Here is a 142,459-nt window from a genome sequence, read left to right on the forward strand (position 1 = left end):
TGACCAAGTTTAATTGTTAATGAGAATGCACCCCAGCACTGGGCGCGCGCGGCGGCTTTGATGTTAGCGGCTACAAGCTTGAAGCTAGGCAGCTGCAGAAAAAACGCCGCGCGCGTTCACAGTTTATGGATGGGAGTTACTCTAGCTATGATTAATGGACTTATTAATTAACGGCTGGTGGTGGTGTCATCGTTTGTCGTACTCAAAACGCTTCGCGGTTGCGAATGCCGGCCCATCGAGGAAAATCTTTTTACTTTGTATTTTAACCATTATAAAGTATGATTAGTCGGATATAGTACTGAGTTCAAACAGTCCCCGAAACGAAAAAGCAAACATTTGATTTTTGTTTCGGCGACTGAATCGTTGATGGGCCGGCAAATATTTGTTGTCGAGTAGTGTTGAATACTCATATTAACATGATTATTGATTTAATTTAGGAATTGTATATAACTATCTTTGACCAAGTTTAATTGTTAATGAGAATGCACCCCAGCACTGGGCGCGCGCGGCGGCTTTGATGTTAGCGGCTACAAGCTTGAAGCTAGGCAGCTGCAGAAAAAACGCCGCGCGCGTTCACAGTTCAGCGTACGGCTTTTCGTTTTTGATTTTACAAATGACAAAGCAACTTTTAATGATTATTAATGGAATTATCGGATATTTATAATTCAATATGTATTGATTCTTCTGTGGAAAATAAAAATTGTATTTTACTTAAAAAATTGTATTTTACTTCAGCGTCCGAGTATTGATGCGCTGTCTCCATAAAACTCTATCCGCCATAAGTCCGCCCATTTCTCCAGTGTCGTTGAGACCTGTGTCAGCTCGTAGGCTATCAAGATAGGTCATGGCTGGTCTCCCCCTACTCCACACCCCATGAGTTGGTTCCCAGAGTAGCAAGCGGTTTGCGACTAGTTCTGGGTGCCGGTGGATATGGCCTGCTAGTCGCATCCTGCGCTCTTGGATCTTCATGGTTGCTCTCGGTAGGTTGCCATAGACTTCTTTGTTGGTTTTTCGCTGCTTCCAATCCACATTAAGTGCCATCCTTAGCATTCTAGTGTAGCAGCCATCAATGCCTTTCTTCAATTGCTCTGTCAACGTCCACGTTTCAGAACCATAAAGAAGTATTGACTCCACAGTAGCAACAAATAGACGGATCTTCAGTCCTCTTCTAAGGTCAGACTTCCACATCTTCTTTAGCTTGTGGCAGGCTGCCCAAGCCTTAGCTTTTCTGACCCGCAGGTCCCTCTCTGTTGTTGCTATCCATGCTCCAAGGTAAACAAAGTCTGTCACCTTTTCCAGCTCAATGAAACAAGAAATTTCAATGAAACAAGAAATTTAATTTTAGCACATTTTTACAGAATAAAAAGATGCAAAACAATTCATAAAATATAATGCCCATTTGGTGTATGACTTTTTGTCCTTGACTGCTAGTTTGGTTTTGGAAGGACAGGTAACTAACGGGGCAAGGAATGCGCGTGCCTGGAAGCTTTTGCACACACCGAAACGCTAGTTCAGTTAAGTTTATAGAGACAAGGCTCAGATTAGGACTAGAAGAAAAATTGTAAGCAGACATTAGGGGTTCTGTTTATAGTTGTTATTATAGGTTGCAGTCTTGTTGTGACAAAAAGTCTACACTAAAACATTCTTTGGTTTATATTGTGTAGTTCAAGGATACAAAATGCAGCTTCAAGCTTTCAAGGTGGATATTGGAGAGCTGGCGAAAGATTATGGCCTTTGTATCAATGGTTATAATAAGCTATAAATATCTTAAACTATACAGTGCTAATTAAAATTTCTTTAAACTTCATTCTCAAATTAGATTTTTTAAATTCAAAAGTAAATATACAATAATTTTATTAAAACTTTCTCACACATACTTTACTCACAGGACAAGACTTGGAAAACAGTACTAGCATAGGGTAATTTTAATTGAGATGTGTGTGACCAGCCAGTTATAATGTTTGGGAAATAAGATTTGCGCAGTCAAAATCTTTGACAGTCCAATCAAGCAGGGCGTGATTATGTTGATTCGTTAATAGCGCACGTTTTAGCTTGGTTTCCAGAACAGCTATTGAGACTACTCGCCTCCGCTGTCATGTTCAGAGTCATGAACTTAGTTTTAGTGCCGTTCATGGCTAGCCCAACACTCAGTGCTGCTTTCTCAAGTCTGTCCAGGAGTAGTTTTGCCCATTCAATGGTATCAGTGATAAGGGCAACATCATCTGCAAACTCGACGTCTGCGATCTTCTCGGCACCAATCCTTCTACTCTGTGCAGGCCTGAGAGTGAACCCAGAGTCCGAGTCATCATCGTCTATAGACACTGTCATGATATAGTCAATCATGATAATGAACAAGTACGGGGCAAGAGTGTCTCCTTGCAGTACTCCAGCCAGGATATCAAAAATTTCTGTTATACCATCGGCTGTAACTACTTTAGCCTTTGTGCTCGTATAGATACCCTCAATGAGCCGCACTATGGCTTCTGGTATGCCATATGCTTTCAATATCTTCATGAGCAAACCCCTATGCACACTATCGAACGCCTTTTTGAAATCTATGAAAACCATGGTGCGGTGGCCTTAAGATTTTTGGCTCTAGCACCCTCCATAATTCTTCGTAGAGCAAGGATGTGCGATGTTGTAGAGCGCCAAGGTCTAAAGCCATTCTGGTTGTCCCTTAAAACTTCCTCAAGACTTGGCTTCATCCTGTTCAGCAACATTTTGTTCAGAGTTTTACTGACTATCGATGTCAGAGATATTCCTCTGTAGTTGTCGGTCTTAGTGAGGTCCCCTTTCTTGGCACAGGAACAATATTACTGAGCTTCCATTGATCGGGCATGAGACCATCACATAATGCATCGTTGCAGAACTTCAGGATGACGTCATCGATGTCCACCCTCTTCATCACCTCAGGTGAGATATCATCATCACCATAAGCTTTGCCTTCTACTATCTGCTTTTTGGCAAGACGTAGTTCCTCAATTGTGAACGGGCCATCCTCTATATTCAGTGGAGGGTGTATATTCCTGATCGGAATACTATTGTGGGTGGCTGTCCAAGTAACCCAGAGAAGTGCTTCCTCCAGTTCTCAAGACGTTCTGTTGAGCTGCCCCCTTCCACGAGTCCACAGCTGGGATTTGTCCTCCCTGAAATATCGTTGACAAGCTTCCAGCTTTCCTTGTTCTTACAACGATCAGTAGTATCCTCAACTTTCCTGATCTTTCCTTTCAGGATCTCCTCCTCTACCTCTTTGTAGCAGGCCTTTAACAAATCCTTTTTAGTGGCTACTTCCTCTCTCTTCTCCTCACAAGGCTCCTGATGGTATTGGTCCTTGGCCAAGAACAGTCCCCTCCTTGCACTGTCCACTCTTGGGTCACTTGAGGGGTCAATCTGCTTTTGTCGAGTCTTCTTTGGCAGAAGGCTCTTGTTTGCCGCCTCAATAGCAACCATAAGCTTCCCATAGCTTTCAGTGGCCCCATCATCCTCCTCTACCAGGCCAGAGAATCTATTCCGTGTTCTAACCAATCTTTCCCCTTTAGCAAGATCACCCTGAACTCTACTGTGGTGAGTAGAGTGTTACACTTTGTAACTGTGCTTAGCTTTTCCTAGTATAGTTTTCAGTTAATCTTTCTAGTAAGATAGGAACTGTTATTGATATTTCTAATTGCATTTATTCTATAATGTATTGCATTACAAATTATATACGTTTTCAGATAGATTGATAACAACCATTGTGATTTCATTGCATACATCAGAGCATTAAACAGTGGTAGCAGCAAGCGCAAGCTCAAACTACAACGACGTCAACTAAAACTCAAACTACATCAACTACAACTACGTCAACTACTGTGAGGATGTCAAAGGACACACCATCATTTGATGGGACTGGTTATAAACGGTACCGCCAGCTTGCTAAGATATGGGCAACTGTATCAACGGTGTCAGAGGAACACAAAGCAATGATACTGATCATGTTTCTCAAAGACAAAGCATTAGACATCGCTCTAACCATAGATGAAGAACTTCTTAAGACCAAGAAGGCTGATGCTGAGCCACCTGAGACTAAAGTCGGTGTTGAGCTACTTATAGCCCAGTTAGATGAGATTTACCTAGAGAGTGATGATACTCTTGGAAAATATGAAAGATTTGAAAATTTAAAAAGAAACTCAGAACAGAGAATGACTGAGTTTATCCTGATTTTCGAGAGTCTAGAACGAGAACTGAAGACAGAAGGAGTGACACTTCCTGAACTAGTGCTGGCCTATAAATTACTAAAAGCTGCCAATCTGTCCAATGCAGATGAGAAGTTAGCTAGAGCCACCTGCACAGCTATGACAATGGAAGATATGAAGAAATCACTCATGAGATTGGCTGATTCCCAACTCAATAAATCCAAAGTAGAAGAATCTGACAGTCTTCCTATTAAAGTGAAAGCAGAGCCATGCTATCTAGCTTTAGACAATAGAAAACTTCCAACAGAAGCTGGTAAAAAAGAGACAACAGACTCAAATACTCTCCCAGAAGAGCAAATAATGTTCAATAGGAACAGAACTGGAAACAATGCTAGAGGAAAACAGAGACCTTTTGGTCAGAGGAATGACAACAGACAGGTTTGCTACGGGTGCTACTCTCCAGGACACTGGATCAGAGACTGCCCTCTTAGAGCTCCTTTCAGACAGCCGATGAACTTCCAAAGGCCGCCTTACCAACAACACACCATGCCTAATAACCAACACTCAGGCTACAGACAAGGACCGCCCAACCCAGCCTATTACAACCAGCAGATTCCTTATTATCTGTCAGACATGATTCCCAACAATGAAGAGTTTTACGGATACAACCAAGAATACTATGAAGAACCTATGCCTACAGTGAAACCCATATTCTTCCAATGGAACGTCCGTCAAGAAGAAAAAGCTGCTTTTCTAGCCGGAGAAACTGTCAATAAAGCATTGTTAGACTCAGGAGCAAGTAGAACAGTAGCCGGGGAAAACTGGTATTCATGCTTTCTAGATTCTCTAGATGACGAGACAAGAAGCACTGTTAAAGAATTCCCAGCAGAAATCATCTTTAGATTTGGAGTAGGAACCCTAGAATCTTCTAAGAAAGTGATCATCCCAGTCACAATTTGTACCCACAAAATTCGGCTTGAAGTACACATCGTTAACAGTGACATACCTCTTCTATTATCTTTGAAGTCAATGAAGTGCATGGGAGTACAACTTAATTTCGAGACAGACACCATTACCATCCGTGGAGAAGATTACAAGCTAGAGTTGACTAAATCAGGTCACTATGCGATCCCAATCCAGGAAGAAAACGTGATGGTTCCAAAACAAGAAGCAGATAAGCAGATGAATAGTAAAGAGAGATCTCAAGCCAGAGCTCAAGAAACAAACTCTGATCATAATTCTACTCTAAGAGACTTCAACATTCCAAATCTTGATCCTGAAGAGATAAGTGCTCAAGTAAGACCTGAGATCCAAACCATTACTAGAACGACAGATCAAGAAGAACCACAGGAAACAACAAACAACCTACCTGGTGGAACTGCAGAGCCTACAATAGTTGAAGTTAAAGACACTCCAGAAACAACTATTGAGAGAACTACTGAAGAAGTGGAACAAACAAAGAAACCTCCAAAGGCAAGGAAACCTATGAAGAAAAATGAAGGCTTGATAACTGCAGTAATTGAAGGAGACACAGTGGTATTCCAAGAACCTGATTCGGATACATGGCACAAAGTTCAGCTTAAGTCTAGAGGATACACTGTCAACAGCATGAACAAGAACTACTGGAATGTCATTTCAGAAGACGGAAGTTTTTCCGGGGTCAATTTAGACAAAGTAGACTGGCTACTTGAGAAAGACCCTCCTGAACCTCCTCCCATAGCTGAACCCAATGGAAATGAAGAGAGTATCAAGTTTGCCGAGATGATGTCTGAAGAATTTTTTGTCCTGAGAACAGTGCCAAGCACATACTACAACTAGACTGGTATTTCTGAATGTGTTAAGTTCTACCTATCTTGAGTGTTTCTCTATATTTTTGTCTGGGCAGTCTGTTTAGAGAGAAGTATAGGATTAAGGATGAAAGCATCCTTTGTAAGGACTGAGGATTGAGAAATTAGGCTACAGATATTAAAGGTTTGCAGTTTACTACAAACTGACCTGGACCCAACGGAGTAGGCTCTTGAGACTTGAGAACTCACCATACTTCAGAATGCCTTTTAACATTGTAATGAACAAAATTTTATAACATTTTAATGGACATTGTTAAATTATTAATTTATTCAATATTTAGCTTATTCTTCTAAGTTGTTTTTTTTTAACAAGCCTTTTATACTTTTGAATCGATGTTGTTGTTGTTTTAGACTTTTGAATTGATTTATCTATCACAGTTAGTAGTTCCATACCTCTGGGGTTTTAACTTTTATATTTTAGACTTAGATAGGGTGGAGATTGTTCTAACCAATCTTTCCCCTTTAGCAAGATCACCCTGAACTCTACTGTGGTGAGTAGAGTGTTACACTTTGTAACTGTGCTTAGCTTTTCCTAGTATAGTTTTCAGTTAATCTTTCTAGTAAGATAGGAACTGTTATTGATATTTCTAATTGCATTTATTCTATAATGTATTGCATTACAAATTATATACGTTTTCAGATAGATTGATAACAACCATTGTGATTTCATTGCATACATCAGAGCATTAAACATTCCGAACTTCAATTGCATACTTTTTTTGAAGCTCACCATCCGACTTCAGGGCACTATAATCATAGTTAACTTTTTTCGGAGGCCTGTGTCCTTTCCTAAAGCTAACTTTGATCTTACACACTACAACTCTGTGATCAGATCCCAACGACTGAAAAGTGTTGTAAACTTCAGTGTTCTTTAATGAGTTTTTCCACTTCCGCCGTATGAGGATATAGTCAATCTGACCTTTGTTAAGTGTCCCATCGGATAAGAAGGTCCACCTCTTGTTGACCTTCTTTCTGAAGCGGATATTGGTAATTTCCATATCGCACTCCAGGGCAGTGTCTCTCAGTAGCTCTCCATTCCGATTGGTACGAGTAAGAAAGTACCAACGGGAATCTTCTTCACTCTCCTTTCCAAGCCGGGCGTTCATATCTCCCTCTGTGATCAGCAGGTGGTGCGCTGGCACATCATTCATAGCCTGTCTAAGGGTGTTATGGAAATCCTCCGCTTCTTCAACTAGTGCTGCCTTGGTAGGACTATAGGCAGTTATAGTTGTGAGTCTGGGATTTCCGTTGAAAGAGATAGTCAGCACCCTTGAGCCATAGGGTTTAATGAGGCTGATTGCGCTGTATGCTCTTCTAGTTAGCAGAAAGCCCACTCCACCAGTGGCTGCTCCTGCTCCATTCCTCCGTGCTGATACAGTTACGAAGCTAACCCCCTCCTTGAACTTTTCGATCTTGATCGGCTCCTGGTGGACAATCCTATGTTCTTGGATCCCAAGGATCTCCATGCCACTCTCCAGAAACTTAGTCACGAGTTCAAGGCGCTTGTAACCTTCTCTAGCAGTTCGGACATTAAATGTCCCTACTAGAGCTACCTCACTACAAGAAACCAATGCATCCCCATCCTTTTTTGTTGTTTTATGTTATTTTTTGTGCCGGGTGAAGGAGCCGGCATATCATCTGTCACCCCTCTCCTAGGGAGTTTTAGGGTGAGAGAGTCATCAATCCGGTCCCCTCCGACATTTGAATCAGTGGTAGGGACTTTAACCCTAGTGTTATTATAAGACATCATCAAACTTTTCAATGGCTGGTGTCTCATGCGCAGTCCCCTGCACATCAAGTGGCCGGACGCCACTTGAGCGTTAAATGACTTATCCATCTTGGCCACGTGAGTAACAACTTCCGCTAGAACACTTGTTGCTACTAATTTGTGATGATGTCCTGTCGTTGTATTATTTCTTCTTTCTTCACCAATTCCAATAAATGACTATACGCTTTTGTCCCAAAGCTTAGGGAGATTAGAGTGTGAGCCAAGGCTCCACTTTTACGGGAGCTAACCTTCCCCCTGACTACCTCTTTACCCCAGGCATGGGGGGCCGATCTTGTTACCAGAGCGTGGTCCAGTTTACCTGGGTCATAGAAACAAGGTCAGAGGCAAACGGTCAATACCTCTTTATATTAGCTACTGTTCACTCCACAGCCGGGGGAGTCACTGATTCTCTGCACCTCTCTTCTCTTGAGGTTTAGAGTAACAAAATGCAGCCACCTTATTTGCACTTGTATCACGTGGTGACCCCCACTGTCGCTTCACTATAGAGTTTCTACGATACAGGGGGAGCCGCGCACGTGTGACAAATTTGCACCTTGCTCTAACCAAAGCCCTTTCGCTTGCAATATAGTATATATATATAATATTATATTACTTGTGAAACTTACCTGGGGACCTCAGGCTATCATGTTCATGAACTGGTGAAGAAAAGAGAAATGGAACCGGATAAACTGCATTTCATACGATCGGGTACAATTCACTCAATAGACAAGCCAATCGAGTGATGATGTGTGTTGTGGCTGTGGTGCGGTTTTTAAAGATGGTAAATGTTTATGCATACCACCTTGCACTAGCTTTTCTTGTTTTCGCTCCATATGAGCACACGAAACTTCATAGTTTTCGCAATATTTTGGTTTGATTTCATTTTAGGCTATTTAATTGAAGTGTTGGGGTGATTTCATACTAAACATGAACCATTTAGTGTGCAGTGCCCTGAATAGAGGGATTATTATTCACTATTATTTTATATGTTTTAATTGGTCATTAGAACCGCCTGGCACCATCCAGCTTTCAAGCACATGTTTACGTCAATTATTACTAAAATTAATATACATTTTGCTTTAATACAATTACATGTCACATTATAATTGAGTAGTTGAATGAAACCTGTGCTACAAATGTCTACGCATGACGCAGAACTGCGTACTGCCTGAGCGGTACTGCTGTTCACAAATAAAGAGCTCGCGGTTTTTGGAATCTGCTCTCCTTTATTATATTAATTATATTAATTAGATCGCAGTGCTCACGCGCGACAAAATTAATATCTTTTGAATTATTTTGCTTCTGAAATTTTGGCTCTAGTAATTAATAAATGTGACATGTAACTGTAAAATAACAATTAAATAGATCCTGTGCGCGGCGCTTACGGCTGCACCTAAGAATTGCTCAACAATTGTGGCTGTGTGCGCTGCGTACTGAATATGTGGTTGAAATTGAAATTTGAATTTATTTGTGAATATAACATTAAATGTATTGATTGTTAATTGTTATGTGGTAAATAAAATTTTTTTCTTTCTTAAAAATTTTTTTCTTTCTTAATCAATCGTATTACCTTTTTTGTTTCAATGACTTATTGACCAGTACATATGCAGATCTACCAACAGCTTGTGGTCAGTGGCGTAACGTAGGACCACGTTAGCCGGACTGCAGTTAATAGCATGGCCAAAGATGGTTCCTCTACTCAATTGTAGAAGAGAACTCCCTTAAATTATTTGAATGCAAGGCATCTAAATGCAACGTCATGCCACTGCTTGTGGCCTATAGGTATCTTTGCCCGAAAGCCCATGTTAATGCTTTCCTAATTAATTCCAGTCAACATTTTAAAATTTGTTCCCTCTTTTCTGCAGTCAGATATTTGTCGCCCACAAAAAGAAACTACTGCACGTGTTACTTGCCTGCACAGCAGATGTTTTCTGGGACATGGTTGAAGTTACTATTTTTAGGGCTGGTACGACAGCAAGAGGTTTAATTGATAATTTTCCAAATGTTGCATGTTTTATTCTTGTATTTATTAATAATTTAAAATGCTACTGTATAAAACAATTTGGATAACATTTTACTATTGATTTCTATTTTTTTCATAGGTCAGAAAATGTTTGACTTCATCGACAATTTATTGTCTGGCAATGAAGACACTATGGCCTACATCTGCAATGCTGTACTCCTTACTATTTTATTCATCACTTTTGTCTTCATCTTCGTCCTGTTCCAACAGAAGAGCCTGAACAGATTGGGTTATAAACGAGAATACATAAACAAGAATTATGTTAATGTTCTGTACAGTAGTAACTGGAGGGATGATGAACTAGCTGTGCTGTTGATAATACCTGGTAATCCTGGACAAGCCGGGTATTATCAGGAGTATATGGATTTAGTAATTCTACATAGTGATGAACAGTTTAGGGCATGTGTAGTGTCTCATGTTGGACACAGTCCTGCCTCGGATAACATATTTAATGTCAGGGATCAGGTGGGTTCTTTGTAATATTAACCTGATTATTCAATTTGTTTACAACAGATGAATCATAATAATGGCGAAAAATAAATGAATTGAACTGAACAAGTTCTTTCCTCACCTTGTTGAGTATATCATTTGTATTTGTTTACCTTTACATTTTCAGATAGAGAGTAAATTACAATTTATCACCGCAAAACTGGAGCCGGGCACAAAGATCCATCTGATTGGTCACTCTTTTGGTGCTTACATAGCTCTTAAACTCTTTGAAAAAGGTATGATTTTCATTTTTCAGAATATTGCCTATTTTATTATATTGATAAAACGTGTTCTTTTTTCTTAGTACAGAAAATACTAATGTTGACATATCATAGCTTTTCTAGAATTTTCCCTAGAATGTCTAGGGAAAAATAAAGACTCGATGTAAACTGGAATCTTGTAATGTTACTTCAGGTATTAAATTGGAAAAATCGATACTTTTGTTTCCAACGTTTGATAATATGGGTCAGATGCCCAAAGCAGCAAATCTACGAATGTTGCTGAGATGGCAATCTCAAATCACCGCTGTTGCTTGGCTTACTGAGCTTCTGCCGGGCCAACTGAAAAACAAAATGATCCAGTTTTATTCAGCAAAGTTTTCTAAGAACATCCAGGTGAAATTTTGACATAAGTACAAAATTTTCCAGATTCATAGGGTGACATAATTTCATTGGTCGAAGAACAACAAATCAAACAAATTAAAAACGTTGCTAAAATATTTCTTTCAGGACCACATGTCTGCGACTATTGCTGAACTAATAACTCCTAAGTCTTTGAACAATGTATTTGGACTAGCTACAAACGAAATGGCAGTGATAAAGGATCCTGATTTTAAACTGATAAAGAAATTCAAAGATAAGCTTGTGTTTTATTATGGTATGCACGATTTGTGGGCTCCTTTGGATTGTCTCAGAAAGCTTAGAAAGGCTGTGCCTGCTGTAAGTACATCATACTTTGTAGTTTTTTCGGTTTCGGTTTTGACATGTAGTTGGGTTTAATGTTTTAAGCAATCTACGATTATTTGGTATTCTTATAATAAAATGTTTAGATATTATGAACATGTTTTCAAATACAGTTCATCAAATTATGAAAAGATATTTCAGGTCAACTTTCACATCGCTGATGAGGAAGTCTTGCATGCTTTCATGTTCAGCTCATGTAAGAAAGTTGCTCTAAAAACTGTTGAGTTTCTTACTGGTAACACTAGGTATGATATTAACAATTTGATCCCAAACTTTGAAGAGGTTGCTGCAGCTGCTCGTGCTGATGGCGATTTGGAATATGATTTTTGCGATGATTAGGAGAAAAAATGATCAAATATGATTTGATAGTTTATCGGTATCAATACTTGACAGCAGTCGTTATAATATTTATGTACAAATCTTGCTATAGTTTTGTAATATTGTACTGATTGGAAATTTTGATAATTTTGAACATTTGAGAAATGATTTGAAATTTTTTGAGGAGAACATTCTACCAATGATTCCTTTAATAGACATCTAATATCCGTCTTTTTATTTATCTATGATCTACTTATTATATAATCATTCTAGTTTAGAAAGAATTGAAGTCTAGATAATATATCCTATTGGAATTTTTACCTCTATTTATTTGTTCTAATTGTAAAACTTGGATGTCTTAATCATTGAAGTACTGTATTGTATATCTTCTGTTTACTGTATGTTTGGTTGAGTTTTGATTTAAAAGTTGTAAAAATTCTTTTTATTATCTCAGTGAAATATTACAACTATCGTTAGGATTATACCTTAGTTCCCAAAAATTTGTGTGCCATTATATTGAGCACAATTTATTTGAGCCCGAAAAATTTGGGCAGAAAATTTGAACTCATTTGGGCGACCGAAAATTTGGGCACAAATTCTTCGAAAAATGAACGATTTTCCACTAAAATTTCAGTTAGATATTTGCCTCAGTTCATTATTATTCCTTATGTTATTATTCCTGTCATTTTGCTTTCAATTTTAAACATGTAGGTGTGTCAGCTCAATGGAGGAGTTTCATCAGACAATGTGAAAATTGATACCCGCTTGACAGTGATCCGTGAAGTACACTCTCGTTGGATCAACGAACTTTTTTGTATATTTAAAAGGGAGGCCAGATGACATAAGGAAAGGCTTTGAGAAGTCGAGTATAACTGATGCTTGTAGATCAGACTTTACGGTGGATGATAATCCATTTGCAGATCTTGTTTAAATCTCTAGCTATCCATACCTCTAGCCATTTGTTTTATTAGTAGCTGTTAGCTATTCCAGTTATTTCTATTCATTTAAAATATAAGCCTTTTTACTTGGTCAAGCCATGAATGACAGATTAGAAAACTAAAATTTCAAATATTATTTCACTTAGATATGAAGAAAAAGCCATCTTTCTATAGATTTCAGGGCCACAGGCCAAATGCCAAAAGTTTGGTTAGCAACAAATTTAGCAGACGGAAAAGATTTATGCAATTAATTTGGTCTGCAAAAAATTTGGGCGAGAGGCCCGCTCAAATTTTTTGTCGCCCAAATTTTTGGGAATTAAGGTAGCTGTTTTTAAGAGATAAATTTCCTTTTACAAATATGTCAAACATTGGTCAGCTTGGGACTCAAAGTCAGTACCATGAAAAACGATAGTGTTGATTTCAAGTAAATGGATACAGTGCAAATAATAAGAAATACAAAGAAACATAAATTGCCGCTAGTTTATGTGTTAACAGTTATGTGGACTATAATAATTGGTCTTAAAAATGACGAAAATTTGTTAATTTGATTTACTTACCCAGTTACAGTTCTGCTTTATCTAAGAATTAAAATACCTGATCAAATATTTAGGTGCAGACTGCCAGAATGATTTGAACTAAGACGAATATCTAGTGTTCCACATAACCTCTCCCAGTTCCCCGCTATGCCCCTTATATCAGAGGAGTTCGCAGAGAAATACCAGGAGTATAGACTTGTGAGTGTCCCTGAAACTGTGTATTATATTCCAAACTTCTTAACAAAAGATGACGTTGTGATGCTCTTGGAAAAGGTTTATAATGTGCCAAAACCAAAATGGAAGAATCTTAATAATAGGAGATTACAGAATTGGGGCGGTCTTCCACATCCTAAAGGTACGTTGTCTATTCTGGAAAAATTTAATCTTTGGGATGGAATATTGCTGATTGTCTGGACATATCACGTCCCAAACTCCAAGATCTTTAGGACAACTATTTTTCGCCCTTCTACTAATTGTTCATTATCCGAATTCCGAGTTATCAGTATTGGCTCCCTTTTGTTGCCCAATGAAATATAAACATAACAATATTTTCACGCAGGAATGGTGCTGGAATCTCTCCCACCATGGCTGCAAACCCACTGTACCAAACTTGAAAAAGAAGGTCTCTTCTCTGGAACCCACATAAACCACGTACTGGTAAATGAGTACAAACCTGGACAAGGAATCATGGCTCACGTGGACGGTCCCCTCTTCACACCTCTCATCGCCACCCTCAACTTAGGGAGTAGCTGTCTCCTTAAATTCCAGACCAGAGATTCAGACACTGATCATCTTAAGGATGAGTTCTCCTTGTTCTTGGAGGAGGGCAGTGTCCTGGTACAGACAGGCGAGGTGTATGAGAGGTTTCTGCATGGAATTGAGGAAGTTGAGGAAGATTTGGTGTCGGAAGATGTAGCGAATTTGGGATTGTGCCATGGAGTTTCTGTGGGGGATGTTGTGAAAAGAGGGACGCGAGTTTCTTTGACTATCAGAAGCGTTCCAAAAGTGGTTAAATTTAAACTTAGGCTGTGATTTTTGATAGTTCTGTAGTATTAAGAAGTGTTTTTTAAACTTTAAGTTGTCTTTTTTTAATTTGGGTACCGAATTATCAGCAGTTTCGTTAGTCGATGAGGTTCCAAGACTGAATATTGATTTTTGCCGCAAATCTTTCAATTATTTTCTACACCAATATTTGGATGTCATATTTGACAGGAAACTATAACATTAAAATACTCGACTGAATGTGAAAATTTGGTTTTGTTAGTAATTATAAAATGTAATATTTTTAATGTTGTTTCAACGTTACAATTTACAGTGTTGAATTGCTATTGACTGAACACACGAGGTTGTATTTTAGTAAGCCATGATTGGTGGAATAAAATGTTTGACAATCTATTTAGTACACCATCTAACAATTATAACGCGATTCCTTCGTTCATAATTTTGCTTGATTGGTCAAGTATGTCGTTGTAATACCAGTATTTTTGTCGTTTTTATTTTTAAAGTATTGAGCTAGATTTGTTACTGAATCGTCATATCAAAACCTACGAGAACCTCCAAAGAATTATTCGATTGAGCAATAGACGACCAAGTTACAAGCCGATTAAGGCTGAGCGAAGAAGAATTATAATAATACAGTTCCACAAGTTTTTGTGATTGTAGATGATCAGCTGACGGTCATGGACAAGTTTCGGCAGCCAGCTCAGTTTACCATTATTACGTCTTAATTAAGCCTGAAAGAAATTACTGGGTCCTTGGCAGATAAACAAAGTCACCCAGTATATCTAATACAAAGTGGCTCCTGGTAACATAGCTAATAACAATGCCAAGCTTCAAGCAACAAAGAAAAGTACAATCAGGAACAATAGATTGGGACCTAACGTCGGTACAATGAGTCACAGCCTGCCACCTACCCACACCCTTGCTTGTTTGCTGTATAGTCATTTCCTTTATTCGATATTCGTTGTTTTGTTGCTTGAGGTAATCTGGAACTTCTGGAAAATGGGAATACAAAGTGAGAACACAAAACTCACTCTAAAAGTGATAGGTAAGTTGTACCATTGTGGTGATCTATCAATATTCACTGTTAGAAATGGCTTTCCTTTAACCTCACCATCAATTTTTGCAATGGTGAAATGGCAGAGAATTTTCAATTTTGTACAGTTTTCGTAATTTCATGAGAGGACATCCTTTTTTCGTTCAGACATTAAAGAAAGTATAATTACCCTCCAATAAAGCAATAATGTTGAATGTTGCTTAATGTTTCCAGGAGCTGGCTACCCTCGAACTGGAACGTACAGCTTGAAAAACGCTCTCCAAATCCTTGGCTACAAATGTTATCACTTTGAAGACATATTCACCACGCCAGGCCACGCTCAAATCTGGTGTGACTACATTGAAAACAAGGTTGAGAGTGGACCACCTCTTAGTAAACTTTTGGCTGGATATGATGCCGTGGTAGATTTCCCCCACGCGCTGTACTACAGTGAGCTCCGGGCACTGTGTCCTGACGCTGCAGTCCTCCTTACTAAACGTGATCCTGAACTGTGGGTGAACAGTATGACACATTTACTGGAAACTGGTAATACAGTCAGGAGGTACAAGTGGATCTTGAAATACTTTCTAACCAATCAGCTTGGTCAATATATTGTCATCGGTGATTTTATCCACAAGAAAGCGTTTGGTGAAATGAGCAGGAAGGAACTTGTGGAGTCGTACAACTCTCATAATAAGCTACTTGAATCAGATCCTGGTGTAACTGTTATGGATCCTAAAGAGGGATGGCAGAAACTGTGTGCCGTGCTGAAAGTTGATATCCCTGATACCCCATACCCTCATCTGAATTCAAAGGCAGGTTTATTGAAGATGCATCTGATGAAGAACATAATAAAGTGTACCTTCTTCTGGTACATTCTCCCTCTGTGTGGCATTATTCTGGCGTTTTATAAACTGTTTTAAGTATGAAAGTACATTTTTGAAGTTCATTTAATAATGTAATTTAATATTCAAATACTAGATTGTGTATTATTTTCCTCTTAATTAAAATCCAGATTCATTAAAAATAATTACCATTTGGCAATTTGATTTTGTTCGTCGAACATTTTATTGTTTCATAGCTGAGAATGTTGTTACGATGGTGTGTTAATATATTTGAAAACTCCTAGATAGTGAGCAGGAGTGCAAAGGACTGCCAAATACTCTGTAGGGGGTATAAGGAATCGTTTATGATCCTGTACAGTGTACAGTGTACAGTGTACAGTGTACAGTGTACAGTGTACAGTGTACAAGCAACTTTTGACTTTTATTTGTATGATTTCTAATCACAGATTCATTGCTATAGAAAGGGAACTTTTCCCGACTTCATCCGAATGTTACGATCTGTTCAGCTATCTTTAATTACTATCTGACTTAATTGAGTTCACCTCATCCCCAATTTAACTGTTGATCAAGTTGTAATCAAGACTTAATTAGTTAATGATGATCAGTGACGATAATTAGTGACCCATTATTTAGCTATGACAACAGATTATGTGGGGTCTGTAGTGTGCGTGAAACTAAGCAATGGCAGTTCCATAAAAGGTCGAGTAGTTAAGATAAGTTCAGCCACCATATCTCTCACCGACCTACCCGGGAAACAGGTTTGTTATGCCTCCATTTCTTTGTTAGTTTCTTTAACATATTATTATAATTAAAAAAGTCCCTCAATAGACCCTCGTGGTTTCTCTTCTGTCATTATTCTCCGTTGCTTCCTTTGTGAATATATAATCAAACTGTCTAACCTCCTAGAAAAACAACACGCTAGATCTCTTTAGTCATGAGATTACAGATCTCGATATCGTCTCTTTACCTTCCTCTCGACAAAATCAGTGAGTTCAAGTTTAAGTAAAGTATATCTTCCCAGTTCCCCCATTAAAACGTTTGACTGTGCCGAATTTCATCAGTACTGCACTGGGTCTACATTCAAATTTGGTGTAATCGTTTGTCTTGTATTTATATGTGCAGATTGCAAAAACACTTAAACGTAATGAGAAACGCCCTATAACTGTACTCTGCATTTGGCAGGGATCCGAAGCAGATAACGATAATGAGACGGGACCAGAGTCCGGGGCGTAGAGGGAGCTCACCAAATGAAATGATTCAGGACAATATGACACGCAAGCAGTATAAAAAGGTAAACGCTTACCTCTTTATCCATTTGGTATTATCTCATTAATTTGGTGCCATGATATCATTGAACGCTAAACGAGAAACGCTTAATATGTGTGATGATTGCAAGTTATCGTTCTGTTTTTTGTTGAAACCATTGTTACAGTCACGTTTTGTGACTGCCGCAATTTACACGGTAGTTGCCGTTCAAACCACCATATAACATGTGTGTGGTGCCAGACAACCCGAGACAGTTCACAAAAGGGTCTACATTTTGTTGTTGCTGTAACGCGCTGCAACAAGTTCTATTGTGTCATTCGCGCCGAAATTGACGCGCGTTTGTCGTGCGCGCGCACTGTGAAAATATAATATTGGGCATTTCTAATATAAGCTTTTGTTAACATTTATTAACCGTGCAGGAATAATCGCACGTTTATGGTATCCGAAACGATAATCGTCTGTTGAATGCGATTATCTTTGATATAAACGATAAACGCACGACAACAGTCGTAAGTGATATAGTCACATCACCTCGATTACCATTAAATTCATATATTCGTTCATGTTTTAACTCAATTGTCAATATCCTCACAGGGCGATACCTTCTCCGTGTCCGTCCAGAACATGAACCCAGACTTTGACTTTCAATCGAGCAACAAAATGTTCCAAAAAGATACCATATTTGACGAGTGGAGGCAACAGGACGGTGGTCTTCCTAGACTAGGCAACCCTGACAAACTGAAGCCGACCGAGATGGTGATAGAAAATGTGGCACCCATCCACGGACCTACATTTGATGGCGACTTTACGTCTGACGATAAGATACCTCTTGTGGGACTGAGTCTCTCTAAGAGGATAGCACTGTTTAAGAGGGCCATAAACTGCGGTCTGAGTTATAGTCATGTTGTCAGCGTAGCTGGAATGTCTGTTGCACAAATGGTCATTCAGGTACATTTCTTGTATTTCTGTATATATTTTGACAGTAATTTTTGCTCACTATTGGCCATTAGTAAACAAACAAACAAACAATCAATAAATCTGCGAATATTCCAGACTGTTATAGTAAATTGCCCGTGACTCTGTCATCCTTCTAATATAAAAATTAACTTCAGGTTCTGGGCGGAAGTTGTCGTGTCAGTTTCAACAACCACAACAAGCCACCCGTAGTTGCCGCTTTGGTGAGCAGTGGAGAAAGTGGTAAAGTGGCTATCACGGCGGCTCTCCACTTGTCTCAACATGGTGTTAACGTTAAAGTTATCTTGTTTGCCACCCCCAAGGGTTGTGATGGCATTGTTAACATTCTGCATAAGTGCAAGTGTGTACTAGAGAACGGTCTCCAGGGGCTTCCTAATATTATTGACATCATCATCGACGGGACCCAGGTTATTATGAACATATAGTCATTAAATTTGTCTTGAAATTCATTTCATAAGTTAATTTTAGATTTACAGTTCGTCAATAATCATTGTCAATTAAATATTACAAATTCTCGATTTTACCAGGACCGTAATACCTTACTAAATTGGCCGGAGTGGATGAACACGGTGATAGACTGGACGGAGCAGAGTACAGTACCAATAGTTGCTGTTGACCCCCAACATCCTCAGCAGATGCCACGTAATCCTACACCTCCTAAATTTACCTGCGCTCTTGGGGCTCCTCTTCTCACTCAAGGCAAGGTATGTATCAATCCCCGCTCATCATGTAGAAGTGACCTTTCGTGTACTAATATTCTATTAGAATTGGACCGATATTTAACATTTCTTTTACCTAACATAGCATTTTGGCCTTATTCCAAATTTTGACCTACTTGATACAATATTAATATCAACACAATAATATTTAGGTTGGTAGACTGTTTCTAGTGGACATTGGACTCTTTCCTCTCGCTTTCAAAGAAGAAAACATTCCTTATAGATCACCCTTCTTTGATAAGTTCGTAATTCCACTGAATCGGAACGCAAAACAGCGCATCAACAGTAGTAACAGTGGATAACTCTGCGACATGACCCGTGACCGACAAATCAAATTGTCAGTTGTCGTTTTAAAGGACTGTGTTTTACTCGAATCGGTGGTGTGATGAGTAGTCATTAAAATGATGACAGTTTTCTGATGTTTCATTTTACTTCGGCTGTTTTTGGTCGAACTATATATACGTATATTGCCGTGTCGTTAGTGTCGCAATGCGTAGCAAACCGATGTTTTTTATTTGTTTGAGGTTACCAACAATCATTATTGTTTTTAGTTTTATCAAGTTTGATAGTATTTATTTCTTTGTTGACAAAGTATAAACATACATTTTACAAAATGTCAAGTTACAACCTCATTTTACTTCATCTGAAAAATAAATTCAAGAAAAGGTTTGGAAATTCATATACAATTAGTTGCCGCCTTTTTGAAATCATAATTGATTTTCAAAAAGATACGGATTCTATAATATCACTATGTACAACTATTTGTTGATTACATCTCTTTAAATCTCTACATTCAATTCTCTTGTAGTATGGAATGTACCTAATGTTGAACTTTACTGCTGATGAACCCAACATTTTGGTGACGTCATCAATTTCTAACATGACGTCACAAATTATCAAAAGAGCAAGATGACACTCAAGAAGAAGAACCTGTGTGTTTTGGTAACATTACTATGTTTCTTCCTAATGTTGATCAGACATCTGCTGAGTGATGATGAAGACATCTCTACACTCTCCGCTCTTCCTCCTTGTTATACTGGAGGTTTGTTAGGTTATATTAGTAGTCGGATCCCAACCGTTCTAAAAGGCTATCTCGTTAGCTTTTCGTGTTAAAAGCGATTTCTCAACGGTTATCACCTCTCTAGATGATTCTTAAAACATTTGGACACTATTGCATTTTTGAAAAAAATGCAATAGTGGTGTTTTCGGCCACACCCTTTTTCAGGGTTTCGCGGTAAGTCGAATTTTTGTATTTCAGCCCAGGAAGGTCTTAAAGACTATTCCGATACACCAAAATGTGCCTAATAGCCACATTTATATACAACTTATGAAGCAACATATACCTTAAAATGCTTCGTTTCGGAAATATGGCCGAAAAACGGTTTTTGGCTAGACACAGTTCATAATTTCCGTGATTTTTGGCATTTCCGCCTAGGAAGATCGTAGAGACTATCCTGATACACTAAAATGTACACAATGGCCACATTAATATACAACTTATGAAGCAACATATACCCTAAAAGGCTTATTTTCGGAAATGTGGCTGAAAAACGGATTTTTGCCGAGGGAAAAATGACAATATTCACAAATGGGCTATTGGACTGTTAACTAGAAAAGTCTTAAAGACTCATGAGCAACATAGCATTTGTAACAAGATGTAAGATGACTCACTTTGTGTCCAGAAACACCTAAAAAAATTGGAGAATGATCTACTTTATTGGGCATCTCTCTTAATGGGCCAGGCCAGCAGCATATTTGTCTTACGAAAGGGTAATTTTTCAAAATTACGGTTTCTTAAGGTCAAAGGGTCGGCTGCTAACAGCAAATTGTTTGCAATTGCCGACCCATGCACATCATATAGTTATACTGAAAAACGCTCACTTTAGGAGTCATCAGCAAATAAGTTTAACTAGTACTACTGCATGATTTGTGAAAACTCCAACAATTAATTTTCATTGGCACCAATTTAAATAGAATGTGTGCCAGACCAAAATTCAACTTCAAACTTTTTATTTATTCATGCCATGAAACCATGATATATGTACCAAAATAAATCGGCACTGGATCCGGGCCAGACTGTTGCTTGACCGCTGACCAGTACCCCACTTTATAATTATGATTGATTTCGCTGCCTCGACCAATATTGGTCTGTAATCCCTGGATTGAGATCTGTTGGCTGCAGTTTAATTTATCTAATTTCCTATAATACCGCAGTGGTTTGGTTCCCACTTCAGAATAACCCCATATTCTTTTTTTCAGTCGCATAGATTTTCCCATAGTATGATATTGCGTGTCATTCCCTCGTTTTTAATCAAATGGTGACTGGTTAGTTCTTCTGTTATTACAGCTGTGAGCTGCTTCGAGATCTTTTCTGGGGCATGGGCTATATATATATATAATAGAAGGTCTCGAGACGCTGATTTAGCTATTTAGGTTTCACATGTGAAATTTTTCCAGCTTTGGGTAAAGTGGACTTTAGAGCGGGGAGGGGATCTTAATGACCAAAATCTGAACGATCTCTTACTTACGGGACACTACGGATCTCGGGCTTAATAGCTGGTTTTTAATGAGAGGCTGGAGTCTGGACCTAGATGGACAACGTGAGGATAGCATGAGGATTCAGGATGCTCTGCCTGCCTTTCATGGGGTTTTGTAACCCCGAAAGCTGGTATATCTTATCTCAATTAACCTTGGTTACATCCCGTGCTGTTTCGAATATATAATTAGATTTATAGGTCCAATATCAAGCAAAAAAGTCTGATCTCCGGTAGTGATGTTACACTTACATGATTTCCGACGCGAGGATCTCCGAAGTCCGATCTTAAAGTTGGATCTCAGAGCCAAAAAAAAGAAGAACCTAAGCCTTGGTTCCTCTCTTTGAGAGTCAAACAGGACGGTGTTATCAACTCAAACTCGGATTCGTAGCACAATTGAAAAACCAAAGAATTAAATTCTTAATGAATTTCCCGACATCCTAAAATTAATATCAGGTCGTATTCGATTCAGTTGCCCAAACTCCAGTAGGTTACAAGACTTAAGTTCAAGTCGAAGAACACTTTGATTCAGCATGATCCTTGACTAGTTGGATTTTTCCCATATCATGCAGTTGTTATCTACTAATCACTCCTAAACTGAGCGTTTTAAAGTCGAATCTCGAACCCTGCCATTCGGCCTAGAAATCTTAATCTGAAGTTCTAGAATTACAGTTCTAATGTTCTAGTACTAATGTATTAGCGCCCTAGATAAGATGTCGAGGCAGCTGTAATAACAAAAGAGACAGCCAGTAACCAATTGATAAAAAAACGAGGGAATGACACACATTATCATACGATGGGAAAATCTATGCGAACCAAACCACTGCAGCTGCGGTATTATTATTATGGTAAATGAGCTAAATTAAACTGCAGCCAACAGATCTCAATCCAGGGATTACAGACCAATGGTTGATGGACTAGACAGACCAATATTGGTCGAGGCAGTGAAGTCAATTATAATTATAAAGTGGGGTACTGGTCAGTGGTCAATCGACAGTCTGGCCCGGATCCAGTGCCGAATTATTTTAGGTCCGGTATTCTTAGTACATATCATGGTTTCATGGAATTAGGAATAAATAAATCAAAAGTTGAACTTTTGTCATTACATTTTGGCTAAATTGGTGCCAATGAAAATTAATTGTTGGAGTTTTCACAAATCATGCAGTAGTTAAACTTATTTACTGATGACTCCTAAAGTGAGCGTTTTTCAGTGTAACTATATGATGTGCATGAGTCGGCAATTGCAAACAATTTGCTGTTAGCAGCCGACCCTTTGACCTTAAGAAACCGTAATTTTGAAAAATTGCCCTTTCGTAAGACACAAATATGCTGGCCTGGCCCATTAAGAGATATGCCCAATAAAGTAGATCATTCTCCAATTTTTGTAGGTGTTTCTGGACACAAAGTGAGTCATCTTACATCTTGTGACAAATGCTATGTTGCTCATGAGTCTTTAAGACCTTTCTAGTTAACAGTCCAATAGCCCATTTGTGAATATTGTCATTTTTCGCTCGGCAAAAATCCGTTTTTCAGCCACATTTCCGAAAATAAGCCTTTTAGGGTATATGTTGCTTCATAAGTTGTATATCAATGTGGCCATTGTGTACATTTTAGTGTATCAGAATAGTCTCTACGACCTTCCTAGGCGGAAATGCCAAAAATCACGGAAATTATGAACTGCGTCTAGCCAAAAACCGTTTTTCGGCCATATTTCCGAAACGAAGCATTTTAAGGTATATGTTGCTTCATAAGTTGTATATAAATGTGGCTATTAGGCACATTTTGGTGTATCGGAATAGTCTTTAAGACCTTCCTGGGCTGAAATACAAAAATTCGACTTACCGCGAAACCCTGAAAAAGGGTGTGGCCGAAAACACCACTATTGCATTTTTTTCAAAAATGCAATAGTGTCCAAATGTTTTAAGAATCATCTAGAGAGGTGATAACCGTTGAGAAATCGCTTTTAACACGAAAAGCTAACGAGATTCCGTTTTGTCTCTGACTATAGGTTGTAGGGAGTTCACGGCAATGATCATAATTATGATAATATCTTCTAGACATGGTAATATCTTCTAGATATGCTCGTATCTTCTAGATATGCTCGTATCTTCTAGATATGCTCGTATCTTCTAGATATGCTCGTATCTTCTAGATATGCTCGTATCTTCTAGATATGCTCGTATCTTCTAGATATGCTCGTATCTTCTAGATATGCTCGTATCTTCTAGATATGCTCGTATCTTCTAGATATGCTCGTATCGTCTAGATATGCTCGTATATTCTAGATATGCTCGTATCTTCTAGATATGCTCGTATCTTCTAGATATGCTCGTATCTTCTAGATATGCGTTTGAAAGTATAGTGTGTTATTCAGTCATTTTTCCAACAAATCTGATTAACTGAAACTGGAAAAGCACTGGGTTGTGTGTCATCAAAATGAAGGTTTTTCTCAACTTTTGTTATTTGATGTGATTTATTGCGACTTGCGAGATTTATAATTTATGAAAAATTTGGGAATATATAGAATAGTTCTGCTTAAAAACAACTTATTTGTATATTTTATTCAAATCGAAACTTTATAAAGGGAATGCCTTGACAATGATTTCTGTCCAGATTCCCCAAGAATTCTGATCGTGGTTACAAGCAAAGTTCAAGACGATGTGTTAAGAAACATATTCAGGGAAGGACCCATGAAACACACTTGGATCTCATGCTCAGGTAACCCCCCCCCCCCCCCCCCCCCGTAACGATTGGTTACTAACCAGTAACCAAGTAAAGGAATATTTGTAGAAATTTGTTGAAATTTACTACTGATCACAGACCAAATAACCAGACATTCAGAGATAATATCCTTGGGAAATTTGAAGTACTGTTACACATCAATTTTAAAAGTTATAATAATAAATACCAGATAGAGTAGAAAAATGTATTAAAGTAATAACTAAATAACAACATCAAATTTGGATCTAAACAATTTATCTATCTCTCTAAGTAACTAAACTTTAGTAGGTAAACTGCAATGAAATACTTTAAAATAACGACAAAACGTTATATGTTTCAAGATGTTTCAAGATGTAATAAAATTCACTTGTTGAACGAATGACGATTGTCTGAGCTCTTATCGCTTAATATTTTCGCATAATATTACGTAATCACTTTTTGGACAATTTTTCCCATCCCCCTCCGTAATCATTACATTAGCGTAATCATTTGGAAACCCCCCTAACCCCGCCCCATCCCCCCCCCCCCCCCTTCCCGGGTCACCGGCTGATTACGTAATATCAATTTGTAAACGACTAGACCCCTTATTCGATATTTCATACCTTGCTTCAGCCTTAACGTTATGGCTGTCCCTCCTACATTACATTTACATCCGGAGAAATAAACCCTATCAATTTCCTTTGGCACCATGAACTTTTCTTAACAAACCAGTATGCCACTATTCCAAAGGTAAGCGTCGACAGACTGATGCTTATAGAAATGATCATTTTAAGGGTCGCCTGTCTCTCTCGTTCTATTACAACTTCTAATATGGCCTCCAGATTCTTCCTTTGCTCAATAATGAACCGTAGCATGGCTTCCTCTTCAGGCCAGTTTGTAGTAAGGTTAATGTTGTATTTCAGCAAATGTGCCAGGTCCATTTCACTGTATCTAATGTCTATGTCGAATATAAAACTCTCATTAGTGTGTTTCATATCATTGCGGGTAGACATGTCATAGGGATTGTGGTGAACTTCATCTCCTACTACAACAGACACTGTTTCTTCCCAGGGTATGAAGATAGCATCACCCTGTTGTTTGATATTCTCAACATGTGATTCCTCCGTTAGTCTTTGTACCGTCTGGCTTGTCGATATCAACAGACCTTCCTCAAAGTATAAGGGACTTACAGTGTCACACTCAATTGGGAACATCACACAATCCACAAAGTCACCGTGAAAGCAGGACTGCTGCGATATCATATTGATAAAATTAACTCTACAAAGTTCGGGCATTCGCCGGTCACACTCGATCTCGTAGTAGGCACCATTGAAAAGAGTGACTTGTTCAGGCAAGACATGTTTTACACATCTTGTCTTGTTATCCTGGGTGAACATGTATCCTACTTGGACTATATTGAACTGAGGCAGTATATTGTCTTTTCTCAGCAATGGGAATGTTATAGTCGCAAACACTGACAAGAATTCGTCAGTTTTCGTGATATTCACGTAGGCCAGTTCAGCAAATTGGTTCAGGTACATTGGGTGTTCCTTAAAGATGGTGTTGTCGAAGATGTCATGTCCCTCGACCAACTGTAACAAGTGATCGTAGGATATCAGGTTGACAGTTGGTCGGCGGTCCCGTCTAGGACTAGAGGCTTGCGAGAGAGCTTCGTTGAGTTGGCGTAGTCTACGTATGTACTTTTGAACGGAGAACCTCTGAAATAATGAAAATTAACTTTAAATATTTCAAAAAATTGTTATTTAGCAAATAATTCCTTGTCAATACTTACGAAAATGTTTCTTTACGCCAAGTTCCAAGGCAAAAACAATAACAACACAAAAATGGCGAATCTAGCAAGTTAGAAACGAGGGGCTTATCTCCTTTTCCTTTGCGGTATGGCCACGGTCCATTCTCCATTCGCTACAGATTTCCCTGCAGCATAGTCGGGACGCAACCCCAGGCATATGCACGCGTGTTATTTTCGCAGCTCTAATGAGAGCCACTACCATTCACACCATGGTTTGGTGAGTGACGGTTGCCTTTGTTTTGAGATCCTGGCCCAACTCGTATTCAAACTCGTATCCTCAGAGCCAGTAGACAGGCGAATTAACCAACTACGCCAAGCACATGTGATCCGCGGAAAAGATGACCAGCTTGCAAATATCAATTATACAACTAATAAGTTTTAAATACCTTATCTACACTGTACATCATAAAGTTTACACTTCTGTCGTCAAAATCAAAATAGGCAACATCCTCGTCATCATATTCTTCTTGAGTTACTAGTAAATGCTCCGATAATCTTATCTGAAGTTTATTAACTTGATTTAGATTTTTAAGCGAAGATAATTGACAATAAAATGTCTACGTTATTTTAAGGTAAGGGTTTATTGAAATAAACGATTTAGCGTATGAATTTTTTAAAGAGAAACGAATTCTGCTTTTCTCACCTTTTCTAATTTATCTGCTTCTTTGGATAAATAAAATACGTATTCCAACTCTTGTTCCCCCTTCTCCAGGGCAACAATCTTTTTACGTATATCATTATCAGAGCCGTACCAAAGACGATTCATCATATAGTGGATGGAGCCAATGTCGCTGTTTCCTGATGTTGAACGTTTAAAGGATATTGACGAGATTTGATTTGTAAACACGAGTCGATATTGGAGTTAATTGTAAACATTTTGAATGCCCAAGTCTGAATTTAAAAAACGTAAGCAATGAAAAACCTGGAACTTGAAAACGAAGGTCTTCCTCTTCGTGCTCAACGTCGGCTTTTAACATTTCAAGGAGTGGTTTATATAGCTTTAAAGTCCTGTCGAGGATAATGTGAGAATCATATTTCCGTATCTAAGTGCAAATGTTTTGGATAGCTGATAGCATTGTATTTGTTGATAAGCTATCTGTCAAGGCGGGAGTACTTTTTAGCGGAACTAATGTTGGAGCAATTCACTAACCTTAATATTATGACAACTAGATAACTTATAAATAAATGATATTATAAAAGATGTTGCAGATAAAAATGAAATAATAAATACTTACGCTGCAATATCGGATATATTTGTTGTATAATTATAAAGAGTGTTCATGTAATCAATTTTATCAACCATGTCGGCCAGATCTTCGGTGACGCAGTCGGGAACTTTAAGATTGGGCTTGCTGATCATAATATTGACAGCTATACTTTCCACATCTTCAAACACTGAAAATTAAGAGTTTGTAAGGATCCCCATGGTATTGTCATAGCAATAAACAAGAGTGAAACGTTCGCGGTTAAAGTCGAATGTTCGCGGATTTCACTAGTAATTCAGCAAACATTTCGCTTATTTTTGCGGAGGAAAAACTTGCATTAATTGAATAGTTACCTAGCGAATATCCACTGTCCTCCAGAACAACTCCAGGCTGAGGGTAAACTCTCGTTCCGCTTGTTACAACCACATATGAGATAAACACAATTGCAATCGGCCATGGAAAAAGCTTGGTCGCCATTTTCTGAGAGCGTTAAATTATGGAAAGGTACCAAAATAAGTAATAACAGCGTGTGCAACAAACTCTTCGATTGGTGAGACAAGCGATACTTGGTGAGAAAACCGATACTTTGTTGGACAAGCGAACTTCGGATATTTTGGTACACGCCAGCCGCAAACAAACAAACAAATTGCAAAAAACGGGTTGCAATAACCGAGAACTGAAGATTCCTCTACTAATGAGGCTGTATCACACTTATAACCATGTACCAAGACAACAAACAGGATATAAATGAGCTGGCCAGACTGCTGACCGGTGGTAGTCCTTTCATCCACGGAACACTTCATCACTGACATTTGAGAATTGCCTCGTAGCGTGAGTCTACAAGTTTAATTAAAATAATACCCAAGGAAACTGAGGTGACAAAATAGGTTATAAATAGAAGCTTTAAAATGTCCTGTTTCGCACCTCCTTAAGATAACACGGTTAATAACCGGTAAATGACCCTCAAAGTAAATCCAATTTTTAACACTTGAAAGTGAAATTGAGATGGTTTCATATTTCCTAAATATTACGATTAGTATTTCTTTTCATGCTGCACTTTAAAGTGGTAGTTAGGAAGCATCCCATTTCATATAGACTGGCAACTGATAAGCTCTTATCACATTATACAAATTTTCAAGCTGCAGTTAAAATCTGGCATATTCAAATTATTCATAGGCGCAACAAATATTGCATACATAATTTACATGGGTATACCACTCTGTTAAAGGGGGTTAACCATCAGATCATATAATTGTGGTTGAACACACTTACACCGCAATTCCAGTCGCAAGCCTGGGACCACTACTAGCATAGTCACAACATCTACAAAGCTGCCATATAGCCTGACTGACAATTTTCTCGACTGACTGACAATGTTTCTTCTTTTTCCCCATTTAGAATACAAAGATTAGTACATTTTAGCTTATGATTAATATTATATTTTTACCTATAGTTTACCTAGATTACAGTATATAAAAGATGGAGGAGAGATGACTTAATGTTATTTTCAATAATTAGGGAAATTATGTTCTGTCCCCTAAAGCCTGTCGTACAGTTATGTTCGCCAAAAGCTTTCTTTCCGGCCACAAAATATAAAACTACCAAACTGAGTATACAACATTTGTATCGCTAGTGGGAACTTTGGCTATAATGCCAGTATTTCTGAAATGTGATATAATGAGCAACCCATACAATCACTTCTTAATCTTGGCAAATGCGGTCATATAACGATTGTACATTAGTAAGATATCAGATATTACCTATACTACGTTATACATTTATTGTTCCTCGATCCTAGTATTGCATATTTTTAATTAGATAGATTTCGTTGTTTTTGAGGGAAATATGTAAAATCGACCGCAATTGCTTCAAGCCATCAAATATGGGTAAGTACTATTTAATTTGATTTTGAGAATATTTTTAATCAATTATTTCGAAAATGTGCAAAACTTTGCCTGTGGTCGGGCAGTCATCAATTCATTTCTCTTTAGCCTCATTACTGTAAAGTGAGTAGTACCATGAGAAAGCAACGAAATGTTAAGTACTAAATATTTGAAAAACTTCTTAAGTCATAGTCATACCTTGTACAGTACACACTTATTACTGTTTCAGAAGTGTCTTATCGGAAAAGAAGAAGCTACTGGAGTTTGCAGCTACAGCAAGGAAACAAACCTTTTTCAAATAATCATGAACCCAGAAACTCTTACCGAGGAAACAAACATGCTCGATGTCACAAAGTCGCCAGTAGCATCTAGTGCAGCATCAGCTCCAAAAGCGCCACCGGCTCCAAAAGCACCATCGGCTCCAAAAGCACCACCAGTTCCTAATGCAGAACTAGTAGAACCTGATGCACCGCCAGCTCCATTTTCACCTCCAGTCTCTAAAGCACCTCCTGCTCCAAAGGCACCACTGGCTCCAAATGCACCACCAGCTCCAAAATCACCTAGTGCACCACCGGCTCTCAAAGCACCTCTAGCCCTTACTTCACCATCAGCTGCATATATGGCATATTCTCTTCTACCGTCTGACGAAATGACTTTGGTCGATTCACGAAATAAAATGCCAAAGCTTTCAAAAATTCATTGGAGCAAACTTTCGAAAGATATGAATGCCAAATGCATGATTAATCAAAGATTTAAGAGATTTCCGAAAGGAGTTATGGAGGTTCACCAGACATTTTGGACAACTCTGCCACAAATTGAAATAGAGCAGCACGAAAGTTTTCTCATGACAAGATTTGCTCAAAAAGCTTCGACAAAACCCGCTCAAAAATTTCCCGACAAAGAAATTGATCACAATAAAAGCATAAAAATATTGAATGGAGACGACCAAAAATCCATAGGCATAATGAGAAAGAAGATGGATAACATCACATCAGAAAAGATACAAGAGTGGATGTCCAAGTTTCCTCTCAAAAATTTTGTCAAGAAAATGGGAAACCAGCTCGAATTTCTTGTAGAGATGGTTAAAATTTCTGAAAGTGACAAGAAGGGTAGAAATTATATGCCACAGCTACTGGACAAACAACTTGACTCTTCTAAATTGAGTTCTGAGGAAGATAGGTATTTGTATCAGCTATACCAGATACCAAACTTTACCACATACATGCAGATCGTCAGTATGCATCAAGATCTCGTAGTTGAAAAGGAGGAGAAATATCTGGATTACCTCAAAAATGTGGTTACGGCATGTGCAGAAATAAGAACATCTCGATCTTTAAAAGAGCTCATATCATGCATCGTGCAAGTAGGAAAGTTCCTTAATTCAGAGACAGATTTCCCAGGCTTTGACATGAGCCAAACTCCTCTAGAATACATAACAAACTTTAAGGACAAAACTGAAGAATCTACATCGATTGGACTTCATTCTCTTAACATACTTCAGAAGGCAGATCCGAGCAAAAACTATGAAAAATTACTCAACTCAGAGATGAAAACAGTATTTGATTTAGGGAAACCGAATGCATTAAAAGCAGATTATGTCTATAACGATCTGATAAAGTGGGATGGGCAAGTAAAAAAGATTGTTGATATTATACAGAACATACAGTCTAACAGTGATACAGCTATATCAATAGCAGTCCTAAACTGTGCCATTGATGTCATCGCTCAAAAACGTAGCACCATCCAAATGATTTCCGAGAAAGTTGCAAATGTGTTCTTTGAGACCATGATTTATATGGGTCTTAATCCAGTGAGTTATGAAAAGGGCCAAGAAAAGCCAAAGTTGCCCTCAACTTCCCTTTTTTCGCCCATCAGTATATTCATAGAGTACCTACTTAAAGATAAAGAACTTCAAGACAATAAGCTTAAGAAGAAAGCTGTGCGTCGGGGAAGTTTAAAGATAAATTCGAAGAATTACACTGCAAAAAACATTAAAAAGGGAAGAAAACCGTCATCAGTTGGCAAGAAAGAGATTCGATCTAAAACTGTGAGCAGATCTGAGGAGCCTGGTGTGTTAGATGAGATTGTTGCTTTTCAAATGAATATGTTACGTCACGACTATGTCAGAAGGGACCTGTGTCCATCAAAAGATTTTAGTTATCCGATCAATAAACGACGCCGATCCAGGTTACGTTTTAAATAGTTCAGAAATCTGATTCTGGTCATGGTGCTAAAAAAGTAGCAACATACCATAGCCTTACTTCCAACGATTCACAATCAGCTTCAACTTAAGAACTACTAAATTTTAAAGTTTTCTTTCAAATATCATATTTGCAATTAAGTCTGCATTTTCAGTCAAACAAAAATTTGATTTTCAAGAAAATATCTGATAGCAGATTATTACTCAGTCAGACAAACATTTTGTTTTAGGGAACCAATAATGTTGTGACGATTTAAAAAACGTTTATTATTATAAATTGTTAATAATATCGTTCTTTGTACATCATGGATTGTTAAATTAGTCAATAACTGGCCACCGCCGAGGTGATATAATTTGAAATATATGTATATGCTGGGGTGGGTTCTATCAGTGTTTGATCCTCGCATTCAATCATTAAAAGCGATTATTAAGCCGGTAAACAATAACCATTAATCATAAATATAGTGGTAACTATTGGTAACTAGTGGTAACTAGTGGTCCTTCCTTATTTCTATATTCTGGGTTCTCACCAAACTCCTTGCCCTCATCATTGCCAAGCTTACCTAAGATTTTCCTCCTTAGTCTAACCCAAACCGTGTATGTTTCAAACGAGGGCATGTAACTAATACTAGACATACCATCTAGTAAACAATTTCCCCAAACGCCTACAATAGGTATAGGTAATAGTCATTAGTTGCTTCTTGGTAATGATCATAGTTTGTAGTCATTAGTTGCTTACTGCTAGCTTCTTTTCTAGACACAGTCGTATAGTCTAGACACATACTGCCAATATTTTACAAGATCCTGGTGAATTTAGACGTGGAGAAGGTTTGTTCAGCCGGGTAGTTGTTCAGACTGTCTAGGGTAACCCAGTCCCTGAACATTTCTCCTCTATTATTCGAGTGAATCACACAGAGGAACTCCTGTGGCTGTCACCTCTCTCTCTCTCTCCAGTGCGTACTATCATCGGCTAACTCTTCCACATCATGAAGTATAATCTCCTCCTTTCTTGACTGTCTTTCAACCTGCCAGTTGTGAGTAGTAATTTTTAGGAAAAGGAGTTTCATCACCTAAGTACCTAACTTATTCTGGAAGAATCGTCCATCATACAAATTTAAATACGTAACGAGTCCATTATAGTTGATATAATGAAGTTCAGTTGTGTACCTGAAAGTCAGTGATGAAGGTTTCGGATGTCAATGGTAGATGTTTAGGAGTTCACACAGGTCGGTCTGTGACCACTTGCACTGCGGATAGAAATAATTGTGATATGTGACTGTATACAGCAAACATTTATACTGTGCAAAGATAAGCAAACTACGAAATTAAATTAAAAGTCGTCTTATTTCACTAAAATTGTTAAGATATACTCATCTCATTCCTCTAAAACGGTTCCTCCGCTTTTTTGCAGCTCTTTCTCAGTCCTCTTGGTAACCTTGGTAACCTCTTCGGTTCTCAACAAATTTGATATCTTTTGTTAAGGCTTTTTCATCAAACGGTCTACAATTTTGACCTTTACTGTAAAATCTGACACCAGATTTAAATAAATTAAATGAAAGAAAATTGTTTGCATAATTAATACAAACTGGGTCCCTCATCAAACCATAATTATTTGTTCCCAACCCCATCCCGAGATCTAGAAACTAGTACCTGTAATAAAGCCACCAAGATGGTGAAATCAGCACATTTCAACCTCATTTCACTGGAATTTCCTCCACTACTATACTCACGAATTCCAACCACCTTACCTGGATCAAATACACAATCCTCCACCCTGACCGCTATACCAGTAGTTGTATAGAAAGTAGGACAAGTCGAGCAAGATAGATAGATATATATCCCAGTACCCTCTGGACTGTAGGTACCTTTACCGCAGAGCTGACAGCCAGTGGTACTCTCCAGGTAGTACCCTCCGCTAGTGGTAACTAGTGGCAACTAGTGGTAACTAGTGGTAACTAGTGGTAACTAGTGGCAACTAGTGGTACCCTCCAGGTAGTACCCTCCGGTACACGACTCTGGTGGGAGTTTAACTGTTATAGTTGTGGTAACTAGTGGTAACTAGTGGTAACTAGTGGTAACTAGTGGTAACTAGTGGTAACTAGTGGTAACTAGTGGTAACTAGTGGTAACTAGTGGTAACTAGTGGTAACTAGTGGTAACTAGTGGCAACTAGTGGTAACTAGTGGCAACTAGTGGTAACTAGTGGCAACTAGTGGTAACTAGTGGTAACTAGTGGTAACTAGTGGCAACTAGTGGTAACTAGTGGTAACTAGTGGTAACTAGTGGTAACTAGTGGCAACTAGTGGTAACTAGTGGTAACTAGTGGCAACTAGTGGTACCCTCCAGGTAGTACCCTCCGGTACACGACTCTGGTGGGAGTTTAACTGTTATAGTTGTGGTAACTAGTGGTAACTAGTGGTAACTAGTGGTAACTAGTGGTAACTAGTGGTAACCCGCTACACGACTCTAGGGGGAGTTTAACTGTTATCTACCTGTTAACTTGGTATTGGATAACGGGTAATTTAATGGATATAGTACACCAAATTAGTACAACCTATGTGTACAATGATGATACAGTCACAGAGAAGAAGCTTTCTTACTGTTCGGTCATATTAATCTTACCCCAAATGCAATCTTCCTCTGTTCCTCCTTGTCCCTCTAGCACTGTTTTTCCGTTTGGGCAGCTGGCACAGGAAGTGACAGCCACTCCGGGGCTGTATGTTCCCTTTTTACAGGGTGAGCATGTAGCGCATTTACTTGCGTCCGCGTAGTGCCCCAAATCACACGACACTGGGTGTAAAAGTTTAAATATCAAGATTTTTATATAATAAGTTTTCTGAATAGATGGAGGAAATTACAGATTAATGGTAATACCTGATATTTACTTTTTTATTCATTAGATCTATTCAACCTACGTCCTCGGTCCTACAATCGATATTTTGAAACGTTAGTACATCCTATCAGGATTATAAATCTTACTAGAAGTACAGTGATCCTCTGACAGTCCATTCCCTTCCTCGACTGTGTACCCGTTGGGACAGCAAGTACACGACGAAGCTACTCCTCCTAGACTGTAGGTCCCTTCCTGGCAGGATGTGCAGCCCCCCTTCTCCAAGTCCGCGTATTCACCTGCCGCGCACTTTCCTGGATAACAAGTGTTTTTTAATCAAATGGGAATATTGTTTTAAAGAATTTTTTCTAAAAATGTGCATTCCTCATGGACAGGACAACCCAAACAGCAAACTGCAGTCGAATTCGACAGTCAAAGCGAATCATTCTCGAATCATGAGCAAAATCAAGGAGTTAATTATTTAGGGCATGTACTTCTTTGAACTTCTTACCGTTGTATTTGAAGTATTCCTCCGCTCCGACCGGTAGTCCTGTTTGCTCGATGAATGCTATGAAATGAAAATCAGCACTGAAAAAGGCAGGACAAAGATTTGAATTCATCCCTGGGAAATCATCTGGTACACGATAAGTGGAGATCAAAATGTCGTTGCACCTCACATTTAGGCCCCCGAGGCCTATTCCCTGGTTGCTTGGCAACCTTTCAAAGGACCAGCGTTTATGCCGAGTTGTTGGAATCAAATTCTTTCCAGTGTCCTTAAATTCGGATTCCAATTCACAGGGAAATATTTGCTTGAAATATACTGGCTCAGCAATATCGGCATAGTATCTAAAATGGATATTCCCGAGGCTGTTCTTATCTTTGTCCATGAACTTGATCCATGTTTGGCCATTAGGCTGGGATGTCCGGACCTCTAATGGAGCTGCTGCCCAGGAAAAGAGGTATTCTTTCTCATGTTCTACCGCTCGCCAATCTGCTGATGATCAAAATATTCAAACCAGGATTTAGAATGCTCTCATCGTTAAATGTGAGATGTGATGGCATTCTTTTTAAACGTCATTTGATTTTGAGCAACTTTAACTGTTGCAAAGTTATATGTGTAGAAAATAGAAAAAATCAAACTTATCTCACCATGTTGCCGGAAGGATTCACTGGCTGTGTCCTGAATTGAAAACTCAATGATCCGCACATCTCCTTCCAGAAAAGCGTTGCATTTGGTTTCATCTGGGGCTAACGCTGGGATGGAAGTCATTTCTATGATGATCTCTTCATTAAACTCAACAGTGAGACCTCCTTTTACCTTGCTGATTACAATTCTGTTCTTTATAAGTGATGTCCCCCCATACGGTTTAGTTGGTATTCCGTAAGCCATGCAATTCGATATCTGGTAGAGCGTGGGCGATGATGGACCATTATAGATCTGAAACATGTCAGCTAGAATGGCTCCATCTTTGTCCTTGAAGAAGATTTTTTCTGCTGCGTTAGATATGGGCTCCATGGCAACATTTTCTATTTCAAGGGGTCGTGCTGCCAATACGAATGGAATATCCTTGCCTTTTTCTATTGTCGTCCATTCTGAAAGGTATTGATGTTATCCTCTTGAAACGTTGCAGCCTTGCAGGCGAACACTTTTTAATTCTTATTCCTTAAACTACGTTTAACTACCACCTGAAACACGCGTTTAAAAAACACTCACTTGTTTTTGATTTAAAATAATGATTATATATTCTATAGAACTTACCTTTTTGAGCATAGTTCCCTCCGATTGTAGCAAGTAGTATGCTAATGCAAAGCAACTGCATCACCAACAGCAGCCCTCTAGTATCACATTCACATGTTAAAAACGGCAGCCTCTGGAGTCTGGAGCAATCTGTGCGTATTTCGGGAAATGCCAATTTTACATCACTTCCTAGAATTTTCATGGCGCAAAACAAAGAAGTCAACTCTGAGAAATGAGGAGAGAAACTCGATGGGGCTGTCGTAGTCTTAGCAGATCTTAATCTTAGGGTAATTATATACAGTGTCAACTATGATCATTGGTCGCGACTCGTCCTCTCCCAGAATATAGACCTCAGACCTCAGACGACACAAGTCCACATCGTCTGCTTTAAATAAAGCCGAAAGATCCCAGAGGGCTTTATTCGAGGAAATGACTGGTAAAATCATTCGCGCACATAGTGATATTCCTGCCGAAATTCGCATCAAGGATTTCGAGCAGAATGCTGTAGACTAACGAGTATAAATCTAGCACACGTAGTTTCCTACCAAAGCAGCTAGAGAGTTGACCTCGAAGTCAACTGTTAACTCAAAATCCCACATCATTCGTCTTAAATCCCATTTTACGAGTAAGACAACCGAACGACATTCTCACTTAAAACTAACGATCTGTGGTAGATCTAGATCTAGAAGGTTAAGGAAGGTTTGGCTGGGTAGCTTTAACAGGTGTATCATCAGTAATGGTATTGTCCCGGACTTGATCTCAGGACTCAGACTCTTGCTCGGATGACGTGTCAACACATTAAAGATCTTTAAATATTAGCTTTAAGAAATTTAGCGCTTTATCTGATATATGTAATGAAACAAATTTTGTCCTTGCGAAGGTACAAAACGAATCGCTGTGATCGAAATCTACATGGCTGTTAATTAATGATAGAAACCAATAATAGAGCTGATAAGTCACCGAGCGGAGTACTTATTCCATCGCTTAATTACCACTAAGAGAGATTTTCGAGGATGACCGCACCAAGACTTGAGGTCCGGGAGATCTTTAACGAGTTAATTGTATAGAAAATAGCGGATACAGGTTAGTATAGATGCAACAAAGGTGACTTGCCTGTAACATTTCGTATACATCATGTAATCATGTATGTAAGTAAACCATAGGTATCGTCGGCGTTTTATAGAAATGATTCAACCCGATACAATTCAGAAATTCTATGGAAATTAATTAACTTTAGATAAGCCCTTTTTAACAAAGAATGTGTTTTTATGTGTTTAAGTACATTAATTTCAGCACTCGATAAGTCCAAAACGGCCGTAAATTTCTGAATACCTTCTAGTTAATGCCTGACAAGTTTCATTGGGGCCCATCAAAATTGTAGGAGGAATCCGGAAATTAAGTTGACAAAATGGTCATTTTCCATTTTTTTAAATTTGCACTTGCAACCTTTTTGATTACCACAACCAGTTTAGATTCTAGAATGGATCCTAAAAATATTCTTAACCCAGTCTACACATCTTTAAAACAGAATTATAAATGCACCAACATGAAGCTATTTATTTTTATAAAGTTCTCACTCCCTCTTTCTCCCAGGCAAGAAGTTGGACGTACAATGGAGGTTTTCTCTGCAGTACACCTCGTCTCTGTACGAAGGATACCTTCCGTACCATCTGACCCTGGAGAGTGAGACACATCAGGATCTGATAGAGAACGTGAACACTCGCTACTCAAATAAAGGAGCTAGACTCCGAGTTCTCGAAGGGATTCTCAGCAACTTCGACTGGGATTATCTTATTAAAATAGGTGATGATACTCTGATCGATCCTGTAAGGATTTTAAACTATTTAGGGGATTCTGGATCACACTATTACGGAGGATTGGTAGGGATACACCAGGCTAGCGTTCCATACACTTTAGAAAGTTTATCTATTTATAGTCGTACTACCCTAATGAATATTTTGGCAGCTCTCAAATTTGTTGAGAGAGAGCCTAATAACGATGATGTGACTGTTGGCAAGATTGCAACTGCTCTGAAACTTCAGCCCTCACAAATTGGTCGAGGATTTAATGGGAGTATTATAATTAACTATCGGGCAGTGTGCAGGGAAGCAGTATTTATTACAGATGTGCCTAATAAACAGTTAACTGACGGATATCACAGTTTGATTACACGTGGTACATTTTGTTGAAATTACATTAGAGAATGATGGGTGTATACTGTATATAATGCATATTATATTGTATCTCCGTTGTCTCCCTGGTTCTGCTCCTATTCCTGATCAGCTCCATCTGCTCTGATCATTTATCCATCTCTTTCTCTCTATTTCAGACTGATCACCTCACTGAATGTCGTGTTTCGTAATATAATCATAATTTATTGATTTGATGTCTATGTTTACATTTTTATTTGATTGCTCTGGATTCATTGAATTTATATGTCTGAGTTTTTGATGATTTTTAGAAATTAGAATAAGTAATTTTGTTTTTCCGCCTATCCGTCTACTTGTAAGTTAGTTAGATCTACAGTAAGTTACTTGAGCTTAAGCGCAAGAATTTAAAGTTCGTAAACTTCGAAAGAAATACCAAGAAACACGTAATACTAATATTACAGTAAGTAATAACTGACATGACAAATTTAAAGAAAAGTAATCAATTAATGATCAATGATAAGATTGAAAATTAGAAAATAACCAAACAATTTTAAGGTGTTCATTTTCCCATATTTAATGGTACATGACTGAGTACGATAACGTGTAAACCCAGGAAGTTAGTATCGTTATGAATCGGTACACTATCTATTTTAGCACTATCTATTTTAGCACTATCTATTGTAGCACTTAAGGAGGGGGGTTCACCCTGATTTTTTGTGAAACTTGGTTTCGAGATAGCAGTTGACCAACAAACTAGGACCGGTGTCCGGTGACCGAACGTTTGAGGGGGTCCTGAACCCCAACCGCCAAACGGTGCCCGCGGGGCAGCTATGCCCATATTTGGTCCAAATTAGGCCCAATTTAGCCAAATAGCCTGAACATGCCCAAAAACCAGATTTTAGGTGCTCTACTTGTAGCTAGTGGTCCCTTGAACTCGTATATGAATTTTCATTAAGATTGGACAAAAAATGACCGAGTTATGAGCCAAAAACCATATGACCATATTTGGGCATACGCACCAAATTTGATCGATTTTGGCCCATAAATTGGTCAAATATCAATATTTTTGAATGGAAGTTAAGCCTATACTACACATCCTCTATGATTATCAGCTCAGTATCTACCTAACTGTGGATTCTGTGTTCAAATAATCGCAAAAAATAAACAAAATCGTCCATATCTCAGTTTGCGATATTTGCGAAACTGATTTCGCTCAAAACAATAGAATTAGAACTCAATAGGGTTTCAATATTTTTCAGAATCAACGTAGAATCGCATTTCGACCTCAAGTTTTGTATTGGAATTTTGAGTTAGGCCTTTAAAAAACCACAGTTAGGTTGTATCACGTGGTGACCCCCACGGTCGCTTCACTATAGTCTTCGACGATACAGGCGGGTCATACAACGTATGACAACAGTTAGGTAGATACTGAGCTGATAATCATAGAGGATGTGTAGTACTAGTATAGGCTTAACTTCCATATAAAATTGGTTTCATTCAAAAATATTGATAATTGACCAATTTATGGGCCAAAATCGATCAAATTTGGTGCGTTTGCCCAAATATGGTCATATGGTTTTTGGCTCATAACTCGGTCATTTTTTGTCCAATCTTAATGAAAATTCATATACGAGTTCAAGGGACCACTAGCTACCAGTACTTAATTTGTTACTTTGTAGGGTTTCATAGAATCCTCTATCGGGCCATCGAAAAAGTCGACCCCCCGGACAGTGTAGAAACTGTTTTATCACCACTCCAATCAAGCAAAGAGTTTCCATTCCGACGGCTGTATCCTGGAGCTGGAGGCTCGTCCGGAAATGACTTCACAAAGTTCGTTAAAGCTGCTTTGAATTGGATAGGATCCTCGATGGTGTGCATATGTGTCGGGATTACATTCCATAATCGAGGTCCAGTGACTGCAAATGAGTTGTCGTGTAGTGCTTGATTACGTTGACTGCTGGACTTAGCTATACTGGGCACAACTGCTTTTTGACCATGTCTGAGAGTCACCGAGAACTGGATACCAATATCATTAGGGCACTTGCAATGCAGAACTTTCCACATGTTGATGATTAAATACCGTTCTCTTCTTCTTTGCAATGACATCAGATCTAAGTCCTTTAATCTCTGCCAGTAGTTGAGGTGCTGGGTGCCATCTATTTTCGATGTAAACGTACGCTGAATCCCTTCTAGCTGTTGGATGTCCTTGTTCTTAGAGCAATTCCACAGAGGACAGCAATACTCCTCTCGTTAGAAGCAATACTCTCTTCTAACGAGAGACTTGTACAGAGTCATCATGGTGGCTTTGTCTCTCGTTTTGAACGCACTTAGCACCCAAGAAGCAACTTTTCCTGTGCGTTCAGCTATCCTGTTGACGTGTGGGGTCCAGGACAAATCAGCGGAAACTGTCACTCCTAGATCTTTCACCGTTTGAGTGGGGTACAGCATGTTTCCGTTAGACACTTCATATGTTTGAGCTTGGATGGCGAATGGATGATCAAACAAGGAATTCTTTGGACAATGCTTGTGAACAAGAAGCTCAAACTTATCCTCATGAAGGGCCATGTTGTTGCACTTAGCCCAATTAACAACAGAGTTGAGATCATCCTGCAGGACATCTTTGTCGGCCAAACTGTAAATATGCTTAAGAATCCTAGTGTCATCACTTAAATCTGGTTTTTGAGCACCTTAAATCTGGTTTTTGGGCATGTTCAGGCTATTTGGCTAAATTGGGCCTAATTTGGACCAAATATGGGCATGGCTGCCCCGCGGGCACCGTTTGGCGGTTGGGGTCTAGGACCCCCTCAAAAGTTCGGTCACCGGTCCTAGTTTGTTGAAATCTCGAAACCAAGTTTCACAAAAAAATCAGGGTGAACCCGGCGAGATGCGCTACTGTGTCGCGCCGAGCTGCGATGAATTGACATCGTCAATTAACGCATCGCGCTACAAATCAATTACATGACATTACATAATGTTAAGTTGTTTTTGGTGTTTATGTCATATGAAGATAGTTTGTCTGTAAATTTATTTGCAGAATGGAAAGAAAAGGTGATAGAAAGTTTAAATAAAGATATTAGTAAAAATGATATTAGTATTACATTTGACGGCGAATTACGTTAATTTTTCAGGAAATCTGGAGAATAATAATAATAATAATAAGGCCCCCGCTCAGAACACCAGAGCTAGTGAGTACTTGAGTAGTGGGTCCGAGGCTGATACTCGTGGTCAGCACCCCCGGGGTCGGTAACGGCAGCAGTCCATTGGATGGCTGCCGGCTAGAGCTACTCACTCCCTGGCATTGCCAGATGTCTTCTTCCTGAGGTTCAGTTATAGCACAAAGTTTAAACTATTAACACTGTTAGTTCCCCCGTTACTAGTCCAAGTAACGGGCTAGAACTTGATCAAACAGCTGGTGAAACACCTGTAGACCACCAGAACCTCAGGCTCTTATGTCCCTTCTCAACATCACTTAATGTTACCATGAGATTTTGTACTTGCTTAATATTCATGTTTAGGAGGGAAAAAAGAAAAGAAAATTACAAAAAAAGTTAAAAAGAAAAAAAAAAGAAAAAAAAAAGCACAAAATGGAAAAACCAAGAAAAATATCTGTAACTGAGAAAGCATTATTTTAAGATAATATATCCCCTGATTTTTATTCCATATCATAGCAGCACAGACTGCTGGTACTGAAAGAATATCATTCCTTTGGAAATATTACTATCTATAATGTTACTATACTCGAGTAATTATAACATTGTAATCATTTTATATTTCATTGTATTGTTTGTTAATTGTCCCCCGGTTAATTCCCTTTCTTGCCTCTCGTTGGTTAAATTCTTGTATCCTTCTGCTCTAGCTCTTGGTTTGTTGACTAGGTGCAATTGACACCTAGTGGTTTTCTTATCGGGCATGGACTGACCCGCAGAAGTCCCCCAATCTTAAGTTGTGGACTCGTGACAAAAGGATGCATGGCCATGGGTTAAATGGTTACTAACGAGTCTACTACCCAGGAGGTAGCTACCTGGGGAGCTGGGCGACGCGGGGCAACGCTCAGTGCTCTGTTTTCCCTGCCAACTCTCTAGGGGGTATACTAAGTCCCCCAGTTATGATATGAATTCTCTCTCAAATTTTTCAAACTCTCCTACTCTCCCTACTAATGGGTCAGAGCAGGATCAACAACCTAACATCATCCCTCCAGCTCGACGTGAGAGGAAGGCTCGCACGGAGACTTCCACTCGGCACACGTGGAGCAAGGAGGACAACATACAGCTCATGACGCTGTATTACCAGAGCCAACCATCCCGCTCTGGTTACAGGAGAAGACTCCGATCACTGTGGGATGATGCCGGACTCTTCACTTGTACGGAACAAAGATTGGCAGACCAAGCAAGGTCTATCAGAAATAATAATCTCCTTTCAGACATAGAACTACTGGAGATTCGAGGTACTCTTCCACCTAGCGTAGTGGAAGAGGCTCCAACAACGACAACTCAAGCTTTACCCACAGTCTCCCAAGCAATCAGGACGTTGAGGGATGCAACTATCCCAACTGTCGCCGCCGAAGAACTCACCCCCACCACAACGGTACCTGATTTTGACAAGGAGGCAATCATTGAACGGCTAAAAAGGCTCCTAGAAGACCCTTCAGTGATAGAAACCAAGCCCCTGAGACATGTGAACAGAAAGAAGCTTATGGAGGAAACATCTCTCATCAACTCATGTATAGCAGAGATTCCAACTTCTTCAATCACTGAAACCAACACCCTATTGCTTGCAGGGGCACATTTAGTCAGCGAAAGACTTGGTGAAAAACCTGCAAATAAGAATACAGGGAAACGGAAAACTCCACTATGGAAAAGAAGAATCGAAGATAAGATTACCCAGGTTAGGAAAGACATCTCCTACCTTGAGGAGAAGAAGAAAGGTACTACCCTTAAACAAAAAATACTAGAAGGGCTCAACAGACGTCACCCTCTGTTGAAGAAAAAGGGTATACCATGCATCATTGAGGAGCTCAAGCAACGTCTTCGCGCAAAAGCAGCTAAGATAAAGAGATTTAATAAAAGATGCGAACGATACCACCAGAACAAGTTGTTTGGAAACAACCAGAGGCAGTTCTACAGAAACCTTCAAACAAACCCTGAAGAACAGGATATCTCCCACCCTGAGGCTGACAAGGATTCTTGTCTGAAGTTCTGGAAGAACATATGGGAGCAGCCGGTTGAACACAACAGTGATGCTGAATGGTTACCGGATGTCAGAACAGCACTAGCCTCAGCAGATGAACAGAGACAGTTTGTTATAACTAACACCCTGGTTGCAGATAGAGTGAAGAAAATGACTAATTGGTCCTCTCCTGGTACAGACGGACTGCATGCTTATTGGATAAAGCACTTTAAAGAACTCCACAATAGGATTGCAGATCAACTTATGAATTGCCTAACCAACGCTGATATCCCAGACTGGATGACATTGGGACGCACGTACCTGCTCATCAAGGACCACTCGAAAGGACCCATCCCAGGCAATTTCAGACCGATTACTTGCTTATCAGCTATGTGGAAACTGTTCACTGGTCTAATCTCAGATTCCATTTACCACCATTTAGACCAGCAAAAGCTCCTCCCCCCTGAGCAGAAAGGGTGCAAGAAGAAGAGTAGAGGATGTAAAGAACAGTTAATGATAGACAAACTCATCCTGAAGAACTGTAAACGAAGGAAGCGGAACCTGAACATGACGTTTATAGACTACAAGAAGGCGTATGATAGCGTCCCACACTCCTGGATTCTATCTTGTTTGACCATGTGTGGCATCTCTTCATGCATCATAGACCTGTTTGAAGCCTCCTTCAAACAATCGTATGTTAACCTGATGCTTGGTAAAGTTTCCCTTGGGAGAATTAAAATTAATAGAGGTCTATTCCAAGGAGACTCAGTCTCACCTATCCACTTTATCATTAGTCTTATACCCCTGTCCATTCTTTTGAATAAGCATGACATAGGATACTCTCTGGAGAGAGGAGGTCAACCGAAAGTGTCGCATAGGCTATATATGGACGACCTCAAGTTGTATGCCGAGAGTGAAGACGAAATGCACACACTGGTTAATACCACAGCAGAGTTCAGCAGTGACATAAAAATGGAATTTGGGCTAGAGAAATGTGCCGTGGTGAAGGTGAAGAAGGGAGCAAGAGCCGTTTTTGAAGGCATCTCCCTACCCACAGGTGAACAGATCCATGAGTTGGAGGACGACGGCTATAAGTATCTCGGAATACTAGAAGCTAATGATATACTACACAAAGAGATGAAAGCACTGGTTACAAAAGAGTATATCAGAAGAGTTAAAAAGGTTTTGAAATCCCAGCTTCATGGCAGGAATAGTATACAAGCGATTAACACCTGGGCTGTACCTGTGATAAGATATGGAGCTGGAATTCTCTCATGGAATGCTGGGGAGACCAAAGCCTTAGATGTCAAGACCCGGAAACTGATGAGGATACATGGAGCTCACCACCCCCAAGGAGATGTTGATCGGTTATACGTCAGCCGTCAACTGGGTGGCCGTGGGCTACATAGTATAGAGGAAGTCGTAAAGAGAGAGGAGAATGCACTCACCACTTATGTGATGAAGAGTAGAGACCCAGAACTGATTGCTCTGAAGGACTACTTTGTCAAAGACAAAATACTCTTGGGTGAAGAGATAGAGAAAGATATTGACCGAACACAACGCGAGGAAATCCGCAAGGAGAAATGGACTGCTAAAGTGATGCACGGACAGTTCCCAAGGCAGATGATGGGTACAGCAGACCCGTTAACCTCTTGGAACTGGCTCACCCAACAAGATTTGAAGAAGGAGACAGAAGGATTGTTGATAGCAGCCCAAGACCAAGCACTTAGGACTAATTACGTGAAGCACAGGATTGACAAAACACCTGGCTCTTCTCCCCTCTGCAGACTCTGCAGAAATCATTACGAGACAATAGACCACATACTGAATGGGTGCCCAAAACTTTCACAGACAGAATATAAGTGTCGGCATGACAAAGTAGCTGCCGCATTGCACTGGAGTCTGTGCAAGGAATACGGCTTCCCACGCAGTAAAAGGTGGTACGAACACCGGGCAGAGAAGGTGCTGGAGAACGGACAAGTCAAGATATTGTGGGACTTCCATGTCCAGTCGGACCACGTTATCGAACACTGTAGACCGGATCTCCTCCTGGTAGACAAGGTAACCAACGCAGCAACCATCATTGACGTTGCAGTCCCAGGAGATACCCGGATCTTGGATAGAGAACAAGAAAAGATTCTGAAATATCAAGACCTGAAAAGAGAAATTAAGAAGAACTGGAATTTACGAAAGGTCACAATCGTCCCTGTGGTGATAGGCGCATTAGGAACTATCACCATAAACTTTCGTAAACACCTCGACGCAGTCCACTGCAATCTGAGCATCTCTAATCTCCAGAAGACAGCTCTGCTTGGATCAGCCAGGATTCTCAGGATGGTCTTAGACATATAATATATTTGAGTGTATAATACACTGTAAATACTCTTTTTTTAAGTTTAATTTTCACTGGGTACTCTAATAAACACTTTTTACCTGGTCCTCTTATTTTTCTTCCCTTGCTATGCAAGCCCTGTCTCTTGTTTATACAATTTTTAACTCGTATATTGGGTAGATTGAGTATTTATTATGGATTTTATATTGTTGTTAGCCCTGCTGATTTATGTATTAGTAATGATTACCTATCTGATGGACTACGGTATATACAGTTGATGGTAGTTTTCTCTTATTTTTCTTCTCTTGCTCTGCAAGCCCTGATTCTTGTATAAACATATTGTTTGATATATTGTATATTCTTGTATTGATTGTGGTATTTTGTGTGCCAGATTCAGCAATGGGTTCTTGCTGAATCACTGTATATTACACTCTGTGACTAGTCCCTTTGATCCATCTCTTGCCCTGCAAGCCCTGTTTCTTGTCTATACAGCATATAATTATCATGTATCACATTGTAGTATGTAATAAACATTTGTAGTAGTGTAGGATTGTGTGAATTTCTTTTTGCTATGTTTTTTAATATTTATTTGTATAATTTGTGAGTATTTCTCCCGCTTTTCTTCCCTTGCGCAGCAAGCCCTGTCTCTTGTAAAAACAACCTTGAAAGTTTTGTAGATACATATAGTTTCTACACCTTTATCCTCTGGTCCCTAGGGTCAGCTGATCCCGGGCCAGAGGAAAACTACCGACTGCCAAGGTCTGACGCCTAGGCAGTCGAGACCTCTTATTGAGACCCTTTATAATAATAATAACAAAGTATTTATATCCCGCTCATATTAGCAACTAGTAACCAAGAATGGTACTAGCTACTAATGTCAGAGCGGCTGTCCAAACAAAATTCTCCAACAAAACATTCTCATTTTCCTTTAAACTGCTTATTAGTAACACTAACGTCTAAAAAACTATAATATACGACAGACATGGTGGTACAATCAGACATCAGATGGAATATACTATAAGAGAAAAATAATAATCTCGACACATAATGGTTACCTTTATTTATTCAAAAGAATTTAATTAAATGAACTTCATTATACACTCTTCTTTATTTGTAGATCAAAACAACAAACACAAACTGTGGCCTGCATCCCCGACAATACCACACAATCAATTAATGAGTTGCTCAAGGTAGTAGACCAGGCCGACGGATCCCCAGTCCGATTTCCCTGAGTATTGTCGCACCCAATTAAGGGAACTCGCACACTACATCACCCTGTACCCAACAGCTTGCAAGCAAGCTGCCGTTCACCCACCGGTTCACTGAGGTACAGGTAGATTGCCGAAGCATGTGCTACCAACTCTGCAATCATGTGGTACCGGCCAAGGATACAGGTTATAAAAATAGAAAATAAAAACAAGCCAGGGCATGGCAAATGGCAGTCTAGTCTCTCCGGACTCCGTGTAAGTGTAACTATACACAAAACTCATGGCAGTTAAAAAATCCCATGGAATAATCTACAAACTAAGGCCAGGTTCTAGGAACTTTCTAAAAAAGAACACAAATATAAATACGACTAGGTATGTTCTAAATGATTGAAAAAATGGGTTTTTAAAGCCCGTTTAAAAGTATCAATGTTGTTGGCCTTTCTTACCGTATACGGTAGCAAGTTCCAGAGTTTTGGGGCTGCGTTGCTAAACCTCCTATCACCTAGCCTGATTTTACTGGGTCTACTAACCCTAAACCTTAAGTCATCACCAGACAGTTGCCGTGTTTTAGAATATGCTGCCTGGGAGTCAATCTGAAGAAGATCAGACAGATATGGTGGTGCTTGGCTGTACATAACCTTATACGCCAGAAGACAAATCTTGAAACTTATTCGTTCTTCAATGGGGAGAATGTGTGCTTTTTTGTAGTATTCAAGAAGATCTACATCACGGTCATCGATGTTATAAATGAATCGTATTCCAGCATTCAGTACATATTTGAGCTTTTTCAGTGACTTCATCGGTAGGCAAACATACAGTGCATTACAGTAGTCAAGCTTTGATATAACCAGTTGCTTCACTAGCATAACTTTTAAACTTTCATCAAGATAACATCGTATTCTCTTCAGATTGGTTAATGCCCACATTGACTTCTGTTTAACACTGTTTAGCTGTCTTTCCATGGTAAGAGCTGGGTCTAGTTTGACTCCTAAACTCTTCCAATTGTCACCGACACATTCTGTTGGCATCACTTCCGTACTCCCAAAATTAACAGAAATTTGATGCTGTCCAAATTCTCTAAGAACCAAAGGCTTCCCAATGACTAGTAGCTCTGTTTTTGACTCATTAAGTTTCATATAATTTTCAAGCATCCAGGCCCTTATTTCGTCAAGGCAGGCATTGATCTTAATTTTCATTTCACTTATTTCTCCAGGTATTAGGGGTTCAAAAGAAATGTAGAGCTGCGAGTCATCTGCATATAGCTGAATACGAATCCCATATTTAGCAGCTATCTTCTGAAGTTGTTTGATGTACAGGATGAACAGAATCGGTCCAAGCAAAGATTCCTGAGGCACTCCAAAAAGAAGACACATTACATCAGATAGCTCCTGACCAACTTTGACATTGAACGATCTTGCATGAAGATAATCCTCAAACCAGCTGTTAGCTTTACCTGAGATTCCAAAATCAGCTAAGAGTTTTCTGATAAGTATCTTATGATCTATTGTGTCGAAAGCTGCTGAAAGGTCTAGCAGGACCAGTGTCACAATTCTACCCTGCTCGATTTCCCCAAGAATGTCATTTTCACTAATAAAGTCTCACAGCTATGTTTTGGTCTATAACCAGACTGAACTGGACAATGAAGATTTTCTGCATCCAAGTATTCATTGAGTTGACTGAGTATGTACTTTTCAAGGATCTTGGACATAACCGGGAGATTTGAAACTGGTCTATAGTTTTTTAGACAGTCAGGATCTGCTCCATCCTTTTTGAGGGTGGGTCTGACCACTGCTCTCTTAAGATCTGATGGAAACTTAGCAGTTTCAATGGAAAGGTTGACGATGTAGCAGAGAAATGGTGCTAGTTCTTTAATGCAGTGTTTCAGGAGAAACATGGGTATTGGATCTAAGTCACAGAACTTATTTGACATACTTTTCACCAGGGTTTCCATCTCGGACACTTCTACTGCTTTAAAAGTCTCTAACTTTGACTCTTTTTTATCATCTCTTGGGTTTTCCTGGGGTTCAGCCGGTACATCACGAAGGTTTTCAATTGAGGACCGAATGTTTTCCACTTTTCCAGAAAAGAAAGCTTTGAGATCATCTGCAACTTCCTTGGGATTTCCAGATGGCATACTTGTCTGAGAATTACCCAACAAGCGATTGACTTTCTTGTAAAGGGATTTAATATCACCTGATGAAGCTGTGATAGAATTTCTATAGTATCCCTTTCTTTTTTCAAACTCCATACCCTGAAATTTATCCCGAAGTCCTACGTACGCTGATTTAAGTCCTTTTCCAGACCTCCAAGCTCTCTCTGCTCTTCTTCTCTTTCTTCTCACTTCTCTCAGCTCTTCATCAATCCAAGGCGTTTCATTAGCTTTCACTTTCCTGTCCACTTCTGGGCAGTGGGTTTCCATAAGGCTCGAAAGAACCTCATTGTACTGTGTAACAGCTTCGTCTAGTGACCAGTCAAAGTTTCCTTGGCACAGAGATGAGTTCTTCAAACTTTCTCTAAAAATGTTTTTGTCAAGATCTTTAAAATTTCGGTAGTTAACCTTTTTCCAAATCGTCTTGGGTTTCTTACAGCAGTGATACCCTAAATCAAAATGAACCAGAAAGTGGTCGGAGGATGTTCCTGATTTGGTCACAGAAACTGGGCCCATTCTGGACCTAAGGTTTTCTGTAGAGAGTATAAGGTCAATTGTACCACCTTGTTCATGCGTTGGTACAATATAAATAGGCATGATTTGATAAAGGTCATAGTCTTGTAGAAGTCTTACCAATTTCATAGGGTACAAATCATTAGGACGCTCCATGTGAATGTTGAAATCTCCCATCAGAAGAGGGATACCAGTCTTGGTACTTAAGTCATCTAGGTAGCTCTCGAACTCCTCTAGAAACATACATTCCGTGTATCTAGCTTTCTTTGTATAAGGAGGCCTGTATATGTTCACAAGGCGAATCGAATCTGTCTCAGTCTCAGATTGGAGCAAAGCTTCCATAACCTGGAACGTTTTGTACTTAGTTACCTTTTCATTAACTTTTAAGGTTATTTCTGGTCTGTAAAGGAAAGCAATACCTCCTCCACCTCTGTGTTTTCTAGGATTTGATAGTATCTCCCAGCCATAACTCTTGATCTCTTGAATCTTTACACTATCTGCCTCCTTAAGAAACGTTTCCTGGACAAAGCAAACATCACATTTCTGATCATTGAGGTGCTCCATCACTCCCACTGTCTTATTTACAAGCGATCTGACATTAAAGGTTCAAACCCTTAGGTTTTTGTTCTCTTTGTCATGAGCTCCTTTACCCTGATTTGGTAGGAGTTTTTTGCATCACTTGATGAGTGAGTTCTGGACATGACCCACAGTTTTTCTCTGACATAAAACGGACAAAGAGTGTCTGAAGCCTTGTGTCTTGGATCAGATTTCTCTGATCGATTCTTGCTATGTGAACAGTTTGTGCATCGTATGTCCCCTGTCTGTTTCTCTTTCTTCTTAATACAGTCCTTCGATTTGTGGCTTCCTGCACAGTAGAAACATGTTGGGTCTGAGTCTTTGGACTTGCAGTATATGGATCCACTTGTATGACCAAAACCTTGACAGTGATAACACTGTATAACGTGATACCTGTCTCTGACAGGGTACATTTCCAATCCCAGACAGATCCTGTTTCCAGCCTTTTTGATAACTTCCCTTATAGCCGGTGAAACCTGCAAAACGGCAAACCTATCCTTGTCATCCATAAAGACAGCCTTGAACTCATCACCATTATCCATCAGGGTCTTGATAGTGTCATTCTTCTTCAGGACACCCTCCACTAGCTCTTCTTTCGTCTTTATGTCTGCATCAAGGCCTGAGATAGTTATCTTTGGATTAAGCTTCCTCAGTTCTTCCGACTTAGATGTGACATTATATTTGGATTTAAGCGCTTCTTCTGCATGACCTAGATCCTCTTTGGATTTGAACACCAGTCTGGCAACACCTTCAGTTTTAGGGGGATTAGCCCTAACTACAGGAATATTGCTCAGTTTTCGCTTAAGATCCTTTTTCACAACTGTTGTCCATTCTTCACCCGAGATTTTATTATCTCCATCAGGTCCCAAGTCCTCAGACTTCTTTTCAACCACTAGAGTGTGCCTGACCTTCTCAGTATGCATAGACTTCACATCAGAATAACCTGACTGAGCTGTTGCCAAGCTCTCCTGAATAATATGTGGCAGTGTAGAAGCTAGTTCCTCTCTTACAATAGCTAAAACCTGTGCATGTGTACTGGATTCTTGTGGGCAAGACAGAGCTTCGATTGCTTTTTCAGCTAAATTGTACGCCATTTTTAGGGACTGCCAAATGCCCTCCTTTGTATTAGTACACTTTTTAACATCATCACACTCAGATATTCTTACCTTAAGGGAGGAGTTGATTTTCTCCAACTCTATCTCCAGTTTCTTCTTCAACTTCATATCCGCCATAATACCCTGTCAAGTACTGAGGACCAGACTCGGATTTCCAAACTCTTTAGTTCTGAGAAAAACTATACAGTAGTATTGAAGTAAGATTCCAAATCCTCAAATTATTTGTTATATAGTAGTGTTGAAAGTATTAAAAGAATATTATTATTGGCGGGATATTCAGTCTAAATTGGTCATGTGTCCTGTAGATAAAGCACACTTATCTTTAGTATTCCGATTTAGGATATTATTATTAGCGCTTGGTATTATATGTTATGACTTCTGGTGCATAGCAGGAAATTGTTAGGGTTGCAGATTTTTCCTTTGGGACCAAGAACTAACTGATCTCATAAAAATGAGCCAGATATCAGGGTCCAGCCTGAAATTGTTAAGCGGTCAGAACAGCTGATCAGTATCATGTTGGAGACTAGCGAGTGCCTCAAGACGGAGGTGCTTGTACTCTCGAGCTCTACCGCTGTTCGTCAGCTTTTGATGAAAACAGATTGATACCCGCAAAAATATATCAATCTGTCATGATCTATCCAATGATGAGCGTGTCATGAGAGTTGATCAGGAAGCATCTAATTGCTGAATTGAAGAATAAGAGGGCCGACTCACCTCCACCATGACATCTTCTGGTTCGGCAAACTCAGTAGTCGTGAAAGAGATACCAAATGAATTATTGACAATATCTGGAACATTTGACAGCGGTTTTATTATTTGAGAATTTTAAATAAGTTTTCGTATGTTATCGTTAATCTGGGGACACAATATAATTACTTAAGTCTAAGATACTACATATTACTATATTAATTGATTGTTTTTAACCATCATTTTGTCACATTTTTATTTATATATAAACAAAAGCTCTAAGAAACAGATAGTAAACAAAGTAAACATTTCTGTCCCCTAATCTTTCTCAAACAAAAGTCATGCAATTTGCATACTTCTCCATTTAACTCTATTCTGAGCAATTAACGTTAAATAGTCCAAATCACATAAATTATTTAACGATAATTTTCGGACACTAAGGTCGTGTAGAATCAGTGAGAAAAGGTTTGACTGCGGTCTTCCACGCCGCCCTTGAAGCTGTAAGGTGTTGACAGCAAAAACAAGCGACGAATAGGCTGGGCCATCTGTAGGCCCACGCAGTACATGTCCGAGCATCCTCCACCGACTACGAGCCACTTTAGCTGACAATGGTTCACTATTGCAGCGTTTATACAAGTTCTTGTTGGAGATGATGTGAGGGTATTTGTAATTCAAAATTGATCGCAGATGACGTCTGTGAGCAATATCTAGTTTTTCCAATACTGATTTAGGGGCAGCCCAGCAAGATGAATTGTACATTAAAACGGATACTACCAGAGCCTCATACAACAGAAGCCTCTTGCTCAGAGGGATCTTATGGTTCCAAGCTTTCTTGTATTTGTTAAACGCGGCATATCCCAGACATATCCTTCTAGAGATGTCCTCCTTACTACAAAGCATGGAGCCAAGCGTGATACTCTTTCTCCAGAGCTCGTTCCCTGCAATTGGCTTACCCTGATCGTCTTTAGCTCCCTTTTCAGCTAAGTACACATGAGTGAAATCAGTTTTGTCTTCGTTAACGAAGAGATTCCAATCTTTAAGGACTTCTGTTGCAATAGGCAACAGCTCCCTCAAATTGTCTTCATCTTCATCATTGAAGTCGATATCATCAGCATACTCACTGTCAAGTGGAAGACCAATATCGGTGATAGGTGGGTTAGGCCTATTCGTTGCAGTTTCAAGCCTGTTACGGAGGTCACGCAAGGCACCCGCTAAGACAAGTGTGAACAAGCATCCAGACAGACAGTCACCTTGGAATGCACCGAGAAAACTCTGGAATTCAGCAGACAGTGTACCGTTGATGTTGACTTTGAGCTTGGTTTTGGAAAGCAAAAGTCTTACCAAACGGACTTCGTCATCATCACAGCCACACTCAACAAGAAGATCGAGGATGGTAGATCGTCGTATAGTGTCAAAGGCACTAGACATGTCGATCCCCATACGATGGTATTCCCACCTCTTCCTCTGGACAACTGATAACATCACACGCTGGCACCATACAATGTCAGCACATGATCTACCCTGCTTGTAAGCACATTGCCATGGACCAGTGAAGGCATTGACTTTATTCTCAATTCTCTTCAAGGTTGCCATTGAAAGAATCTTTCTAACAGCATTTGAGAGAGTGAGGGGTCGTAGATTCTTCACTGGACCAATGGGCTTATTTGGCTTCTGTAAGGGGGTAATGTTTGCCTGTCCAATGGGGTCAAGGTAGGAATTGGTCTCGAAGCTTCTATTGATAATGTCTGCAAAACGTCTGTGTACTGATCCAGTAGAATACTTGAGAAGCTCATTAGGAATCCCATCTGGGCCGTTAGCCGTTGCAAGGTTGTGGAATGTAAATGATATGGGTGATGCTTTAGATGAGTTTAGATACAACGAACACATCGACGAGATCTTGCAGCGACGAGATTCAGATCTCGTCAGCTCTTTATCTTAATCTTATAATAGTGTTAAATTCTGTTGTAAAGTTGCATGACGTGGCGACTGGCAAAATTATGAGTGGGGCGGAGACCGGAGTGTCAAATTGCAGGCAAAATTGAACTATTAGTACTAGTAGACCTTGGGCATAACATTTATTCTATACGAATACTAGAACGGTATCAGACAGAATGATCCATATAATCGCTTCTTAACGTTGAAATATAGTACCGATATTGTACATTTATTGCTTGACGATTGAACTTGAAGCCTTGTATATTTTGAATGACAAAAATTGTCAATTTTAACGGAAAGCAATGGAAAGTTCCGACCAGTTGACTGCGATAGCATCAAGCCACAAAATATGGGTAAGAGCTGTCCGAATTTGCGATTATTAATTAAGTTATAAAATGCTATATTTTCACGAAGACCGAAAAATCTAAAAGTTAAGTAAAATGTGCTACTCTTTGTCTGGCAATAATGATTGCATTTCTTTTTGTTTATACTACTACTAGAAAGTAGAAAGCCCGTGGTCACAGGGAGGAAGTTAATAGTATTCTTTGGTAGTCAGTTTTTATCGCATCAAAAAATATCCGTCACACAACCGAAGATTCAGCCGATATAAAGGTGATTAAAATGTAGCTCGCACTGAACACAACGTAATATTAATAACAATAAAACCGATCAAAAAAACCGTTCCAACAACAAACAATCATTGCACGTGCGCGTTTCAACAGCGTTACCATGGTTATTAATATTATGCAGCTTCCTATTTCTCGTTTATTTTTAATTTACACGTGGGTGGTCGTACAGACAGACAGAATGATTCTTTGAATTATAATTTAACTAGAAAACCCGTGGTCAGAGGGAGGAAGCTGATAGTATTATATTTCTTTGGTAGTCAGTTTTTATCGCATCAAAAAATATCCGTCAGTACAACCGAAGATACAGCCGATTATAATGTAGCTAGCACTGAACACAACGTAATTACCACAAAACCGATCAAAATGCCGTTCTAACAATCTTTGCACGTCACGTGCACGTGCACATTTCAACACCGTTACCATGGTTACCATGTAACTTCCTATTTCTCATCTAATTTGCACGAGGGCGGTCGTACAGACAGACAGAAAGAATTCTCTGAATTTTAAGTAAGATGACTAGAAAGCCCGTGGTCACAGGAAGGAAGCTAATAGTATTCTTTGGTAGTCAGTTTTTATATAAGCATCAACAAATATCCGTCACAACCGAAGATACAGCCGATTAAAATGTAGCTCGCACTGAACACAACGTAATTACCACAAAACCGATCAAAATGTTGTAGCGGCAGCGCGATGGGCTCATACTAATTCGTTCGCCCAAAAATTTCACGTGACTTTGGTTTTTAATTTTATGGTTTTGCAGCCGTACAAAACGGTTTTACATAAACCCTTATCCCAACCCTAACCCTAACCATAACCCCGAAACTAACCATAACCCTTACCACAACCCTAACCTTAACGGAAGTAACCCGAGTCCTAAACAATCGAATTCGTATTTGACTAGCCTGTCACGTGACCAAAACCGGTGAAAACGCGAACGGGTTTTTGCCCATAACTCTCCAGGAAAGCATTTAAACTAAAAACCCTACGTCATGGGGGTGATTCGGAATCAGCGTCCAAAAATACACCCATTCCGATCACTTTCATGCACAAAGGGCCTTTTCTGTTTTCACTAAATCGCTCGCCCAAAGAAAATTCTTGTGAAAAGGCCCTTTGGGCATGAAAGTGATCGGAATGGGTGTATTTTTGACATCGTGAATCAAATCAAAATGTTGCACCAACAATAATTGCACGTGCACTTGCGCTTTTGAACACCGTTACCATGGTTACTATAGTATGCAACTTTCTATTTCTTATCTGATTTGCACGTGGGCCGTACAGCTACAGAAAAAATAATTCTTTGAATTATAAGTAAGATTATCTATGAGTATTGCTGAAAGCACAGTGTAAGGCCTACACGGACCGCCTCTAACTAGCCAATCCCTGTTTACATGCCGTGTAGCAGGGGACTAGAAAGAGCTAAACTAGTAAGCGGGGCATAGCCAATACACTATACTCCCATCATTGAGTATATTACCAACCAGAAGGAAAATTTCCTTGTGTTTGGAATCTACCAAGACGAAAGTTGTACAATCCAGCGAAATATTATAATTCAAAGAATTATTTTTGTCTGTCTGTACAACCACCCATTGAGAAATATTTTGTCTGTACGACCGCCCACGTGCAAATTAGGTGAAAAATAGGAAGTTGCATAGTAACCATGGTAACAGCGTTGAACGCGCACGTGCACATGCAGAGATTTGCGAGCAACATTTTGATCGGTTTTGTGGCAATTAAGTTGTGTTCAGTGCAAGCTACATTTTAATTGGCTGTGTTATATCTTCGGTAGTGACAAATATTTTTTGATGCGATAAAAACTAATATTATCTTCCTTCCTGTGATCACGGGCTTTTTAGTCTTATTTATAGTTCGAAAGATTTTTTTGTATGTACGACTATCCACGTGCAAATTAGGCGAAAAATAGGTAGTTGCAAAGTAACCATGGTAATGGTGTTGAAAGGTGCACACGCACGTGCAATGATTGTTTTCACGTCATTTTTATCGGTTTTGTGGTAATTACGTTGTGTTCAGACTTCAGTGCAAGCTACATTTTAATGGGCTGTATACTCGGTCGTTACGGATATTTTTGATGCTATAATTATGAAAACTGATTACCAAAGAATATTATTACCTTCCTGTGATCACGGGCTTTCTAGTCTACTCTACTATAATTCATAGAATTCTTTCTGCTGTACGACCGCCCACGTGCAAATTAGATGAAAAATAAGAAATTGCAAAGTAACCTTGCAGTGATGCAGTAATTGTTAACGGTGTTGAACGCGCACATTTTAGGATTGAATTAATATTGTTATTAAAATGCTCACTGTAGCCATTATATATATTAAATTTTCATCATCATCATTTAATCGCACACTTATTACTGTTTCAGAAGCGTCTCATCGGAAAAGAAGAAGCTACTGAAGTTTGTAGCTACATCAAAGAAACAAACCTCTATCAGATAATAATGAATCCAGAAACTCTCAACGAGGAAATGAACACGCCCTTTGTCCCAAATGCACCACCAGCTCCTAATGCACCACCGGCTCTAAAGGCACCACCGGCTCCAAAGGCACCACGAGCTTCAAAAGCACCACCAGCTCCTAATGCACCACCGGCTCCTAATGCACCATCGGCTCCTAATGCACCACCGGCTCCAAAGGCACCACCGGCTCCAAAGGCACCACCGGCTCCAAAAGCACCACCAGCTCCAAAAGCACCACCGGCTCCTAATGCACCACCAATTTCACCGGCTCCAAATGCACCGATAGCTCCTAATGTGACATCAACTGATGCAACGGACTTACAAAGTGAAATCCCAAAGATGTCCAAGATTCATTGGAGAAAACTTTCCAAAGATAGGAATGCCCAATGCATGATCAATCAAAAATTTAAAAGATTTCCGAAAGGGGTCATGGAGGTTCATAAGACATTTTGGCAGGGACTCCCACAAATTGATATAGAAGAGCACCAAAGTTTTCTTTCGACAAGTTTTGCAGAAAAGGCTGCGTCAAAATCAATTAAAAAAGTACCCGAAAAGGAAAGCGACCATAGGGACATGATAAGAATATTGAATGGAGACGACCAAAGAGCCATAGGCATAATGAGAAAGAAAATGGTTAACGTCTCATCAAAAAAGATACAAGATTGGATGTCCAAATTTCCTCTGAAAAATTTTTTTAAGAAAATGGGAAACCAACTTGAATTTCTTGTAGAGATGGTCAAAATTGCTGAAAGTGACAAGAAGGGTAGAAATTATATGCCACAGCTACTGGACAAACAACTTGACTCTTCTAAATTGAGTTCTGAGGAAGATATGTATCTGTATCAGCTACACCAGATACCAAACTTTACCACATACATGCAGATCGTCAGAATGTATCAAGATCTTGTGGTTGAAAAGGAGGAGAAATATCTTGATTACCTCAAAAATGTGGTTACGGCATGTGCAGAAATAAGAACATCTCGATCTTTAAAAGAGCTCATATCATGCATCGTGCAAGTAGGAAAGTTCCTTAATTCAGAGAAAGATTTCCCAGGCTTTGACATGAGCCAAACTCCTCTAGAATACATAACCAATTTTAAAGACAAAACTGAAGAATCTACATCGATTGGACTTCATTCTCTTAACATACTTGAGAAGGTAAATCCGGGCAAAAATTATGCAAAATTACTCAACTCAGAGATGGAAACAGTATTTGGCTTAGCGATACCAAATTCATTAAAAGCAGATTATGTTTGTAATGATCTGATAAAGTGGGATGGGCAAATAAAAAAGATTGTTGATATTATACAGAACATACAGTCCAACAGTGAGGCAGCTATATCAATAGCAGTCCTAAACTGTGCCATTGATGTCATCGCTAAAAAACGTAGCACCATACAAATGATTTCCGAGAAAGTTGCAAATGTTTTCTTTGAGACCATGATTTATATGGGTCTTAATCCAGTGAGTTATGAAAAAGGCCAAGAAAAGCCAAAGTTGCCCTCAACTTCCCTTTTTTCGCCCATCAGTATATTCATAGAGCACCTACTTAAAGATAAATAACTCCAAATCAAAGAGCTTAAGAAGAAATCTGTAACTAAGGGAAGATTAAGGATAAAATCAAAGCATTTCAGTACGAAAACCGTCAAAAAGAGAAAGAAGTCAAAAGATTTTTCCACAAAAGGAAGTCTACGAATGACCATGAGCAAATCCAAACAGCCTGGAGTGCTAGACGAAATCCTTACCTTTAGAAAGGAAAAGTTGCGTCGCAACGATGTCCAGGAACAGAACCTGGGTCTGGGTGGGGGAAGTGGAGAAATTACAGAGCAAGATGAGCGAGAAAAAGATACCATATCCGAAAATTCTGAACATCAAAGTGGGAGTAATGATAAAGATGAAACCTTGTCGGAAAATGAGGAAATCAAAACGGATGTCCTTGTTAGACCATCTACTTCCAGACAATTAACAATATCAGTAGCGCAAGGTAAACGGCACCGACCAAAGTTACGTTTTAAATGGTTTAGAAACCTGGTGCGTTCAAGTCAACCCAAAGAAAGTAGGAACATTCCAAGTTCAACCCAAAGAAAGTAGGAACATTCCAAGTTCAACCCAAAGAAAGTGGGCACATTCCAAGTTCAACCCAAAGAAAGTAGGAACATTCCAAGTTCAACCCAAAGAAAGTAGGAACATTCCAAGTTCAACCCAAAGAAAGTAGGAACATTCCAAGTTCAACCCAAAGAAAGTAGGAACATTGCAAGTTCAACCCAAAGAAAGTAGGAACATTCCAAGTTCAACCCAAAGAAAGTAGGAACATTCTAAGTTCAACCGAAAGAAAGTAGGAACATTCCAAGTTCAACCCAAAGAAAGTAGGAACATTCCAAGTTCAACCCAAAGAAAGTAGGAACATTCCGTACTAGCCTTATCTTTAAAGACACGCGATCAGCTTCAACTAAAGAATTACTTCCAAATTGTATAGTTTATGTCGATGACTGCAACAGAGTCTACATATCAGTTAAAAATTCTAACTGTCGTGAACCGGTCATCATTAATTATCAAATTCTATACGTTTTGAATCTCGCGATAACCTTTTGATAACAATCTCGCGATAACCTTTTGATAACAATTTTACAGCATCAGGTAACAATTTACCTCAAGGATCAAACTGTACTGTTTTTATATTAGCCACTAAAACTTGATAATGTTTTACACGGTTTGAAAATCGTTTCTTATCATACATTATTGATTACATCGTTGATTGAACATTGTGAGTATTTTTCATTTGATAAAATACGATGTACATTTTATTTTTTTGCTGAGAAAATAAAAATGGATCAATCACTGATTACCGTCGAGGTGACACATTTTAACATTTGAATACAATCAGTGTATCTTCCGCAATTAACTTAACGTACTGATGAGTGCAGCTTACAAAGGCATGACGATGTCCTGTAGTTTTGTTGGTGAGATAAATAATGGTTTTCCTCATTTCCACCGATGCAAGTATTGTACTTCAAGTAAAATAACTTATACAAGGACACGACAAGTAAGGACCCAAATAAGGACCTTTAGGAGCATGTTATTTAGTCCGATTGTTCCGGATTATTGCAGGTGTTGTTTTCCGGGTTAATCTCTTCAAAACAAATCGCTTGAACCGTCTATTACTGAGAATGTATATAACAGGATTACAGATAACATTGATAGAAAGACAGTATACTGCTAGTAGTATAGCCCAAGGAGGCAGGTTCCTGTCTCCTGCTTGTAAAAACCAGCTTACGCTCTCCGGAGTGTAGGACAGGATGAAACCTAGACTTGCCCACATAGTTATCACGATTGCTCCTGAAATGTGCGGGTTTAGATTTCTCTTTGACTATATATATATATATATAATAGTAATCTTTCATATTGCAGTGCAGTGGTCAACACAACCGTGTTGTATTTCTCAAAAAAAGAACCACATTTGTAAATTTGTACCATTTCATGAAAATGTTTACCTTTGCTTGGTAGAGTTTGTCTAAGTCGTCTAGTGATGTGAACGGTAGTGATGAGAAGTGTGATGTTTGCTACAACCGTTATCAGTATAGGGAGTAGTTGGGTAGTGATACCAACTGCTAGATGCCATTCCTTCAGATTGTCTTTAGTCAGATCTGGTTTATGGACAAAGATTTTAGATATCCACAACATAACATCAGTTTATCAATTAACTCTTATTTTATCAATTTACTCTTTAAAAAAACATTAAATAATGATCGCGAGTCGCAACACTGACCAATAACAGTACACGCAAGTTTTCGTGGATGAAAATGTGGCTTAGTTTTATTGATACCCAGCCATATTAGAGCAGGTACAGGGAGTAACCAAGCAAAACCCACTACTGGGTAGAACCAGCCCCTTGGGGCGGGAGACAGAGGTCTTAGTACCATGTACAGCCTGAAAAGATACTGTCTAAATCTTATCATGTAACAAAAATGTGATATTCGTAAATTTGATTGATGTAGATTGAAAGCCATTGATTTGTTCATTGAAATCCCTGCAGAGGGTGAAACTAGCCTGTATGAAGCTAGGACCGTCACCAAAACAGCTTCTGCAGTGAACGGAATGAAACGGAAATAGGACTGAACATCGCAGATAGCCTGATATGCACTGATTATAGTGCTGGGAGTTTTAGTGTTTACTTAATTGTAAAACCCATTTTCCAAGCAAACATCAATTTGTTAATTGTTTCATATCTTGATCTTTAACTGTGCGTTTAATTAAACACATCTAAATACTGTAAATGATAAAAACTGTTGTTGAAGAAGAACTCACTTGACCCAAAACCCAATCGTCCGCACAAAGTGTGATTAACATTGGTAGAAATTCAACCATCACCACCAAGAAATCAGCTATCGCCAAGTTTTCAATCAGTATAATGGAGACACGATCTATGTCTATGGCGCGATAGATAAGCGATGCGTAGAGTACAAACCCGTTACCTAGCAACCCCAGAATTATAATGGCAGTTGTGAGAATTATCAAAAGAGATCGGGTCGTTTCTGATATTTCGGTGATAGTAGAACTTGCACTGTGTGATATCAGGTCATCGAATATCGGTAGAGATTCCATCTTATAGTCGACTGGGGGTATCTGAAACGAGTTCTCCTAGGCACAACTAAGCATAAAACAAACGCAAATTTCTAAACTACATATTTTGTATTTTAACCGCATATAAGCTGTTGTTACGTTACGTAATATTTGGTATCTCAGCCATGTTCTACCAACATTTCACCTATCAAATTGCTTAGCCGCGTAATCAGCCGTGACGTAATATTTGACCACATTTGCTTTGGCGCTCAAATTAGATCAACACGCGGTGGAAAGAGGGACTTAGAATTCAATTTTCATAACATAAAAATTACTTACTTATATATTATATACGTATACTTTTTGTGACATATTTTTGATGATTCTGATTCCTGATTTATAATGCTTTCTTTTTGATGTTTTTGATGTTGCGTCATGAAAAACATTTATGACCCTAATCATAGATATCATATATGAGCATGTCGATATTTTCTTATTGTTCACAGCAGTAAAAAGTGTACAAATCTGATGGAAAGAATCACTGCCAATGGTGCGGAAATTGCAATATTAGGTCAATAGTGCGATTCCGCACCCATCACACTTATACGTTGCCTCTGTGCTAGCGTTCATACACTTTTAAATGTTTAACTATTTACAGTCGCACTGCCCTAATGAGCATTTCGACAGCTCTCAAATTTGTTGAGAGAGAGAGCCTAATAACGATGATGTGACTGTTGGCAAGATTGCAACTGCTCTGAAATTTCAGCCCTCACGAATTGGTCGAGAATTTAATGGGAGTATTATAACTATGGGGCAGTGTGCAGGAAAGCAGTATTTATTACAGATGTGCCTAATAAACAGTTTACTGATGGATATCACAGTTTGATTACACGTGGTACATTTTGTTGAAATTATATTATATGTTCGTGGATGTGTGGAATTAAAATCACTCAAGCTTTAAAAAGATTCGCTATATTTGTTCCTAGTCCTAGTCCTATACCCACGTAGAAAGCAATCAGCTTCACTGCAACAAAAAACTAAATTGTTCTATAATTATTATATTTCAAGTCAGTTGTGCAACTAATACTGCTTCTTATACAGGAACTTTGCTGTCAGAACTTCTTAAGCACTATTTCCTCTTTAATCTCCTCCCTGTTTCTTCGTTCTGCGCCTATGGGCTGTTATCTATTTGCACTTTGATCAAGCATCAACTCTGCAACCTTTAATTTTGCTGCATCTCTAAATGAGGGAATAGTCCACCGCTCCACTCCACTAAAATGCTCATTGTAGCCAGTTATTTTAAGATTTTTATGATCATCCACTCCAGATTCACTTGATCAAAGGATTTGTAAAAGCTGTGTTCAGCTGAAGGTTCGTGAAAGCTGTCGCCCACAACTTAACTCTCAAGACAAATTAGGTGGGCGGGGATGATGAACCAGATCTCGTACTTGGTGTGGTTATGTCGTAATGTATACAAACGTCTATATTTAAGAGACAGCAGATCTCAGTAGTTGTGAAGCTGTTTTCTGTTCGCTGAATTTAGCTAACTTTGGTAAACCCCAGTCTGTTTTGTAGCACCAATACAGCTTAAACAGCCATCGGATTGTGTAGCAATAATGAAGCAGCGATGTTGCTACTTGCAGCTATCATTATGGAATCTCTCGTGACTCACGACAGTCATCTAATTATGATCAGTAAGCACCCTGCACCTACGTTGTGAGTGTATGTCCTGTAAACTTTACGATCACTCCTATACCTCTGAACTAATTGAGTCTGATCCAAAAGTTAAGAATCTAGTATTAAGACTGAAAGATATAGGGAGAAGACACCTGGCTCATATTTCTACTAATAATATTAATCTGTTTCCATAAAAGCATAATAAATAATAAACCTCTCGTGTTGTCACATCTCGAAGTCTTTTATTTGTTTAATCGCTCTGAACACTGTCCCTTTATCTTGCGCAACCAGTAATCTAGCGTGCCAGCTAAAGGATCCACCTGACTGGTAACCCTATCCCTCATTTGCTCTCCGATGAGCAACGTACATACCACGTGCGCGTCACATGTACACTTTTGTCCCATTATTGCTTCTTACTGCTGCGCGTGATACCCACGTGGGCGGCACGCAGCAGGTCACGTGTCAGCATGAGCTGGCGAAGCAGCGCTCTCTTTCTCTCTCTGTACAGTATCTGACGTGGCTATGTTTACACGCTGTGCTCTGCTATATATGTGTAGCCGTACGTGTACTCGTGTACTTCCCCATTATTGCCTTGCAACGTTTGTTGACGTGTCCGAAGATCACAGCCTGTCTTTAACTCATCAGTTTGTGTGATTTTATTTTATTTTTGGATCGTGTCCTAGTATTTTATTAGGCTTAGAACTTGTGAGAGCCAAGTGTAATATATCATAACACGGTATATTTTAGAGATTGGTAATTTGTATAATGTACTCAGACTTGTATAGTAGAGTCTGAGTTGCAGATAATGTACATATTATTAAGTTCAAGATGAAGACCCACATAACCCTCATACCAAAGCGGCTTGTGCTATTTAAAAAGCCGGTTTAAATACCTCGTTAACTTGTTGTTAACCAGCTACCTGTTACTTTCATAACTAGGGTCATTTCAGGTTTATATTTCAATTCGTTAATCGAGCTCAGCACTATTGTTACAAGCATGCTAACACAGTTCTGTAACAGTAATGCAATAACATTACACATACGTTTAATGAGAACGCCACGTGTCGCGTTAACTTATGGAGGAGACACGTGGCGTTGTCTTATAGAGAAGGTGTGTAATGCATATATTGTATGTCTCTAGACTCACTCCTACTCATAAACACTTGGCTCCCTTACCCCATTCTCTCTTTTTGTGAGACTCCCTTCATTGATTGTATTGTTTCGTAATATAAATCGTAATTTATTGATTTGGTGTCTGTATTTAAATTTGTATTTGATTGCAAACTTATCGCAAGAATGTAAAATTCATAAACCTCAAAGGAACCGTTCTTCAAACCTAGCTTAAGAGTATGTAACAATATGCAGAGATTGCACAGGGAGCGTTCGCATATTATTACATAATCACTGAGGGAGGGGGTTTCGAGATGAAATTCCTTAAGATATTTATGCATACAAGTTGTGGTCTTCCAATAGTTGTAGGTCTCTGGGTTCACTCTAAGCCTGCATGGGGTAGAAGGATTGAAGTTGAGAAGCTTGCAGACATATAACAGTTTACAGATGATGTTGCCCACATCACGGATGCAATCGAGGGGGGCAAAACTTCTTCTGGATAGGCTAGAGAAAGCAGTACTAAGTGTGGGGTTAGTCATGAACGACTCTAAGACAAAATTCATTACTGTGAGGTGTGAACCTGCCAGAAGAAGAGATAAGTTAGGTCAGAAGTACTGAAAACCAGGTGGAAAAAGTGACGATATTCGTTTACTTCGGAGCCTGGATAGCAACGACTTAGCGGGACTTGCGTGCCGGGAAAGCCAAGGCTTGGGCCGCTTGTCACAAGCTCAAGAAGATCTGGAAGCTAAGACTTGTCCAACCTGTGTTGTTGTCCAAAACCTCTCCTCATCCTTCCCATGGCAAGTCAATTAAATGTGGACCGAATCCTACTGACCTACTTGCCAGGATACCTATTGTAGGGTTTTTAACATTGTTTGGTAGTACAAAAAAACTGACCAAATTATTATGTTTGTGCTAAAAGGAAAGCCATATTATATATTATTTTTATTATACTTTTTATCATGTATGTGAGTCTCAATACTGTACAACACCAATTACTGTGAGGAGAATTGAGGAAAAACTGCATTTTAAAGTGGTACAAGTCTCCATGTGGTATGTTCTTTAAAGCCATGTTTGATTCACTTAAATTAGTGTAAGATTACTAATATGTTCTCTAACGTATCACTTTAGTAGGAGGTAAATTCACCGTAGAAAGATGGCACCAACACAGCGAATGAAGCAAGCCAACGCCAAGGCTGACGCTAACATCAATAAAAGGGGCCAGGTTTCCAAGGTTGGTGCACACTATTTGGACATTTCTTCATTAAACTTACTTCTTTTATCGGAAATAAACACCACATGGTAGATCCCAAATGTGGTACATACATTACGTCGTGGTAATAACATGGAAAAGGCTAACCACTATTTCCCTTTCAGCCCAAAGAAGAGACATCTCCTGTCGGACCTTACCTTGTTGGACTGTTCATCTTCTTGGTTTGCGGCTCAGCTGTAGTCGAAATCTTCAGAGCCCTCTTCTAGCTTCTCATCTTGTGTCTATTTATTGTCCCACTCAAACCATCACCCAGCTCGGGGGGAGCCAATCAGAAACTTCGGAATTGTGTTTTGTAGAATATCTTCACATTTTAATTTTATGACTGGAAAAAGTTTCGATTTAATCAACAGCAATTGAAAACTAGTTATGAATTATGATGTTGTACTAACTAAAATTCTAGTTAAAAATTATGAGCTGGGCTTAATTTTTAGAATTTTGATTTTTAAGTTAAACAATGTCTTCTGAACACTGAATATCGTTTCTTCTTTTCGACTGTCCTGGCACTCAGATAACTAAATTTTAATCATGAATTAATCAGGGTTTTTAATTAATTTCGAGCTGCATCTTCGAGCAATATGTCATATCTGACTATGAAATTGCCATTCAATCAAGAATTGTAGCTTGGAGTTATTGATTTTCCGATTTTTAATGGAATAAATCGAATGACGAATCAAGTCTGGCACATTTCCGGCTGTATAGTACTGCGGATAAGAAATTAACTGTAAATTTGTTGAAAACAATCGAACTTAAAGTGTAACTGTTATTCATTTCGTTTCACTTATAAATACCAAAAAGTTTGTCAGAATCCGGGTTACAAATTGTCCAAAAAGTGATCACGCCATATTATGTGAACGACCACTAAAGCTATGGAAATGATTCAAAAATTTTTAATCTGTCATCATAATCATGTCGTCCTGCCCCAGAGCTCCCATCTTAACTTGCTGACTCTGGCTATAAGTTATACCTTGTAGGTTTATAACCTACCAGGACGCGCGCCGAGTTGGACTCGTCGACGGTCCAATATATGGAACAGATATTTTACGAGTATCACCCGTTAAGTTATACCCCTCCTGAACTTGAAGCACTCTGATGTCTGCAAGCGGTAACATTGCTTCGTTACACCACTGCATCTGCAAGCCATGCGTGCGTCCTCCTGTGCATGGGACAGGTCGACGAAAATCCGGAACGATTAATTCGATGCAATTACAGATACGATATGAAAAGAAAATTTTACTTTGGGCAGTATCTTCAATCTTGTTTGTCCCGTATTGCGTATGCCGTAGCTGTTCATGTTATCAGTTATGTAATGTACATTGTACAAAGAGTTTAAGAACGAAAACCGCGCCGATTGCTGGCTATCTTTTTCATTTTCTGCACCTGTGCATGCTGCATGCGTCCAGAAATCGACTTAGAACCGCTCATAATACTAATAGGGTGATAATTAGTTTACCTGGGGACCTCAGTATCAGGCTATCATGTTCATAATAGAGATTAGGCGGAATGACAGGCTGAGCGCGGCCCAGTAACAGTGCGTAAAACTAAACGTATTCACATAGCCACGCTACTGCAACTGCAAGCGCGAGGGCTCTGGTGTGGTTAGACATTACAGCATGCAAATTGAAATACAAACTATAATATACACCGCGTGCAACATTTTTACATTTTATGAAATATTGAAAAACATTTACAATCTACCTTGTCATACGTTGTATGACCCGCCGCTCACGAAGTCAGAAGTGCGCGGCTCCCCCTGTATCATCACTATAGTCACCCCCTGTATCATCACTTTAGTGAAGCGACCGTGGGGGTCACCACGTGATCCAAAATCTACCTTGCATGTAGCGCGATGTGTTACTGTGCCGCGCCACGCACTCAATGAGGCTTCTTTGTTCTCTACATGCTACAGCTAGAGGAGGGGTTGAAAAGGTCACGTGACAGTCGAATGTTATGTAGAGTGATTAATCATCATCCGTATACCATATACTACCAATATATGCAATATGGAACAAATATTTTACGAGTATCATATCACCCGTTAATCTGGCCCGGCGCGCGCTACTTCGTAGCTCGTGCCAATCATAACATTTCGAGAAGAAAGCGTTAACGCGAAAGGGTGATACTGATACTCGTAAAATATCTGTTCCATATATTGGACCGTCGACGAGTCCAACTCGGCGCGCGTCCTGGTAGGTTGTAAACCAACAAAGAAAGCGGCGCGCGCTACTTCGAAGAAATTTAGACGAGTAACATCCGTCAACAATTCCAGCGTAAAATATTATTTTATATTAATTACATTTACATTAATTTGACCAAAACCCATAATCATGGGTAAAGTGAACCGCTGCCAGTGTCCACCCTTGTTAAAAAGGAAATGATATTAATTTGACTGACCGTTCTCAAATGCAAATTGATACTGAGAATGAATAATGAAATCGGTCGCTCGCTTTTCCTATTCAATGAGCTTTATTACAATTCGTAAGCCGTGAATTATGGCTTTTACTAATTCGCTCGCCCAAAAATTTCACGTGACTTTGGTTTTTATGGTTTTGCAGCCGTACAAAACGGTTTTACATAAACCCTAATCCCAACCCTAACCCTAACCCTAACCATAACCCCGAAGCTAACCATAACCCTTACCACAACCCTAACCCTAACCCGGGCCCTAAACAATCGAATTCGTATTTTACTAGCCTGTCACGTGACCAAAACGGTTTTTTGCCCATAACTCTCCAGGGAAGCATTTTAACCCTACGTCATGGGGGGTGATTCGGAATCAGCGTTCAAAAATGCACCGATCTAGATTACTTTCATGCCCAACGGGTCTTTTCACAAGAATTTTCTTAAAATTTGGGCGAGCGATTTAGTAGGAGCGGTGAGTTATTTTATATTAATTACATTTACATTAATTGCAGCGTCGCAAAAAATTGTTAATTTTGCTTATGTGTTATAAAATTAAATTGTGATTCACGGTAAAACTATTTTATCAATTTTTATAAGTTCTTGCTCGGTTGCTCTATCCAAAGCCCTTGCGGCCTTGCGTTTGCTGTGGCGCGCCCCCGGCCGCAGTGGCGCGAAAGCACACGCAATATGGTTAGGTGATTTTAAGTTCTACTACATACTAACTTATAATTTACCATGTCGTAGATTGTTGATTGACGATGTAAATTTGACGGATGTTACTCGTTTAAATTTTTTTGAAGTAGCGCGCGCCGCTTTCTTCTCGAAATGGCACGAGCTACGAAGTAGCGCGCGCCGGGCCAGATCATTAATGATTAACAATGATCAAATGTCAATTCATCGCAGCTCGGCGCGGCACAGTAGCGCATCTCGTTGGAGGACTTCGCCGCTTCGACGCGCCGCGCAAACTAGCATTCTTGCTTCGCATCGTCGTCGTCGTCGTCTTCGTCGTCGTCGTCGTCGTCGTCGTCGTCGATCTTTGCTCGAGTCGTTTCTCGCAGAGCAACGATCTCGACGGGTTGACATCGTCAATCAACGCATCCCGCCGATCTAGCGAGGGTGAGTACTGGTCCTGAACGACTATTCGAAACCTTAACCCTCTAATCTGATCCCAAGCCTAACCCTAACCCAATCCTTAACAAAAGCATATGCTGAAACCATAACCCTAACTAGATATTAGACTAACTTCCTTATACGGTCATATCACGTGATCGAAACAGTTTTTCGCAATATCTCGTCAGGGGAACATTTTAACCCTATGTCATGGGGGTGATTCGGAATCAGCGTCCGAAAATACATCGAATGGAGTTGGTTTTAACTGTCGGGGGCCCTTTTAGAACAATCTCGAAGATCGACTGTAGAGTGATTTAGCACGCTCGATGGTATACCACGATTGACAATTCCCGGCCACATTTTGTTGCAAAAACCGAGCACTTTCTTGTCGACCCGAATATTGACTCAATTATATATTCAATATTTTTTTTGAAGGTGAATATAGAAAAATATGTCAAACAGTATATATACATTCAATTAAATCAAGTGATGCAATTGGCAGAGCACAATCAAATTCTTATTGATGCAATTGACAGAGCACAATACATACCAATAATTTTTTTAAACATTTTTTTGTTGTCCTGTTTGATAAGCAATTGGGGTGTGAAACCCTTATGTCAAGAAAGGTCTTATCAAATGGAGTCCAAACTCCTCTAGCAGATACGTCAAGCCGAGCTTGGTCACCTGTTATAGTCTTGGGGTTGAGGCAGTCACCCTCATTTACCTTCTGTAGCTGGGGTTCAACTTTCACATCATGACATACCTCACGATGGAGATTTGCCATTGTGTCTCTGATGTTGCTTGTTATGGGTCATTATCACGTAGCCCCCTAGCTTACAGGTGAGAAGGTGGTCAAGATCACTTGTTTTCCCACATCCACAGGTGACGGTAGTGTTTGGTATCCACCAGCTGTAGCGTAAGCAGACACTGTCATGAAACTCCTCTTTGTTCAGAGTGTAGCCATACTGTTAAATAGCAATGTGTTAAGCCAACTGGACGCTCCCTTTTCTCTTGCTGCTAGTAGTGCTCTCTTAGAGGAGGTGCCACATCTTTCAGCTATAGCATTAAACTTGGCTTGGAGCTCGGAATTCTTCAATGTTTTGATCATTTCTTTCCCCGATTTGGTGAGGTTACTGGATGCAGTGTAAACTTCCTGTTGGTCCACAATTGCTTTTGTTAGCTCAGTGGTGAGTAGCTTGGAGGCTGTGTACTCAGAGTGGCATTCTTCGTGGGGTTTACCAATGCCCAATCCTCCCAATCTTATTGGTAGACTTAACACGTCTCTTTCTAAGTCTGAAATCTCCCTGCCCAGCATCTTTGGCAGAAGCTTTTGTCTTATCTCATGTTCTAGACTCTAGAGGCTCCATGGCTTCAGAGATGTGGGGCACAGTACTTTGAACAAGCTTCCATCTGTGTTGGATGCCAGAGATGTAGGCTAAGTAGGCTGCTTGAAGCTCAGATTCTGCAATATCAGCTAGTATCTTGCTTATTCTATATTGCACGAGAAATTAGAGATTACGATGTTATCTTACAATCAACTTTGTTGAAATCTGTTTTAAACAAAAATTGGTATGAAGTTGGTTACTCTCTACCCTTTATATAGTTCATGTTTAATCTGGACGGCATTCTGGCAACATATTTCTGTTAGATACTGTATTCGCACAAGGTGTTTCTTAGATTTCGAGATTCGAAGACATTCTTTTTAATAAAATTATAAAATTGCACATAACCCCTTCAACTCTAGTTGTGATAACGTTATCATGGGAAAGCAATATTTCTGTGATTACTGTTTAAAGGGTTTTCCAGACAACAGAAGTTCTAGAGAGAAGCATCTGAGAAGCAATCAACATAAACTTGCTTATAAAGATTATTACACCTTGTGCACAGATCCTTTAACAATGCACTGTTTAATGCCAAAAAATGTAAGGAACATAATATCATACAAATGCTTAATTTTTATTATAAGTTTTATTGTTTTCTAGGAAACGAGTCTGATGAATGAGCGTTGTAAGAAGTACAGTTTTGGTCTGGATTGATTTGGGCTTCGGATGAAGTTTGAAGTATTCAGTTCAATTATATGTTTTAAAGTGTTAAACAGTGAAATCTCTAAAACATGACCATCAATATCATTTAGCTTTATTTAAGATTCTTAATTACACCAGTGGACTCAATTGAAGTCTTAAATAGGCATTTATTCATCCAATCATGATCTCTGAATTACAGCAATTAAATCCTTACTGTATGTTCTTACAAAATAAAAAGTCACTAATTTTATCACTTTGAAATATAGAATTTCTAAAGATGCCATGGCCATTTGATGATGACGACAATGATCCTTTCAAGATGGGGGATCGTCTCAGCAAATTTGACAAAGAGTTTGAAAACATGTTTAAAATGCTTGATGGTTTACACCAAGATCCATTTCATAAAAGAAAAGAACATATAAACAGCAGTCAGCACTCAAAAGTACCTGATATCAATAACAACCCAAGAAGTTATTTTTTGCATGATCCCCGCCATTGCAATGAACGTAGGACTCACCCAGTAAATCGATCAACACCAAAGTCCAGCTTACTCGACACTGAAGTCAACATTGGTAATGATTATGGTGCTTTACTGGGGAAGGAAGATAAGCAGTCATCAGCCCCATTTTCACCTAATACAGGAGAATCAATTGCCACTACTTGGACCTTCAGAAATGGGAAAATGTGTAAACAGGAACGGAGGGAACAGACCAGTGGAAGACAGCGTAGGGTTTCAATAACATCCACTGATGAGAATGGAAACACAACCACAAATGAATACACTGAGGACATTTGACTAAGCTCCAATACAAAATTCATCCTATGATCAGCTTAAAATAAGACTAATCTATTTATATTTTGTTGGTGAAAAGTATATGGTTACTTGTCTTGTACAGAACTTGAATATTAATCTGGACCAAAACATATTATATGACAAATAGATGTATGAAACCTTTTATTTGATACAGTTTCAAACATTGTTTCATTTCAGTTTCAAAGTATCATGTCAGCCTATTCATATGTCTGATAAGATATCAATGGATGTCAATAATACAGAATAAACATTTCAATATATCAATGTAAGTCTTCCTAATTTCACATTTACTTGTTTCAGGGGGAAATCTGCAAGAATTACGAGAAATTAGGAAAGTGTGACTTTGGAGACTCTTGCAAATATTCACATTTCAACAGTAACTCAATGAAAAAACGTAAGCATGAAATATTTTGCTAATATGTGGCTAAGATTTTGCAGCATGCCCTTATTCAAAATTTTCTAACATAAACCATTTTTTGAATGCTTTACAAATTTGTATGAACTTTATTTTACAAATATTTTTATAACAATGAATTGATACCTTTCTTTTAAACAATATTTTCTTCCTAGTAAGAGCCGATAAGATACTAGAGCTAGAATCAAAATCAATTGAGGAATGGACCGGCTTTTGTTCTGAAAAACGCAAAAGAGGTCTGGATTTCCCACCATCATCATCAGAAACACAGAAACTGAAAAAGGTTACAAAGCAGATCACCCAAAATCTGCCCCCCTCTATGCAACCTATCTTGATTCCCGAACTTAGTGCCTGCCTACCAGATATTGACTGGGGATAGGGGTGATAAGGGTGTTTTTTTAATACTAATGTTAATTTTTATTTATTTAATTTAAATATTAGATGACAGAAACATATTTACAATTTGTTGTAATCAAAGATATTTATAGCCAAGAACTCCTTGACCTTATGCTGATAAACATGATATGTTCGAGTTGCTGTCACACTTTTAGTGTTGAACAATTTCATTATATTTTACATACTCTTATTATAATACAAAACTTAACGTCTTAAAGTGTGTATTGTTGCTCATTCAAGACTTATAAACATTGTTACCAGCATCATAATAAACATATCTTATTACCACATGACATATTATCTATTGTACAGACTAAAGTTATGTAACAAAATATTTACTGACTCTAAGATCAATACGAAATTAATATTACTCATTGACGCTTATTTCAATGTCACATTAGTTCGAAACATGTTGAAGTGTGCAGTGGGCATGGCTGCTATCCAGCGCTTGAAGGATGTTTTGGATATCTTAGCTGGGGATGAGGTCACTAAAGGACCAGCCAAACACACTATGACTCAATCTGTAATCGCGGTTTCTGCCACTCTGCTGGGTGCTATTGTAGGTTAGTCTAATTCAATTTAATAATTACAGTAGAAAAACTGAGTCACTGCTCGGAACAGTACTTCAACTTTATTCAAAAATTCTAGCTCTAAGATAATAAGATACTGTTATTCAGGCGGGAGAGCCGGAGGACTTGTGGGGGGTTTGGTTGGTGCTGCTGCTGGAGCGTTAACCCTCCCTGAATACCGTCCTCTTGCTAAATGTGTCACCGGGGACAGTAAAGTAGCTATCGCTACGATTGTGAGCGACATCGGACTGGTCGCGTTCAGAGAGCTCGTCAAAAATGGTCCAGGTCTTCTTAAATGGATGCAGAGTGTGGTTGTTAAGAAATGAACAACAGAATGTGAGGTTTCATGACCGAAAATCGTTAGATTATCATGAGCTGTTATATTTTGTTTAGAAGAGATACGATAATAATTTGTTAATTTTTCAATTAAACAAGATTTTTTTTTCAGTGAATAGGAACAATAAATTTAATTTTTAGTTTCTGTTCGACTGAGTTCTGCATCAGAGCAGTGCAAAGACGAAAAATACATGCCAAAATTTGAAATCAGTCATTTAGATGGTGTCGATCGATTTGTTATCATTGCCACGATGTAGTGAGCATGAGCAGGGCTGTCAACTGTAAGATAGTGAGCATGAGCAGGGCTGTCCACTGTAAGATATTAAACAAATTATTTTAAATTATTTCATTATCAAGATCAGATTGTAATCCGAAAAATCTTGTACAGTTAGTGAATTTTATATATTTTTCAATGATTAATTCGAAATTTATTTATTATTCCAGTAAGACCTTTTATGTTTGTTACTAATTGTAGTTCATTATACTTATAGCTGTTTTTAACTCTATTTTGCCCTAATTCACTCTTGTATAAAATATCTTAGATTTATCAGATTGCTGCAACAAGTAGTCCTGATGTTACATCTCATATTCAATCAACTTTAAAGAACAATAATTTTCACATAATAATAATATTGCATAATCCTACCGTTAATAATACTCACAAGTTTGCTGAAACAATTTTCACGCTCTAGTACAGCCAACATGGCCATGGTAGTTACTGCCACTCAGTACTTGAAGAGTGTTATTGACATTTTGATGGAGTACGAGGAAACACAAGATAGTACGAAATGGACGGTAACTCAGACATTGATAGTGGGTGGCAGTGCATTGGTTGGGGCTTTGATAGGTGAGTGTAATCATGTTATGATGGGTTTAGTAACCAGAAAAAAAATAATCGTGATGTTATTAGTTGACATTTTGTCTATAATTCCATGCTATTCATACCCTAATTTCATCGTTCGATTTAGAATTTCAGCTTATATAATAAAATACAATATTTTTCTTAAAGTGAAGAATCTGTAATAGAGAATGAAAAATAAGTCTCATACTCTAAGCTTGAAAGTGTACTAAGTTGTCGAGGGAGAAGCAGAGGAAGTATTGCCCTGATCTTTGTTTCCAGGAAGTTTTTGGATCCTTCTCTAGTTCAAATCTACCTAAAAGTTCACACAGCATACACTTTAGTTCCAGTATAGCGAAGTCTTTCCCCATACATTGCCGGGGTCCTTTTAAGAAGGGCATATTATATGTGTAAGGCAAAATCACTTGACATCAGTCCGGAACCCCGTCATAAATTTGGTGTCGTGCGGCGTGCCCTAGTTTGCTGGTCTACTGCTAAGTGCTATCTCAAAATCAAGTTTCACCAAAAAAATCAGGGTGATTAGATAACCCACAAATTTTGGGTAAAAGTTTTGTAGCAAGATAGGCCTCTCTACAGCCCTCCGTGATCCTCTCGACTGCTCTGAATTATAACCACTACTCAAACAGCTTTGTACTATCACTATTAGTGGGCATTATTATTAAATAGATCAATCTCCAAATTTGTAGGTGTTTCTGGACACCTAGTTGGTCATTAAATATTAATCATCAATGGATAAATTTGTATATTGATCGTGAACTGTTAGATGCAATAATAAAACCGCTGTATATTTATTAAACTCTGATTTATGCACCAAAAAAGGATCAACAGTATGTAACATAATAAATTTAATTTACATAAAAATACGCAGCAAACAATAAGCTCTCAAAGTCTAGGCTTGAAAATAAAAGAGTTGTCAATAGGGACACAGATGAGGACTTGGGCTGATCTTTGTTTCGGTGGAGCATTCGGATCCAACTCAACTGTAAATCTACTTAAAAGTTCGCACAAGAAACACTTTAGTTCCAGAATAGCAAAGTCCTTGCCTGTACATGCCCGGGGTCCCAAGAAGAAGGGAACGTAGGTATAGGGTTTTGGAGTTGATGTCAGGAACCGGTCTGGTTCAAACTTTTCGGGATCATCCCAAAATTTGTCCCAGAGATGCATAACGTGCTGACTGCCCATCAGCTGAAAACATTGTTATATTGTTTTTAAATTGAAGATTATTATATCTGAGAATTCACAGATTTTTTCAAGATGATTGAAAAGAAAAGCAAAAAAAACATACACTGGTCATAGCAGGAATACGGAAGCCACAAAGGTTGACTGTTTTTAAAGCTGTTCTGTGAATGCGGGTTATTGGGGAGTGGTGCCGTAAAACTTCCTTAAGAAAAGCCCCAAGATACGGCATATCTTTGTGAGTCTCTTCTATCAGTTTGGGATTTGAGTATCTGTCTACACCAGCTGCTCCCCAAACTTCGTCTATCTGTTTAATAGTATTTTAGTTAGGTCATTATACCCCAGAGTAAAAGGTCATTTTGAAACTGTTTTCTAAACTGTTTCCTAAATAGCACTCCACAAGGCGGGGAGTTACATTTCCGTTGTCATAATTCGAGAGATGATAAAGTTTTGACAAGTTTTTCACAAAAACCTCATCAACCAGTTTGTCCATAACACCAGGATTTCTTGTAAGCTGTCCCAAACACCAAAGTAGTGTTGTACTGGTGGTAGCGTTACCGGCTGCATACATTGTCATGAAATCGTCCAAACCTTCTTCCATGTCAAACCTACCACTGTTATCATCCGTATTGGCACCTGAGCAATGAGCATGTTTATAAAAAACGCTTTTCTTATCCAGAAATAAATTCCATATTATTCCATACCAGCTGGATCCAAGGTTGTTTAATTCTGGGCTTTTGAAGATATTCCCGGTTCACTCAAGGCTTACTGGGATAGTTTAAAGATTACTCACTAATAATGTAGTCAAGAATATCCCCAACACGACCATGTTTTTCGCCAGAAGTCCTTTCCATTATCATCTGAGCTCCAAGTTTTCTGATACGTTTGATACCGTCAGCATATTTAACAAAAATCTTTCTTGTTTTAGAATCAAGCACCTGGGAGTTAAGTGGTGATTGTTCAAATCTGGTCATTTAAAAAGGCTGTTTTTTAAAACCCTTTTATAAGATTCAGTCACGTTCCCTTGTCCGAGAGCTAAACAGAAAGGAGTGTTATATATGCACAAACTTATAATACCATAGCAAGAACGCTTCCAGCTTTGGACATGAGCTGGGTGGTTAAGTCAAAAGCATCATCCCCTCCTTGGTCTCGCAACCTCTCCATTTCATCGTCTGTAGCACTAAATCCTGCTCTGCTGATAGCATCTGCAGTTTATAGGTTCATCAGGGACTCTTAATTTATAAGTACTTAACATAAATGTTTTAAAAAGTAGAAATTTGAACAAAATAATTGAGATAAAAATGCAAATAATCAAAGAACATGACACTGACCAATACTGGCGGGTCCTACAATGCTCGTCACGTCAATTGGTTCACCCGGGGTTTCCTCTTGTTTTGCTTCGATATTATCGCACAAATCAATACCTATGTTGTAAAACTCAGTCAGGTGTCTCGCTAGACCCGATTTACTGAATGCTGGATCCATAATCCTCCTGTTTGTATTAACTTGTTATTAACCTAACTTTAAAAAGTATCATAATTCAATGAAAAGGACCTAAATTCCTAGTGTTACCAAGCATAAAAATGTAAAGTTTAACATACTTCTTCCGTCTCCATATATCCATATCAACAGTAGTTAAAAGACTGTTATGTCCACAGAACCGTTGTGTGTACATTTTCTGTAGATCTAGTGTTACCCATCTCCTGTCGATTGAAAAATGTCACAAGCTGATGATTGGAAATCATTTCAAAATTTTCATTGACTTCGAGCTTTGGTTTCGCTTATTATTGCTTGGTGCAGGCTGGAAAAGTAACAAAAAATGAAGACATTGGAAACTCACCGAGCTATAAAGCCTTTACCATCGCGGATTTTAGGGTATGTCTTGAAGTCACTGACCATTTCTTTTAGGGATAGCGGGTCTGCAACAAATACTATAGGCTTCATCACCATCCAAAACCGGAATATGATACCATGTTCACGGACCATATCCAGCCAGAAAGGCCCCCATGAACCATCAGCTAACAGTCGTCTGTTGGAGGTTACAATGAACGTTAGAGTATGATTAAGTAGAAACGGGCTAGGTTTACTGTTTACTAAACCTAGCTTGGTGATCTGAGACCCGAACTCTGGTTTGAAAATGTTTTTAATTTACTTTGAAATGATTTATAATTTACCTTCTGAATTCCGGAGCATTTCCTAAGAAGAAGCTTTCTCTTGGTGGGCCGGGCAAGTGAGAGTATCTCCTGGGAGTTATAAAATCTTTGTTAATGATTCATTTCTGGGTTCATTATTTCACTAGTTAATCGTCATTAGTAAATTTAGCAACTAGGTCCAATCTGACCAACATAACAAAGAAATCAACCATCCACATTTTTTCTGAAAATCAGTTAAGTGTTCAAAAATATTGAAATGATTTACCAGTGATCATATTTTATATTAGCAACTTTGTATACTAGCCAAAGAACGACTAAGATACCGATAACTTCCAGCAACATCGTACTCCAAACTTAACTTAGCCACTATAATAATGTTGGTATTCAAATTAAAGTTATTTAAAATATTTAAAGTAATTTGTACAACTGGCAAGTCTCCAATAAATATACTGTTGTATTGCTGTCTCAAATCATTCCCAATAAACGAATTTACAAAACATATTGGCGGCTATTCCAATTTCCATTTTGACGGTTACTCCATTTTGATACTCAAACAATACAGAAAGCAAAGTGGCAGTTCTGCCAGAGATTCACTTGGGGAAGGTAGCTGCAGTTTCCGTTCCCTTCCCCCTAAATTCAAGTCACCTGACGAATGCCTGCTATCTTGTTCACGCTCATATTACAATTATCAAAGAAAAGAGATAAAAGAGTCACGCAACATCACTGAAACAAAAACCAACAAACGTCTTATTGTGTGTGTGAAATAGGACTACAGCTGCTGTGGGTGGAATTCTTAGAATTATAAGTGTCCTAAGCTATGATTCAATTACCGTCCCACTACCGAGACCTATATATTTTTGCATTTTACAAAGATATAGATCAGATTACACCGTATCATATACTCTGGCATGAAGCCATATAATTATAGGAAGATACCGTAGAGCACAGAGGGTTCATTCTTACCACATCATTTAAAACGTCCCGCCGTGCTCTCCCTGCAAACCACCAGCTGGTCATCAGTGCACGATAAGCTAACGATAAGTTAACACACCACGTGACATGTTATATACCGTATACTTACTTAGGGTCAAAGATCAGATAAAGTGCTTTAGTTCCAACCATCAAGTTAGAATAGAGACTGCATAACATACAATACAAGAACAAAGACTGTGTTATGTTATTGATTACATAGTGCATTGTGTACCGTCTATGTAGGGTCAGGGTCTTAAGGCACTGCAAATATAATACAATATTTTTAACAATGTGCGACCTTGTTCCTGGAGTAGTTAGCTAGAGTGTATGAAGTGTATCGACCTTCCGGGTTGATGTGTTTCTCCTTTAAAAGGCCTCATGTAGCCGGTGGGCCCGACATGATACGACATATCTCGACACGTCGGGGTTTGTCGGGATATGTCGGGGTTTGTCGGGATATTTCGGGGTTTGTCGGGGTTTGTCGAGCCTGGAGGCTACATGGGGCCTTTTAAAACAGCGAGTGGGACGCAGGGGGCTTCACTTGTACTCTTGAAGTAAATCTAGATGTAAGCTGTTGATTGTGGCCACATGTAAAATCTAATAAGAAACCCTAAATTCTCACCAAAAACCTATTTGTCTGATTGTGTTAAGTTTATCATTTGTCACAGGAGGTAGAACAGGAGGAGCAATGGGAGGAGCAGTAGGAGCTCTGTTAGGAGTAGTTGCTGTACCCGATTACAAGCCTCTGGTTCAGTGTCTCCAGGAGATGGACGACGATCAGAAAGAAGATATCGCCAGGAAGATTAGGACCAGGGTCGGGAATCCGGCTACCATGGCCTTGAAGGAGTTTGTGCGAAATGCGCCTCAAAACATAGAGTGGATCAAACAACAATTTGAAATTCAGTAATCTTGACTAGATGATTTTTCACTGTTTTATTTTTATTTGATTTTTGTGAATTTTAGAAGATTTTAACCCTTTATGCGTTTTATAACTTGTGGATTTACTGGTTCCGAACACTCAATGTTTACACTTTGCAACTACATGTATTATTTGAAGAGGACTTGCATGTATATGTCTAGATTTGCTGTAACACGGAAAAAGTGTTGGGTGTTTGACAAATTACACGCAACCTTGAGTGATAAGTTCACATTAGCGGCATTGTTGTGTAGTTTTCTTTGGGTTTTAGTATCGTTCGAGTGGTTTGAACCTTTTTGATCAGGATTTTGATTATTGTTTTTATTTTGGTATCAGGTATGCCCTTTTTTCACAACCAAATTAATGCAATAATTATTCGTATCGATCTGTCAAGCATTTTCTATACTCGTACTTATTTAAGTTCAGATTTAATTTTTAATTTCAAAATAAATTTATTTATTGTGTGTCTGCAAAAAATTGGTTTTGTAATTTGTATGTTGCATATCTTGAAATTTATATCGATCGTTTCGTTCTTCGCCGTTTTCTGAAACCAAACTTGATTTCAGTTACAGTATGAACTATAAAGTTTTTGTAGATCTTAACTAGTAAAAATAATGCATTATTTTGTTGACTAAAATTCAAATTTTATCCAACTGTACAATCTACCCATGATTTGCCTCTGATTTACCTCTGATTTACCCATGATTTACCTCTGATTTACCTCTGATTTACCCAGTCAGATATCACCATGTCAAATACACCAGTCCTCCACTCCTACTTTAGAAGTTCCTGTAGTTGGAGAGTCCGAGTAGCTCTGGCTCTTAAACAGATTCAATATAAACAGGTTTTATGAAGTTCGTGATCGTGGTTGCAGGTTTTATCTGAATGAAGATTCTGAATTTCTGAATTTGTGTCTCTTATCTAGCCTACCCTTCTTAGTTAATTTCTTAGTAAAGATTACACAGATTTGTATCTAAAAAGATGCTCTGTCCCAGCTCTTCCTCATCAGTGGTAGATATTTTCGTCACTGTTTTATTTCTCTCATCTAATTTCTTCATTATCCTCAGAAAGGAGTACACTTGCTTAATAATGGCGGTGAGCAACACTCTGACGAGTACAAATCTGTCAACCCCATGGAACAGGTACCTTTTCAATGAAATGTTGTAAATTACGCCGAGGTTAGGTTTGGCTGGGAAGACAAATTTTATGTTAGTAACTCGGCTAATATTAAATATTCTATATTGAATGTACTTTGTTCAGGTTCCAACACTAATGATTGACGGTGTATCGCTGACCCAATCATTACCAATAATAGAATACCTTGAAGAGACGAGACCAGATATTTACCCGCTTCTCCCTGGTGACCCCAAGGATAGGGTCCGAGGTAGTTTTCATGTATACTTTTTTGCTATTTGATGAAAACTGTATACAAGTACGATCATAAATAACAAGAAGAATGTTGTAGAAATTGCTTGTTAAGTTTATTATCTTAATCATTGTAATTATACCGAATATGTTTCACCGACATTGCATTATCCCCATAAGGATGTAAAACCAATAACCCTTAGATAAATATCTAAAAATATTTGTTGCAGTGCGGCAGATAGCGGAAATAATAAACAGTGGCATTCAGCCAGTGCAGAACCTGTCTATACTACAAGCTGTGGGCCCTGAACGTAAGATGCAGTGGGGACATGATGCTATACACAAAGGTACCTCCTACATTCTACAATTTATATTTATTATCATCTTCTAATTAATGATCTGTATCAATGAATTTAATTTGATTTAACCCTAGATTTTTTATTAATTGATAATGTGATACATACACCCATACTAATACTCTACTGCAATTAATTAGCTTCGTGGATACGACAATTAATAGTATAAGATAGGGCTCCTGCATCATGACTACTACTGATGAAGTGCCTTTTTTTCTTCCTATCACTTTGCCGAGGCTTAAAGACCAGTACGGAGTCAGATTTGTATAAACAATGAACTGGCTACGGAGTGTACATTTTCGTCTTCTACATAATATTTTGTTGTCTGGACGGTAAAGAGCTAACATCAATTCAAGAACTTCAAGTACCAATTTTGAATGTTAGTATTAAATATAACACACATATTTATATCATGCTATCATTGGAAACTATAAGAGTATAACGTAAAAAGTAAACTTACGAAACAGGCAACACTGTAACGATATACCCTGATTTATTACATGCATTACGTCAGAGAACAACAATGCTGCCCAACAAAAGTGAACTACTATCCTACTACTAAAGTAGGGGGGGTCCAAGGGGAACTTTGGGAAAGTCCCCCAAGATTTCTGAAGTTCCCCAAAAAAAAGTTCCCCAAAACTCCCCAAAGTTCCCCAAAATTCCCCAAAATTATTCAAAATTATTCAAAATTATTCAAAATTATTCAAAATTTCTCTAATATACATTAATACCCATTAATGTTAACATGTATGTTATTATAAGGTATAATCTTAACTTACTTGTTGATACTTGCAGCATGATAATTTTTTTGGCATGATGATTTTTTTGGGGAATTTTGGGGAACTTTCTGAAGTTCCCCAAAAAAAAGTTCCCCAAAATTCCCCAAAATTATTTGTTTCATTGATCATTTTTTGGGGAAGTTTGGGAAAGTCCCCCAGGTTTCCTGAAGTTCCCCAAAAAAAAGTTCCCCAAAACTCCCCAAAGTTCCCCTTGGACCCCCCCCCCCCCCCCCCCTAAAGTACAAGTACAAGTACAAAAGTACAACTACTCTACTACTGTGACTGTGCCGGAATAGTTCATTATACTAATAACACTGTGTATCACACACTGTGTATCAGTGTATGTGATATCTACATGCAGCAGCTCTTATTAATACGTCTGTAGTGATTATCCAGGTATTATAGGGTCTACCGTTAAAGTTTCACTGATTTCGAGGGTGGGTAAATTGATCGTGCGTGATGACCATAATTATAACTGCAAGTTCTACAAAAATGCACAAAAATATTGGCAATTCATAAGCAACTATTATTTAAGATAATGCATTTCCTTAAGATTTTAAAAGAATGTCTTACGTGATTACCTAACACTTCCACAGTGCACTACTCTCTGAAATGATTACTCCACATGGAAATGGTGAATTTACGTAATGACACCGTGATAGTCCCAAGTAATGATATGACACCGTGATAGTCCCAAGTAATGATATGACACCGTGATAGTCCCAGGTGACACCGTGATAGTCCCAAGTAATGATATGACACCGTGATAGTCCCAAGTAATGATATGACACCGTGATAGCCCCAAGTCGACGCCTCTTATTGAGGAGTTAATGTCTTAACTCTGCCAAATGGGTCGATCGCTATATAGATTTGTCTCCCTAAGTCTATCTAGTTACTTCGTCCTTTTGCCCCTAAGGCTAAGTAAGCGTATAACCGCAACTCCTCGGGCTTGAGGGCTTTCCCTGATTATACTTACTTCAGGTTTTGTAGCAATAGAGGATCTGCTGAAGAGCTACAGCTCAGGAAAATACTGCATCGGAGATAAGGTCACAATCGCAGACATCTGTCTGGTTCCTCAAGTATACAACGCAACACGCTTCAAAGTTGACATGAAACTGTTCCCCACCATTGCGCGCATCAACGCTGCGCTCGAAGAACTGCCAGAGTTCCAAAAAGCGCATTTTACTAATCAGCCTGACACACCAGAGGAGCTGAAGAAGTCTTAGCTTTTAGGGCGCTTAATTAATTTTATATGATTTATTGTTATTTTATTATTGATATTTATATTCGCCCTATTTTTTGCTAGGCTGTTCAGTAATTTATTGAGAACGAAGATGTAATTTCAAGTAATGTGTTGTTTTAGTGCTTTAGTAAAGGGGACTACGCAAGTATATGAACCGATTTAAATATGAATTTTCGTTTGTGAGTATTATATGACATGTTAATATTTTATGTATCTACTTATTCAATATCATGCATTTACAAGAAACCCAAGATAACACTTTATTTATTCAATACCTCAAATTCTCGCTGATAAAGCACAAACACATGTATCAGAATATAATAGATCTAACACCTGACGCTAATTAAATTAATGTTTACTATTATTGTGTATAGCTGTGATGTATCTGTGTCTGTTGTTTATTCTACCCCTCTACCGTTACTCTAGCACCATGTCTTTCATTGACGTTGCTGAGGACTCTGACTTCTCCTACCAGAACCTTCCTTATGGTATATTCTCAACCCCATCAAACGTGAGTGTTAAACCTTCTCTATCCAACTGTTAATCAAACATTAGTTTACTCACGCCATCTAAAGGTGGCTGATTTAAACCTCAGATTTGTCAAAGTTAACATTGTAATAGAACTCTAGAAACGAATGGACGGACTATGATCTTATTCAGGCGACTCCACGTATTGGAGTAGCTATTGGAGACTGGGTGTTGGACGTGGCAGCAGTTAAACACCTCTTCAGTCCTGAACTTGTTGAGCAATGTATTGAAGGACAGGTAATAATACTCTTTTGTATTTTTGGTGGCTCTAAACATCACTTTTAATTATATTCAAATATTTTTGAGGTTATTATTCGGGAATGCGTGATTTTCTGATGGATTCCAGCGAAACTGACAATATTTTTGAAGTAACTTTTAAATAATAGATCTGTCCTTCCTGAAAGTCTAAAATAGGTAAAGTAATATGAAAGTTTAACTATCTGACCCCTCCTTCAGACGACACTGAACGCCCTGATGGGAGCAGGTCGTCCAGCATGGACTGAGTTCAGGAACACCCTCAAGAAGATCCTGTCTAAAGACGAGTCAGCTCTGCAAAACAACGCAGGGTTGAGGTCTGGTGCTCTTATTGCTGCGAAGGAGGTCACGATGCACATGCCTGCTACTATAGGTGTGTGGAGAACCGGAGATGATATTTGTTCTACATTATATAATATCTATATTATATTGTGTTGCATACTTGATGCTGTTCGTATATCCGCACACAATAAAAATAAGATTTCAGTATCGCTGATAAGCATTAAGCACACAACTGATAAAGTAGCGATTAAATTGTAAGGTAAATGAAAATATTATACACTGTTCATATAACTGTCTGGAAAACTACATCCTTGGAGGATATATTGAACAACTAATACAACTACAGGAAATATTTAATGCAATAGAAGGAAAATACAAATAAACAAATCACAAAAATAAACTTTAAAACTTACTGATTGAAATCAACAAATTGTCATTCAAAATTACATAATATGAAGACGCTAAGACGAGTACATTACCCTAAACAGGTTGAAGGAATATTGATTTGTTTAGATTTATAAAACTATTAGAGGTCACCGTCAGACCTTATTTCTCCATTACAGTCTTTGTTGACTACTCGGGGGGGGGGGGGCCTACTCTCATCCATGTTGCTGGTATTTGCTTGCGTCTCTCTGCCACCACCTCCTGAAAAGAAATATCATAAGATAGCGTTGCAATAGAATTAATTAATTTATTTAATAATAATATGATGAATACTCTGTACAGATCATGTAGAATTAAGGACAAGGAAAATTTCCAGTTTGGTTACATTAACCTCAGTTATTGCCTCACCAAGATTAGTAGAAGTTGTAGTGTCTGTGAAGAAGAACGGTCAAATTCTTGACCGAATGAAATCTCTAAAGCTTGACAATGTAAAAATATAGATGTAGAAATTGCTCATGGTATTGAGGTACAGGAATGAAACCGCTAGCCTATAGAAGTGCTGATCGACAAAACTATCACTATTAACATGTGCACTGCCCGTTGAATTTGCGATGATGTTGTAGACAGTGAATGGCATGACAGAAATGCAGTAAATTATTGCTGTAAGAACTGTTGCCATGATGCCTTGCCACTTCATATTTTTTCGTCCCAAACGAGCAATTTCTTTAGCCATGACCAGCAGATAAATCGTAGTAATAACAACCAAACAGTTTGGTATGATCACAAATGTGACTGTTGCCAAGGGCCCTAGCTAACGCCAGATTTTTAGTGAAAAATCATAATCGCATGTGTAGCCTCTGTATGAAAAGTAAACTCCCTCAAAATCTCCGTCTTCAACAAAGGCCACGACAGGGATGGTCAGAGGTACGAACCAACATGCCCCATAAACAAGATGTGCAGCCCTCAATGTCCAGGTAGCGGATCGGAAGGGATACTTGAGGAGAAGTAGCTTGGTAGAAGTCATAGCACATATAAGTAACATGATCGTCACGTTGAGGTAGTACCTGGCACGATGAGAAAGGGCACAAAGGAAGCGACCAAACACCCATTTATCAGCAATAAGGGAGATTGACCTTGGTAGTAGGACTATAACCGAAATCATCAAGCCACAGACACCGATGTGTCGGATGATGGCTGTGAGGATCTTGTGAAGTCGGATGGCTCTATACTTGATGGAGGCGATCAAAATGATTGTGTCTCCGACAAGAGATGAAATGAAAACCAATAAGAAATATCCTGACCATCCATATCTCACCACATCACTGTTAATGCCGTGCTGAGTTCTGTTGTCGTAATTGTGATCAAGACTGGCCATTTTACTGCGGCTTTTCAGGAATACAAAATGTTAGATACAGCAATACAGCAAAAAATATTACACATAATATAATTAAGCCTCATTTGGGGGAAGGAAATGGCCACAGTAAATCGGGGTTTCTGATAAATCAGAGAGGGATAAATCAGGGTTTTACTGTAGAATAAAATCCGACGAGTGCATAGATTCAATTAACTAATAAAGAAGGATAGGTTATATTATATGCACTTATGCCTTTATGCAAACGTATGTTAAGACCTTTAAGTACTGAATAAAACTGATAATTATTTGAAGCTGTGGCTCGCACTGGCCCACGGTTACTTTTAGTTATTTATAACCTAAGACACCGGTGTCCGGTATAGTAATAAAATAATTAATGAGGAAACAACTCATAAGCTGAGGCAGGGTGCGCTAATAGACCGCGTGGTTAAGATCTGTAATATACAGGATTAAAGGCGCGTGATTACAGTGATAACTGTTGATTGACCCTTCCAGATCGTAGAGGTCTGCAACACATGCTCGCTTTCAACATGCATCGTTTTTATCTCTCTATGACTATAATAATAAAGTAATAAATAATTTAAAGTCATGTCCGTAGCCCGCTCGTCGCACGTGCATTAATTATGAGTAATTAAACTTGCATGTTGTACCGTTGTAGCTTATTATTATATATTTTACCAAAACCCATAATTGGGTTGAGTGGACTGCTGCCAGTGTTCTTCTCGCAAACAAAAGGGAATGATATCAGTTGGAATAACGGTTCTCAAATGCAAAATGATACCGAGAATGAAATCGGTCGCTACAGCAGAGATAATTGAGAGAATTGTCTGAGAGGGAGAGATATCCGGCCGGATCCGGATTCAGCCGGATATCCGGTCGATTCCTAGTACGGTCTCTCTCGGGGGAACTAGAACAAAACTAGATAGTATATTAAATAAAATATTTTCAACACGGCTATTCATGTTTCCAGGTGACTACACGGACTTCTACTCGTCACGTAACCACGCTACTAATGTTGGAACTATGTTTAGAGGGAAAGACAACGCCCTGCAACCTAACTGGTAAGTTAATGGAAATGTTTAGATTTTAAACAATTAGTCAACATTTTGTTGAGTTTACATTTCGGGTTTACCCCCAGAAAATGTCCCCGTTAAAGATACCAAACCAAGATGTGAATACTTTTCAAAACACGGCTGCAAATCATAACTTTTTTAAAATACTGTTCTCACTTTCCAGGCTGCACCTGCCAGTAGGATATCACGGTCGAGCCTCCTCAGTGGTCCTCAGTGGAACTGAGATCAGACGACCTGCGGGACAAATCCTACCCTCGCCCAGTGAGTCACTCAAGCTCATGTTATCCTTCTAACACGTCATGCTGTGTATTATGTAATTGTCATGTTCAAAAATTATATTATACTGTAATACCTCTGTATATTGGGGAAGTGTTTTGGGAGTTTTAAAAAGAAACCGTTCAGTATTTAACATACACTCATAATATCAAACATTTTCAAGCTGCCACTACACCGGTGTTTGGAGCTTGTAGACTTTTGGACTTTGAGCTGGAAATGGGATTCTTTGTAGGACCTGGCAACAAATTTGGGGACGCTATAAAAATGGAAGACGTGAGTTGAAGCCTCTTTTTAATGATTGGGTTCACTGTTAGTGTCAATAGATATGTCAGTCGATCAGTTTTGAATTTTTATAATTGAGAAACCAGACTATAATTTAATATATTATATTGATTATTTTAATTTAATTTCAGGCTGCTGATCAAATATTCGGAATGGTTCTGATGAACGACTGGAGTGGTTAGTATTTTAATTTCGATTTAACAACGCCTTTGTTTCAAGATGCACCCTTCACAAATCTGTGTTATTAATTATAATAACTAACTCCGGCAACCTGGATAATAACCTCATTTTACATCCTAATTCCTAACCTTTGTTAATTTTATTGATCTTCAATGATTTAAACTCTGATTCTTACTAACACCTCTCTCTCTCCCTGCAGCTCGTGATATCCAGAAGTGGGAATATGTTCCGTTAGGTCCCTTCAATGGTAAGAACTTTGGAACGACCATCTCACCTTGGGTGGTAACCATGGATGCGCTTGCTCCATTCCGGCTTCCACTGGAACCTAAGGTTAGTTATCTTCTCCACATGTTATCCTCAGTATTTTTGGAAATAACTCTCTGACTGGATATTGCCACTATTATACCTGTCTCTATACGACATGATTCCAACTGAACCAGTGTTCACCAAAAGGCTCCACTGTTTAGGCTTACCAGTTACCAACATCTCCCCATATTTTAGTTAATCAGGCACTAATAATCACTGTCATTATCTGCAGACTGATCCAGAACCACTGCCTTATTTGGTCGAGAAGGATAGTTACCAGTTTGACATTAAACTCTTCACTGCGATTCAAGGAGAAAATATGAACAAATCAGAGGTCAGCTCTTTAGAATTTCAGCAACTTCAAGAGGCTTATTAAAAAAATTTTATATACAACTTTTTTCTGGTATTCAGCAAAATGTACGTGAACTTTGTTAATTAACAAATCTTTATTGTTCCACTTCATGTTCCTCGGTCATTTATCAGAATTTTGTTGTCGTAAAACAAATTGTTATATTATTTACTACAATTGCAAGAAGACATCCAACAAACATCTATATCTCACATTACAGATTGTGGCGTCAAGTAACTTCAAGTACATGTACTGGAGCCCTCGTCAACAACTGGTGCACCACAGTGTTACTGGGTGTAACATGAGACCTGGAGATCTGCTTGGATCTGGTACTATCTCCGGCACCGTGAGTTATTACTGTTACACTGTCACGTGTCAAAACACATTCCTGTCACGTGTCAAAACAAACGGTCATTGCTTGTTAAACGTGCGTGTTTTATATTTATGCTGTCTTAAGTCTTTGCACGTCGAAATATTTGTATCCTGATAGTAGGTATGTTAATCGTGAGGTGGTGAGCGGCCAATAAATGTATCTAGAATATATCTTTACATATTCATTGCTTTAGTTTTAGTAAATTATATGTATGCTTATTGTCCCTAACTATATCTCGGCTTAAGAAGGAGTCGTTATCCCAATTGTAGTAACCACTAATGATGCAGATGGCTTGAAGTCAATTATTAATCTATTAAATAACAAATATGAAATTTCTTGCCCTTTTCGCCTTTATATCGACCACAACTCTAAAAATAGACACTTTATCACAATGCTGGCAAGCATGACCGTGCCTTTTATATTCACAATACTATTTACCCCCTTTACTATTATACCCCCTTTACATTACTATTATATTATACCCCTTTATTGTTTTTCAGGCATTAAGACTCATCGAAAGTAGTTCAGCAGGTATATTTAAGTTCAAAACATTCTAATTCAATGTCAAAGATGACAGGAATAAGAAATAGTTATGTGGAGGTTTTTTAAGAAATTTGCGCAAAATTCGCGCCAGCATGTTATACGAAATTCGGTAAAAAACCGAAAATTGCCATATTCAGGTGCCTTAAAAACCATGTCAAAATTGAGTTAGAGATGTGAAACTTTGCAGGGCGTCTAGACGTTGACCAAATCGACTACAAAAAAAGTTTCAAGTTTCAGGAGCATTGGGAAGTGGGTTTTCTAGAACCCCTGTTTTACGACAGATTGTCGTGATATATACATACATATTCAGGGATAGACGCTTTGACAGTCAAATGTAGTCAATTGTATCCTAAATTTAAGTGTCCATAGATTCAAAAGTATAAAAGATACAGCCATTTCCGACCACAGGTCTTGAAAATAATTGTTTACACTTTAGTTTACATTGTATAAACAAATTATTTGACGTCATAAACACCCCTTGATGACGTCATCAAGTTAACCGTTTTTAAAACTTGATTTTCGACAAAGTAATAACTTTTAAAATTGATTAAACACGATTTAAAAGTAATTTTTTTCAACATCTGAGGAAATTTTATCTTAGATAATTGTTCAAGCATTCTGAAAATCTACCGGAAAGTTTTCTTATCTTACTCCTTCATAAAGATATTTGCCTTTGAAGTTAGTGCTTTTTTGAAAAATTATTTTATAAAAACGTCAATTTTGCGATTTAGTATTCTCTGGTGTTGGGCTATCTCTTGGGTTGTGGAGCTCAGTTCTGCTTCCTATAGGTATAAATTGTGCATTAGGCTAGTTTTAAAGTTGAAAATAAAAAAGTTGCACACGTGGGGACACGCCCAAATTGATAGAAAATTGCTAAAATCACTGAAAATTGGTGTTTTCACGATTTTTATCAACTTTGGAGTCCCGTTGTGATCCAAGTTCTATTTGAAATCTTTTGAAACTTTGCACGTTTATCAAACTATATATAAAATACCGCTGTGCAAAAATTTACGGCGATTCAGTATTGGATGCGCACGCAACGTCCGCTCAAAGTTTGCACGTGCGAACGGTGAGATTTTTGCTCATTCGTGATTTCGAACAAATTCTGCTTTACCACGACAGTTCAATGTCATTATATATGAATTTAATGGCAACTTGAATGATTATAATGTTTTATGTTCAGTCAGTGATATACCGATATGCTTACTTAAACACAAGGAAATGTTTTAAAGGAAAAATTTCGAAATCGTTGAAACTTCCTCCTTATTAATGAAGACATCAGTTTATATTTCGACTTTATAAAGTACCCTGACATTATAATCAAAAAAAGATGATATTTGACCAAAACCCATAATCATGGGTAGAGTGGACCGCTGCCAGTGTCTCTCTTTCCCAAACAAAAGGAAATGATATTAATTTGATTGACCGTTCTCAAATGCAAAATGATACCGAGAATGAAATCGGTCGCTCGCTTTTCCCATTAATTTACAATTGTAATAGATTAAGAAAAACTACCCGAAGGCAGCTGTACTCAGCAATAAAGATTCAATAAACTTCAGCTAATTCACTAACTACCAGTACCACCCTTATCCCGATATACTAGGTATATCGACCCGAACGCAACCCAAAGGAATTTTTACAGCATGTGATTGATTGTAAGCCGTGAATAAATGGGAAAAGCGAGCGACCGATTTCATTCTCGGTATCATTTTGCATTTGAGAACGGTCAATCAAATTAATATCATTTCCTTTTGTTTGGGAAAGAGAGACACTGGCAGCGGTCCACTCTACCCATGATTATGGGTTTTGGTCAAATATATTGCTTCAAAAGGTGCATTATATAGATATGGCCATTGCGAAAGTCAAACCTTCATTCCATCAAACCATCATTCGCCTATATAATTTGACTATTGCAGTCATTTTTCACCCCCTATTGAGTTCCTGGGTGCCTTCTTAATGGCAGAAATGAGTTTTAAAAGCTTGTTCTTAGGCGCCTGGAGAAAATATGGCCTAGCTAGATCTGCTTCGCCCATTAGATGTACCTCTACAAGTCTTTGGTGTGGTGCCTTGGACTATGGACAACACATTCCTGCACAGAAAAGCTTGTCGAAAATTAGTTCCCAGAAAAATTCATAATGCCCTAATAATAGTCTTTGTATATATTACGTATCATTTTCCTAATATTAATAATTATTAGCTTATCATATGTAAATGCGTCGTCTCACATCAGGAACCTCACGAATATGGCTCTATGTTAGAGTTGTGTTGGAAAGGAACTAAAGAAGTAAAACTTGGAGACTCTGGAGAAATCAGAAAATTCCTCAAGGTATGAAAACAACGCTCATCGTACATTTAACTTGTTATGTATAATTTTGATCCGAACGTTGTAGGTCGAAAGCAGGGAAGATTCTGGAACTTGCGGCAGCCGCACACGCCAAACATTATTAATGTGTTCATTGGCACTCGCCACGTTAGTTGATATTAACGCGCGTACTGATTCGAATAAACCATATTCTAACGGCGCGCGGCGGGAATAACAAGCTAGCTAAGGTGTGACAGTACGTGTGAATTCAAGCAGTGGCCAGTGCTCACGGCTCACTGGATTGAAATTTGTATATCTGTGGCACAAGACGGTGGTCGGGTTGCAACACTCTTTTAAGCTCTATAAACTTGTAGTGTGATATGGTTCGTGGAACCTTAGAGGCAGGGGTGTAGGAATGACTACACCCCTGCTGAGAGGACTCTACTTCCTTGCGAGACGCTGCTCTCATATATTTTATTCTAATACTAAGTCTGGCTGTCATCGCTGTTCACAAGTATCACGTCTCTTTTCTCAACCATATAATCAAACACGTGCTGAGTAACCACAGCGGTAGCCTCTTGGATAAACTTGCCGGAGAAAGTGTCCCTAAATTCAAAGTTGCTGTTGAAAATTGTTATCGAAAGAACGATATGTGTACACAACAGGCCAACAATAAACTGCACTTCGCTGGCATTTCGCCATTCTCCAGGGGATTGAGTTATTTTCTGTTCCCACGAGCACTAACATTGAAACCGCACTAGCTCATTAGTTTCAATGGTAATTTATGATATATCTGCGAGGATTGAGGGGGTGTAAAATTCCTTGCTTAATCGATTTATCAGTAATAAAGTTAACATTGATGAAATTAATCCTGGGAATGGGTAAATTCCCTATGTGCTCTACTAATAAGGATTAGACTAGAATAATTGTAGAACTGTAGACCGTAGAGTGATTCATTATCATGGTATCGACATAATGTATGATTGACACATAATCCTCCGTTCAATCCCACTACTGACTTCTCTTTTTTAGCTTTCCTCAACTTTGCAAAAAATCAACTTCCACTCATTGACTCATTAACCAGCTGCTTATTTCATGGGTAACCTGGTAACCTGGTAACCACTAAACTTGTAACCTGGTAACCTTCTTGCCTCAAACCTTAACCTGGTAACCTTGTTTCAAGAGCAATTCTAACTGCACATGACACATCCACATTTTTTGCCTACAAACTGATATGAATCCTATATGTAAAAAATGTTATACTGCCTGCCCACTAAACTTTTCTCAAGGTATGACTTATTTCACTGACACTACCCCTTATTTCAGGATGGAGATGATGTGATAATGACAGGGTACGCACAAGGTATGGGCTATAGAGTAGGATTCGGGAATTGTACCGGTAAAGTCCTTCCTGCTAACCAACTTTGATAGGAGTTAGGACAATTCTAGTATTTTATTATTTTAGTATAACGGAACGGAATATTATTTATTATTAGTACATTTTATGTTTTATTGTGGCTGTATTATAATTTATTTTTGCTTTTGAATATCTATATATCCACTTCTATCCTTTTGTTCAACGTTCAGTCGATAATATAAGGTAACACGACATCTGTCCGACAAATATGTCCTATTTTAGGCAGACAATATTCAGTAGAATTACTAATCAATCACTCCGTTTGGATAAATTTCAAAATGTACAATGAAAAATGAACTATATATAACAACATATCATACATTATTGGTAATCAATAAAATAGATTATATCTTAGGCTGTGCTAGCCCTTACGATTGTAGAGATCTCGTTACAATCTCGTCAGATATACCACCTCAAACATTAGACAAAATGTATGCACAATGTCAGATTAAGAGCATGTTTTCATGCTAACATTAGTTAATACTATGGTACACATTTGGAAATTGAAAGAGTCATAAAAATCTACATCAAGGAACGGAAAATAATTGGCTAAATTCGCCGTACAAAAATCCTTAAATTTGGTACAATATGGTAAATATGTTGAGCTTTTTGTCGATCATGGGAATCATTATCAGTTGGATTAGCTTCTTGACACTACAGCATTATCACAATATCACAGTCAGCATTCCAAAATAGGTCTGATTATCACGCAGATCGTAGAATTTATAAAAGTTTCAACAAACGATTAATTACTTGAGACTGTCTCTCCTTAGCAAGACTATATCTCCCTTATCTTCATCATGCTGTTTTTTCAGCATAATTTTCATACAAACGAAACTTGTTTTCCATTTTAAAGTTCTAAACCTCCACTATTTACCGTGCTTTAGTTTCATATCTGAGACCCAAAAAAGTAGAACATCACTACTGCTAAACATACTGCTCTCTGGACACGAACAAATCTACATTCAAATTCTAGTGTTACAAACTAGATATTTCTAGTGTTACAAACTAGATAGACAGTACCGAAATCATTAAATTCATTATAATCTAGTTGGTAGTTTAAGACTAAATATCTTATCGGCTGAAACTCCAACGTCCCGAAATAACCGCCAAAATATTCACTCGAATATGGTGGAATTAGGACTGTTGGCATTGAGGCTGATAAGATATAATCTATCTACTGCTAATAAAGAACACAATCTCTGACAGGTTAGCCTCATAGAGGCTGATAAACAGGTTTTATGGAGGCACCAGATCTAAAATCATTGAAGAAGGAATCTAAGAAGAGTCATGGTAAGGATTAGACCGAATGATGACATTACACTGCTACTAGCATTATCGTATCCGGTTGAGTTGATGCCGATTACTCCACAAGCTAGACGGGAGCCAGCGTTGCCCGTTTTGGTGCTGCCCAAATCACCTCCCAACCCTAAATCGTCCGTTCCTGCGTGTAGTACCACTCCTCGGCCTATAGCGAGAAGGATGTGTTATTCCTTAAAATACTAAAGAAAGCTTTGACTTGTCAACTGAGACGGTAATAGATTGAGTCTGATAGGGAGCTCCTTAGTTATACTAATTACACTTTAAAGTAGACGAGTGAAATTTTGTAAAACCTGATCCTTGCATACCTATAATAGTGTACTGTCCGTAGAGAGAGGCTTCTTGGTCAGCAATCTCCCCAGAGAAAGCATTGTTCTGAATTTCTATGTTCCCAAAGTCGCCCTTGTGTCGGATGGAACTATCTGGGCCACCGTGAGCTAGTTCTAGCGGGTTGAAATGTCCGAGAGTTTGTGTACACCCTCCGTACACGTTACCTGTACATAGTGAGTTTGTTAGTGAAGTTTTGAAGAGCGAGAGAAATTGAGAGTTGTAGCCAATCATGTAGTCGGTTGTTGGAAACGAAGCGTGGGTTAAAAACTTAAGTTTCAGCTATTCTCATATTGACCAAATAGGGAGATACTCGGCACTTGTAAGACAGAATAGGAGCCATCTATTGGCAAGAAATTGTGAAAAAGAAAACAGAACCTACCCATTTGATGGATGTGGAAGCCGTGTTGTCCATCATCAAATTTAGAGTTGCTGAACAAATTGATATTCACCATGAGCTTAGCTTCAGGACCTGCTTGGGAGAACTCAACAATACCGACCATCTTGAGACTTGCAGTTGCGTCCTTCTTGTCCGAATTTTCGTAGAGAACGGACATAGCCTTGCGTTCCTCTGGGTCTTTAGCTTGACACGTGCATAGCACCAATACTGTGATTAAAAATCTCATCTCTATTGAGGATTGTGACTGGTTAGTAATTGTTATTATAATGAGTTATGATAATACCTTTATGGGACCGTTCACACATTATTTCTGCAGGATTTTACTGTTTTCCTACCGATATTACCGTTCACTATTGTGCAAATAATTTATTTGCGTCAGCATTTCGGTATATTTCAAAAACTCCTCCCCTAGCTTGCTTATGTAATATGTGAACCTTCCTTTGAATGTGAGCTAATAACAAATACATAATTCGCGAGAATTACTGCATTATCATAACTGGTAAAAAGTGATCAAATTAAGCCCACTTAGCACCAAAGTGGTGTCAAATAATTCCATTTATTTGCCCTCTAATTTCAATTAAAATACCAGAGCATTCACCCGGTATTGTGTGATATACCACGAAACGTTACGATATATAGTTGCTTACAACGTTGTTTAGCAGGGCTCGAGACCTGCATCAAGGCTCGACTGAGGACCTGTAATACAGTGTGGTATGTGTTTTCTCAAGGTGAAATAGCCCGAAAGTGTGCAGAGAATATTTTTTCAATAAAATTTTCTCGATTAATATCGACTGCTTCCACTCCCAAGTTATGAGTGCCGCAGGACAAGGAAAAAGGCCCGGGCTATTTCAAGGGGTAGCATTTTCGCACAAAGCGTATGAGCGGGACGAAGCAACGGTTGACCACAGCCTGTGAGACGCCTTCTTTTTGGAGGGAGTGCATGTAAATGGGGACTGAGGAGTAGACATTTGTAATTAGAGCTGGCCGGGTAGCGGGCCCTCTTACTAAAGCTCTAAAGGAGCACAACTTCATGGGTTGCTCCTTGGGTTGATGATACCTGACGTTTAGTGGAATATGTAAGAAGAGAATTAACGCAAAATAGAGCTGATTACTCCTTCATTAACTAATCTACAGATGTTTAAAACTGTACTAATGTATTATACTAAAATATTATTATATCATGAACACCCTGTACTACATTGTGTATTAAAGTCAACGTATCTGCGGGAAGTAAAGCAATACAGGCTAGCAGAGAACACGTTACGGAAACCTTAGACTTGCATCTGTAAAATTAGCTTTTCCGTCGCAATAAAATGGGGGAGTTTTACAGAGGAGCACGTTTTGTTAACCTCATATCTACGGTTTTTCGTATGATAAGTCTTAGATACACTAAACTAAAATAATCTTGCTCAGTGCTCACCAATCGAACTCATGAAAACAACAATATCATCAATATTCACAAGTATAATGTCGTTACTATAAGTTCAATCCAATGTCCTACATGTATCCTGGATACTCAATAATGTAATTACTGAATGTTTCAATCCGTTTTTATCAGAAGGAGAGACAGAAATTGAGATCAGTCTGAATTTTAGTTTTCAAAACACTTCTTCAGAAATTGAGGTCGATGTGTAATGGGAACTTTTACAAAACTACTTCAAAATTTTCAAGACACTTCTCACTGTTCAGTAACTAGAATGTCTTCCGCTCAGTGAAAATAACAATACTTACAATTACAAACTTATTTTACTTTACAATTACACGATGCAGTACTATTATATAACAGAATTCAATCGGACACATTGACAAAAGTAAGCAGAATTAGACAAGCATTTAACACAACTGTTACAACTTACTGTTTTGACACATGGTATATTACCTAACATGTAACTGAATTGTGTGAAACACCCCGATTATATCGTATTTAACAGACGACTGGACAAAATAAAGTAAAGATAAAGTTGAAGCAATTTAAACAGGACAGTATTAAAAAGCTGTCAGATTAAACGAGTTATGATAATTGAGAAACAAAGCGCCGTAAACTGCAACAAATAAGTCTCAGTCTGATTGATCAGTTAAATTGTAACTGTAAAAAATATGATCACAACACTAAACTGATCTTGTACCGAAAATGAACCTTTCTGGCGGAACAGATCGTTTGAGCAATGATGGGATTACATGAAACTTGATTACTGTTTTGAAGGGGCAGCCGCACAGCTAGTTAATCTTAAATGGTGCCCACGAAAATTCCGCGGGCCTCAATTACTCCTTCAGTGTTTCTTTACTGACAGAAATGTCAGTTCTAAGAGCAGGAATAGTTTATCCTAGCGCTCACCTTCGTCACAGTAACAATTCAACATGACTACGAAACAAAATGCATGACAAGTAACGAAGCTCCTAACTCCTCGTAAAGTGACCTTAATCCAATTCCCGCTCCCCCTGGTAATGGAAGCCTCTGGAACATGTTCGGTTGTCCTGGCTGAGAATAGATAGGACTCTAACTGACTGAGCCGACATTAAAAGTTACTGATTACCAAGTGTTTATTACGTCAATCCATGATGTGATATTACGTCAAAGGTGGGTTCCTTCCTCACGTTCACATGTGCTATAATGGAAACACGAGAAGGAGAGTGCGTATCACTATCGGCCCGACACATTCATTAGGGTTACTTCTTAGTCAACGGAAATTTAATCTTTACATTGATTAGGGGGGGGGGGGCAATTATTTTACTATCGTGAGACTTTAAACGCTATAGATACTAATAAATGCTCATCAACTTTAACTTTAAGTTGTTTAGCGATACATTATTCTGACTAACTGAAAACTAATCCTACAACGCGGAGAATGGTATCCTGTAAAACTGTGATCTGTCAATACAACCCAGACATTGGTCGAGTCAAGAAAGTGTGGTTAAATTCACAGGGCGAGTTCTAGGTAGACAGCAGGAAGGGTCGTATCCAGACACATCAGTTGGTAGACTAGTGAACTTGTTCCTGCAGACAGCAAGGTTAGGTTACCTTTGTGTGAGAGGTACGTGTGAAGCTGGCCAAACGACTATATAGCTTATCACACTGTTCATCACTAAATAGAGGTTAACATCAACACTTAAAAGGTTAAACTAGGTGATTGGATAGAACGATAAACTAAATGCATGCTTTTAAAGCTGGCTTATCTGATGTTTGAATTCCGTAGTAGTGGTACACAATAAATAATAATCACTGTTGCTACGAGCAGATATATCGCAGGGCACGACTAGAAAATAATAATTACAACGTGTAGGTATTAAATGAACGTGTATTAAATGAACGTGTATTAAATGGGGGGTCTATTTTTGAGAGTCCCGACGAAAATGCCAAATTCTCATTCCACATTCTCAAAAATTATTTTTGAGTATTTTTGAGTAACGTTTCCAGGAGAGGCGAAAACTCATTTTCAAAAATTGATTTTGAGTATTTCTGGACCACATTGCACTGATAAGAAGAATAATTAGGTATATCATTATTTTTGATTGGAAAATTTTTAAGAAAATGAGAGATCCATGCTGAATTTCTCAGATTCAAAAATAATTTTTGAGACATTTTTGAGAAGATGAGAAATCCATGCTGATTTCTCAGATTCAAAAAAGATTTTTGAGTGGACAATTTTTGAGAAAATGAGAAATTCATGCTGAATTTCTCAGATTCAAAAATGATTTTTGAGACATTTTTGAGAAAATGAGAAATCCATGCTGAATTTCTCAGATTCAAAAATAATTTTTGAGACATTTTTGAATATTCCCGGCGAAAATGGTCAAATTCTCAGATTCAAAAATCCCCCCCCCCCCCCCTGTAGTTTTAATAGCTTATGAATATTGAATAAATTACGTCAATCAAATATACTAGTCAAAGATACAAAAGCGTATTTGAATTCTCGAACAATCGGTCACAAAAGATATCACGAATATTATAATACAAATACGTCAGCGTCCTATTTAATTAACATTTCTACAGTTGCTGAGTTGACATCTGGTAAAATACCTAGTTAATTAAACCTGTTAAATACACCATGTGCTAATGTGTTATGCTTTTTACAAGGTATCTCCTTTTGTATTTAGACGAAACTAAGTTAGCGCAAAACTTAACAAAATATACCAACTCTAATTTGCTTTCTAATCGAGTTTAGTTACATGCATATCGTGAGAAAGAGACAGACTTTTTCATAGAGGACAAACGAATGAAACAGTCTGAAATACGAATCTGTACGATTAGTACTACAGAAAAAGCGGAATTCTTGTTAACATTTATTTGCCGGGAATGTAAGGTATATTTCAATTTGTTAGTGGAGAAGATTACGGAAGGGGTCAGCAATTTTTATAGACGTGAATCTTGGGATTAAATTGTCTTATTATGAGTAATCAGGCCGAAGTTAGACGAACCGTACATGCCAAAGGTCCCACGGCCTTGGAACTAATTTGATCCACGATATATCACACAGTCCAGGAAAATAATGATAGATAACGGCCAGCTCCTGAGTTGATTTCGGTAATTAAGCTGATTGCGGGGAAATTCTGCCTGAAGAATTTCGGGAACGGGGAATCGAATTGGTCTTTATTGTGTGGTATTTCTATATTTGGCTTATTTGTAGCAAGACGGGGAGGTCAGGGGTATTATAGTAGTAGAAGTAGTACAAAAGGTAAAATAAGCCCGTTAAGGATATCACAATTCTCACTGTAACTGCAAGTGTAGAGTGTATTTTATATCTGTAAGAAGGACCTGCAGGCTATGAGGGAGCTGGATAATTTGCTAGGAGGGATACAGATTGTCTCATCGAATCAAACAAAATTGAGCTTGTTGGGAAAAACGGGTCTGGCCAAGGTAAATTTTCTATCAAAGGTGTTCCTAAAAATATGGAATGATAAACAATTGTCAATTCATCATCATGAATTGTCTAGTCAGTTTAGCAAAGACAGAAGCACAGATCTGTAGAAATAGAATACTCAACTCTCAAGCTATCTCTAAACTAGTAGGATCAGTAAACCAATTATAATGAAGTCGTAGCCTTGTCTATCCAAAATACCGTAAATGAGAAAGTACATCATTATGTATCTTACAAATTTACATATATTTTGTGTTCTTCATAAATTATGTACGCAAGCTGTAGCTTAGGAGCATGGCATCAGTTTTAAACTTCTGTTTAACTACTGAATATACCCACTAATGAGCATGTTATAGTCATTTACAGTGCAATTAGTGAGTTAGAAACATAAATCATGCTAATCTTGATGACATCAGCGCTTGAGAAGTGAAAATGGTCACAATATAGACTATAGAGGGACTATAGAGACTACTGACTGCGCTCACAACTTACAGCTCACGGTGAGCGCAATATATGGGCAATACGACAGAATGATTGTTATTTGGCTCCTCTGATCGACAATGCTGAAATTACTTTCGTATTGTGCTCTGGATTTTATCTGGAGAGCTCGCCAGACGTTCATGAACAAAAAGTGGGCATTAATGAGGCAAAGTAGGTTTATAATAAGACCAAAATGGTCTCACTTGACCGCTTTTGTTTAGGTTAATATATTGTATATAATTCGTATGTACATCGTCTCATGCGAGCTATAGATACCCGTAAGAAATAGAGAATACAATATACACGAATACAATCTCATCCCAACAACTTATACACGACTATATTGCTAGATTAAAGAGTGATGAGGCCAGGGGAGCTAGTGTCCGATTAATAGTGAACTGTACTACCAATAGTGCACTACATTGCCATGTGTTAGACTGTAGTAGCACTAGCTGCACTACCAATAGTGCACTACATTGCACTGTGTTAGACTGTAGTAGCACTAGCTGCACTACCAATAGTGCACTACATTGCACTGTGTTAGACTGTAGTAGCACTAGCTGCACTACCAATAGTGCACTACATTGCACTGTGTTAGACTGTAGTAGCACTAGCTGCACTACCAATAGTGCACTACATTGCACTATGTTAGACTGTAGTAGCACTAGCTGCACTACCAATAGTGCACTACATTGCACTGTGTTAGACTGTAGTAGCACTAGCTGCACTACCAATAGTGCACTACATTGCACTGTGTTAGACTGTAGTAGCACTAGCTGCACTACCAATAGTGCACTACATTGCACTGTGTTAGACTGTAGTAGCACTAGCTGCACTACCAATAGTGCACTACATTGCACTGTGTTAGACTGTAGTAGCACTAGCTGCACTACCAATAGTGCACTACATTGCACTGTGTTAGACTGTAGTAGCACTAGCTGCACTACCAATAGTGCACTACATTGCACTATGTTAGACTGTAGTAGCACTAGCTGCACTACCAATAGTGCACTACATTGCACTGTGTTAGACTGTAGTAGCACTAGCTGCACTACCAATAGTGCACTACATTGCACTGTGTTAGACTGTAGTAGCACTAGCTGCACTACCAATAGTGCACTACATTGCACTGTGTTAGACTGTAGTAGCACTAGCTGCACTACCAATAGTGCACTACATTGCACTGTGTTAGACTGTAGTAGCACTAGCTGCACTACCAATAGTGCACTACATTGCACTGTGTTAGACTGTAGTAGCACTAGCTGCACTACCACTAGTGCACTACATTGCACTGTGTTAGACTGTAGTAGCACTAGCTGCACTACCAATAGTGCACTACATTGCACTGTGTTAGACTGTAGTAGCAATAGCTGCACTACCAATAGTGCACTACATTGCACTGTGTTAGACTGTAGTAGCACTAGCTGCACTACCAATAGTGCACTACATTGCACTGTGTTAGACTGTAGTAGCAATAGCTGCACTGTAGTATTAGCATTCTCTGTACACTGCACAGTTGAGCACCTATAATCTTGTTTATACTTATAGGCTATTTTTGGACACTTTTAGCTTTGCAAACAGGTCTTGTTTAACATTTACAACTCCAAGCCCCTATAGCACAGTAGGAGCCACCACATTTCTTGATGCGGTTATTTGCTTCTCAGGTTTTAAACTGTTTATAGCCTCATGGTGTCTGCCAACAGATGATCTTATTGTTTTTAAACAGAAAACAGAGTATTCTATAAGCCACTAAGTGAGTTGAAAACTTTAGAACACCACGAGAGCGAACTCTTTAAGTGCCCATAAAGTTTGTAAAGCTCTCTTAACGTCATAAAACGTTTTAACAGTAGGAAAAGTGTTGAATTCTTTAAGAGTATCGCAGTTCACGCGTGGTTACCAAACAAATCTGCCAGAGATTTTAAAAGTTTCTCAGCTTTTAACACCCCTGCACAGCTGAGATACGACAAGGAGTGAAAGTTCGGTGACAAGGTCCAGTCAAAAATGGAATAATGGCTCCGATATATTCCCATTAGAGTGAAAGGTCTTTGAAACCTTTATACCATATTGACAGCTGAGGCGGCAGGGATTTAAGATAAATGGGGTGGAGGTCAGGGGAGCAGGCGAGTGTACTGCAATACTCGATACAGAATTGAGAACATAACTTGTCTTTGCCTGGCTCTCAAAAAAGGAATAATGCACTCTAATTTTAGCTTTAGCTGTGCAGTCGAGTAGTCGAGTTAATGCGCATTTTCACCGGTTACTTCCCCATTATAAATGAAACACAATCAATTAATGATCATGTAGAATATTTAATGTCGGTTAAAACTTTAGCACGAATGAAGTTTTGCCTGAGAAATAGGACAAGATTCATGCTAATGTAAACAAGGAAACGTCCTAGTGAGAAACGGATGCCTACCTTAGATCAATTAATGAATTATTGTAGCCCAAACGCTTGCTCATTAGTGCTTCGTTACCGTTTCTGTCTTGATAATTTATGCAAGACATGAGACCGGATTTTGCTATTGTCTCTGCTACTCTGCTTTTATTGCTGCTATCGTCCGCCCACCAGCTAATTTTATCAATTAATTAGCAGAGTTAATCCTGGTGTGGTACTGCTAATTAAGACTAGAAATTAGGCTACTGCTGTAGATTCTGTACTGCTCAACAACCACGTACGATTTTAAGCTATCAAGCTTATTTAATCTTAGAATCTACAATCTACTTTGTGATTAAAATAAGTGGGATCTGGACCAATGATAGGGCCGCACTGTCATATAACCAAAACATGAACCATACCAGTAATCACTCCGAGTTGCACAAATCAGCTACTTTTATTTTAGCATAATTACAAAAAGTGGTATGACACGGGCTGGGAGGAAACAAATTTAGAGATATGGAGAGTATCTGGATATTTAGGACATGTTATTAGGAAGTTTGGTGAGTCAGCAGCAGAGCAAACAACAAGTGCAAGATATGGAGAGTATCTGGATATCATACAAGCGGTAAACAGTTTGGTTTAGGTGATTAGTATGGAAACAATGGATGTAGTTGTACATTGTAGTTATAAATTAGATAATTGAAGTAATAAACTTGTTCGCTATAGTCGTGGGAAGTGGTGGGAAGTTGATCGATATTATCACTTATATAATACTGGCTCAAACAAAACTCTTAGAATAAATGGCTAAGAGGTGCTTCATTTAAAGTGTTTATAATTGATGTGTCCAATGTACACTTTATGCGCCCTTCTGCCAATAAAAGTGGGCTGTAACATACTTTTACTCTGAAATACTCAGGGCCAAGCAAAAAACAAAGACCACATAACCACGTTTACACAGAACAACAATGGTCAGATCGAGCGGTGAAAGCACCACACTTGCTAGCAGAAAACAATGATACATGACAGAATGACTACAGGATATGTGATCACGTGACTACAGGATATGGTAGCCTGATCACGTGTGTTTATTTAGCATGAGATTGAGACGGTTGTATCAAAAGGTGGTTTTAACATTAAAAGTTTGTTAAAAGGGTATGTATAATGTATAATGTATCTAACAATTACATGAATACGACTGGTTAAGAAAATACACGAGTAATAGGCGCAACCTCTAGCGTAAACCTCTACCGTTTATATTCGTATGTGACCGTTAAATATTGATATTAGTATGTGACTGATAAATGGGAGCAGTTTAAATACCATGATCATGGCTGATAGCTGCTCTCCAACTCTCTCAAACAGAGACAAAGAGGTAATTTCCTATAGTTTATACTCCTCTTACCATACTAGTACAACTTTTGGGATGCAGCAATAGAGCTTTTAACATAAACATAATGAGCGCCTGCATTTTTAAATAGACAAAACTTGAATACTTGTTAAAAACAGATAGTTAGATTATTTATAGCTGGTATCGTGAGAGAGAAGGTCAAAAGCTATAATGCTTGCCCCCCCCCCCCCCCCCCCACAACTGTTACAAGGGTAATGGTTTAAAGTTAATACATTCCCTCGCTAAAAAGACTGCAATACTCTTCATAAGTTGCTTTATAAGTCTTTAACAAACATTTAGCTTTTTAAGTCTTTAGCTCTTCTCTAAGGAAAATGTTATGGTACCCATATCTAATGCCCTTTACCAACAAAACAAGTCCACATAACACACATAACAGCCTTCACTTCAATTAGCTTTAAAACAAAGACTAAGTGTCCAGAAACGACTGAGGTTTAAAGTAAAAGTGGTGAAAGAACCTAGCAATGCTACAGCACTATGATATTATGGTTATTAGTGGATGTGACCTTGTCACGCGTGTCGTCTTATCACGTGGTGTCTGTGAGACGGTTAAATATGTGATTATTAAAAAGTGTTTTTACTATCAAAAGTTTGTAAAAATGGTATGTAAAACAATTATTATATAAATGCTGTCAATTCTTCTGTCAATACGATATCAACTAATAAATATCAGAGTAATGGGCACTTGTTGAGCGTATGAATTGCAGCAATCGAACTCTCAACTCAATGTGACAGTGGGGCGCCATGTATCGATATCATATTTATATATGTGTGCATATATTTATATTTGATTGTAATTAAAGATTTTAAGGCGTTAGTGCCGAGTAATGCCTCCGGGTAGTGCTTCTCAATCAGCCAAAATTCTGAGATTTTAAAAGCTTTTTTAGCTATTTAGGTCGTAGCTATTTGGAAATTATGTTTGAATTATTTCTCTACTAAAACTGTCAATATTGGCCTATTTAAACTATCTTAAAACACAAATAGTTAAATTCTTTGTGACATTTTTGGTGATTCTATCATGAGAGATAGCACCAAATTTGATTGAGTATCAGCCCACTTGCACTTACTACATTAGTTGACTCAAATTTAGCCCTAAATCTAAATTTTTGAGTTGTTATTAGCGCAAATTTTAGTTTAAAAGATTTCAAATTCGGGATTATTCGGGAACAGATACAGTTACTAGTAACTAGCCTCATTAGTATTAAAAGAGGGTTTGTACAACTATTTATCAGATAATTAAACTAAACTTGCTCTCTACTCTATAGACTTGTTACTCGTTATGGTAGGAGGTGCCCCACATTATTGCTACTGAATGAACCCTGTGTTGCTGTAACCCTTTGTTGCTTCTTAAGTCTTACATCAATTTGATGCAGCCATTTGCGTTCCAAACATTCTACACCCCTCTTTAGCTCTATGAGTAGGTAAATAACTTGGTACTCTTATCTTATCCCTGCTAATAACAAAACAGACCACAAGACAGTCTTAAACTCGATCTGAGGAATTCACTCCGATTATATTACACAAATCTCGTGTCCATAAAGTGAAGAAACACGAACAAGCAGTTAAAAATCTCACAGGCTAGCACAAAATTATGTTATCATTAGCCGGATCAGGATATAGTCGTGTCATGTGTGTTTATTTAGTATGAGGTTTTTCAAACGGTTATAAAATTATCAAAGGTTTATAAATATGTTGCTATTTATATACGTATAAGCACTGTCAATTCTTTAAAATGATGATTAAATGATCACTGGGCAAGAAATATTTGAGTGATGGGTACATGGGTATACTTCTGACCTGTCTGAACTTATATCCTTAGCTGAACGTTAAATGAAATATCTTATTAAAACGTCGTGAAATAGGGTGCCAGCAGTTTAAAGATCAAGATAGTGCCTAAGAGTTGTTCTCCATTCCTCCTATACAGAGAAGTCACGTTATCACTGCAATAAAATCTGAAGTTCTGTGTTGTTAAAAGTGCACTGATGGTAAGGTTATTAGAGCACTGAAACTTTTAAGTTATAGCAAATAAAACCAGGTTCACTCGTCATTCCTTAAAGTGTATGCTCCTGGTACCGTACTTGTCGAGCATTTGAATTGCAGCAGTGGAACATTGAGCACAGTAACTGGTGCAGTGACAAATGACAGATGACCTGTGTACTGAAAAGATGAAACGCACGGTAAAGACACAAAGCAAACGAAGTTTCGGAGCCTCATGTATAAAACATAAGAGCTATATTGATATGCAGAACACCTCGGATCAGTGTCGGATTTTGAATGCAAGTCATGAGTTTTTATAGGCCTTGAAAAGTAAAAAGGGAGTGGAGCTGCAAAAATAGAGTTGCGTTAACCATTTAAAATGATTTGTTGCTTTGTTCATGCTGCACTAGCTATCAGTGGTTCAGTTACACTTGAATTCATGTTATTTATAATTTCCATTGAGCTTGTGTCGTGCATGATAACATGATGCGATTGATATAACTTGCACATGTCAAATATTGCTCATTTCTTTCGTGCAATCCATATAATAAAATATGCGTTAAAATTTTTCAGATAGATGGGCAATTTGCTATGAATTTGTTAAAAACTAAAAAGAAGAGTGGTTTTATTTATGCATTTATAAAACACCACATAAAAAGGAAACAATATCTGAAAAAGGATCACTAGAAATGAATGCTCCACTAGCGAAGTCAACTTGAAGATTTAGTATTTGGTGATGTACAAATACGAGAGTTTTTTCTTTGAAAATCTAGATTTCGTTCCAAATTAAGAATCAATCTCACAGTATTGCTCCCTGATACACAAAAAATGTACCAAACATCAGACCACGAATGTAAAGAACAAGTATGCGTTAACAAAAGCTTAGGAATTTTAGCAATTTTTATGGAATACTAACAAACACCAGACGTCAAGTATTAGTAATATTATACACGTCGACAATTTTAGCTTTCCCTACAGGAGCTAACACAGGAGCTAACACAGGAGCTAACACAGGAGCTAACTCAGGAGCTAACACAGAAGCTAACACATGAGCTAACACAGGAGCTAACAAATGAGCTAACTCAGGAGCTAACTCAGGAGCTAACATAGGAGCTAACTCAGGAGCTATCACAGGAGCTAACTCAGGAGCTAACTCAGGAGCTAACTCAGGAGCTAACACAGGAGCTAACGCAGGAGCTAACTCGGGAGCTAACACAGGAGCTAACACAGGAGCTAACTCAGGAGCTAACTCAGGAGCTAACTCAGGAGCTAACATAGGAGCTAACGCAGGAGCTAACACAGGAGCTAACTCAGGAGCTAACATAGGAGCTAACGCAGGAGCTAACACAGGAGCTAACTCAGGAGCTAACATAGGAGCTAACGCAGGAGCTAACTCAGGAGCTAACACAGGAGCTAAAGCTGAGGGGGAAACAGATAACATTCCTGATCGATACTGCACTGGTGTACAATAAAACTAACTAGATCAACTCACGTAAGAATGAGACAATATTATATATTAATATAGCGGCCTGCTCCAGCTAACTATCTATAACAACGCCACATGGGATCCAAACGTTGTTGCTTGTTCACATTAACTGTGTAGTTGTAATTGTTATAGGAAAGTTTAAACACTTGAAAGCGGTCCACCGTCAGCAATTGACTTTAAAGCGGTTACCGGGGAAAAAAAGTTCAAAGTAAAACACAGCGTATTAGAGCTTTTCATCTAGAAGTGAAACAAATTCTTTATACATGTATTATGGAGCTAGGGACTAGCTACACTTTGTTGAATTTAATTGATTCCATCCCATTCCATAAATGTAAACATTTTTAGTGTTGAAATAAGATTTTGATTCCTATCTTTAAAATTTGGATCACAATAATTCTATTTACGAATGGTTAAAATTGAAGACAACTGTACGTAGGGCGCTGTAACACTAAAACACAGTCCACCTCTAGTCCAGTGCTATGATTATTCAGAACTGAAGAGGGGAGCCAGGGAGGAGTGTATAACTGCCCAGGGATACTTGCTTTATAATGCTGTATTATAATTATATGTAGAATCATTGAGGAGGGGGCTGGGGGCTATTATAGTTGTATAGGGGGTTTATATTATCAAGTATACTCTCCAGACACTAGAGAGAGAGTAATTAGGCGGACTGAAATATTCAACGCATAAGGGCAAGGCAAACCTATATTGTGATTATATAATACAACTCGTCTAAGTCTAACCAGCTCATTGACTTAGCTTATTATTAAAGCACGAGCTCAGAGCACGCCCCTTGGTTATATAACAGCCGGGTTGGAGATAACAATACAAACTAAATATCGCCCATCAATGTATTAAAGTATTAAGCAAATTAACAATAAACATCAAAGGTTTTCGGTCGATTTTTTGTTATGTTTGCTTTTGAACATCCTGGTAATGAAAATTATTTTAAGCAAACATGTTTGCTTTAAAGAATTTGACAAAGGAGTAGTGATTAAAAGGCGAAGGCGCGGTTTAAGTAGTTGTAGCCGTTTAGATAATTTAAGTAGGTGAAGATGTAAGGGCCACAAAAAGATGAAAAGGTGCTTGAGGCTCTAGCATCTGTTTTGACCCTAGCCTGGAGTAGTTCTAGCTACCAATTGTAACGTAGTTAGACAATAAACGGTACAGGGATAAAAGCTACCCAGTACAGATCCCCAGCGCACTGTGTCTTTTTTATTGGATTGTATAAGTGAATCATGATCTGTTCTAATCATAACTTGATAGTAACCAGCATTTTGACTTGTATCTTGGTCCGATACAGCTATCCAACCCATCTCGCATCTACTAATACTGTAGGCCAGGTTAAAATTTCCCTTTCCCTGAATCGATTGGCTGCGACATAATACCAAAATTTTCAAGACTAATCAGACTCCTTGATGTCATCATCGTAAACTCCAGACTCAAAAAGTTTTGAAAAATGCAAAAGAATGCTCTCTAAGTCTAACGGTAACATGATTGAGGAACGGGAAGTACTGGACGGCAAAATCACTTTTATCTCCCGCCTCTCAGCAAATACTTCCCAAATTGTCACCTGTCTTGATACCGAACCAATAATGTTATTATACTATCGGGAACACAACTTCCCGTTACGGAATATGTCATGATCTTTTGGGCGCAAGCCATAAATTTCGACTTTTTAAATGTGTACCCAAGTTTCATGATTCGTATAGTTTCGGCATCCTTACATAAACTAACAATTACCAAACTCAGAGGCATCAGCTAGCTGACTGCTTCTTCGTAAGAAATCGCTAGAATAACAACAACAAATTTGTTTTTTCCGTGTCTGTAACCTTGGAGGCTGTAACCTTTGGTAAAAATCTCTAAATGAGTCCTACCACATCGTGCCTCCGATAGTTTAAAGACAGCCAATAGTTGCCGAGAAATATTTTAGCTTCCCTGATTAGCAAGAAACACTAAAGTGACAAAACCTAACAACTGCACTGTTGTAAGTGGAGCGTCTCTCGTTAGCTGGAATTAGCGAGCTGATTTACTAATATCACACATCCCACTATCTACTATTCACACCTCTCGGCTCTCACAATCTATTAACAGAGTCGAAGGGCCATGATCAAAATAGTCTTCACAGCTTCACTGCGTCAGAATTTAAGTGTTAGGACGTTAAGTGTGCGTATTGTTTTGGGGTCATAATTTTGAAGGTTTTATCTCGGCTGGGGTTTTTTTAATTTTTTGGTTTTCGAATGATGCATGGTAACAGAAATTCTTTTAATTAAGCTACATGGTATTCTTATTGCTATGATCCATTTTGTCTGACAAGAATCTCAATACACTCATAACTAGAATAATCCAAAGATAATTTCCGTGGACCGTTATACGATATTCACGTCGCCATACACGAACAATTTCTGTAAGCTCAGGAATTTGGTCCGACGGCCTGTAACTTTAAAATAAGATTTACAAATCTCTGAGGAGAATTCAAGTCAATCCTTATTAGTAACCGGAAAACAATTTGAGATACGTAAACAGATCCAACATTAGAAAACCGAAATTTCATTAATTTTAAGTCTACCTCCACCTTTCTAAATTATATTTAGGGTGGGGTTATGGTTCAAGTTTGGATTGCGTTTTAGCCTTATTAGGGTTAGAGTAAAGTTTCAGGCAGGATAGAGTTAACTAGTTTAAGTAAAGGTGTAATGTTTAAAATCTTAGGTTCAAATGTCGTGCCATGGAAATATAATCAATTAATGAATTTATCTGTCTAGTACACTTAAAATGTATACACATTTTTGCTAGCTTAATGTGTAATTATAAGTTTGCGATATTACTTTATCAGTTTAAAACTGTACAGTAGTCGTAACATCGTGTGGAGGGGCAGTGGAGCTGCAATAATAGCGCTGCGTTAACTATTTAAAATTATTTGTCGTTTTGTTCATACTGCAGCTATCAGTGGTTCAGTAACACTCGAATTCATGTAATTTATTATTTCCATTGTATTGAGCTTGTGGCCTGCATGATAACATTTAATGGAGCATTGGGATGTCTGGGAAAAAACTAACTTTACGAACGAAACGGTTGACAGGCCGAAATATCTAACACTGACTAGAATAAAAGCACTGAAAAACTATTGACTGAAACCATTGACTAGACTAAGGTTTACACGATAGCCATCATTTAAAAGAGGAAATCAAATTTCATCATGGGATATATGATATGGTACCACGTGGTACAGCCCTTGATTACACACGGAGCAGATTGGGATATGTCCCCGTCTTATTTGAAGACGAAACACGAACACGTCATAAGAATAAGATCGGGTATGATCAAGGATGTGAAGCTTGTTTATGGTCAATAGCAATGTGGTCCCTGAAGTGAGCATACTAAGTAAAATAGACGGGCCAAGGAGATCATGACTCATGTACAGTATCAGATGTACAAATAAACATGACTTGAGAATTCGCAATCCTCTGGTCCAGTGACTTGGTCACTTATTGGCCCTGGTCTCGGTAAGCACAGCAAGATACCCATACGATGACACACGGAATACTTACTGCTGACGAAACAAAGTGAATGAGAATTGGACATAAGATGAGCTCTAATGGTCAACTCCTTCACAACAATCTATAAAATACGGTGGGCGATAAGAGGTGCTGGACCGAGAGTCAGGAATCCTCTCCCTAGCCTACCCGAACACGGTGAAACGAGGCCGCAACAATTTAGTCTCCTTGGTAACAATCTATACTCCTTAGTAACACTATATTACCACCCAGGCGACTGAGTCATATCAGTTATCTCTCACCCCAAACCACTCTCGTCCTCTTCCTTGGTAGAGATTACTTGGTAGGAGGCCAAACAATGTGGATTGAGGCGGTACTAAGGGTAAGAGAATTGGCTGATGGAAGGGCCAGACATCACATGTACTTTTAATTTAAAAGCGGTGATTTAACAAAAGTTCGGGTTTAACTGAAATAAAAGAACTGCAAACAAACAGTCGAGACTTGTCGAGAGATGTCTCCAGATATCTAAGGGTCCTTTTATCGAATGCTGTTGGTCTAGACTTAACAATTTTCATTTTTTAAAGAATTATAGTACACCCTACTAGACAATAATTGTATCAGACAATAATTGTATCAACGGAGGAGATATGACAAAATAGGGCAGTGGTGTTGAAATTGAAGAAACAAAACTGATAACAGGCCGACAGTAAAACATTTCTACCATGCCCTTAATAAGTGTGGTATTTTTTTAAATCATAAAAACTTAAAACTGGTAAAACGTGTTGCAACCTATGGACCTATTGAAATTGAATTGGAGGAGGATTTCATACCAATGTACGTGGTTTGTAACTCTAGAAGGACACATTTCTACGTCTTTACTAAGGTCCTGGTTCTAACAGTGGTAGACAGATAATTCACTGCACTGCATAATTATATGCAGAGTTGTGATGATATTTATTCATTCACTAATTTTGCAGTCTGCAATTGTCTTACCGAGAACCACTGGTGCCTCTCGTAACACTAGTTCAGCCCAAAATCCTACAAAATAGTAGTAGTAGTAGTAGTAAATCTTTCAAAGTACGAAATATCTCTTTAAAAGAGCATCCTAGGCACCTTATAGATATCAAAACGCATAAAAAAGAAAACAAAAACATCAACCATCTTCTAACTTCTTCCACTCCTCCCTATCTAAAGCTAAAAATCTAAGGTCTTCGAAATCAGTCAAATTCTTAAGTCTAATATCAAGATTTCTACTGGTCAAGTCTTTTCTAATAACATCTAATAAGTTTAAACATGGTCTACCCCGTCTCCCTTCCATAAAAATATCAGAATTTATAGCAAATAACATAGAGGTGTATGCTGGTGAGTCTTCCTGTCCTCTTAAGATATGTCCTAACATTCTCCATCGAAACTTAGAGACTCTCACAGACAAGGGAGTGACATAACAACGAGCATAGAGTGCCTCATTAGAAATAACCCCAATAGGCCATCTGATGTTGAGGATTCTTCGGAGGTGTTTGCGATGAGCAATATCAAGTTCATTCAACGAAGCTAGTGGTGCAGCCCAGGAGTTGCAGTTTTTACAAAATAGTAATACATATATATATATATATATATATATATATATAAATAAATTTGGTGGCACTCAGTATTGAAAAAAGACATACGGAAAGAATTTTGGGAGCGACAGTGGGTATACTGGGCGCACCACAACAAGCACATGAATAGTGTACAGTGCCATGCACCGTGTATTTACATGCGTATACAAACAAAGATAAAAGCAATATAAAATTAAAGTCTAACAATCACCCGCAAACAACCACTATAATATAAAGGCGGCAAGTATCAGGACTACTCAACCCTGAAATGCAGAGCAGAGCGCCGTGATCGGGCGATAACGATTCAGTCGGGATTAGCGGGTCAGTATAATGACAAACATTATGTACAAGTCTGTCGTGGCTCTCATTATAACATAATCATTATGAGCTCTTTGTGTAGACATTGTACTGACTATTGGTGATCACAAACGATCGTCACCATCCTGATAATGGTATTAATTAAACAACACGTTAGAGACAGCCGACAGGAGTTGAGGAGAGCCGTAAGTTAGATCTCTGATAAAGACAGATACGTTGTGGTATTGGGTTCGTCTTGAGAAGATGCCCGACAGAAGACTGTACCGTCTGCCTTGAGATGAACGAATGACGTACTCTATTCATACCAGATATACTTAGCAATCGTCACCTCTGATGGGTTGTAGCGTTAAACTATTATTGCTGCCGTCACGATACTGTAATTACTGGAAAAGAGCCCATTACCTGCTTTGTCTCTAAAAGTATAATTGACCATTAACATTACTTCTTTGTCGATGTAACAATGAACCATGTTAAGATCAGCATGTTATTGTCGTCACGGTCAATGCGGTCCCGTATGAGCTACACTGATAAGTCCCTAAACACAGTCAATAAGGTCCCGTATGAGCTACAGTGATCAGTCCCTGAACACAGTCAATAAGGTCCCGTATGAGCTACAGTGATCAGTCCCTGAACACGATAATAAGGTCCCGTATGAGCTACAGTGATCAGTCCCTGAACACAGTCAATAAGGTCCCGTATGAGCTACAGTGATCAGTCCCTGAACACGATAATAAAGTCTTGTATGAGCTACACTGATCAGTATCTGAACACGATAATAAGGTCTCGTATGAGCTACAGTGATCAGTCCCTGAACACAGTCAATAAGGTCCCGTATGAGCTACAGTGATCAGTCCCTGAACACGATAATAAAGTCTTGTATGAGCTACAGTGATCAGTATCTGAACACGATAATAAGGTCCCGTATGAGCTACATTGATCAGTATCTGAACACGATAATAAGGTCTCGTATGAGCTACAGTGATCAGTCCCTGAACACAGTCAATAAGGTCTCGTATGAGCTACAGTGATCAGTCCCTGAACACAGTCAATAAGGTCCCGTATGAGCTACAGTGATCAGTCCCTGAACACAGTCAATAAGGTCCCGTATGAGCTACAGTGATCAGTCCCTGAACACAGTCAATAAGGTCCCGTATGAGCTACAGTGATCAGTCCCTGAACACGATAATAAAGTCTTGTATGAGCTACACTGATCAGTATCTGAACACGATAATAAGGTCCCGTATGAGCTACATTGATCAGTATCTGAACACGATAATAAGGTCCCGTATGAGCTACATTGATCAGTATCTGAACACGATAATAAGGTCCCGTATGAGCTACAGTGATCAGTATCTGGATATGACATCTCATAATCCACACCGTGTTATCGTGTGCGAATGGCGACACCAAGTCACGACTGAATGGCACCAGTAACTCATTTTCGGGCGATAAACGTTCTTCAGGGTTAGTGCCAAATTGCAGGGATTCGTCATTTCCAGTTATTGTAGTTTTAAAAGACATTTTAAAAGACCACCCTAATATTGATCTGTTAGCAGGCTGGTAAAATGGAGAATATTCCTACAATATCACTACTAGGACAAACCCACTACTACTAATATACTACTACTGCAAGCATGACTGGGCAAGACATGAGTCTACAGGCGATGGTTGGTAAGGAGCAACTTAGCAACGATAACTGATGTATTGTCTGTAGTGTATATATTCAGAAGAAACCAGGTTTTTGCGCTGTACAGGATTAACAGTGCAATCCTATTCCTACACGTATTATTATTTAAAACTTTAAAACATAAGGTAAAAGCTGAACTGTAAAATCAAGTACTGAACCTTATTTGCGACTATAATACAGTTCATTTGGGCTGAGTATAATGTTCATTTAAAACGAATTACAGGTCACCCACCACCTCCATCTCAAGTTTCAAATATAACCACCATGTCCCCGGGTACTTTAACCACTGGCTCCCCCATTTTAATAGCAAACCAGCTCCATTTATAACAGTAATGGGGGATGTCTGGTAATTATTCTCAACAGTAGTATTCGCTACTTTAACGCCCTGTCTTTGAGTAGTGTGATTTGTCTTGATATGGAGATTTGCGAGGGGGGACAGTGGTGTGAGTCTGTGACTGTAGTTATTAGAGTGAGAGAGAGAGAGAGAGAGAGAGAGAGAGAGAGAGAGAGAGAGAGAGAGAGAGAGAGAGAGAGAGAGAGAGAGAGAGAGAGAGAGAGAGAGAGAGAGAGAGAGAGAGAGAGAGAGAGAGAGAGAGAGAGAGAGAGAGAGAGAGAGAGAGAGAGAGAGAGAGAGAGAGAGAGAGAGAGAGAGAGAGAGAGAGAGAGAGAGAGAGAGAGAGAGAGAGAGAGAGAGAGAGAGAGAGAGAGAGAGGAGAGAGAGAGAGAGAGAGAGAGAGAGAGAGAGAGAGAGAGAGAGAGAGAGTGAGAGAGAGAGAGAGGGGTCTGTACTCTGTAGCACATAGCATTAGTGAGATGCAACAAAAGTTAGGATTTTAAAGCAGCATAGTTATTGATAGCATGGAAATGTATTTTGGAACACAAACAAACGCACAGACTGACAGACTGACAGCATGTTCTTTGTTCAATGGTCCTCAACTCGAAAACAAAATCTCAATGTCACAGACTCTTGCGTGCTAACAAGCTTGCTAAAATTTGAAACTCTCGAAAAAAACTCATCGATCAGTTTATCACTGATAGTTGAATGTTTATCAGATAACAGCTTGTTCTCATTATACGAGGTACGCTACATGGGCTAGCCCTCATAAAATGTGATTAGAAATAGAATGACCAGCAAGAGACCACCTAGTCAGACACGATCATTATCTATCTGTTCTGAAGAAATGTTCTGAAGAAATGTTCAAATGTTGGCACGTGAAAATAAATGTCACGAACGGGGTCATGCAAAAACTCACGAACGCTAAATCGGAAACTAAAAACCCAAAACTGGAAAATAAGGTCGTAGGATTTGATGAACCCGATGGATAATCAACGATGCGGGTCTAACTTCATTCTTGACTGTACGTCATTCGGCTTGAATCAGATCGTAAATCAAAATGGTTAGTGTCGTATGACGGGGACACAATGTGTGGTGGCGGATTATCAGGACGGAATGCCGACAGAGGGCCTTGTACCGTGCTATATAGTGACGCATCTGAGAATCAGCTCGACTCACCAAAGTATCGTCAGATCGTCACGTGATGCTATGACGTCATATATAAAGTTACACCACTTACCTCATTCCTCTGAGTCATCAGATGAAATGGGGGTTTCAGTTTTGCTTTCACATTGCAAACTGTGAGTTAAGAATTTCGCTTTTTGTTACAGTGCATCACGAAGCGAAATTTAATATTATTACGACGTAGAAATTGTAGAGGCTGGTACAGGTAACAAAAAACAAAAATTTGTCGAACTTCTGCATATTTCTTTAATGAGGAAGCACTAACAGTTTGACCCTGAGAAAGTTGATAGGGCCTGTAAAAGTGTAACGTAATTCAAACCTCAAGTCAAAAATTTCTTATCTATCAAGTAACTTAATCTCGGGAGGGCTTAAAGTTAATCTGCTAGATTAAAAGAATTATAGCGTAGAACTAGAAGGCAAACTAGTCAAAATCACAAGATACTAATTCGTGACCATGATTTTTGAATCGTAAAATTGCTAGCAGATGTGTCCAATGATCATCATCATCATCCTTAAAGCCTTTTAGAAATCAAATCCCTGCAAAGGATAGCTAGATAAGTGACCATTTGTTTACTAAAAAAATGTTCCTATAGCAACCACATCACAAAAGTCAAGAAAGCAAATGATGTGGACTTAACAATCGACGCCATTATCAAATTAGGCCACTATTATACTACCACTATACTGCCACTATACTGTCACTATACTGCCACTATACTGCCACTAGTCCGTCACCAGTTATGACACTATCCGCATATGTATAAGTCGATTAAATTTGTTTTAAGTGATTGTACGTAACACTCAACCTGTTTGGCTTTAAGTTTACCCTCTTCCTGTACTAGGTCACCAGGTTAAAGAGTTCTGAGCAATGGTCTACAGTGTAGACTCTACACTGCACGTGGTGGCCATAACAACACTACATGGTCGACACTACACTTGGCATAGTGTCGTTGGTCGTTGCACCTGAGCCACCAAGTTTTTCAAACAAAAGCCGCAGAAATGAGCTGTAAAGTCGTGGCCGTGTTCAGTGTAACTGTAAATAAAATGACCATTGAGCGTGGTGCTCAAAACACCAATAAGAAGCTGAAAGTTTAAGAAACCGTTCCTATACACTTATCAGTTATCATGCATTTTCATGCTTATTATAATAAGTACCTTAGTAGGTTATCCTTAAAGTAAACATGGAAACAATACTTAAACGATTTCGTATTTATATTTAGATACTTTAATTCTATTGGCGTGAAATCTAACAGCTAATACTAATACTACGCAGATAACGTTTATTTTACTCAAGTCCTATTAGCCTCGTTGGCCAATTATATTGCTGGATGGATGATAGAGTTAATAAACAAATAGGTAATTTAGTTAATTGAATCATTAAATCATTAACAAGATTAGTAATATAATAATTTGCAGATAAGGTAATCATGACACCAAGGTATTGACAAACGATTTTCTGAGTATTTACCCATTACGGCAGCAGACAAAACTTAGCGAGAATTCATTATTTGTAAAGTATAAGTCGAGCGCAAAAATTAATGAATTTAAACAGACAATTGTATTTATGTTTAACAAACATGACTCTGGCGGCATGCATGTCTAGTCCAACACAATTACTCCGGTGTGATGTGTCCTGCTTAAGAGAAAAGAAGTTTACCTGAATCTGCACAATTACAAAAGCAGCATGGTTTTTTAAACATCTCCATTAAGACGTCAAGAGAAACCTTGTGAAAATCCTTAGAATCAACAAACACTCATCGCTGATTGCTTTAAGGATACTTCCAGACATACTAACTATTAAAATAGTAATGGAGATAGTATCGGAAGGTTATTACTTCTCGACGTAAGACATTAAGAAGGCTTCTCTAAGAATATAAGGAGGGGTTGCCCGTTGCAGTCTCGGAATAATATAATTATGGACAATCAACCGAAACTAGACTGCCTCCATCAGTATCCTATGAAATGATAGGAATCCGAACAGTTTCGGGAGAAACAGAGAAGTGGTAATTACGACAAAGTAAATTTTCAATTAAACGAAAGCTTTGTTTCCCAGAAAGCCCCCTTTAAAATGTAGGCCGTGACCCAAGGTTCCGGTGGTGGTCGGCAAATGAGTCCTATAACTTCTCACATCATAACACACAAAATTCCCGTCCTTGCTTCTTAATCATTCCGGTATTTTTATGTATATTTTTAGTCACCCGTAGTTGGTTGTGTTTGAATTATTTGTGGGGGTCAGTCTGATTTTTTGTGGAACTTTCAAGATCGTAGTTTACTTAAAGACCCGTGCCAATATTGTTGAGGGGGTCAGCCATGCCCATATTTGGTTAAATTTTGGCTCAATTATGCCAAATCACCTTAGCATGCTCACAACGAAAAATATCGACAACAATCAATTTCAAACTATTTTGGACTTAGAGAGCTATTTTAGTATTTTGAAATGCATTAAGGTGTTTTAGTGTTAGAGTGTTGATGGCATTTGAAAGAAGATAACATAACTCAGCCGCTTTGCAACTTTTGCAGAAAAGGAATTCTCGTAGAGGGTACGGACAGCCGGTGGGCTGCTTTTTGCAAGCCATGAGACCTGTCCTCTAACAGCTAACTGCAAGACGAATAACGAACGGATATGTTAAATATCACTAATAATACTTAATAATATTTTAAAAAATACTTACAGCAGTTATAGTGGACCTTGACAACAGGAGTTGCTGGCAGATAATGTTACTAGCAGAAAAAGTTACTAGCAGAAAAATGTCGCAAGTAAGATATACTTGTAGATGTCTGAGAGCTACTAGAACATTAACAAATATGGCGCATAGCGAAGTTGAGATCAACAATTTGCTGGCTCATGGTATCACACAGTACCTATCGCCACTCAGAAAAAGATGTGGCGTCAACAAGTTTCCAAGTACATGCAGTTGCACGACCGCGTGAAACTTCAATATCATCGAATATTTCACTTCACTCTAATTTCAAACAAATATTACACCTGGTGACGTTACCGAAGCCTTGCTGGTCTCTAATTTCATAAAGTGGCTGTGGAGTGCTTCAATTCAATTTTATTTTAGAAAAGACAACGATCACGAACAGTAACAGTAACAGAGTAATAGTGCATAGTACATTTTACTATTTACTAGTACAAATAGATATTTATTTATATTGCTGCCTTCATGTCATTGCTCTCAATTAGTGATAAATACCAATCAATATTTTAATATTTGTTCAGTTTTCTTTCAAAATACCTGTTACCTGAGTTGTTAGCACTAGTTTAATCAACACATAATCACATATCTCCTTGCACCAACCTAAGTCCGGTGTTAAATTGTAATTTACTGAGAGTCATCAAAATTAGCCATCTTAAAATAGGTCTGCTGGTTTAATAGTACTTATCTTGTAATATTGAAATTGGAATCTCATTCGAATTTCAGGCACTGCTGTCAACAAGTATCAGCAATTATATCTCATAGGACGGATTTGAAGTATCCGAATCAATCATAGATTCTTGTTCGCTAGTTGTACATTTGTAGAATGTAGACATCTGCGACATAACAGGTAGAAAACATATGATTGGCGATCGAGGGATCGACTTGACCGCCTATTATGTATATCAATATGCGACCTATAGTCGCGTCGAGCGACGCGCGATCATAGTGCTCTAATATGCACGATCGGATTTAATAAAAAGATAAACGCTTCACTAACTCAACCAACACCACATGGATGATGTAAAATAAGATAAATGGCAGTTTTGCTTCCTCTTTTGAGGTAATAACACTATTATAATCAAAGTAATTGGGTGGCATCTCCTGTCTCCTGCCTCCACCGGATCACGGATGCCACCAATGACTCCATCGAAAGACGGACGCATACGAATGCTATTGATGATGGTATCATCCAATGAGTTTCTGAATAGTACCACTACCAGTCGTCAATACAGCAGTCTCACTCTAATTCGGACGAATGACAACTCACTTTCAGGACACCTTTTATAAGCAGATAGACGGTCGGTGAAAATAAGGTACCTAAACAGTAGATTAGCGACAGATTCGGTACTGAGCCAGCAAAAGGCTATGTAAAAGATGGTGCTATCTAACTTAGTAGCCGGTAGCCGTCTGAGTTTTGCTGGTATAGGCGAATGAGGTAAGGGAATTGAGGTAAGGAACATTATAAGAGTTTTGCTGATACTGCAGTAGGAAATACTAAGGACTAACATGTACACGATAGGCTTGTGGCTAGCGTCTAGTCTTGGTTTTAGCTTAAAGAGTGATTGTTAAGGATAATTTCCAGCTGAGGCATGGAAATCAGCCCGAAGCCTCTACAACCAACTTTTACACAGAACTTCTTAATATATGTAAACCACTTAAACTTCATAAAGTCGTGCGATTCAGAGTCAAGTTGTGAGCTGAATTCAGATGTTGTGGTTACCGCTATCTACTTTATATAGCATTAGCTGTACCAGGAAGCACTTACACAATGATATGCTAAAAACGTGGGAACTTAGTGGTATTAAGTGAAAGGTTAGTGTTATACAAGTAGAGCCAAAAAGTATGACTATACTTATAGACATGAAAATAGACAATTCAGCAGCTGAATTAATTACTATATATGTGCACAATAGCTTTTGGGTCCTTATATTATAATATCCGAATATGACAACAATGTGGTTAGTGACGACAATTATTTCAATATTGTTATTGTCATTGTCATTGATATAACAGTATGACTTACGTAATTGTGTTTAAAATTCAAATAGTCAATTTGCTGATATCATATATTTTTGAAAGAATTATTTGTAAACTATAAAAGGATAATTTATAAACGAGGTCCTCGGAAAGTGAACAAAACTTAAAAGAACAATAAGGAATGTGGTGACTGGTGGTGTTCTAAACCGTAACATTGTGTTGGATGCCACGGAGCCACAACAATATGAACACGCTAATTATATTTCATATTACCCTTCACAATTCACAGCACACCTAATATGGAAGTCCAAATAAAAAGTGAAATTGTCTTATAACTCAACATTCCAGGAGAGTCCTTGCTGCATTGTCAAAACTCAAATAAGCGTAAAACGTTTGTTGTTTGCTATAATATGGCCATACGTCGCTTGACTTGGGTCGTTTTATAACAGGACAACATGTTCGGGTCTAGACTCTAGAGCAATGATCATATTTCTATTGTTCGATGAACTGTCGGCCTTAAGATTACGATAGGTTACCTTTGATAAGATGCGCCTCCTTGGATATTACAATTTAAATTGGCCTACGTCAAACGATGGAAGTAATATATAGAACACTTTTGTTTTAATTATTCATGGAGGAAATGTTTAAAGGAAACCAAAAATTTCCTCTATCGCACACAGTGATAAAGACAATGCATCTACATATTATGGTCTATGGATGACAGATTCTTTGAACATCTTAGACTCATAAACGGCAAAAATGAAGAAATTATTTTTTTAAATAAATGAAAAAAAAATTAAAATAGAGACTTGATTATACCATCATGATATATACAGCCTGTCTTCAGGGACATGTGATGCTGATAAAGCATTGACAGCTACAAAAGACGCCATCACCTCCAATGGCTATAAAGACATTGGCGTTAATGTATGTATTGCATCAAATATGGTCATTTGGAGGCTTGAATTTTTACAAATAATAATCAGAATGGCATCAGAAATATCGTCTGCCCCAAACTTGGAGGTGGGGAACTTGACAAAGTGGCCTGGGTTCCTTGCTGACAATCACCCTTTGTATAGGTAAACTGCATACCCGTAAAGTTGTATTAAAAAACCAAACAACAAACCTTTATTGGTGGTGGATTGTATTATTTATCCCAATTTCGGCAGAGAAACCGAAAAGAATCAGCGTTATAAATTATCAATGTAAAATATGAATATTCCATAATTATCAAATCAGCGTTATAGAATTAAAGTATCAAGGTAATATAAAAATATTACATAATAACCTAATACTTATAAATAGGCTCTTATCTTCAGAAAATCAGGGAATATCAAATTAAGATAAAAACTCCTGGGACACTTTACTCTTACTTTCTGGCGGCAAAGTTAAATTAGCATTAAAAGTATTCCGTCCCATTTGGTTTAAGATGATTATTTGGAAACACTCACCCCTGGTAGATGAGTTCCCAAGAAGGAGGGTTACTTCAGGTATGACGTATATATAGCAAAGGGCCTGGCAACAGTAATATTTATATAAGATGATATGGAGCTGCAGACTGAAGCCTCACAAACTCGTTTTAACGGTTATTTTTGCAAATCAGTTGAACTTTTAAAATAACGCCATCCTGACGTAATTTAAGTCTAATAAGAAAGAAATGCCTACATTTGTCATGAATAACAAACAAATCTTTTCTATGGTGATCGCCGGCCCACACCCGACATACCTACACGATTAAATCAAAGTTTATTAACTACATTATCTTCGTGGCGCTTGCCAAATAATAAAATGATGCTTGTAATTGTGTATCAATTTGTAATGGATTTCATACCATATCCTTTTGTATTGCTGTGTTTCAGTAATGAATTGTACACACAGTTAATAATTGAAATGTCAATACATCAACTAAAGATGGTGGTAATGGTGACCAAGTCGGCAAATTAGGGTAGTGTAACCCCTGTTCATATCTAATTAGAAGTCTGTAATGTGCGTAAAGCATTCTGCGAATAAATTCTCTTTGCCAAAAATCGAGTCATATTTTTCAGAAATCTACCAAGTAAATATAAAATATATTTTTTTGTTATAGTATGAATATGATTTGAGTACTGAAATCACCATGCTCTTAGGATTTATTGGCTGTCACAATCATGAATCATGACTCATTCAATAGAGCTTAAGAAGTTATTTTTATGAACATGACATTACTGTAACGTTAAAGAAGTTCTCGTCAATGCCGCTCACAAAAGCGAGAAGTTCTCTCATCTAGGCTGTGCAGCAGCGACTGGATGACCAACAAAAGATCCCATTACAATTTCCATTGTATTCGGAGATAAGGTTGTTGCTCTTTTAAAGAGCTAAGTCAAACTTTGTGGCGATGAATTGTTCGTATGAGCTTGGGAAGTGGGGAGAAAGAGAAATCTTGAAGAAAGGGATTCGTTACCCACCATTCGTAAATTGATGATTTTAAGTTTCAGCCGGGGTGATGATCAAGTATTAAAACTTTAGCTAGTCGAGATCCTTACCACAACTATGGGCCGACTCAATCTTTATGTTGTTCTGGTATATTTGTTAACTTGTCATGTTAAACCCTACCTAGGGTCCCTTTTGGGGTATGATCCGGCCAATGCTTTAAATAAATTAGGTGATACGAATACAATAAATTTAGGGTTTACTTTCACGACCGGCACGGGAACCAGCACTTCGTTCTATGTGGAGAAAGAACACCGACAATCCAGTACAAGACGAACAGATATGACCACTCGCACTGAAGGTCGAATTACAGAGAGTAAGACTTATCTGACTAACCTCACCGTAACATCCACCGAGAGGACTACAACGCCGAGTTTTAATCCTTTTAAAGGATTGAAATTGACCCATACGTCACCCCAATTGAATTTGTCTAGCTCTTATACCTCCTTCTATGAACGAACCACGGTTAGTTTTTGCACAGCAAATAACTTTTTTAGGTCGTGTTTCGCTGATGTTGAATCGTATGTTTAACATAGTTCTTTACAATTAGCAGTTATATGTAATGGTCAATTTTAATAACTGATTGAAAATGATCTACTAAAATTAATTTTTGGTTATATTAATATATTTCAGGAAAATGTTACATGGACAGAAATGCCAGAGGTACTGATGTGGCCCTGTTTTACGTTTGGGTTCCACCCACCTCGCGCTAAAGCCGTGGAAAGCTTCATTTCTACAAGCTTCTATCGGTGCTGGTTGTTCTGCAAACACTACAAAGGCTGCACATTCTTCACCTTCACCTCAACCGGAAACGGACAGTGCATGTTATTTAACAAGAGAGTGGAAACTCTTGTGCGAGGTGACGTGGGCTCAGTCACAGGTTCCAAGGATTGCATGAATGGTAAAAAATGTGGGGGCCTGTCCAACTCGATAGATCAGCTCTCAAAGATGAGTTACAAAGACCAGGGGTACTACATCTGGAACAGAAATACAGGAAAGTGTTTGGCAGCATCTGTCGTTACCTCTACAAGGGAGGTTGGGAGCAAACAAGATGTCATGGAAAAGGAGGGGAAAAAGTTTCATCTAAAGTGGAAGAGCTGCTCGCACAGGCAAATTCAGAAATGGATTGTTCAGCTCAAAGGGACGATTTCTTCCCACAGACCTTCCCCAGACAAACCTTCGCCTACGGTGATGTCTTCCAGAGTTGTCATTAGTTCTGCTGATAGTGATACTAATGAGTACTTGCATGGTGAGAGAGTTTGTCTGTCTTGGCAGAAAGAGGGCTTGAGGTTGGAACAATGTGAGAAGATCAAGGACAAGGTCCCTCGCTGGGTGCAACTGATTTACAAGAGGTTCCAATACCAAGAGTGCCGGACATCGATAGCTAACTACGGAATTGAGGGTGAAGAACCCGACCATCACATCGCTGTAGATTTCAGGACTGAAATTCCAACAACCGAGCAATTGAAGCAGGAAATTCTTTGGTCGAGACCCTGCCGAGTTAAGAACTCCTCCATTACGTATGGCTATGTCGTCGACCAACGGGGGGCCCCCTTCCAACTACCTGGTGAAAACATCACGATTAGATGTATAGATGACTTTGGTGTGAACGGGCTAGAACACGCCGAGGAATACAAAATTCTGTGCTCCAAAGATATGACACTAAGGATCTGTGCGAAGAAACCGGAGCCGACAGACCCTCCGACGGAACCTATTCATATCACGTTAGTTCAAATTAGATTATTACGCAACTATTTTATCGCATAATCCATGAAATTACCCTTTTGAGTCAACCCTGATTTACCAATGATTTTGATCCACATTTTTTTAAATCAGGGCGAATAAACGAATTTTCATGTCATTCAAATAAAGAACAGCTAACATAGCTTTTCTTAGGTTGGCCCAAGTGGAAGACCCACCGACCGATCTGAAAAATCCTTACGTCTTCGCCACGGTCTTCCTTGGAAGTCTGGTCCTCGCCATGCTCATCTGTATTATCGTTCTGACTGCGCTCCACTGGTGGAGAACTGGCAAGATGAGAAGACGGTTGACTCTGCAAGCTCACCTCTCTACAATCTACGAGGAACACGAGGCGAAAAGAAAGGAAGAAGAAGCTGCGGCGAAGGAGGAAGCTAAGCGAATTAAGAAGGAAGAAAAAGCTAAGGCAGCTCTTATGCGATGGTGAGTGGTGACTGGCGAGAACACAGAACGGTGGAAAGGACGGTTTTATAAAACATTCGATAAATCAAAACCAACAATCTGCATCTGATTCTATTTCTACCAATTTACATGGGAGTAGGTATTAGGAGAAATTTTTAATCATTTTATATAACGGGTTCAAGCCCTAAAAGTTGCAACCTCAAATAGGTGACCTAAACCATAAATACTAACAGTAGCACTAAATCTGTAACTCTAACACAACCGCGAGAATTAAATTAAGCAAATCCAATGGTTATTGGGACTAATGATAACAATATACTGTGTCGGGGTAGAAGGTCATGGTGCTCAAGGTTCAGTACCCATCCGGTCCTCAAGCTGACGGCACCCTTTTACCGTCACTGTTATATTTCGACATATCGAGTGTACGAATCATTTAAAGTGTGTTTAATAAAACTTACTTTATTAAACACGCTTTTAATATTAAAACCAACGGTAATAATGTAAATCAAAGTTTACAGAAGCATTTAAAAGTAACACCATGACTAACAGCAAAATATGTTGCGGAAAACCATGTGTAACTTAAAGCGACGAATAATCATCAAGTCAGATTTGTTAGTTTGGTATTATTACAAATACTTAAATAATTATTACATTGGCGGAGGCGTCTTTAGTTCTTTGCTTATGTCTAATCACTCTACTAGGCTGTTTCGCTATTATTCATCACTTTCATGAGTGCTAAATTACTAAGTGATTCAACTTCAATCACGCTGTTTTGAATTTGATCACGCTTGTATCAATGCCGTGTTCAGGGCCATAAATATGGTGTGAAATGGATGTCAGGAACTGCTAGCTTGTAGCTGTTGTATGTTTTTCAGTGAAAATGTCATCGTTACAACGTTTTTTATTTTGACCGATAAAAATTACAATAGTTTTCACTTCAGCAATACGCCTGAGACTTTTGGTTTTAACATTCAGGCGCGGTAATTAACATATTTTATGACTGCTACAAATTTAAACAAAATGCCATTGCCGAATTCTGCAACACTTGAAGAAATACAGACCGCATCTTGTTTACCTACAACAGCTATGATAGCACAAATGATAACCCCAAGGAATAGGTCATTTTCTCCCGCTAAACTGTTATCCTCAACATTCAAATCATAATCGATAATGTTTGCTCCGTAGTCCGTGCTCGTGAAAGGCTCCTTTGGAGAGAAGCTTTCTTGCGATCAGTGTACGTCCAATTAACCGCTGGTATAAGTATAAATCATTTATTCAAAATAATCGTCATCAAGGTGAAGGCTAATCATTTAGAACCACACCAACCTTGGTCATTGTAAACCTGGTCAACTTTTAACGTTGTTCTGAATATGGATAAATAGCTGTTGTAAGTCGATTTATGACCAGCTTGAAATAGGTCCAAACTTGTATTTTAAAATGTACATAAACATGGTTAGAATTATAAACATGGTTAGAATTATGACAAATTCATTTTATTCCTAAGAATTTCATCTTCGGAAAATTCATCTCCAAAACTGCATCAATTATACCTTTGTCGGTTTTTTTAAGTTGGTTAGTTTTTTTAGTACTAATAAATCTAACCAACTTAATCCCTTTGTAGCTAATGATGTAATTTAACGAAGTATACACTACATTTGCGTGTTTCACTGTCTAGCCCACCAACCATAAGATTTGATGACCACCACGCCTGCTAGACAGTGAGATACGCAATCCGACTTTTCATCGAAAGAAGTAGGAGAACACTTCCAGCCCCAGAAGAATAGTGCTAACCTCACATGTTTATTTATCTTGCTGACGCCAGTGTTTTTAATCACCGCTATGGGTCCTACAGACAACGATGTTAATGAGTTGGTTATTTTGCATAGTAAATACGAGAATAGAATGTCTCAATTCGACCTCCTACAACTGGTCACCAACAATCGAGATCTCTGCGCCACCAAGATAGTATCAAGTGTTAACCCAAAGATAGGGAAAAACTACTTGTACCAAGACCTTGAATTAAGGAAAGACTTGATATTATTCAGTGCTAGACAGCAGTTACTGGATTTATCTTTAGTAGAAGCACAAAGAGACATCAAGAAACTCGAAGAAGACATAAGTCGATCAGAGCATTCTTTTTTAGTAGCGAACCCGGATATGGGTAGAAGGAGTTTAAGTGACGCGATCAACAAGAGGATAAATCCAGTCATAAGGAGTATAAACAAGAAAATGAAGAAAAAGATCGCTTTCTTCAAAGTACAGCCAGTGCAAGCACCTCAACTGAAACTAAGAAGTAAACGGAAGAAAAGTAAGAGATCTCCTGAACAACGGAAGTCCATGTTTCGCCGATACAAGGGAAATCGTAAAAAGCGCAAGGCCGAATTTTTCGCTCGAAAAGTAGCTGAAATAGTGGAGAAAAAACTTGTCATAAATCTTTCATCTGTTCAGGTACCTGAACAATGTTACTTGTACCTGGCTAAAGGGCTCAACTTTATTGAATCTAACAAAGCGGACAGAGAAGACTTACTTTTTGATTGCCAAAACTTTATCAGGAAGCTTGAGTGGAAGGCTTACTTCAAACAGAGACCCTGGATTGATTCAGACTCCAGAGAAGAAGACATCCACGGACACATGCGTGTGTCAGGTACCTCCCACCCGGACTACAGCCATCCCCTACTGGATCAGTTGAAAACTAGATTACTAGGATGGGTCGCGAACACACAGCTATCCACACCTGAAAGTAATCTAGGAAAACACGAAATCCGAGGAAGGAAACTTCTGCTTCAACTCATAAAAGAAGAAAGAGTGTTTGTAACAAAAGCCGATAAAGGGGGAGCCACACTGATCCTGGACTATGACGTCGTCGTGAACACGATAAAAGAGGAGATATCAGATACTAGGAAGTATACGAAATTAGATTCTACTATTGAAGACTACATGGAGAACACCAGAACGGAGATAGTTAAGGAGGTCCTGGCCCAAGAACACATTGGGCACATAACATCTAAGGACAAGACTATAATAACAGGTCTCAACACGGATAATAACATGAAACACAGCCCGGATTACAGACCAGTACCACCAAAAATCTGGCCCTTGTTCAAAGTACACAAGCTATCAGAAGAACAAATCAGGAACAAGGTTGTACCACCACAAAGATTCATCAATGCAGCAAAGCATGGCCCCCTCTATAGACTAGGGCAATGGTCAAGCCCACACCTAACAAAAATCAGCCAGGACTACTGTGGAGATGAATTCTTGCTTGACACTCCCCATCTTATGAGGAAAATCGAGCAACACAACTCATCCCCACCAAGAGGAAACACCCTACTAGCCACCCTGGACGTGGAAGCCCTGTACCCCTCCATTAACCCACGTTTAGCACTAGAGGCCATGGCGGACGCTTTTGAATCGGATCGAACCACATCTGAAAGGACTAAGGACGCTTTGCTGAATTTCACCAAACTCTCCTTTAACCACTCTTGTGTTACGTTCCGAGACAATTGTTATAAGTCGGAGAAAGGGATCCCAACAGGGGGATGCGATTCAAGGCAGATCGCTGATCTATTTCTGCACTGGCTTATGCATAAAAAACTTAGGAATGATCTCCCTTGGGATAGTCTCATTGAACTGTTTTTACGCTACATCGATGACTGCTTCATAATCTGGAAGGGTACGGCAAGGCAGTTTGATTCTTTTGTACAGAAACTGAACCAACTGGCAGCGGAATACGGGATAAGGTTTGGCAGCTGGGAATTGGGGAAGGAGGTGAATTTCCTGGACATAACCTTGTATTTGGACACAACCAACAAGATCCAATATAAGCTCTACACCAAACCGACAGATGCCAGGAATTTTCTCCGTACTGACAGTTTCCACCCAAATCACGTGTTTAACTCCGTAGCCTTCTCCCAAATGCTTCGGATTGCTAACAGGAACTCAAGAGAGGACACACGGCAGGCGGACCTACAGCAATTGAAATCGGATTTGCGTCGTAGTGGACACGACTCAGCGAAACTGAACGCCTTAGAGCCAAAAGTGTTGGAGAAGCTATTCAATCCTCCACCCAACTCAGAAGGAAGTGTTCATGTTCCCCAAAAAACTTCCATGGTGTTTTCAGTCCAACACCTCTCGGAGATGCCCCAGCTTAAATCAGTCTTAAAGGAGTTGGAACCGGACATTGAAGCACTATTAGGCCCAACACAAATCACGGTGGCATCGAAGAAAGGCTGCTCGATTGGTAACAGAGTACTGAGAAACAGTGCTATCTGCAGAACACCGGCAGAAAATAATTCAGAGTGGACTCAGAAATGCAATGCACCAAGATGCCGAACATGCAGGCATATGTGTAGGGCAGGGGAAGAATTTGTAGTTAATGGACAGAAGATAGTAGTTCCTATCAGATATAATTGTAAATCTAAAAATGTTATTTATGTGGCCCAATGTAAGCTTTGTAATCTTATAAAGGAAGAAGGTTATGAGATAGTTGTAGAAGACACTTATTTCGGGCAAACAATGCAAAACTTTCATAAACGTGTCAATGGACACAGAGCCTGTTTTAAAGTAGAGGATCGTAATAAATCAGCCCTTTCGATTCATGCCTATGAACATCACAGAGACATTTTTACTATTGACAACTATAAATTTGCCATTTTGAAAGAATGTAACCCCAGGGGATTAAATAGGGAGGAATTTAGGTATATTGAGAAGTATAGAACTAATTGCTTGGGTTTAAATAGATGCAAAGTTGAAAGATAAGGTTCTTAGTTTTGATTTCTTCTTTTTTGAAGCTTCATTTTTGAAGCTATATTTTTGTGTAGTTCATCTCCATTTACCTTGTGTATTTTATTTAGGTTATTTGATTCTCGATTGTTTGAGGCATTTTAGATCTTCGTATATATAGTACTAATAAATCTAACCAACTTAATCCCTTTGTAGCTAATGATGTAATTTAACGAAGTATACACTACATTTGCGTGTTTCACTGTCTAGCCCACCAACCATAAGATTTGTCGGTTTTTACCAACTAAAGCTTCTCTGGCTAGAAATTTTATTTATCTAAATTTACTTATACCTTTCCCCTACTAAGGGACTTCCGAGCAAGGTCAAAGCCTGGGAGATATGTCTCTATGCGGAGATGGGCCTAGGTTGAGTTCATAGTGTGGGATTTAGCGAAAGTTCCTGGTGAATAATCCAAGGAGGTTACCCAAAAGGGTTTTCCCTATCCAGTCTTGTCGACTGTTCCACAAATTTGAAGATATGGTTGTAGTTTACTGTTGTTAAGATCCTCCGTAGGGTTTACCAATTATCCTCATTCTGAGCGTCATGATCTGGATGCACTTGCAGAGGAGGTGCTGGGATGTTTTTGTAGCGCTATGCACTACTAGTACTGGGCCGCGCCGCGCATCTTCTCGCAACCACACGTATGCAGATCGGCGAGATGCGAAGGATTGACATCGTGAATCAAGGTTTTTCCTGCTTATACAAATCGCTTGGAATACTTTTCAAAGATGATAACAAGCTCAAAAACGACTACCGACGTTTTTCTCCGTAAAAAACACAATAGCGTGAGTAGCTTTTGCTGAAGTGCCTCGAAGGTGATCTTAAACGATTCCCCGTTCAATTTTGGACATAAAACGCCAACTTAGTGCAGAATCAAGCAAGTTATAGACATATTTCATACGTATCAAATTGAATGTGCTTTCAGTGGAGATATAACCTGCGCTATTTTGGTATCCAATTTTTACCCCGTATGCGATTTGACTTTGTGGTCCCGGGTAGGACTAGGTGGCACATGTTTTGGTGGTTATATAACTAGTAGTAGTACCTGTCCTAAACTTCATATTAGCCATGTGTCTACCTCTACGCGTACTGCGTGACGAGCTTGTTTCACAAGCGAGATGGGTCTTACCTGGGGACCTCAGGCTATCATGTTCATAAACATAGAGATAGAGATTCGGCGGAATGACAGGCTGAGCGCCGCCCAGTGAGATGGGTCTGGTTAGAGCAAGTTCCAAACCATCAGAAATCCAAGTTTCGACATCTTGGTGGCCCACCCAGGCCACTCCTATGTCCTATTTATTGGGCGGCGCTCAGCCTGTCATTCCGGCGAATCTTTATGAACATAATAGCCTGGGGTCCCCAGGTAATGTCCTATAGCCATAGGAACAATGGGCAACTTTAAAAAGCTGAAATCCAGGTCAAATCCCATAAAAATCCAAATTGACTTTGAGAACTTTTACCCCTGTATGCGATTAAATTTGTGTTCCCGGGTAGGTGGCACATGTTTCGGTGGTTTAATATTAATAAGTAGTACTTGTCCCAAACCAACAGATTTTCTTTGCCCACTCGGCCACTCCCATAGTAGAGGCTCTTACGGGCAAAAAGACGTGTTTTCTGCTACGAGTTTAGAGACCTAACCGCTAATTGGACACAATAGTATGATGTCTAAGGATCGATAATATGTTAAGAAGTATAAATTTGGCCTTATTAGTCACGTGCTATACCAATGCGCGTTTTAAACTTTGACAGTCTATTACTCTAAGGCAAATAGAGTAATTATATTCATATTTTGTCAGCAATAAGATCACATTATTTTCTATTTGGTGTGAAAATATGAGCTAGAACGGACATAATCTCGCTGAGTTATAGCTGTTTGAAATTTATGATGAACGCGCGGGTGCCAATTGATAACAACTAAATGCTTTTGCGCGTAGTGCGCGTCGAAAATTTGGCAAAAACGCTTGCGGAGTGACAATATTCAAACTTCGATAAAGTATATGGAGTGGGTACTTCTCGGAAAGGAAAAATTTAGGCAAACACGATGTGACTATTTTTGGATTGATTTAATACAACTGCAAAACATTATTCAAACTTCAAGCAAAAAAGTCAAAATTTTTACCACTTTTTTGGATTTTTACCCCCAAAAAAATAGAGGGATTTTTCAAATTTTTATATCATCTTGTGCGGCTGTTTTTTAGCTATCTCCATGCAAGTTTTGCCGACATGCCAACAAAATTAACTTGTTCAAAATATCAAAAAACATGGTTTTTTGGCCTATTTTTTGGCCAAAAATCGGTTTTTTGCGATTTTACCCCCAAAAAGTCAGTCTAATCATCTTAAAACTACTTTTAATCGATACTACGGTCAAAAATACGTCTAGTAAGGTGTATCTGGGGTCCCTAGCGTATCGAGCAGACAATGCCCGTAAGAGCCTTTACTACCAGGGGCCACTCCCACTGAAAATCCAGGCCAAATTGCAAAAATAGTCAAACGAACTGCTCCTGCGATTTTGCGGAACAAATGCTACTTTATTTTGTACACGATTGTAAATTTGGTACGTTGTCCTGAATCGTAATTCCTTTCTAGATAAAATTTCCAAATGGAACTCTCAGCTAGCCTCAGTACGCTAGTACCTATAAAAGGCTAAACGGTTTCATTAAATTTCTGTGCAAGAAGACTGGCTGCCAACAAATATTTTACTTTGTTATAGAATAGCATTGAAATGTGATCAAGTTACCATTCTCTTAAACCCTGTCTGACCGCAACATTTTAAAACTAAGGTCCTATTTTTGAAATTCGATTTCCTTGTTATTTGTGTGAGAATCAGTTGCAAAAGTTCGGGTTAACTGTTGTTGTTTTTCAGTGCTGTTCATTGTTTAAATTGAAAAGGAAACCACGTACAAAATACAATGTGAATGACGTACTCCTAGTATTACTATTAGTAACTATTAGTAACTACTAGCAGGAACCCGCCTAACCCTAAAGTGGTGTCAATACTCAAGAGACTAAAATAGTAGTCTCTTGAGAGTTGACTTTTCAATTTTTGTGTACTATTTAAATTTTCAATTTTACAATGTTTAAAATTTCTCAAAAAGTTTATTAATATTTGAGGTCAAATGAAACCATACTTTAGAAGGACACACAATCAACTATGATTGGACTTTTCTTATAAATTTCGAACATTCAGTGTAATTCTACTGCAGTTGTAAGTTCGATAAACTATTGTGTATTTGTAAACTATAGAGTATAGTTAATAGTTTATAATTATATATTGGTTTCAAAACCCTTATGGGTACTGGAAAACAACAGTTTACAAAAAAAATCAATAGTATACTTACTGTTAAGTTGTTTCATTTCGGTAAATAGTCGTGCAGTTAATTGCCCATTTTCCATAATCCAATATTTTATGTGGGCAATGATTTCTCCCTTCCCCGCGATTTCTTTGTTTCTCTTTTCCCCTTTTTTAATTTTAGCGCTGCTCCAACCTTGTGCAATTACAATAGTAATACCTAGTTACCAAACAAATACGGGGGCAATTAACTCAAGTTAAACTCCCTACTCCTCCACGTAGAGGGCCCCCGATGGGACACGTGAGTCTGAGTAACACTGTTTTACCAGAATCACCTCAGTAAAATCAGTTCAGTTCTCACACGTTCACTATGAATTCCTCTTTTATCTTACAATTTACCTGGGGACCTTGTTGGGACCTCTTTCATCTATACCTAGCAGGAACCCGTATAACCCTAAAATTGAAAATGGTGTCAAGACTCAAGTGACTAAAATGATTATTACCTATTAAATTCGCGTTTTTGACACCACTTGGGGATCCAAATTTTGGGCTCTAAAATTCCTATTTCTAGTTGGCCATTTTTTTTAAATGCTGATCTGAAGGCCGTTAAAGCATTTGACCCAGTCAAAAAAGTTTCAGTTGTATATCTTTTATGGTTTTTGCGGAAATTCGCGTTTAAGTTGTTGCCGTGGTGTCAGTAAAATGGTACGTATAAACATATATATACCGTTTCGCTTTATACAGTAAGATTAATAACTATTAGTAACTATTAGTGACTGTTATACAAGTAGTTAATTTGAAAAACCATTATTAATATCATTACTACTTAGTTAAGAATATGTCGTATTATCATTTAATTATTACGATGAAGGATTGACCGTAATCCTGTTATATTACGGTGGGGGGGGGGGGTGCGGAAATGGGGAAATGTTCAAATCCTCAGCCCGCTTTCCCCATAACATTATTTCCCCATTTTTCCACATTGGCTCCCCGCTATGGTCATACGTTCCTGGTCAACTAGTAATAATATTAAATACATAATGTTAAATACATCAAGTTCAACAGCTGGCAACCCACTGTAAGTGTAAAGCTGCACATTGAAAAAACCCTTATCTTATCACTTACTTAACGTACGCATTTGTTACCTCTGATCTCTTCAGTCTTCAGGTACCACTTATTTTGAATCTTTGCAGTTGATGTACTAGAACTAGTTTTTTGAACTAAGGGTTATTATTAGGACCCCAGTTAAACCAAATGTGATGGTTCAATTAATTTCCAAATCGGGCTTGCAGTGTAACTTTTACTGTTGGAAATGGAATCGAACAGGAACTTGATTATACTTATAGAAAGAGATCTATTTTGACGAAGAAAATAACCTGATCTAATCGTAACATTTTGTCCAACCTTTAATCAGCAAAAAATTCGGCAAAATGATAATTTTTGTAGAGGATTTTATGTGAAGGACGCACGGTAAACTTAATTTAACAGTGAGAATTAAAGAAACTTTCGAGTTTTTGACTAAATCTTGTAAGAAAATAAAGGCTGCAGATTACTTCCACAATCCTTAGCATATTCGGTCAGGGACTTTTGTCCATTTTGTCCCGACCCATTTCTTGTCATTAAAAGTCAGCATTCAACATTCCTCACCCCCTTACACTAGGTATCGACCCGAAAGAAACCCAAAGAGATTTTGACAGCATGTGTGATTGATGTAATTAATCGAAACTTATTACGATTCGTAAGCCGAGAATGAATGGGAAAAGCGAGCGATCGATTTCATTCTCGATATAATTTTGCATTTACGGACGGTCATTCAAATTAAATTTGATATCATCTTCTTTTGTTTGGGAAAGAGAGACACCGGCAGCGGTCCACTCTACCCAATTATGGGTTTTGGTCAAATATTTTAATCATTAATATGAAAATAACTGAAGGACGCACGGATAAGGTCACTGGTACTGTTTACCGGGCAAATAATCCGACAAATTGTTTTCTTTAGCGTTTTAAAGTCTATCGATTATCGAATAGAATTTTAGAAATGATAGTAATGAAGTATGAACTGACTACTAAGATATAAAATATTATTATACAAATTTGCTCTGGATGCACTGCAATACGAATACAATAAAAATGAATACACAGTATTCTAAGGCCTACTAGTAGTGAAGTACTAGTAGTGAAGTACTAGGCTTTTGAATACTGTGTATTCATTTTTAGCAGATTGAGTTAAGACTGGTTTGAGTGACCAGTGCTAGACTAAAATGTAAAAGTAAAATGTATACTGAGTATCGACAATTACACCGATCACATGTTTTATGATAGTCATAATCAGTTATCAGAGATTAAGGAAGTATTTTATATTCAGACGCAATTAAACTACCGGACCACGATGTATGGGGACTTGCTAGACCCATGGCAACATTAAAATATATCGACTCTGTTTTTACGTTTCCTGTTAATATAAAACTCTGTTACGAATTGAACTGATGGGATGTGACAATACTAATTCTACACCTTAGTTCAATAAAATATGATAAGTAATGTATAACTAGTAATGTAATTATATCACATTTACAATTCCACATTCCACCGAATCTCTATTCGGCTGTTTATGAACATTATAGCTTGGGGTCGCCAGGTAAAATTAAAAGCGTTCATGTAATCTTGTTAGTTCTTCTTACCCGATACTCATCGCGAAAACTGATACCTTTTATTTAACTTCGTAAACGTCAAAGTACGTACTCTCCGTCTGCTCGAATACCTCTCATTTCCCTTTCATTCAATCTTTAAGCTCGTCCTTTTTTAATTTTGTGAATCTTGTAAACAACTTTCATCATTGCGGATCGATTTTACTTGAAACTTCGACTTGTGTGTACGTGTGCAAGCCGGTGGAGTTCATTTTGTTCTATTTTTGGAGTTTTTACAAATGCCGTTTTGTTCATCTCCAGTTTGTGAAGTTTGCGGAAAAATTCACATCATTGCAGTATGTGCAATTGAATTAAGGTCACATACATAAGTATAAATTTGAACGGGTCCCTCGTACAATGCGCACTATACTAGTAGTACTAGTACTAGACTGCACTACTAATACTATTACAGCTACACTTACACTACTATTCCACACACGTCACGTCACTGGTCACGTACAAAAACAATGGATATTGTGAGTCAGGTGAAGATGAATCACGTACGTTTACATTATTTTCATAATTTATTCAAAAAATATCATATGAAACACCCAATTCCACTAAACTCAATTAAACTTATCTAATGTACGACATATTACAAGTCTAACCATGGCTGACACTACGGACTACGAGAAGCTCACAACAGAGGAAAGTTGGGACGAAACAGACCGGAGAATCACACAAATGGGATTTTTTGGCTGGAGACCCCGTTTTTTGGAGTGTCTCAATAAACCAGCCATTTTCGCGGGATTCTTCGCCTTTGGAAACTTCTTCATGGTCATGACGTATGGGATCTTGAGCTTGGTTATACCGATAATTGAATCAGTTTACAATCTCAACTCAAAGCAGACTGGTGTTATCTTCATGGCGAATGATATCAGCGGGACTATTGTAGCCCTGATGATAGGCAACTACTGCAGTGCAAGGAAAGTCCGGTGGATTGGTCTAGGAATGCTGGTTGTCTTCATTTCAGCTGTCATTCCTGCATCAACCGCAATTTTAGCTGAATACCCACAACCAACAATTCTCTCCAAAATTGACCTGGTGATAGAGCAGAATCAAACAGTTCATGTTGAAAATGACAGATTTGGCGTATGCAAAGAGGTTCATACAACTAAACAAACGACCGGAACCCCAAATGAATCGGAAGGTTACGCAGTCAGGAACCACAAATACTTTTGGATGTTTGTTCTCGGTTCCCTGCTTCAAGGGGTTGGAAACGCACCCCCAAGAATCGCTGGGGCTACCTACATGGACGAGATATTCACCCAAAAACAGTTCGGGGTGGCGATCTCCTTCCTCTACGTTGTTTCTTTTTTAGGCTACCCAATAACGATGATATTGGGAGGTGTATTTCTCCAGTACTACGTCACCTTGGATCCTCCAGAGGGTGTCACCCTAGGGAGCAAAGAGTGGGTAGGAGCCTGGTGGATGGGCATGTTCTTCCCTTCAATTCTCGTCTTTGTTTTCAGCTTCATCGTGCTGCTTTACCCCAGACAAATGCCCGCGGCTAAAAAAGTTCTACAAGAAAAAGTCCGGAAAGGCATCACCACAGTGTTAGAGAAGAAAGAGGAGTTGGGGAGATCTTTTATAGAAATCACAAAAGATACGATACCGGCTCTCAAAAGACTTATTCGAAATCAAGCTTTGACTTGCTTGATTGTGGGTGATATCTTCTACTTTCTATCAGTTGGCGCTTACAGTTATTACCCGAAGCTGTATGCCAAGATTTTCAGACTCAACTATAAAGCGGTTGGGAGCATTATGGGTATCTCAAGCATGATTGGATTCGGCATTGGATTCATTAGCAGTGGGTTCTTGATGAAAATTAAAGAATGGGAACCCAAGCAGCTGCAGCTCGTTTATGCTATCGTTTCGGCGCTAGCCATACCGTTCACCTTTGGTATCCTGATATACTGTCCCACTGAGACGCTAGCCGGTGTGGACGTCTCATACTCAGACGTACTCAACACCACCCAACTTAGCTCCCCCACTCTCATGGACCAGTGTAACTCTGAGTGTGCGTGCTCCACAGCGTTCTACCAGCCTGTGTGTGATGGTGCTGTGACCTACTTCTCTCCCTGTCATGCTGGGTGTAGGGAAGTGGAGGTGGAGGAAGGGAGGGTGGTGTCCTATGTCAACTGCACTTGTTCCCCTTCTAAAACAGCCATGCCGGGGCAGTGTGGCCAGCAATGTCCCACCAGGATGTACATCTCACTGACTATCACCACTATCGGCACTGTGGTTGGGTTTTCAGGGTTCGCAGCTCACGCTTACATCTACCAGAGAGTGGTAAGTGAAATGGACCGGACCTTCACACAGGGCATCAGGTCCTCTGTAATAAGGGCACTGGGCACCTTGCCAGCTCCCGTCATCTTCGGGTGGGTTATCGACAAGTTCTGCACTGTTTGGAGAGTTTCAGAGGATGGAACCACAGGGAATTGTTGGGTGTACGACCTTGATAGGTTGATGTTGTGGTTCACCTTTCTGAGAGTGATGATGCGAACACTGAGCTGTGTTTGTTACTTTCTCTGCTGGTGGGTCTACCCGGAAAGAATGCTGTGGTGGAGGAGGAGGAACTTGACGATTGTAAGAAACAAGATCAGAGTAGTGGGGTTCAACAGGGGGAAGAAGATCAAAATGGCCTCATTCAGAATGGAGACTGATAGATTGGATTATAGTCGGGCGCCCACAGTTGAACTCAGTGAAGTGAAACGTTACTGTCATGGTTATGTTGCTACTTAAGTTTATAAATAGATATTGTAGGAAGGGACTCTAAGACTACTGACTAACTCTGAGCTAAAGCAAAATGCGCCACATTTAATCGTTGATAAAAAGTGATTTGCAGTGACCTTAAATCAATATTGTATCTGTTTGTGTATTATAAGTTTAGTTAGGTTTAAAGGAAAAAGGGAAAATACTGATTGGTGACTCGATCATCGTATTTAATTTTTATTGTCCCATTTTTGATATCTCCTATTATTTTCCGTATTAGGGGTCGTTCACATATTACGTAATCAGCCGAGGTGGAGGGGGATTACGGGGGGAGGGGGTTTGGCTGCTGATTAAGTAATCAAATTTCTTTTCTCACCTTCTAGAATAATAACAATTTGATTCAAATATTTTAATTCAAATTTCACTTAATTTCACTCTGATAGTGATACAATTTAGGAATCGATCGGGTATCCGGCTGCTGAAGTAATTAGCTGGGAAAAATTGCTACAATATTGATTACGTAATATTTGAACTTAATGATAAGTATCAATATCACGAGCAAGTATAACTATGATTAAAAAAATTGCTGGCCACAGTAACATGTTGGTGTTTTTTTAGTTGCTGGTTGATACTTGATTTCGATAAGTCGCAGATTCAGTTAATTTTGTGATCGCACTATGCACTAGTAACCAATTTCAGTCATCGTCTGACATCTAACCGAAGACCATGAGAATGAATAATTGCTTTCCTATAAGTGAAATCTAGTGACCGGAAATCTGGGACCATCTTGGCAACAAATTCACACTAAGTACACTTACAGCATAACTTTAACAGTTGTATGTGCGCACTACTTGAGTGACTCCTAGATAACATCAAACATGGACTTAGGACTATTGGCATCTGGCAAATTGATAATCATGTTACTTAATAAACTTGTTCGGTTTTTAGCATCTCAAGGAATTAATTCGACAACAATGTACAGACGATCAGGAATTGTTAGCTTGCGGTTCGCAATTCTGACTCAATTGACCTGGTATCGGGCACAAGACCGCCAAAATATCTAAAAATCTTTTAAAAACTACAACTCAGCAAACGAAATGAAAGTTGACCCGTAACTTAGGTTTAAATCTTTCTCTAATCTACGTCACATTCGAAATGAAAACAAACCTAATTAAACGAATTTGCAAATCAAAATCTTATCCAATCTTCTGAAAAAATCGTCTAATTCATTACAGTGTCGATGATGCAAAATTAGGTCATTTTGCAGACTAACAGATCTTGTAATTGGAATATTCCGAAAACACACACATACCTCGGATGTTTTCGAGATGTGAAGAGTATTGTGCCGGAATATTAGCTGGTCAGACCGGGTGTGATTAACGTTTTTATTCACTGCTTCTGACGGGTTGTTTTACTTTTCTAAGCTCCTTTATCCCATCCCACCATTACTCTCTAATCACCTGTTCGTTGGACAAATTGAATTTGAAACAAAAATAAAAATCTCCAATTTTCCAAGCCCTAAAAATGTTAGGGCAAACAATAATATAAATTAGCATTACAAATACAAGAAATTACATCATAAACAAAATTATACAAAACTCTGAGCTATGCTCTCGGCTGCGAAGCATCCAAACTAAAATCTATGCGGACTCGGGCGAGTGAGTCCTGTCAGAGTTCGTTAAATTATGGATCATATCGTCCTTGTTGTGACACCGCATCTTGAGCTTGGTTATTCTGTCGTTCAGTTTTGAGATACTCCGATCATGCTCCTCCTCTCGCTCCTGACGAGGATACGGTGTAAGATAACGCCAGTTTGAACATGTTCAACAAGTATGGGTTGTTTTATTTTGAAAAGAAAACTTGAAAACGGATTGTTCATCTTATCAAGTCCAGGATCGATAATGGACGGCAGCTAGATATAATTATTCTGATAGAGGATATACATTCTACCTGTAAAATTTCAGCGCAGGATTTTAGCTTTGCGTTTGCAATTTTCTTGACTTCTTTGACCCTGGTATCGGTGCTATGCTTGTGGGTAGAACGTTTCTGTTTCTCTTGAAGATCAGATATCTGTAAAATCTTTAAAATAAAGCTGTTAGCAACTCACAAATGGAAAATGAAAGTTGACCGTGTATGATTAGGTATGAAAATCTTTCTCTAAATCTATCATCCACAATTCGAAATGGAAAACAAATCCCCAAAATTAAACGAAGTGTTGAGATATTATAATTCTTTACCAAATCTTTCTGTTAAATAAATCAGCTTAAAAATATTAATTACATGACGTGTCTATGAAGCTTAAAAATGTATGCTTTTGAAGACAACAGACTTTTTTTGTGATCTTTGAAATTAAGATTGGCAAAATGAACTTCTCAGCTGTAAAACGACCACAAACCTCGGCAAGTTCGAGTTTGTGAAGAGTACTTTGCTCGGCAATGTTTATAGCCTGAGCTAAGGACACTTTGAGCGTGTTGATTCGTTGCGTTAGTTGCACTGCCTCTCTTTTGTGACGGGTTGAGCTGTGTTGAGCTTTTTCTAGGGCTCCTTTCAGTCCTTTACATTGCCCAACCAGAAGAGATTTATCCTCCTCTAATACCTGGAGTTTTATTTGAGTCTACAGTATACAGTAAAGTGCTTTACAAAACGAATGAACAAAATCACATACTCAGTGCAAGAATTATATTTTGCATCACATTTCCGTTTAAAACCTAAAATCCCCTCACCTCGACGCGTTCAGACAACTGAGCAACTGTTTTCTCCAGTCCCTCCATCTCATCCTCCTTATCATGCACGTTATCATCATATCTCTTTCTCAGCTCTTCCAGAGCTACTTTGTATCCCTCCACCGAGCTCAGGTGAGCGGAGACAGGAACAAAGTCGTCCGCTTGGGTAACTGTGGACACTACAAGGTTAGCGGGTGAAAATCGAAAAATACCAGAATTATTGGCAAATATTGATGACTCCCCGAATATTCCCATCATTAGAATCAAGTTGAAGATAACAAGTGACAAGTATCGACGGATACAGTTTTGATTTCTAACCGATGCTGTTGTACGCCTCCCTAAGCTCTTCATTCCTTCCCTCCAACTTCTCACACCGCTTGAGGAGAGTCGTGTTCTGATCTTCCATGTTTGAACAAGTTGCTCTCATTCTCAAAACCTCCTGGTTTCTCTCCTCTATCAGCTCCTGCCACCGGGCTTCGTTCTGAAGAGGAACAAAACATGTTGGCAAAACTAGGTGAGTCATAATACAAATTACGACTGGACGATATATTTTCTG

At 38.6% G+C, this 142,459-nt stretch overlaps 17 protein-coding genes and 1 long non-coding RNA gene across 22 annotated transcripts in view; 12 read left to right on the top strand and 6 right to left on the bottom strand.

Annotated features, from left to right (window-relative positions):
* Positions 1–6,705: 6,705 nt before the first annotated feature.
* On the bottom strand, positions 6,706–7,485 carry LOC134826795 (craniofacial development protein 2-like). The gene has a single exon (XM_063839294.1). The coding sequence runs from the start codon at positions 7,483–7,485 to the stop codon at positions 6,706–6,708; it is 780 nt and encodes a 259-aa protein (XP_063695364.1).
* A 2,408-nt stretch (positions 7,486–9,893) lies between these two features.
* On the top strand, positions 9,894–12,585 carry LOC134826443 (lipid droplet-associated hydrolase-like). The gene is made up of 5 exons (XM_063838818.1): positions 9,894–10,275; positions 10,427–10,535; positions 10,714–10,913; positions 11,028–11,237; positions 11,403–12,585. The coding sequence occupies exons 1-5, from the start codon at positions 9,898–9,900 to the stop codon at positions 11,598–11,600; spliced, it is 1,095 nt and encodes a 364-aa protein (XP_063694888.1). The 5' UTR covers positions 9,894–9,897; the 3' UTR covers positions 11,601–12,585.
* A 531-nt stretch (positions 12,586–13,116) lies between these two features.
* On the top strand, positions 13,117–16,437 carry LOC134826444 (uncharacterized). Its single transcript, XM_063838819.1, has 3 exons — positions 13,117–13,408; positions 13,613–15,100; positions 15,323–16,437. Exons 2-3 carry the CDS (start codon positions 14,944–14,946, stop codon positions 16,009–16,011), a joined length of 846 nt encoding a protein of 281 aa, XP_063694889.1. The 5' UTR covers positions 13,117–13,408; positions 13,613–14,943; the 3' UTR covers positions 16,012–16,437.
* Positions 13,201–14,085, top strand: LOC134826798 (alpha-ketoglutarate-dependent dioxygenase alkB homolog 6-like). The gene is made up of 2 exons (XM_063839295.1): positions 13,201–13,408; positions 13,613–14,085. The coding sequence occupies exons 1-2, from the start codon at positions 13,201–13,203 to the stop codon at positions 14,083–14,085; spliced, it is 681 nt and encodes a 226-aa protein (XP_063695365.1).
* An 80-nt stretch (positions 16,438–16,517) lies between the features above and the next one.
* LOC134811106 (enhancer of mRNA-decapping protein 3-like) lies at positions 16,518–19,453 on the top strand. The gene is made up of 7 exons (XM_063817832.1): positions 16,518–16,691; positions 16,840–16,919; positions 17,116–17,224; positions 17,794–18,147; positions 18,312–18,581; positions 18,702–18,878; positions 19,046–19,453. Exons 1-7 carry the CDS (start codon positions 16,569–16,571, stop codon positions 19,193–19,195), a joined length of 1,263 nt encoding a protein of 420 aa, XP_063673902.1. The 5' UTR covers positions 16,518–16,568; the 3' UTR covers positions 19,196–19,453.
* Positions 19,454–19,632: 179 nt separating this feature from the next.
* On the top strand, positions 19,633–38,226 carry LOC134811107 (uncharacterized). Its single transcript, XR_010159756.1, has 3 exons — positions 19,633–19,935; positions 24,041–24,145; positions 37,386–38,226. It is a non-coding gene; the product is annotated as an uncharacterized LOC134811107 (long non-coding RNA).
* Positions 24,268–27,679, bottom strand: LOC134811486 (uncharacterized). The gene is made up of 6 exons (XM_063818330.1): positions 27,496–27,679; positions 27,173–27,332; positions 26,860–26,945; positions 26,581–26,735; positions 26,324–26,437; positions 24,268–25,845 (listed from the first exon to the last, which is right to left on the bottom strand). The coding sequence occupies exons 1-6, from the start codon at positions 27,617–27,619 to the stop codon at positions 24,784–24,786; spliced, it is 1,701 nt and encodes a 566-aa protein (XP_063674400.1). The 5' UTR covers positions 27,620–27,679; the 3' UTR covers positions 24,268–24,783.
* A 3,826-nt stretch (positions 38,227–42,052) lies between the features above and the next one.
* On the top strand, positions 42,053–45,460 carry LOC134826799 (uncharacterized). The gene has a single exon (XM_063839296.1). It carries the CDS (start codon positions 42,053–42,055, stop codon positions 45,458–45,460), a length of 3,408 nt encoding a protein of 1,135 aa, XP_063695366.1.
* A 6,004-nt stretch (positions 45,461–51,464) lies between these two features.
* Positions 51,465–53,170, bottom strand: LOC134826800 (uncharacterized). The gene is made up of 4 exons (XM_063839298.1): positions 52,463–53,170; positions 52,045–52,063; positions 51,716–51,789; positions 51,465–51,476 (listed from the first exon to the last, which is right to left on the bottom strand). Exons 1-4 carry the CDS (start codon positions 53,168–53,170, stop codon positions 51,465–51,467), a joined length of 813 nt encoding a protein of 270 aa, XP_063695368.1.
* Positions 53,171–53,847: 677 nt separating this feature from the next.
* Positions 53,848–58,389, top strand: LOC134826441 (formin-1-like). The gene is made up of 2 exons (XM_063838815.1): positions 53,848–53,976; positions 56,639–58,389. The coding sequence occupies exons 1-2, from the start codon at positions 53,926–53,928 to the stop codon at positions 58,292–58,294; spliced, it is 1,707 nt and encodes a 568-aa protein (XP_063694885.1). The 5' UTR covers positions 53,848–53,925; the 3' UTR covers positions 58,295–58,389.
* LOC134826442 (fumarylacetoacetase-like) lies at positions 53,854–93,293 on the top strand. The gene is made up of 13 exons (XM_063838816.1): positions 53,854–53,858; positions 83,658–83,744; positions 83,894–83,998; positions 84,218–84,389; positions 87,025–87,115; positions 87,291–87,388; positions 87,567–87,676; positions 87,817–87,862; positions 88,065–88,195; positions 88,404–88,505; positions 88,741–88,866; positions 91,667–91,762; positions 93,065–93,293. The coding sequence occupies exons 2-13, from the start codon at positions 83,664–83,666 to the stop codon at positions 93,164–93,166; spliced, it is 1,260 nt and encodes a 419-aa protein (XP_063694886.1). The 5' UTR covers positions 53,854–53,858; positions 83,658–83,663; the 3' UTR covers positions 93,167–93,293.
* Positions 72,915–73,902, top strand: LOC134811418 (uncharacterized). 2 transcript variants are annotated; one of them, XR_010159802.1, is made up of 3 exons: positions 72,915–73,072; positions 73,187–73,667; positions 73,701–73,902. XR_010159802.1 is itself a non-coding variant. In XM_063818216.1 (2 exons), the coding sequence occupies exons 1-2, from the start codon at positions 72,919–72,921 to the stop codon at positions 73,402–73,404; spliced, it is 372 nt and encodes a 123-aa protein (XP_063674286.1). In that variant the 5' UTR covers positions 72,915–72,918; the 3' UTR covers positions 73,405–73,902. The 2 variants fall into 2 exon arrangements, 1 of the variants encoding a protein (XP_063674286.1); XM_063818216.1 differs by having other exon boundaries at positions 73,187–73,902.
* Positions 74,111–79,506, top strand: LOC134811086 (protein C19orf12 homolog). The gene is made up of 2 exons (XM_063817806.1): positions 74,111–74,261; positions 79,243–79,506. Exons 1-2 carry the CDS (start codon positions 74,117–74,119, stop codon positions 79,479–79,481), a joined length of 384 nt encoding a protein of 127 aa, XP_063673876.1. The 5' UTR covers positions 74,111–74,116; the 3' UTR covers positions 79,482–79,506.
* Positions 75,089–77,972, bottom strand: LOC134811084 (cholesterol 24-hydroxylase-like). Its single transcript, XM_063817804.1, has 10 exons — positions 77,868–77,972; positions 77,624–77,692; positions 77,290–77,478; positions 77,051–77,152; positions 76,781–76,941; positions 76,527–76,654; positions 76,243–76,387; positions 75,922–76,085; positions 75,559–75,756; positions 75,089–75,458 (listed from the first exon to the last, which is right to left on the bottom strand). Exons 1-10 carry the CDS (start codon positions 77,942–77,944, stop codon positions 75,156–75,158), a joined length of 1,536 nt encoding a protein of 511 aa, XP_063673874.1. The 5' UTR covers positions 77,945–77,972; the 3' UTR covers positions 75,089–75,155.
* Positions 79,418–83,482, top strand: LOC134811085 (maleylacetoacetate isomerase-like). Its single transcript, XM_063817805.1, has 5 exons — positions 79,418–80,334; positions 80,558–80,632; positions 80,751–80,874; positions 81,086–81,202; positions 82,972–83,482. Exons 1-5 carry the CDS (start codon positions 80,239–80,241, stop codon positions 83,214–83,216), a joined length of 657 nt encoding a protein of 218 aa, XP_063673875.1. The 5' UTR covers positions 79,418–80,238; the 3' UTR covers positions 83,217–83,482.
* Positions 93,294–93,457: 164 nt separating the features above from the next.
* On the bottom strand, positions 93,458–95,426 carry LOC134826445 (superoxide dismutase [Cu-Zn]-like). The gene is made up of 3 exons (XM_063838820.1): positions 95,185–95,426; positions 94,784–94,969; positions 93,458–94,623 (listed from the first exon to the last, which is right to left on the bottom strand). The coding sequence occupies exons 1-3, from the start codon at positions 95,357–95,359 to the stop codon at positions 94,418–94,420; spliced, it is 567 nt and encodes a 188-aa protein (XP_063694890.1). The 5' UTR covers positions 95,360–95,426; the 3' UTR covers positions 93,458–94,417.
* A 41,628-nt stretch (positions 95,427–137,054) lies between these two features.
* On the top strand, positions 137,055–139,435 carry LOC134826635 (solute carrier organic anion transporter family member 4A1-like). The gene has a single exon (XM_063839091.1). It carries the CDS (start codon positions 137,075–137,077, stop codon positions 139,208–139,210), a length of 2,136 nt encoding a protein of 711 aa, XP_063695161.1. The 5' UTR covers positions 137,055–137,074; the 3' UTR covers positions 139,211–139,435.
* A 1,252-nt stretch (positions 139,436–140,687) lies between these two features.
* The window catches only part of LOC134826574 (uncharacterized), a gene marked incomplete at its 5' end in the record, with an annotated part of 5,398 nt that continues 3,626 nt past the window's right edge, over positions 140,688–142,459 (bottom strand). The window contains 5 exon segments of one of the 4 annotated variants that reach the window (XM_063838997.1): positions 140,688–140,961; positions 141,131–141,250; positions 141,576–141,776; positions 141,904–142,073; positions 142,222–142,384. In XM_063838997.1, the coding sequence (XP_063695067.1) occupies positions 140,821–140,961; positions 141,131–141,250; positions 141,576–141,776; positions 141,904–142,073; positions 142,222–142,384 (795 nt within the window). 4 annotated transcript variants of the gene reach the window in all.

Source organism: Bolinopsis microptera, chromosome 2 (genome assembly GCF_026151205.1).
Source record: "Bolinopsis microptera isolate Bmic1 chromosome 2, MBARI_Bmic_1.0, whole genome shotgun sequence".
Lineage (NCBI taxonomy): Eukaryota > Metazoa > Ctenophora > Tentaculata > Lobata > Bolinopsidae > Bolinopsis > Bolinopsis microptera.

Coding starts and splice junctions, on each gene's coding strand:
- LOC134826442 (XM_063838816.1), top strand. CDS start 83,664: ATGTCTTTCATTGACGTTGCTGAGGACTCTGACTTCTCCTACCAGAAC. Junction 83,999..84,217: donor AGCAATGTATTGAAGGACAG/GTAATAATACTC, acceptor CCCCTCCTTCAG/ACGACACTGAACGCCCTGAT. Junction 88,867..91,666: donor CTGGTACTATCTCCGGCACC/GTGAGTTATTAC, acceptor GTCTCACATCAG/GAACCTCACGAATATGGCTC.
- LOC134826444 (XM_063838819.1), top strand. CDS start 14,944: ATGAGTCACAGCCTGCCACCTACCCACACCCTTGCTTGTTTGCTGTAT. Junction 15,101..15,322: donor ACTCACTCTAAAAGTGATAG/GTAAGTTGTACC, acceptor TAATGTTTCCAG/GAGCTGGCTACCCTCGAACT.
- LOC134811106 (XM_063817832.1), top strand. CDS start 16,569: ATGACAACAGATTATGTGGGGTCTGTAGTGTGCGTGAAACTAAGCAAT. Junction 16,692..16,839: donor CCGACCTACCCGGGAAACAG/GTTTGTTATGCC, acceptor CTAACCTCCTAG/AAAAACAACACGCTAGATCT. Junction 17,225..17,793: donor CACGCAAGCAGTATAAAAAG/GTAAACGCTTAC, acceptor ATATCCTCACAG/GGCGATACCTTCTCCGTGTC.
- LOC134826443 (XM_063838818.1), top strand. CDS start 9,898: ATGTTTGACTTCATCGACAATTTATTGTCTGGCAATGAAGACACTATG. Junction 10,914..11,027: donor AGTTTTCTAAGAACATCCAG/GTGAAATTTTGA, acceptor TATTTCTTTCAG/GACCACATGTCTGCGACTAT. Junction 11,238..11,402: donor TTAGAAAGGCTGTGCCTGCT/GTAAGTACATCA, acceptor AAGATATTTCAG/GTCAACTTTCACATCGCTGA.
- LOC134811418 (XM_063818216.1), top strand. CDS start 72,919: ATGTTGAAGTGTGCAGTGGGCATGGCTGCTATCCAGCGCTTGAAGGAT. Junction 73,073..73,186: donor TCTGCTGGGTGCTATTGTAG/GTTAGTCTAATT, acceptor ACTGTTATTCAG/GCGGGAGAGCCGGAGGACTT.
- LOC134811086 (XM_063817806.1), top strand. CDS start 74,117: ATGGCCATGGTAGTTACTGCCACTCAGTACTTGAAGAGTGTTATTGAC. Junction 74,262..79,242: donor ATTGGTTGGGGCTTTGATAG/GTGAGTGTAATC, acceptor CATTTGTCACAG/GAGGTAGAACAGGAGGAGCA.
- LOC134826635 (XM_063839091.1), top strand. CDS start 137,075: ATGGCTGACACTACGGACTACGAGAAGCTCACAACAGAGGAAAGTTGG.
- LOC134811084 (XM_063817804.1), bottom strand. CDS start 77,944: ATGTTGCTGGAAGTTATCGGTATCTTAGTCGTTCTTTGGCTAGTATAC. Junction 77,693..77,867: donor AATATAAAATATGATCACTG/GTAAATCATTTC, acceptor TATAACTCCCAG/GAGATACTCTCACTTGCCCG. Junction 76,942..77,050: donor GATATATGGAGACGGAAGAA/GTATGTTAAACT, acceptor TAATACAAACAG/GAGGATTATGGATCCAGCAT.
- LOC134826441 (XM_063838815.1), top strand. CDS start 53,926: ATGGAAAGTTCCGACCAGTTGACTGCGATAGCATCAAGCCACAAAATA. Junction 53,977..56,638: donor CATCAAGCCACAAAATATGG/GTAAGAGCTGTC, acceptor TTACTGTTTCAG/AAGCGTCTCATCGGAAAAGA.
- LOC134811486 (XM_063818330.1), bottom strand. CDS start 27,619: ATGGCGACCAAGCTTTTTCCATGGCCGATTGCAATTGTGTTTATCTCA. Junction 26,946..27,172: donor AATATATCCGATATTGCAGC/GTAAGTATTTAT, acceptor TATCCTCGACAG/GACTTTAAAGCTATATAAAC. Junction 26,736..26,859: donor CCTTCGTTTTCAAGTTCCAG/GTTTTTCATTGC, acceptor GTTCAACATCAG/GAAACAGCGACATTGGCTCC.
- LOC134826445 (XM_063838820.1), bottom strand. CDS start 95,359: ATGTCCGTTCTCTACGAAAATTCGGACAAGAAGGACGCAACTGCAAGT. Junction 94,970..95,184: donor CTTCCACATCCATCAAATGG/GTAGGTTCTGTT, acceptor CACTATGTACAG/GTAACGTGTACGGAGGGTGT. Junction 94,624..94,783: donor CGGACAGTACACTATTATAG/GTATGCAAGGAT, acceptor TTCTCGCTATAG/GCCGAGGAGTGGTACTACAC.
- LOC134811085 (XM_063817805.1), top strand. CDS start 80,239: ATGTCAAATACACCAGTCCTCCACTCCTACTTTAGAAGTTCCTGTAGT. Junction 80,335..80,557: donor AACAGATTCAATATAAACAG/GTTTTATGAAGT, acceptor CATTATCCTCAG/AAAGGAGTACACTTGCTTAA. Junction 80,875..81,085: donor CCCCAAGGATAGGGTCCGAG/GTAGTTTTCATG, acceptor TATTTGTTGCAG/TGCGGCAGATAGCGGAAATA.
- LOC134826799 (XM_063839296.1), top strand. CDS start 42,053: ATGAATTCTCTCTCAAATTTTTCAAACTCTCCTACTCTCCCTACTAAT.
- LOC134826800 (XM_063839298.1), bottom strand. CDS start 53,170: ATGTTATCAGTTGTCCAGAGGAAGAGGTGGGAATACCATCGTATGGGG.
- LOC134826795 (XM_063839294.1), bottom strand. CDS start 7,485: ATGGAGATCCTTGGGATCCAAGAACATAGGATTGTCCACCAGGAGCCG.
- LOC134826798 (XM_063839295.1), top strand. CDS start 13,201: ATGCCCCTTATATCAGAGGAGTTCGCAGAGAAATACCAGGAGTATAGA. Junction 13,409..13,612: donor CGGTCTTCCACATCCTAAAG/GTACGTTGTCTA, acceptor ATTTTCACGCAG/GAATGGTGCTGGAATCTCTC.